This window comes from Electrona antarctica (genome assembly GCF_951216825.1).
Source record: "Electrona antarctica genome assembly, chromosome: 11".
NCBI lineage: Eukaryota > Metazoa > Chordata > Actinopteri > Myctophiformes > Myctophidae > Electrona > Electrona antarctica.
The window spans coordinates 52,007,900-52,152,078 of record NC_136792.1 but is presented as its reverse complement, the minus strand read 5'-3'; the positions used below and the strand labels follow the sequence as shown (position 1 = coordinate 52,152,078).

The 144,179-nt window shown below is 42.6% G+C and overlaps 2 protein-coding genes across 2 annotated transcripts; one reads left to right on the top strand and one right to left on the bottom strand.

Annotated features, from left to right (window-relative positions):
• Positions 1-78,078: 78,078 nt before the first annotated feature.
• Positions 78,079-81,257, top strand: LOC306932209 (uncharacterized protein; the record flags this gene model as incomplete). Its single annotated transcript, XM_079513906.1, has 5 exons — positions 78,079-78,266; positions 79,018-79,323; positions 79,423-79,722; positions 79,860-80,820; positions 81,239-81,257. Exons 1-5 carry the CDS (start codon positions 78,224-78,226, stop codon positions 81,255-81,257), a joined length of 1,629 nt encoding a protein of 542 aa, XP_079370032.1. The 5' UTR covers positions 78,079-78,223.
• A 3,567-nt stretch (positions 81,258-84,824) lies between these two features.
• Positions 84,825-107,904, bottom strand: LOC306932208 (V-type proton ATPase catalytic subunit A-like; the record flags this gene model as incomplete). Its single annotated transcript, XM_079513905.1, has 13 exons — positions 84,825-85,100; positions 86,415-86,586; positions 87,677-87,771; positions 91,009-91,072; positions 92,133-92,230; positions 93,367-93,515; positions 94,785-94,893; positions 95,543-95,705; positions 103,877-104,120; positions 105,173-105,385; positions 105,818-106,036; positions 107,140-107,352; positions 107,898-107,904. The coding sequence occupies 13 exons, from the start codon at positions 107,902-107,904 to the stop codon at positions 85,008-85,010; spliced, it is 1,839 nt and encodes a 612-aa protein (XP_079370031.1). The 3' UTR covers positions 84,825-85,007.
• Between the last annotated feature and the right edge of the window lie 36,275 nt (positions 107,905-144,179).

Below are 144,179 nucleotides of genomic sequence, written 5' to 3'. Positions count from 1 at the left end.
GATGAAACCACCTAACTCCAAAATGTCAATTTTTCAGGAAATGACAAATGTGCATTGCGAGGCGTTGTGAGCTTGTAGATCTGCTGTTTTCACAATATTTGAATGAACTAAATATAATATCTCAACTGAACTGCTGCAATTCCATGTGCTTCTCAGGGTGGGGGGTCCCCAGTTCAAATGTGATTCTTTTGGGGGTCGCTGCAGCCTGAAAAGGTCTAACCTAACCTGCCCTAGAGAAGCAGGTTAGGTAGAAACACAGACAGAATGGGCAGTAGTATGCGTGTCTTAAGTACCAGGTCTTATGACTTAACTTAAGACCTGGAGGTGTGGTCAATGCTGTTTGGCCACTCAGAATAGCCAAATGGCATTGATCACACCTCCAGGTCTTAAGTTAAGTAATAAGACCTGGTACTTAAGACACGCATAATAATGTGTCCAACATAGTTACGCTGTTGGTTTACTGTAGCCCATGCATGAGCCAGTGGTTCTATTGGCCCATACATGAGCCAGTGGTTCTATTGGCCCATACATGAGCCAGTGGTTCTATTGGCCCATACATGAGCCAGTGGTTCTATTGGCCCATACATGAGCCAGTGGTTCTATTGGCCCATACATGTGCGCAAGTTAAGTCTCTCTCTCTCTCTCTCTCTCTCTCTCTCTCTCTCTCTCTAATAATAATAATAATAATAATAATAATATAGTCCTCACCTTGGACATTGGCCTATAGCAGCCGTGTGTCATTTCTTGAAAGCGAACAGCACTGCTTTCTAATTAATTCTGGGCCTTTGGAGAGATCCAAATTAGACCGTTCCTCACCCAGGAATCAGCCCAGCTCCTAATCCAGACAACAGTCTTGTCAAAACTTGACTATTGTAATTAACTCCTTACTGGCCTACCGGCATGTGCACTTAAGCCTCTCCAACTGATCCAAAATGCCGCAGCTCGTCTGGTCTTCAACCAGCCAAAATTCTCACATGTCTCCCCCCTGCTCCGCTCCCTGCACTGGCTCCCAGTCGCTGCCCGCACAGAATACAAAACTCTGATGCTGGCATTCAAAGCAACCAAAGGTATGGCTCCCCCATATCTTGCAAGCATGATTGAACCCTACAAACCCTCCCGCGCACTCAGATCAGCCAACGCAGGAAAGCTGTAAGTACCCTCACTAAAAACGCCGGGACAACGCTCCACACGTCCCAAACTCTTCTCCCTTCTGACCCCAAAACTGTGGAATGCACTCCCCGTTGCAGTCAGAACTGCAGCATCACTCCCAATCTTCTGCCGTAGTCTGAAGACCCACCTTTTCAGACTCCATCATGGCCCATAGCACTTATCCTACCCCCTTAGATAGCACTTTTTAGACTTAGATAGCATTTGAAACAGACTTATAGCATGTCATGTAGACAGCACAATAATTGCATTGTATGTAGTCATAGCACATCATAGTACATAGTATAGTATATATGTATATAGTTAATATGTATAGTGTCATTATATAGATATGTTCTAGTTACGTTCTTAGTTTACGCATGTTTCTTGATAAATGCATTTTATATATGTGATGTATTCCCATACTTTTGTTCTTGCCTAATGTAAAACGCTCTGGATTAAGAGCGTCTGCTAAATGCCTAAATTGTAATTGTAATCCAGTTTTAACCCAGAATTTACCCAAATCTCAAGCGCAATAGTTCAAAGTTCTCTCTAATTTCACAACGCATCACAGCGCGACAACTTGTGAACTAGGAGATTAGATATATTCGAAGACACTAGCATTTAGGAACCACTGGAAAAAATAACAAGCATCCGTGCGCAACTTGGAGCTCCAAGTATATGAAATGATGAAACTTTCATCTCATTATTCATTGGCATGCAGGATTGACAGAGCGTTATTTAGGCTATAATGATCAACTTGTGGGTGATCATTTTATGTATCCAATATTATATTAACTCAAGGCAAGGCTACAGCTTTGAATACAAATGTCGGAACTGGTGTAGAATGGAAAACAAAGCTCCACCTGGCCGGAGCGCACAGTCCCGCAACTCTACTCACTCACTCACTCACTATTAAATGCCTGTCCTTGAATAAACAGCGACTGGATTCAAGTGACAACGAGCGACGGACAAGATGCCAAATGTGTTTGAAGGTTTTATTTTATTCATAACAAGTCACAACCTACTGTAAGCTACTGCCATGTCTCAAAAGTAGCTGTCGCCAAGGTAACAGGAATGCCAATATGAAATGAATAGGCCTACATTGAGAAACTATTTCTCGCCAATATGATCAGACGCTTATTTATGGTTAGGTGAAAGGTATAGATAGTGCAGTATTTACACACAGCCTCGTTTGGTTTGATATTAGTCCAGACCAGACGGACAGGTGTGCGATCTCATCTCATGGATGCCTTCTGAAGACTTCAATTATGGGCATATGTGGACTATTATGGACAGATTAGCATAAACGAATACAAAACTGCTCGCCTCAATTCCAACTCGCCCCAAACGGCGAAGAACGGTCGCCCCGACCAGGAAGAATGGTCGCCCCAAAGCCTGGCGACGGCGCCCCCAAAAGTCCGGAAAAGTCGCCCCCAAAAGTCCGGACAAGTCGCCCCGTAAAACAGTTGTATTTTCGAGGTAACAGCAGAGAGAGAGATTTTTACCTGTGCTTTTAAACAGAGAGAGAGAGAGATTTTTACATGTAGCCTACTTAGAGAGAGAGAGAGAGAGAGAGAGAGATTTTTACCTGTACTAGATTTTTACCTACTTTGAAACAGAGAGAGAGAGAGAGAGATTTCCCGGTACTTTGAGATTTTTCCTGTACTTTTAAACGGAGGAGGAGGTAAAGTGTCTAGCTATAGTGAGAGTGGAGGGGGCCCAAGGGGGGGTCATCCGCCTCTTTTGTTTGAGTGTGCTGGGTCATTACTACAACTACAACAACAACAACAACAGATCAACTGTAGGAATGTAACCATTTATTTGAGTGAAAAACAGGTCAAGTTAAAATATACAGATGCCACTTAAATAAAAGTTGAACAAAAAATATATATACAACAACGCTTCTTCAATACTACTACTTGACATAACACAGGACAAAAAAATAAAATAAAATACAGTTACATACATAGAAACATAAGGGCAGAGAGCAATGTCCACAGCTGTCTAGTGGCCAAAATCCTGATTAAGCATCAGAGTTGAGAGCTGAATAGTGATGGGGGATCTGTGGTGCACCAAAAATAATCTCTTCTGTCTTTTTTGTGTTAATGATGAGAGCGTTGTTATCACTCCATTTAACCACACCTTATTTACTCTGTGTTGGTGCAGTCCAGGATCACTGGATATATCTAGAAGATAAATTAAAGTTGTATCATCTGAGTACTTTAGAATGTACACGCTGCGTTCATGATTTGATTCATTTTCAAAAATCCACCTGTTGGTGGCGCTGTAACAGGCCAATGTGAAAAGGGTGGGATATATTCCTTTAACTCTAACAAGTACTGTACTTTTAGACAGACATAGCAGAATAGTACAACAACAACTAATTTCAGTAACAATGGAGGGTGATTCATGCAATGCATATGGTAATTGGCTATCCATGGCTTTCCAGAATGGAATTTCCAGAACAATGGAGGGGGATGAGCCATTCATTATCCATGCATCATTTGACCAAAAACAACAACAAACTGGTTCTAAATGTTCTAATATGAGAAATAAGGTAAAATAAACATGAAATAAACATGGGGCGAGATATCCATGCTTTGGGGCGAGATATCCACGCGGTGGGGCGATATATCCACACTTTGGGGCCGAGCTTTCCACGGCTTTGGGGCAAGCAGTCTTCACTTTTCGAAATTCCGGGGCGACCGTTCTTCACTTTTCGCGGGGGCGAGTTGGAAAAGGGGCGAGCGTACCTGTTACCGCATATACACCCCCTGCTGGTTTTCTTTCCAATTGCGCAGTGCGCAACAGGCTTATTTTCCATTCTACACCAGTTCCGACATTTGTATTCAAAGCTGTAGCATTAATTGCCTTGAGTTAATATAATATTTGATACATAAAATGATCACCCACAAGTTGATCATTATAGCCTAAATAACGCTATGTCAATCCTGCATGCCAATGATTAATGAGATGAAAGTTTCATCATTTCATATACTTCTGGTGGTGACGGAGACAGACAGCCTTATGAATGTGGCTATTTGGAGAGCTCCAAGCACGGATGCTTCATTTGTTATTTTTTCTAGTGGTTCCTAAATGCTAGTTTCTTCGAATATATCTAATCTCCTAGTTCACAAGTTGTCGCGCTGTGATGTGTTGTGAAATTAGAGAGAACTTTGAACTATTGCGCTTGAGATTTGGGTAAATTCTGGGTTAAAACTGGATCTCTCCAAAAGCCCAGAATTAATTGGAGACAAAAAAGAAAGCAGTGCTGTTCGCTTTCAAGAAATGACGTACGGCTGCTATAGGCCAATGTCCAAGGTGAGGACTATATTATTATTATTATTATTAGTAGTAGTATTATTATTATTAGAGAGAGAGAGAGACACGGAGAGAGAGAGAGAGAGAGATATACGGAGGGAGGGGGGAGAGAGAGAGAGAGACAAAGTGAGAGGGGTTAATTGTTACTGGGATCGGTGCGGAGTGATTGATTGATTGATTGCGCGATGGAGAGAGAGCGAGAGAGAGTGAGAGGGAGGGAGAGAGAGATAGAGAGAGAGATTTAACTTTCGAAATGGCGGGGCGAATTTTTCCATGGGGAAACATCCCCATTCCGATATATGGAAGTGAACCTTCGGAATGGCGGTGCGTAACACCATCTTTCTGATACTGTTGTTGTCTTGGTATTCCTTTCATTCACTTCCACTTCACTCACCTCCACTAAGTAAGACTAAGTGCATGTGGATGGAGCTGTTGTGTTTGTATTCCACATTTACTCCATCTATCTTGCCCTCTTTTGAAAGTGCCTGTGGAAATTCTAGGTCTTGTTTTGACTGTTCAAAGAATCAAAACTCACCTTTATCAGGCGATTGCAGAGCAGGGCTAACAACTGTAGGCTATATACAGCAACCGGACAGACCGGAGCAGATCTATCACTCTATTTCCTGCCTGCGCCGTGAAGGGCCCTTCACAATAAAGTGTCTCCCTTTACCTCCCAATGAACTACATTTTACACTGCTTATTATTGGCAGGAAATGTAGTCTTAGTCGCGGTAACTCTTAACAGCGTGTGTTTGTGGGAGAGAGAGAGAGTATACAGTTTACTACCACGCATCGGAGCGGACGGCCGGCCGGCCTGAGTTTATCATTTACCACCAGCAAACCACCTGAAAGCAGCAGCAGCAGTAGCAGCAATGGGGCTCACAACACTGCTGTGCTTCAGCAACGCGCCGTGCAGCTGTGCCACCGCCTGCTCGTTAGATGCGCACGTCAGCAGCAGGCCGGGCTCGGTCTCGTGGTAGAGCACGTTGACAAAGTCCCAGCCGCGGTCGCCGCCCAGTGACCGCACATGCGGGTAATCGACGTCGTGCGTGTGATGCATCACTACCAGGATGACGGCCGCCCCTCCTGAGAAGACGAAAGAGAGAGAGAGAGAGAGAGAAACCATGACCGAGATAAACTAAGTAACTATAGTAGAATTTGAGTACATAGGGCTGTCACAATTATGACATTTTACATGATGATAAATTGTCAAACAAATAATTGCGATTAACAATGTAATTGTGTTTTTGAACACTAAAGCCCTAACCACACCAAAGGGTCACCATGCAACTCCTTGGGTCCAAACGGTTGCAAGGGGTTGCATGGTGACACTTTGGTGCGGTTTGGCCCATTGAATTCCATGTGTTGAATCACTTGGGACAATGTGGGACGACGTGCGTCAACGTGCAACAGGACATATCACACCGCAGGGACAACGCTAAAACCGTCTTGACCCTTTGGTGTGGTTAGGGCTTAAGACAAAATGGTAATGGTAAAACATAGCCTAGTCACAGCAAAATCTGGCAACACTAGATTAGCTGCAGTAGTGTACTAGGGCAGAGGTGAACAGATAATGAATTGAAGCAGCACAGAGCACACAAAGAAAAACGACCCACTGGTGTGGTTTGGGCTTTAGGTTATGCCGGGTTTTTCTGTGCTGTCCGTAATTCCATTCCACTCGCTCTATAGGAATGCATTTATTGTATGGATGGAACAAAACACTAACCTTTCTGTATCTTTTTTTTATTTTTTGCCATGAAGTTATGTGGAATATGCACACAGAATTACAGATACAGAGTCAATGCAAGTACTTATTCTTTTACAACCCTAACCTCAGTAACTACTGTATGCCTCCACCTAACCTCAACCAACCAACCTCAGTAAAACTTTGCCTGCCAGGAAGCCAATCAGGTAGGGTGTCCATAATTTTGCATCCATGAAGCCAATGGGTTGAGTTTCTTGACTCGCATGAATTCATACACACATGCTTATGTGATAACGAGATATGTTGAATTAACTCTGAATCTCGCTGTGCATGAGGAGAATGCAACAGACAGATGGCGAGTGAAATTCAATAATTCCGTAAAACTAATTGGACGGATTAAAAAATAAATAAAACAAAGCGTATGCTATTACCTGTGACGACGTCTTTCATTGCTGCCTCAATGTCTGTCATGTGGCACGTCTTCACCGGGTAGAAGACGATGACGACCTTCGGGCCGCTGTCGGTCTCGTCTACGCGAAGTCCACCCAGCTGCCTCACGCGTTGCAACAGAGTGCTGTGACAGTCGAAGGTTTGACCTTTAACAATCACTTTGACCCTCACCGTGCTCTGAGCTGCGACGCTTCCTGAAAATGGAACACTGTTTCAGGGAGACTGTTTCTATGGTGTTTTGTACTTGTATTGTAGTGTGTAGTCTGTAGACAGGGCCGGCTGCAGGATGAAATGACTGAGGGGTCAATTGAGATTTTTGATGGGGCAAAAAAATATCATATCTTATTGTTAAATCAAGCAGGCAGTGGCAGTTCTAGGACTCAGGTAGTCCTATGCAAGATTATGATATCGCTGCCCCGAAAATGCTTCAATCTGGTGCACTTTCAGATAAAAAATTGAAGAGGCTAGATCTATAAAGAACTAAACACATCATATTAGATTATTATCATCATTACTGTGCTATTATTGCCATTTGCCAACATCAGCAGTAGGCTACAAAACAAAACATTGGATAGGGCAGGGGTGGGCAACTTTGATGATGCAGAGGGCCACTATTTCAAACTCACTCGAGACAGCAACGGGGCTCACAACACTGCTGTGCTTCAGCAACGCGTCGCGCAGCTGTGCAACCGCCTGCTCGTTAAACGTGCACGTCAGCAGGCCGGGCACGTTCTCGTGGTAGAGCACGTTGACAAAGTCCCAGCCGCGGTCGTCGCAGAGCGACTGCACGATGTAATCGACGTTGTGCGTGTGATGCATCACTACCAGGATGACGGCCGCCCCTCCTGAGAAGACGAGAGAGAGAGAGAGAGAGAGAGAGAGAGAAACCAGTAGTAACTATAGTAGAATTTGAGTACATAGGGCTGTCACAATTATGACATTTTACATGATGATAAATTGTCAAACAAATAATTGCGATTAACGATTTAATTGTGTTTTTGAACACTAAAGCCCTAACCACACCAAAGGGTCACCATGCAACTCCTTGGGTCCAAACGGTTGCAAGGGGTTGTATGGTGACACTTTGGTGCGGTTTGGCCCATTGAATTCCATGTGTTGAATCACGTGGGACGACGTGCGTCAACGTGCAACAGGACATATCACACGCAGGGACAACGCTAAAACCGTCTCGACCCTTTGGTGTGGTTAGGGTTTAAGACAAAATGGTAATGGTAAAACATAGCCTAGTCACAGCAAAATCTGGCAACACTAGTTGCAGTAGTGTACTAGGGCAGAGGTGAACAGATAATGAATTGAAGCAGCACAGAGCACACAAAGAAAAACGACCCACTGGTGTGGTTTGGGCTTTAGGTTATGCCGGGTTTTTCTGTGATGTCCGTAATTCCATTCCACTCGCTCTATAGGAATGCATTTATTGTATGGATGGAACAAAACACTAACCTTTCTGTATCTTTTTTTTAATTTTTTGCCATCAAGTTATGTGGAATATGCACACAGAATTACAGATACAGAGTCAATGCAAGTACTTATTCTTTTACAACCCTAACCTCAGTAACTACTGTATGCCTCCACCTAACCTCAACCAACCAACCTCAGTTAAAATTTGACCTGCCAGGAAGCCAATCAGGTAGGGTGGGTCTTCTTATAACCTTGGTGGAATCCATAATTTTGCATCCATGAAGCCAATGGGTTGAGTTTCTTGACTCGCATGAATTCATACACACATGCTTATGTGATAACGAGATATGTTGAATTAACTCTGAATCTCGCTGTGCATGAGGAGAATGCAACAGACAGATGCCATAATTCCGTAAAACTAATTGGACGGATTAAAAAATAAGTAAAACAAAACTGAAAACAAAGCGTATATGCTATTACCTGGGACGACGTCTTTCATTGCTGCCTCAATGTCTGTCATGTGGCGCGTCTTCACCGGGCAGAAGACGATGACGACCTTCGGACCGCTGTCTGTCTCGTCTACGCAAAGTCCACCCAGCTGCCTCACGCGTTGCAACAGAGTGCTGTGACAGTCGAAGGTTTGACCTTTAACAATCACTTTGACCCTCACCGTGCTCTGAGCTGCGACACTTCCTGAAAATGGAACACTGTTTCAGGGAGACACATTTGGAGGTAGTACCAAACCTACCGTACATTTCATCGCTGTCAAGCAGACATTTCTTAACTCTGTATTCAAACTTTTAGTTTTTTTTTGCAAATTTAGGCCCTTCTTGATCACACTACACGTCACACAAAAGCATCAAAAGTAGGAGATCGGCAAGCTCGAAAACGTGGCGCGAAGCGACGCGTGTTGAGCGTGTAGATCTACTTTTGCTATTTTCGAATCCTGAAAAGTGACGGCTTTGGAGGTTTTGAGGTTTCAATCCGACAGAGACGATTTACATCCATTTCAAGTTTATCACCGAATTTACCCTGGTAGTAAGGGCATTTTATCAGGTATTTGACCAATCTGGGAACTAAATCGTTACCAAGAAATTTCTTCATTAATGTGTTTCTAAAGGTGTCTAATAACATATACTAAAAGTTTGAAATTCAACTCCTGTGGGAAATTGAGTTTATTAGCATAATATGTGACCATACCCTTAACATCCTATATAAGGCAAAAAAGTCAAAATTTCATCATTCTTTAAGTAGCATGTGACATATGAAACTAGGGGGTTTTCATGATTCTGAATCCATTCCAAGCATTAGTTTTGCACAAAAAACACCCCTTGGGCTAAATTAGGCCATATCCACTTGACCAAATGTGCTGACCTCATCACGTTTGTGAGGCCGTTTTCCTCCCAAGGAGTGTTTTTTGTGCAAAACGAATGCTTGGAATGGATTCAGAATCATGAAAACCCCCTAGTTATATATGTCACATGCTACTTAAAGAATGATGAAATTTGGACTTTTTTGCCTTATATAGGATGTTATGGGTATGGTCACATATTATGCTAATAAACTCAATTTCCCACGGGAGTTGAATTTCAAACTTTTAGTACATGTTATTAGACACCTTTAGAAACACATTGGTGAAGACATTTCTTGGTAACGATTTAGTTCCCAGATTTTCATAGATTTCTCTTACTATGGGTAAAAACCCCATGTGAAGAAAGTTACCCTGGGTAAAAACCCCACATGCAGAATATGTTTTTTTAACACTTTCAGCGCTGCCTGGTGTATATTTGAAATTACTGCAGGCAGCCAGGGCATAATGTGTATTTTGGCGCCAAGCATTTCCACCCACACAGCCCAATACAACAATAGGAGGGGCTATTGTGTTGAGCAGCACCCGACATGTCTTAGTTTTCACCACAAGCAGTAAGTAATCACTATTTACATCTGAACGTCGGGCAGTTTGGACTAAAACAACAACTTTGGAGTATTTTTCGGAGAAAACAAGCAGCAAAGAAACAACAATGAGTGGATCCTTATGGGAGTCGCGCGCATTGATCCTCTGATGGGAAGAACGTAGGCGCTGTCTAGCAGCCTGGGCAGCACGAAAGGTTAGTTCTGAGCTTTGGCTGCTTGGTATTGATATAAACCTTACAACCCGCCATCTGACGGGTTCAGCGACCTCCGGGGTTAAATTCCGAAGCGTTTTGGCGTCCATCGTGTTAATTGCAAATTACCTTACCTTGACCGTGGAACTGACGCTCGACCGGGGCACACCTTGTCTCAAAATCAGCACTCGAACTTGCGGGTCGGGCTGACAAAAGTAATGTAACATTTCTTTGCATAAATGGGTGAAATTCTAAAGGTAAAATTACATTCAATCATACTAAAATATCGATATCAATTCATGATGCTAACCTTTCAAATAGAAAATAAGACTTTTGCTTCTTGAATAAAAGTCTTCAAAATAACATGACATAGTCACATCAAATTCTGACCCCAATCGACCAAACGTTTATGGGCTGGGCCCAAAATGTATAAGAAATACATTTCAACTGCTCCTAGCTATCAACACTATCATTACACCGATAAAGAAAAAAATATAATGCAAAAAAATAGTAATTGCCTAATCATTTGCCTCCAAAATCCTAGATTTGGTGAGGAGGGTAATTTGCCCGTGGGAGTCACAGATCAAACACACTGACCAGACCTTAGGCCTCCTGCACTCCCAGAAGTTTACAGTAACTCTGAGTGTACTGTACAAACACTGGGCAGAGAGAGACCCATCTTTGGGTCGCAGACCAATTGTTATGGAAGTAAATATCAGGGGTTTATTTTCCTTTTCCTACATTGAAAAATATATATGTTACAGTACAATTAAAAAAAACAGTCAGATAACCTCAGTAAAACAAACTATGCCTCAACCTAACCTTAACCCTAGCCTTAACCTCAGTAAAATGATATGCCTGCCACAAAGCTAATCAAACACGGGCAGGGCGGGTCTATGGTGTTTTGTACTTGTACTGTAGTCTGTAGACAGGGCCGGCTGCAGGATGAAATGACTGAGGGGTCAATTGAGATTTTTGAGGGGGCAAAAAAATATCATATTGCATTGTTAAATCAAGCAGGCAGTGGCAGTTCTAGGACTCAGGTAGTCCTATGCAAGATTATAATGATATCGCTGCCCCGAAAATGCTTCAATCTGGTGCACTTTCAGATAAAAATGAAGAGGCTAGATCTATAAAGAACTACACACATCATATTAGATTATTATCATCATTACTGTGCTATTATTGCCATTTTCCAACATCAGTAGTAGGCTACAAAACAAAACATTAGATAGGGCAGGGGTGGGCAACTTTGATGATGGAGAGGGCCACTATATTTCAAACTCACTCGAGACAGCAACAGGGCTCACAACACTGCTGTGCTTCAGCAACACGTCGTGCAGCTGTGCAACCGCCTGCTCGTTAAACGTGCACGTTTGCAGGCCGGGCACGGTCTCGTGGTAGAGCACGTTGACAAAGTCCCAGTCGCGGTCGCTGCCCAGCGAACACACGATCTTCGAGTAATCAACGACGTGCGTGTGATGCATCACTACCAGGATGACGGCCGCCCCTCCTGAGAAGACGAAAGAGAGAGAGAGAGAGAGAGAGAGAGAGAAACCATGACCGAGATAAACTAAGTAACTATAGTAGAATTTGAGTACATAGGGCTGTCACAATTATGACATTTTACATGATGATAAATTGTCAAACAAATAATTGCGATTAACGATTTAATTGTGTTTTTGAACACTAAAGCCCTAAACACACCAAAGGGTCACCATGCAACTCCTTGGGTCCAAACAGTTGCAAGGGGTTGCATGGTGACACTTTGGTGCGGTTTGGACCATTGAAATCCATGTGTTGAATCACTTGGGACGACGTGCATCAACGTGCAACAGGGCATATCACACCGCAGGGACAACACTAAAACCGTCTCGACCCTTTGGTGTGGTTAAGGCTTAAGACAAAATGGTAATGGTAAAACATAGCCTAGTCACAGCAAAATCTGGCAAGACTAGATTAGCTGCAGTAGTGTACTAGGGCAGAGGTGAACAGATAATGAATTGAAGCAGCACAGAGCACACAAAGAAAAACGACCCACTGGTGTGGTTTGGGTTTTAGGTTATGCCGGGTTTTTCTGTGATGTCCGTAATTCCATTCCACTCGCTCTATAGGAATGCATTTATTGTATGGTTGGAACAAAACACTAACCTTTCTGTATCTTTTTTTTATTTTTTTGCCATCAAGTTATGTGGAATATGCACACAGAATTACAGATACAGAGTCAATGCAAGTACTTATTCTTTTACAACCCTAACCTCAGTAACTACTGTATGCCTCCACCTAACCTTAACCAACAAACCTCAGTAAAACTATGCCTAACCTTAACCTTAACCTTAACCTGAGTAAAACTTTGCCTGCCAGGAAGCCAATCAGGTAGGGTGGGTCTTCTTATAACCTTGGTGGAATCCATAATTTTGCATCCATGAAGCCAATGGGTTGAGTTTCTTGACTCGCATGAATTCATCATACACACATGCTTATGTGATAACGAGATATGTTGAATTAACTCTGAATCTCGCTGTGCATGAGGAGAATGCAACAGACAGATGGCAGTGAAATTCAATAATTCCGTAAAACTAATTGGACGGATTTAAAAAAAATAAAACAAAACTGAAAACAAAGCGTATATGCTATTACCTGGGACGACGTCTGTCATTGCCTCAATGTCTGTCATGGGGCGCGATGACACCGGGCAGAAGACGATGACGACATTCGGGCCTCTGTCGGTCTCGTCTACGTGAAGTCCACCCAGCTGCCTCACGCGTTGCAAAAGAGTGCGGTGACAGTCGAAGGTTTGACCTTTAACAATCACTTTGACCCTCACCGTGCTCTGAGCTGCGACGCTTCCTGAAAATGGAACACTGTTTCAGGGAGACACATTTGGAGGTAGTACCAAACCTACCATACATTTCATCGCTGTCAAGCAGACATTTCTTAACTCTGTATTCAAACTTTAGGCCCTTCTTGATCACACTACACGTCACACAAAAGCATCAAAAGTAGGAGATCGGCAAGCTCGAAAACGTGGCGCGAAGCGACGCGTGTTGAGCGCGTAGATCTACTTTTGCTAGTTTGAATTTGAATCCTGAAAAGTGACGGCTTTGGAGGTTTTGAGGTTTCAATCCGACAGAGACGATTTACATCCATTTCAAGTTTATCACCGAATTTACCCTGGGTAAAAACCCCATGTGAAGAAAGTTACCCTGGGTAAAAACCTCATGTGAAGAAAGTTACCCTGGGTAAAAACCCCATGTGAAGAAAGTTACCCTGGGTAAAAACCCCACATGCAGAATTTTTTTTTAACACTTTCAGCGCTGCCTGGTGTATATTTGAAATTACTGCAGGCAGCCAGGGCATAATGTGTATTTTGGCGCCAAGCATTTCCACCCACACAGCCCAATACAACAAGAGGAGGGGCAATTGTTTTGAGCAGAACCCGACATATCTTAGTTTTCACCACAAGCAGTAAGTAATCACTATTTACATCTGAACGTCGGGCAGTTTGGACTTAAACAACAACTTTGGAGTATTTTTCGGAGAAAACAAGCAGCAAAGAAACCACAATGAGTGGATCCTTATGGGAGGCGCGCGCATTGATCCTCTGATGGGAAGAACGTAGGCGCTGTCTAGCAGCCTGGGCAGCACGAAAGGTTAGTTCTGAGCTTTGGCTGCTTGGTATTGATATAAACCTTACAACCCGTCATCTGACGGGTTCAGAAGCGTTTTGGCGTCCATCGTGTTAATTGCAAATTACCTTACCTTGACCGTGGAACTGACGCTCGACCGGGGCACACCTTGTCTCAAAATCAGCACTCGAACTTGCGGGTCGGGCTGACAAAAGTAATGTAACATTTCTTTGCATAAATGGGTGAAATTTTAAAGGCAAAATTACATTCAATCATACTAAAATATCGATATCAATTAATGATGCTAACCTTTCAAATAGAAAATAAGACTTTTGCTTCATGAATAAAAGTCTTCAAAATAACATGACATAGTCACATCAAATTCTGACCCCAATTGACCAAACGTTTATGGGCCGGGCCCAAAATGTATAAGAAATACATTTCAACTGCTCCTAGCTATCAACACTATCATTACACCGATCAAGAAAAGAAGAAAATATAATGCAAAAAAAGAATTGCCTAATCATTTGCCTCCAAAATCCTAGTTTTGGTGAGGAGGGTAATTTGCCCGTGGGAGTCACAGATCAAACACACTGACCAGACCTTAGGCCTCCTGCACTCCCAGAAGTTTACAGTAACTCTGAGTGTACTGAACAAACACTGGGCAGAGAGAGACCCATCTTTGGGTCGCAGACCAATTGTTATGGAAGTAAATATCAGGGGTTTATTTTCCTTTTCCTACATTGAAAAATATATATGTTACAGTACAATTCAAAAAAACAGTCAGATAACCTCAGTAAAACAAACTATGCCTCAACCTAACCTTAACCCTAGCCTTAACCTCAGTAAAATGATATGCCTGCCACAAAGCTAATCAAATACGGGTAGGGCGGGTCTATGGTGTTTTGTACTTGTACTGTAGTCTGTAGACAGGGCCGGCTGCAGGATGAATTGACTGAGGGGTCAATTGAGATTGTTGAGGGGGCAAAAAAAATATCATATTGCATTGTTAAATCAAGCAGGCAGTGGCAGTTCTAGGACTCAGGTAGTCCTATGCAAGATTATAATGATATCGCTGCCCCGAAAATGCTTCAATCTGGTGCACTTTCAGATAAAAATGAAGAGGCTAGATCTATAAAGAACTACACACATCATATTAGATTATTATCATCATTACTGTGCTATTATTGCCATTTTCCAACATCAGCAGTAGGCTACAAAACAAAACATTGGATAGGGCAGGGGTGGGCAACTTTGATGATGGAGAGGGCCACTATATTTCAAACTCACTCGAGACAGCAACGGGGCTCACAACACTGCTGTGCTTCAGCAACACGTCGCGCAGCTGTGCAACCGCCTGCTCGTTAAACGTGCACGTTTGCAGGCCGGGCACGGTCTCATGGTAGAGCACGTTGACAAAGTCCCAGTCGCAGTCGCTGCCCAGCGAACACACGATCTTCGAGTAATCAACGACGTGCGTGTGATGCATCACTACCAGGATGACGGCCGCCCCTCCTGAGAAGACGAAAGAGAGAGAGAGAGAGAGAAACCATGACCGAGATAAACTAAGTAACTATAGTAGAATTTGAGTACATAGGGCTGTCACAATTATGACATTTTACATGATGATAAATTGTCAAACAAATAATTGCGATTAACGATTTAATTGTGTTTTTGAACACTAAAGCCCTAACCACACCAAAGGGTCACCATGCAACTCCTTGGGTGCGATTTAAAAAAAATAAAACAAAACTGAAAACAAAGCGTATATGCTATTACCTGGGACGACGTCTGTCATTGCCTCAATGTCTGTCATGGGGCGCGATGACACCGGGCAGAAGACGATGACGACATTCGGGCCTCTGTCGGTCTCGTCTACGTGAAGTCCACCCAGCTGCCTCACGCGTTGCAAAAGAGTGCTGTGACAGTCGAAGGTTTCACCTTTAACAATCACTTTGACCCTCACCGTGCTCTGAGCTGCGACGCTTCCTGAAATTGGAACACTGTTTCAGGGAGACACATTTGGAGGTAGTAACAAACCTACCGTACATTTCATCGCTGTCAAGCAGACATTTCTTAACTCTGTATTCAAACTTTTCGTTTTTTTGCAAATTTAGGCCCTTCTTGATCACACTACACGTCACACAAAAGCATCAAAAGTAGGAGATCGGCAAGCTCGAAAACGTGGCGCGAAGCGACGCGTGTTGAGCGTGTAGATCTACTTCTGCTAGTTTGAATTTGAATCCTGAAAAGTGTCGGCTTTGGAGGTTTTGAGGTTTCAATCCGACAGACGATTTACATCCATTTCAAGTTTATCACCAGTTTGGACTAAAACAACAACTTTGGAGTATTTTTCGGAGAAAACAAGCAGCAAAGAAACAACAATGAGTGGATCCTTATGGGAGGCGCGCACATTGATCCTCTGATGGGAAGAACGTAGGCGCTGTCTAGCAGCCTGGGCAGCACGAAAGGTTAGTTCTGAGCTTTGGCTGCTTGGTATTGATATAAACCTTACAACCCGCCATCTGACGGGTTCCAAAGCGTTTTGGCATCCATCGTGTTAATTGCAAATGACCTTACCTTGACCGTGGAACTGACGCTCGACCGGGGCACACCTTGTCTCAAAATCAGCACTCGAACTTGCGGGTCGGGCTGACAAAAGTAATGTAACATTTCTTTGCATAAATGGGTGAAATTCTAAAGGCAATTACATTCAATCATACTAAAATATCGACATCAATTAATGATGCTAAGCTTTCAAATAGAAAATAAGACTTTTGCTTCATGAATAAAATAGTCACATCAAATTCTGACCCCAATCGACCAAACGTTTATGGGCCGGGCCCAAAATGTATAAGAAATAAATTTCAACTGCTCCTAGCTATCAACACTATCATTACACCGATCAAGAAAAATATATAATACAAAAAAAAATTGCCTAATCATTTGCCTCCAAATTTCCAAAATCCTAGTTTGGTGAGAAGGAGCCCGTGGGAGTCACAGATCAAACACACTGACCAGACCTTAGGCCTCCTGCACTCCCAGAAGTTTACAGTAACTCTATGAGTGTACTGTACAAACACTGGGCAGAGACCCATCTTTGGGTTGTGGAAGTAAATATCAGGGGTATATTTTCCGTTTCCTACATTAAAAAATATATATGTTACAGTACAATTCAGATAACCTCAGTAAAATTATATGCCTGCCACGAGGCTAATCAAACACGGGTAGGGCGGGTCTATGGTGTTTTGTACTTGTACTGTAGTCTGTAGATCTGCTACTGTTGCTATTTTTGAATTTGAATCCTGAAAAGTAACAGTTTTGGAGGTTTTGAGATTTTCCACCCGACAGAGACAATTTACAGTAGGCCTAATACATCGGCTTCAAGTTTATAAAACCGAGTTTACCCTAGTAAAAACCCCACATGCAGAATGCTTTTTCTTTCTTTTTTAATTGGAAATGACCTTACCTTGACCGTGGTCATCAGTTCGGCTGTAGGAGTGGCCCTCGACCGGGGCACAATCAACACTCAAACTTGCTGGTCGTTGTTTCTTTTGCATAAATGGGTACAATTCTAAAGGAAAAATCACATTCAATCCTACTAAAATATCAATCTCACTTAATGAGGCTAACCTTTCAAAGTAGATATAATGTTGCTTCACGACTAACGCCAGGGCTCCACCGGACGCGTTGCGTCTCCGTCGCGTGCTTCAAAAAACGCACCGGTTCAATTTTAATGCACGCGTTAATGTCACGCAACGCGGGCAGTGGAGCCACCCTTCATTGATTAAAAAGGGAACATTCCCTGACGGTGACGGAGACGCGCCGCTGACGTGCCCGGTGGAGCCCCGGTGTAAGTCTTCAAAATAACATAATAATTTGTTTGCATAAATGGGTGAAATTGTCCTCCTGTCTCAAATCTAAAGGCAGGATTACATTCAATCCTACTAAAATATCAACCATACTTATAGGCAATTCACACTGAGAGGGACTGAATCCGTTTCATTGGAACCGTTTCCGAATACGGTTGCTTGGTCCCAGATGGCCATGATTCACATTGCCCGAGATTCAACAGCGCACCCGGGTACACTTGCATAACACACTTTGATCCTCCAGATGGCGGTGTGCTTGATGGCTGGTGCGCACGGACACTGACCATCAACTCTGCCACATTGTCTCAAATAAATCCAGACACACTGCATTGCATTGCCTCTTTTGGCTCTTTGCCGTTATACTACTTCACTGTCAGCCTGCCTGCTATTCACTGTGTCAGTCAGTTCTGTGCTCCAGTGTCGTGTTTGATATTAGTTTAATGGATTCTACTTTAGCATTATTATTATTTTTTTTAAGTTTTACTTTGGAAACTATGCCAAGCAAAGCCCAAGAGCCACGTGTAGTCCAAGATCAGCGCGTACTGCGCGTATAGCAGATTCAACATAGCAGATCTGCAAGATCACAACGCGTCGCGCTGCGACGCGTTGTGAGCTTGTAGATCGGCGACAGGCGGCGTTGAGAAATGAGCTGGTGTTACACGTCGTGCAGCGTCTGTGTTTTCTTTTGTTGTCGCTTGGCTCGTCGACTAGAGATCATGTCACGTTCTAAAAAAAAACAGTCCACTTCCTTCTTTAGGTACGCATGCATTCACATTGGAACGATCCGTATCTGAATACACTTCAACGGTCCAGAGACCCGCCCCCCATGCGGTCCCGGGGACGTTTGGGCGATCCGCTCCCGGGAACGGTACGCATCATTCACACTACCACAAATTCTGCCAAGTGGTCCCGAGTGCGCACCCGGGACCATAGTGTGAATTGCCCCTTAATTATGCTAACCTGGCCCGGATGGCTAGGGTAGCAGTCCGGGCACCTAGGCTGCTGCCTGACAGTGTGTTGCGGGTTCGAATCCTGACGACCTTTGCTGCGTGTAACCCCCCCACATCTCTCTCTCTCCCCATTTCCTGTCAGAAAGAAGCCTATAGTGTCCTACCAATAAAATCCCCCAAATAAATTTAAAAAAATAAAAAGATCCTAACCTTTATCTTGCTTTTCGGCATACAGGCCAATGTGCGCTTCGAGGAAGGAGTGGACACTTTCCACTTTGGTTTTCATGTCCCTCAAGATAACCAGGTAGTCATTCAGGGGGCCATTCTTAGTGAGGGCCGCTGGAGAGGAGCAGAGAGTGAGAGAGACAGGAAAATAGCAACACAGAACATGACAGGAAAAGGAACACATTTCAGTTCAGCCAGATAACTCAGTAGTGTAGTATAGTCTACCGTTATACGCTACAGTATATGTAGCATGCCGTGCCAACGTTTTTGGGGAAAAATAGCGTATACCGCCTGCAAATCATTTCAACCATTGGCCATATATATATAGCACATTCAGCACAGGGTATACTTATTTATGGAATTCCGTCTGAAAAAACCTAGGTTACAGCACTGAGATAACTCGAGATAGATTGAAAACAAATACATTGTAAATAAATACATGTGTGAATATAATAGATCTCGGCATTCATGGCTTGTCTACCGTATACTCCAAAAATGAACACAGCAATCGTTCAAGAGGCAGGGAGAGAAATTGCTGGTGCTGAGAGCAAACAAAATGATGCATACATGCAGCCTACAGCCTACAGCCTTCACACACACACACACACACACACACACACACACACACACACACACACACACACACACACACACACACACACACACACACACACACACACACACACACACACAGGTTCTACAACCTGTACATCTACATGTTCTACATACTGCCAGACCAGGTCAAAATGCAGATGGATGCAAGTCTAACCCCTTCAAATGCTCAAAATCTAACTGAAAATAGCCTATCTACGAGCTCTCAATTGAGATCTCATTGAGCAACATGCTTCCATAGAAGACATGCGAAGACATGGAAACTTCCATGGAATCCAAATTACTTGAAAATGAGGGCCTGCCGCTCAACTGTCATCCGAGTTGAAATAAAAGGTAAAATTAAATAAAATTGTTGAAATTAAGTCGTAGCCACTGAGAACTTTAATCTGTGTGGTCAGCTGGCTTGCTCCTGTGAGCTGTGCGTGCCGCCAGTAAAGAAAAACGTTTTTGACTGACTATCGATCTATATCGATCTGGAGAGGGAAGTCTGGAGCACTCTGGTGGAGCTGTTGCCCCCGCGACCCGACTACGGATAAGCGGTTGAAGATGGATGGATGGATGGATGGATATCGATCTATAGGTGTATTGCAATGCTCAGTGAGATATGGATTTACAGAGGCGGCAGTGGCTCAGGGTTAGAGTTGCCGGTTGGGAACCGGAAGGTTCCCAGTTCAATCCCGGGCTCCCCCTGAGTTTGTGTTGAAGTGTCCTTGAACAAGACTCTGAACCCCTAATTGCTCGCAATGAACATGCATGGTTTCTTCTGCCATCGGTGTATGAATGTGTGGGTGAATGTAATGCACAATCTATGTAAAGCTCCTTGGACAAAGGTGCTATATAAATGCACTATTACAGAGAACAACAGCCAAGTCCCATAATATTGGCAGAGGAAACCATGCAAGGCACCAACCTGCTCATCGGGAGCAATTAGGGATTCACTAACTCTGGGGGAGTTAAGTCAACCCCTGAGCCACTGTCGCCACACGTGAGCGTGTAGATCGGCTATTTTCACAACAAAATGTAACTCCTCTGCCTGAAAAGTTTGATAACCACTGATTCACAGAATTAAACCACAAAGCAACCCAAAAAAAGGAGAGGTGGATATTATTGAGAGTTTGAGATTAGGAGAAAGTACAAGTAAAGAAAACAGCACAAATCATGATCTCTGCTCTTAGGAAATACACACACAGTCTATGAGTGTAATAATAGCTGCTTAATGAAAGATGTACTGTATTAGACGTTACCTTTAACATAATCATCTGGGATGAAATCCAACAGCTCCTTTAAGACAGCGTTTAATGGCTTGATTGGCTTCACATTCTACAATAGAACACAAAACAGAACACGCACTTAAATGTACAGAAATGCCTTTCCGTTAACCGGATTTCAGGAGGTGTAGTTACAGACTCTATAAAGCAGAGATTGTGGAATAGTTGTCTGGCTACGCAAATCTAGGGATAGGGCCAGTAATGGGGCGAGTCGTACCAACGTGACGTCGGAATAATGACGCTCGCTGACCCCACACAGACAGGGGACAGAGCTGTATGATGTCATAAGAGAGTGGGCACAGACCTGTATGAGGTCATAGAGAGGGGACACAGACCTGTATGAGGTCATAGAGAGGGGACACATACCATTATATTGCGTTCACACCATAGATAGAGTATTAAAAGGATAGAGACTGAACCGGAGCGACAGCCCCGCCCCCCCGCTATTCATTTCAGTGGAAGTTGCTCAGTGGCGTTTTGAAGCATCTGGAAGAACCGTCTATATACTTCCGTGTTTTTTTCCGATTTGGACACCAAATTTTGTGTCCAAAATGCGGAAGTGCAAACGGGCAGCACAAATATCCTACGAGTAGGGAAACCAAATGGTCAGCTACGTCCCTGGTTGGAGCGATGTGTGTTGAAGGAGGGGCGGAAGAATTTACACTGGGAGAGGAAGTACGCCGGAAGTGTGGAAGGCACGTTACGTCACGCTGCCAGTCAAGTGATTATTGGCCAATCACAGCACATCTTTTCCGGGACTTACAGACCCGAACATGCGCTCTGTGACTCACGCTCATGCTTCCGCGGGGCTTCGCAAGGAATCTCGGGCAAAGTTTTGCGCTTCCTTGAGCACATTACGCTCTGGAGCCGGAAAGGGCGTCTACGTTTATATGTCTGTGCACAAGACAGACCCATTATGATGTCATAGAGATGGGACAGACCTGTATGAGGTCATAGAGAGGGGACACAGACCTGTATGATGTCACCGATGGTCTTCCTCAGTCGGAGATGCTGTGGTCCAGGAATCAACTCGTACAGGTACTGTCTGGTCAGCAACCTGATGTCAGTGTCACTGACCAAACCTGCCCCTAACACACACACGCATGGCCACGCAAAATGCACGAGCGCGCGCACACACACACACACACACACACACACACACACACACACACACACACACACACACACACACACACACACACACACACACACACACACACACACACACACACACACAATAAAACAACCATTTATCTTGTGAATAGAACCAGGAAACTGAGGAAATTGATTGTACTCACAATGTCCATTTCTCAAATTCTACTATAGTTACTTAGTTTATCTCGGTCATTCTCTGTCTCTCACTCACTCACTCACACACACACACACACACACACACACACACACACACACACACACACACACACACACACACACACACACACACACACACACACACACACACACACACACACACAGTAAGAGAAATCTATGCAAATCTGGGAACTAAATCGTTACCAAGAAATTTCTTCACCAATGTGTTTCTAAAGGTGTCTAATAACATGTACTAAAAGTTTGAAATTCAAATCCCGTGGGAAATTGAGTTATTAGCATAATATGCATAATATGCCCATAACATCCTATATAAGGCAAAAAAGTCCAAATTTCATCATTCTTTAAGTAACATGTGACATATGAAACTAGGGTGTTTGCATGATTCTGAATCCATTCCAAGCATTAGTTTTGCACAAAAAACACTCCTTGGGAGGAAAACGGCCACACAAACGTGATGAGGTCAGCACATTTGGTCAAGTGGATATGGCCTAATTTAGCCCAAGGAGTGTTTTTTGTGCAAAACTAATGCAGGATCATGCAATCACCCTAGTTTCATATGTCACATGCTACTTAAAGAATGATGAAATTTGGACTTTTTTGCCTTATATAGGATGTTATGGGCATATTATGCATATTATGCTAATAACTCAATTTCCCACGGGAGTTGAATTTCAAACTTTTAGTACATGTTATTAGACACCTTTAGAAACACATTGGTGAAGAAATTTCTTGGTAACGATTTAGTTCCCAGATTTGTCAAATACCTGATAAAATGCCCTTACTAACACACACACAACTAATATACCACTGCGCTGGGCATATGCATATGCAATAGGGGCGGGTGAAGTGTGGCTGCGCCAGGCTACACACACACACACACACACACACACACACACACACACACACACACACACACACACACACACACACACACACACACACACACACACACACAGGTGCCCTCAAAATCATGATCTCGACTGTCAGGTGACCGTGACAGCAATTCATAAAATGTATACAATTTTAAAAGATCATAAAAGTGAATGCAAGCCACGGATTTAATACTTCCACCGTCAGTCAGTCGTTATACTTACTTTGCAGAGCAGCAGCTAAATCCGGCGAAACCCCTCTTATTTCTCTCAACAACACTGACATTATTGTGACAGGTGTCACTCAAAATGAGTCACTGACAGACAGACAGCTCGGTAAAATAATGTGTGTCTGTTAAGTTTAACGCGTATCGCGTACCGACTTGCTAAGATGTGTAGGAAAAAGAAACTGACCGAATCACTCTCTCAGGTCCAAACGTCCCAAGTCAATAGCAGACCTACAAGCTCACTGGGACGTCGTACGCGACGCCCAGTGAGCTTGTAGGAGCAGTATAGGAGTGGCCTGCTGCTCTCAACCAGTTTTCAGGATGATTGACGTGTCCCTCGCCCTATCCTGATCCACCACCAGCCGAGAGACATGCCCCTTTAGTTAGCCTCGGTCCCAGCCTTACTCATCTGCCCTTTAGTAAACATGATTTAATTTATTTTATTTGAATTGATTCCAGGTACGACATAGTTTATTTTTTTTTTATTTTTTCACGAACGTTGTCCTAACACAAACATTAAATGCTATTGATAATGAAAAGGCAAATGCACATCATGCACACCTCAAAAGATGGTGCGTAGGGTAATAGAGCATAATTAAAAAGGGTATCTTTGAAAAGAGTAAGTAAGTAAGTAAGTACATTTTATTTATAAAGCACCTTTCAAGACAAAGTCACAAGGTGCTGAACAGTGTACACAGAACAATCAACAAGTTAAAAACAAACAGGAAAACATGATAACACGATAAAGTAAAAAATACAATAAAGAATTTAACGAAACCAATAAACAAGGCAAAAACACAAAAACATAGGCATGTAAAATTGAGGCAAAAACACAAAACATAGGCATGTAAAAATGTAAAAATGAGTCAGGTAAGAACTACATGGGAAAAATAAATACGGAATAAATGTGTCTTTAGCATTCTCTTAAAGCAGTCTACTGACTCTGCGTTTTTTAACGTGAGGGGCAGGGCATTCCAAAGTGCAGGAGCAACCACTGCGAAAGCCCGGTCTCCTGTGTACCACACATTTGCAAATACGGGCAGCAGGACGTTGTTTTGCTGAAAGCGAGCACTTCCAAACAACTCCAACACACTTTGACGTCCTGATAAATCAGATAGGACTTTTCTGTTTGGCTGTATGGGGGGGTAGCAACTTATTACTTAAAACCTTTGATTCTAACATGTAAACAAAATTAAATAAGAAGGTTGCCTCTTATATCCAGATTCTGGAAAGTTATGCAAATTCTGCCATATTTTCATATAATGCTCAGAGCCCAAATTTGGAGCTCTGGCTCATGGACTTCCGACTTATTTTGGTATTGCCATTAACACCTGAATGCAGCCTGACTACTGACCAGTAATGTAAACCAACCAGAATCTCAACTGAGAATACAGGTTCTGTTTCAAGCTCCGCCTATAAAGAGACACCATTTGGCCATGCAGTTCAAACCTGTCACCCTTCACTGCAGGGTGACAGGTATTACATAGACTTCATAGACAAGCACTTACCTGTTGTTGTTCTCTGTAGCTGCTGATGCCCTTTTAGGATGACCAGAATCAAATCCAAACTGTTAATTTGAGGGACAGAAGTATTTGTGTGGAACCGGGGGGACGGGGCGGCGTTAGCAACTTATTACTCAAATGTGTTGATGTCATATTGGACCATAGGCCTAACTAGAACTGCACTCTGTCGAGTGCCTACTTGCTTGTTGCACACAAGTAGGCCAGTGCGCAAGCAGAGCGCGCAAGTACTGTCGACCACTACAAACCTCAGCTTCTCTGTGAAAGAACGTTTGAAATATTGAATTATTAGGTTTAGCTATTTGCTACGTACCTAGTTTTTGGAGGTAAAAAAGTAGTATTGTTCACCGCTTCACCACTTTTCAACATCTCTTCATATAATTGGTCCTCACTAATGTTCATGATAAAACACCACCATGTTTTCCTACTCAGTCTGTGTCTCATAGGAGGGCTTTGGGCAGTTCGGATACCCGTCCACCAGTGACATCATCATTAGGCAGATTATTTTTTAAACAAGATTTGTTTTAAAATATATTTAGATTTTTATTATCGTAAGAACGATGGCTTCAACTTTTGCATTGCAACTTTTCAGGAAAAGAAAGCCTGCCGTTTCCATTAGCTTGGATTCACCATCGATGATGTCACTGGTGGACGGGTTTCTGAACTGCCCATACAGCCCTCCTATGAGACACAGACTGAGTAGGAAAAAATGGTGGTATTTTATCATGAACATTAGTGAGGACCAATTATAGCCTAGGAAGAGAAGTTGAAAAGTGGTGAAGTGGTCCTTTAAGTATGGTAAGAGACGGCACCGTTTAAATCACCATTACATCACCCAGGGCCGGATTAACACCTCTGAGGGCCCCTGGGCACTGAAGCTCGAAGGTCCCCCCTTCACACGCGCGCAACATTTTTGCTGTTTTGGAGCCGTTTTAGGGCAGTTTTATGACGTTATATTGGCCTATTTCCGGTCGCCTACACCCCCCCCCCCCCCCAGAGTGACAGCCAATCTAGTGCATTGTTGCTGCTTTACACACAATTGCACTTTTCAGCTGCCCTTCTCACCAACAATAAAACACTAATCTTTTTAGACACCATTTATTTAATTCAGATTAGCAGGGACATTTTAAATTTCTTTTTTTTGAGGGGCCCCTGGTGCCCAAGGGCCCCTTGGCACGTGTCCAAAGTGCCCATATGGTAGATCCAGCCCTGACCACCATTACATCACATTTTTCTAGTTATTGAGCCCCTCCTATGCCTGGCTTTGAGTGTTTGTGTACAAACATTGAAGACAAAACTGTGTAAATACAAACATTGAAGACAAAAGTGAGGACACAAATTGTGATTGGCCGGCATAATTGGGTGGGAGATGTGCCATTGGTTGAAAATTAGATGATGTATGATGACGTATGATGATAAGAGCGCCCCTCACTTTGATATTATTGAGGGGTGTTAGCCCCTCCAATGCATTTGGCGGCCAAGTCTGTTTGGTTACAAATTAGAGCCTAACTAGAACTGCACTCTGTCGAGTGCCTACTTGCTTGTTGCACACTAGTAGGCCATATCATAAATGGCCTACTAGTGTGCAAGCAGAGCGCGCAAGTACTGTCGACCGCTACAAACTGTCAAATCTCAGCTTCTCTGTGAAAGAAGAACATGAATTACCTTCATGTTCTTCTGTTGAAGAACTGTTGAAGAACATGAAGGAACATGAAGGTAATTCTATTTAAGCATTTCAAATTCATTCTTTCGTTACGTAATTAACAACAATCAATTACGTAATGTTGTAATTAAAACGGATGAGTGACGGCTTTCGATGGTGACGTATATGTCGATCAGTGTCGGGTGGATTAAAGGAAATGCCTCTATGTATGTATATACGTATGTGTATATATGTATATGTATACAGTATGTGTCCTGCAGCTGGTTCAGAAGAGACAGACATAATGGCTAAATTATAATGCAGTTGACTGAATATAACAATGACACAACTAAACAATTTAAATAACTCTTCTCAGCATTCGTCTATTACTATTCTAATAAACAATGAACTCAAGGTTAAAGTGATCTCACGTTTTGGATGCCAGCAGAGTGTCTCAGATCTCTGAGTTGGGTGTTGTGGTGAAGTGAAATCTCTTCTTCAGACGGTCACAGTCTTCCCGATAGCACGACGTCCTTCACATGATGTACTCTCCACTTTACCTCCTCTAACCATTCCCTTCCCTGCTTCTCCTTCCACTGTATTGCTTGTTGTACAACTGCACATGTAAGTATTTATGTAAGTATTTATTTTAATGGTTATTCCATGGAAATGTATATTTAATCTCCCGGACAGTCATTACGCAAACATTGACCTTGGATAACCCTGGGAAACAACGATGTGGCGATAATTTGTGTATGACACACCCATGTAGCCTTATTTGCACTGGCTTAACTTGAACCCCAGCATCCCGGCAGATCTAAGTTCACTACCTGACGTGTTGTGAGCTTGTTTTGACAGAAAGACTTGGTGTAGAGTGGAAAAAAGATTGTACCAAGTAGCTGCACTTGTGGTTCGTTTTACCAAGTATCAGGGGTCTGCAATGTTTCTCAGGCCAAGGACCTCTTTGCTGACAGAGAGATGAATCATGGGACCCCAACTACATAAAATTAATGTTGCAGGGTTAAACTTGCAGAGATTTCATCGATATAGCTTCATAGACTTGTTTGACAGCGCTATGATGTTATTATGTATTTTCAGACAATTCATGTACAGTAAACGTTCTGATCACACATTGATTTGGCGGCTGAGCAGTGATTCCCAAACCGTTTAGCTTGTGCCCGGGACTCAAACTAGTGAAAATAGCAAATCTACAAGCTTGTAGATCGGCTATTTTTATGGGGAATGTATTTTGTATTATATAAAATGCAGGAAGCGGTAGGCATATGTCTGTTTGCGTGTGTGCGCTTGTGCCACATTTGATAAATAATACAATGCAGATTGAATTATAGATTTGATGAATTGGTATTAATCACAATGATCATAATAAGACAAAGTATAGGTCCATGTTTCTTCATGTAAATTTAAATTGAAAACAATGCAAACTAGAAAAAGTGCCTCTTGGGGCACAGGTCTCCACCAGGCCAGGTCAGGTTGTGGCCTCCTGGTGGCACTATAATAGTCCAATGTGAAAAGGGTGCCATTTCTTCTTACGCCTTCGATGGCAATTGGATGATTTGAGGCATTTTGGTAACAGGCCAATGTGGAAAGGGTGGGATATATTCCTCAGCCTAGTAGGAAAGTCAGTGAAAGATTTCACGTAAATTGCACGCTGCGTTCATGATTTGAGGCTTTTTGTTGAAAACAGGCCAATCCTGCAAACTTTGAACGCCAATGTTAGCCAATTAGGATGGAATTTTTAAATATCGGACAGATCCTTCTTGAACACATGACTATAGAGATACTGTGTAACGATCTGCGTGATCTTTGGACAGAATCTGGAGGAGAAATATCAAAAAATGTGTTTTACAAAAGTCGGCCTCCTGGTGGCGCTATAACAGGCCATTCTGGACAATTTGGGGCAGAGGTTCATCGTTGGCATCCTGGGAGTGTGTGTGCAAAATTTGGCATCGACCAGGTTAACGGTGCCGGAGATTAGCTGGTAACAGACGGACGGACGGACACACGTCGCACACACGCACACACGGACAGGGCGTAGTCTGTATAGGCCTATGTAATTGCAAAGGGCATGTAAAAGCCAGTATGCACTTATCCAGAACCAGGCATGGACGGGCATTTGACACACTGGGCCAACACATTTTGAATCTCAAAAACCCATTGTATATAGAGGGTTTATAAGTGGTTATGGAATGATGAATGTCAGAACAGAGGGGAGGCATACTTTGGTTAGACATAGCATTGGTCCGACTGGATTAAGGTTGGTGAGGGGTGCGTTAAAACGACCGGATTAAGGTTGGTGAGGGGTGCGTTAAGACGACTGGATTAAGGTTGGTGAGGGGTGCGTTAAGGGTTGGGAGAGGGTTAAGGTTAGGTTTAGGTGTGCTGCCCCGTGGGAGGTTAGGGTTAGGGTTTGAGATATCAGACCAATAGTATGTCAGAGAAGGGTGACCATTATATAAGTCACTAGCCACTGACTAGAAATACAACCAATACAACAGACTATTGATAAATTATCTCACAGACTTAAAAACTAGATAGGAAGTTTTTAAAAATATATATACTGTTTATTTTATTTTGCTCGGCCTCAATGTGTTAATGCCTAATGTTGTATGTAAAACACTTTGAATGGCCTTGTTGTTGAAATGTGTTAGTTATACAAATAACCTTGCCTCGCCTTGGTTTTCTGCCATCCTCCAGTAAAATGAGGTCTCGGTGTGACATTCAAATTAATGACTGGTGTGGTGCTCCATGAAGCAGAATTAAACTCCATCATTCACCAACATGGCTTTTCAATGCAAAACTGTGTTCCTGACATGGTTGGACTGAAGCAAGACTCCATATCGTGATTGTCACCTCCGTAGAACACACACCAAGCCATAGTCAAAACGTCTTTATAGACATTCTCACAGACATCTCACAGAACAGCAACAGCTCCAAACTGGCCATATTCTGGATGGAGGGTGGCTATAGTTACATTAGAAAGAAAGAAAGAAAGAAAGAAAGAAAGAAAGAAAGAAAGAAAGAAAGAAAGAAAGAAAGAAAGAAAGAAAGAAAGAAAGAGTTGTTGACGGATTTGAAAAATATTTATGGAATGATTTCGAAAGGGATCCATCATGCAATGTTTAACATGACAAAGCTGTGTGTTCATGAGCTAAAAGAGTGACTTTGAGACCTATAGCTGTACGTGTCACTGCATGGTGTAAAATAACTAAGTGCATTTATTCTTGTACGGTGCTTAAGTACAATTTTGAGTCATTTTTACTTTACAGGACTGAGTATTTAACATTTTCAATACTTTACTCCACTACAACTATTTGGAAAACTTAAGTTTCTAGTTATTTAGTATATTTTGATTATTGTGCCTTACATTGGCACTATTTTGGAAATAGTTGATCTAAACAATCTAGCAATGTGTCAAATTTCAATGTGATGTGAGCTTGTAGATCTGCTATTTTCAAAAGATTTGTATACATTTTTGAAAACTTATGAAATGGGACATTCTGCATCATGACATGAGTAAGCTACTTTTACTTTTGGTACTTCATAATTTGATGCTAATACTTTTGTACTTTTACTTAAGTATGTTCTAAAGGTCATTATTATGGAATAATTGTTACCTCTGATGGACATAATATGTCCATCAGAGGTAGATGGACATATGGGTGGGACATATGGGTGGGATACTATTACTACAACAATTAGATATTATTTCCATGTCATAAATTCAAGTTAAGACTTGACCAATCTGAGAATCCCATCGGCAAATAACGGGGAAACAGCGACCCCTGTTGTTCCTCGAAATTGACGTGAGTCAACAGTCTGTCTTGAGAGACTTGACTGGTGCTGTTGGTTGGAAAGAACACTGTCCTTTCCTCCACGGGTCTCATCTGTCACGGGCCACGAGTCTCAGCTGTTCTCTTCTATATATACAAAGAGTATAAAATATATGTAGCATATTTTACCATGAACTAGTGTGTTACAATTTGTATTGACATTAAGTCACATGAATTGTACAAAACATGAATTTCCCCATTTGCACAATGCAACAACATACCTGCATTCAAATAATGGACACCGGAGAAAAAGGAGACAGTATGTCAGCACATGTGGACCTCAGAAGCACTTTTCTGTCTGGAAAGACATGTTCTGTCAACTTGTTGCATTAGAACAGTGGTTCCCAAAGTGGGGTCCTAGGTCCTTGATGGAGTTCCAGGGGGTCCCCAGCTAAATGATAGTTTGTAACCAAATGGACCCTCATGGGTCTGTAACTCTTAACATTGATTTTACAATATAAATTGGGGATTCCAGAGATAGAAATGGGGGTCCGTACTCCGTAGTCTATTGCATGTCAAACTGGGGGTCCTTGAAATTAAAGTGGTTGAGAATCACTGCTATGCCATACAAATATTCTCTTATGGGGGTCCCTGCTGTATCTTTTCAAATGGGGGTCCCCGGGTTAATAAATGTCAATTGGGTCCTTGTCACTCCTTGACATGAAAAACCCCTGCATTAGAAGACGTTTTTTGCAAGTAATAAAACACACACAAACTGAATGAATGACCCAACAAAAACGTGACAGAATTAATCTAAGATATAGTTAGTCCGGGAGCGAAAGGGTGATTTTTGGCTGAACATGTTTTTTTTGGGGGGGCACGGTGGCACAGTCGGTAGTGCTGTCGCCTCACAGCTAGAAGTTCCTGGGTTCGATTCCCGCTGGGGATGCTGTGGGCGCTGTGGGCGTGCTCCCTTCTCCGCGTCATCAGTGCCCATACCCGAGGTGGGGTTGGCGAAAGGGCCTTTCTGTGTGGAGTTTGCATGTTCTCCCCGTGTCCCTTAGGGTAGGTACCCTCACAAAAAACGTGCAGTAATCCTGGTCTCTAAAACTACCTCCCCCTGGCCAGCCGGGGTGTCTGATGGAGGGGAAAGGAACTGGTCGGAATAACGTGTTCCTTCCACGCGCTACGTCCGGCCAGGGAAATTCCCCCCTGTCAGGTGAAAAGAAGCAGCTTGGACTCCTCATGCATAGAAGGGGGCATGAGGTCAGTCCGCTGCCCCCCCAGGTTGGCAGAGGAAGTGTAGGAAGCCCAGGATTACATTAGATAATTGGCACTGGGTGAAAAAACTGGGTTGTTCAGTTTTTTTCTCAACTGATTCTTGTAGTTTGGGGTCACCTCTTAAGAATTCAAGAGGTTGCCCAGTGATATCCCTTGAGCATATTTTGTTATTAACCCCTTGATGCCCGAAACACTAAAATCCACCCAAAAATATAGTTCTATAGTTTTGAATGCAAAATACTTGGTCTAAATGCATCATCACTTTCTACAGTGTTTATGAATGTGGATATGCACAATGAATTAGATTTATGATTAATGCATTATTAATGCATATTAACCCCTTCGGACATGCCAGTGTAGCCCCACAGTGTAGCCCCCATCAGGCAAGCGGTAGACGGCAATCCGGACTTCATTTTAGTGGACGGGAGCAGGACGGCATGGCAGCCAGAACCGGCGACGGTAACGGCAGACGGCGTCAATGTTAAAATATTTAATCTTTTTACCGTTCCGTGCCGTCCAGCAGGTTTTGGCGTTTTGCCGTCTACAGTAGACGGCAAATGGCAAAACCTGCTGGGCGGCACGGAACGGTAAAAAGATTAAATATTTTAAGCGGTAGGCGGTCTACCGCTTGCCTGATTCCATGTGAATGCAGCATATAGAGACAAATTGGTTCACTCATCATCATCTGGCCGTGACCGTTCCACCTAGGCTGTCCCTCAGGGCCAGGGGCAACTAAAGATGTGGACGATGTGCACAATGCAACAATACCACAAATTGCAAATTCTTCTCACATCCTTTGACAGGTAAAAGGTATACACAAAAGAGACTGATCAAACTGTAATTTCACAAATGTGGTTTACATGCTAAGCTGTCCTTGTGGTAAAAGCTTACATTGGCCAAACAACAAGATTATCTGAACACAAAACTGCTATAGGCCTACGCACAGGCAACATTGAATAATGCCATGGCTAAAGTCTAAACAATATCTTGAGGCTAGTCATGGTTCACCCTCATCTCTGCGCTTTGTAGGGGTTGAACAACTTACCACCACCAGAGGGGGGTAAACTTCCCAAGTTGTTAACTCATTTATTAGCTCAGCACTATGCAACCACAGATGACTTTTCCTACAAACCCTTTATGTTTTGTTGTTGTTCTTGGAGTTCCTGATGTTTAATCTGCCTAATGTGTTTAAGGTTTCTGTGTGTTCTGAGTCCCTGATGTGGTTTTCTGTGCCCCTAGACATTTATATTTGTATATTGTATTTAATATGCAATGTATAAAAAGAAAATGTCTGTGACTTTTACATGATCTGTGATGTTTGTACTGATTATATTGTGAACTTAAGTTGTGATGCTTTGTAATTGATTACAATAAAATTGATTGATTACAATTGATCATTGATAATAAGTAAGGACCTCCCCTCTACACAGGTGGGGATGATCAAATGTTGGTTTTAAAAGAGGGACCCACATCCCCAGTATCACTTTGTAGTCTGCTCTGAAGAAGGCTCTGCCGAAACGTATCAGTGTTCTTAAATAAACATGAGAAATTGCATCTGAGCCAGTCGTGCATTTTTTTCAAAGCTATATTATGAGTGTAGCGGAGTGGCTCAGAGCCTCTGCCTGATGGCCTCAAAAGTCTATCTCCCCAGTCCAGAGGGATATCCCTTTGGTCTAGTGATTAAGATGTTGGACTTTCACGCAGGAGGCCCGAGTTCGAATCCCAGGCGTTACATGAGAACCCACTGCCTCAACCAAGGGCGGTTTCCATGAAGCGCACCTCTTTTTCTTTCTTTAGGCCTACCTATTTAAAATGCTAATTTGTTAATTGAATGGGCTGCATTATAGCTGCTTGCAGCTATATTCTGTACTTTTACTTGAAAAATGTTGTACTTTTACTTCACAACAATTATTTGAAAACTTCAGTTACTAGTTACTTTGTATAGATTTAACCAATTGAGCCCTATTTAAACTTGGCCTATTTGAAAATAGAAGATCTACAAGCTCACACCACATTGTGACATGCAACATGTTGTGTACTTGTAGATCTGCTATTTACAAATGTTTTTGTTAATACATTTTAGACATAACGAGTACTTTCTACTTGGAGACTAGTGGGAGGAGAGTGGGTTGGTCCTGGTTATGTAAGCACTGTTCTGTCCGGTGTTGACTCGGTCAAGAGCACGAAATGTCTACAAGTAAAGTCACATCCCAAACGGTAAACGCAGGCCTCAAATGTCGTCGACCATCAAAGTGGACCGAAGGAGATGAACTTTTTGGGTTACGTAAAAAAAGTCCAACAGCGTTTCAGCTGTATCAGAGGAGCGACAGAGGAGCCAAGAGGACCACAACGGAAACAAGCCTAACGGCTTTCTTGTGACTCTATCCTTTTGAAATGTATTTTTCAATAAAGTAATAAAAAAAAAAGACAGCCAGAGATCTACCAGGCAGCCATGCTGAAGCAGCCTGTGATAAAGTTACACAGAATAGAGAAGGAACAGATCTACCAGGAAGCCATGCTGAAGCAGCCTGTGTTAAAGTTACACAGAATAGGTAAGTGCATGTTGTTATGACATCTGTACACTTTTATTTCATCTGACTTCAACAGAAAGCAGATGTACAGAAATGTTGTCAATTTACTCGGTGGAGTAACAGAGTAATGCGTCCTCCCACCACTAAATCAACTGTTGATAAGCTGTGTGTGTGTGTGTGTGTGTGTCATGTGTGTGTGTGTGTGTGTGTGTGTGTGTGTGTGTGTGTGTGTGTGTGTGTGTGTGTGTGTGTGTGTGTGTGTGCACAGACAGACAGACAGACAGACAGACAGACAGACAGACAGACAGACAGACAGACAGACATACAGAGACAGCTGAAGTCATCAGGCAGGCCAGGACTGTTCCAATGGCCAATCTCTGCCTGGCAGTTGCTGCTGTCATGACTACAATTTGAACATTGTCAGTTGATGCAGCTTGCATGTTATTTTAAAACATTTTATGATTTTTCTCTCCTTATTCTCCATCCCAGATGATCCTGCCCAACCCAAACATATCTACAGAAGAAACAGACGCCTCAAACATCACCAGGGAATTTCATACAGGGTTGAAGCCCTGTATAGGCCTACCACTGTGATCAGTGGTAAACGGTTCAGCCAGATAGTCACATAAGTTCTTTCAAAAATCAATATAATCTTTGGTATATTGGACAACAATGGACCTTATCAGCAGACTTAATAATGATTTTATCATTTTTACTAAGTTCTTCTAGAGCTTTGTGCTCCAATGCTGTGATATTTTGGCGTTTAGTAAATGGGGGTTCATAGCCGAATATCAAACCGGAGGTCCTTGCAATGAAAAGGGTTGAGAGTCAACAGGGCTAAAAGAGCTTTTCATCTACGGTGCAAAGAGGACGTGCAGGGTCTTCAACAACCAGTCAGTGCCTATAGGACGTATACAGTTACATAATGACAGCCTGACACAAACAGTCTGCCATCAGGCCTTAGGTAGTGTACACACTACGGTCCTTTGAAGAAACAGGCACAACATTCTTTTTCTTTTATTTTTTTACATTTTTCTGGTCAAACTGAGTGCTTATAAAAGAATAGCAAATAGTATGATAGTATGATACATTGACTTCTGATAGATGTGGCCTGTGGAATGTACACAAATATACAGAGCTACTCCTCTGAGCTGATGGTCTGGCTGTGCACTGCTATCAGTCACTGAGACACCTTCACAGCAGCAGCCGTGGCCGGTAGGCACTGCTAGTGCTAGGCAAAGCAGCTGACTGACAGGCTGGGGGGGTGACAAACAATTAACACAGAGATCCGGTGCTCATTTCTGGCAGCTTGTCTATAAAAGATCACTACATTTGAGGTGATGAATATGCCATACAGCTGCTCAATGTTGATTACATTCACATGCTGCACCTACTAGTTTAATACGATGATTTTTATATTTGGCGAATCGCATGATGGCCAAACAGAAAAAATAAATAAAATAAAAACAATTGATTTTTTTTTGTTTTATTCATAAAAGATAGGTAGTGTGAACATACCCTTACTGTAGTGTAATTCATTCATTCATTCATTCATTCACTCACTCCTCTCCAGAAATGCCAGTTGACTAAATATGATAGGGGTTGTGCATTTTGGTGGTAGATAAAAGTGTGTGTGTGTGTGGGTGGGGGGGGGGGGGGGGGGTTCAGGTGGTGGTGGTGGTGGTCACCACAGAGCAGGCTGTACATCGGTGTGACAACTTCAACCTGACCACAAGCCTGAATCTTGCAAAAAGCACCTGCCTCTCTGCAACGACCATCTCCGCAGATCTCTGCACAAACATTCGCTGAACACGCACAATGTTGTTTTCTATATGTCAAGAATATAATATGCAGAATTAGTGAATGCATATGTAGTGGAATGAGCTTATTTCCCCTCCCTGCGTATCCCTAGTTATGTGACGCGACGCCCCCCTAATCACCCTCATTCAGAAATATTTGAATGGACTATTAGGTCAAATATGTTGGTGATGGTGTGATAATATTCATGTTTTCTAGTTTAGAGAGCATTGCTTCCTATAGGCCTGTATGTTTGTTTTAAATATTATCTTTATTATTACAAAGATATCAGTGCCCCTGCAGTTTTTGTCCTTCATTTCTTTCTTTGCTGAGGTTGTGTGTGTGTGTGTGTGTGTGTGTGTGTGTGTGTGTGTGTGTGTGTTAGGGCTGACCTCGATTAGTCGAATAGTCGACTAATTGATCGGAACGGGTCTCAGTCGACTGACAACCTCTCAGTCGATGTTCACCAAAAAAAAAATGGTATAATGGTATGCTCCCAGTCCCCGCACCGCAGCATCGGGGAACACTCTGGCAGCCAGAGTAAAGGCTGGGAGGGACCGAGCCGAGGGAGGCTACTGTACTGTAGCCTACATGTTGTTTATGCTCCGGAGTCCAGACCCATGCAGTTTAATAATATACAGTCACAACAGAATGCACACTGCTGTCTCGTGTCTCATCACAATCCCAATGCGCCACCCGTGAAGTCGGGGGGAAAATAAAAAACAGGCTGCTAGTGTTAGTGTAGGGTTGGGGATCGTTAGCTTAGCGCGTAGCTACTGATTCAACCCACTGATTGAACTTCATCTCCGCCTGTAATCTAGGTTATTTTTGTATTGACAACGTGAACGAACCCCGACACCAGCGCTGCAAAAATAGACAGATCTACAAGCTCTCAACGCGTAGCGAACGGCGCTGCAAAAACAGGCAGGACGCGATGCCTTGAGAGCTTGTGGATCAGCCTCCCCGACGGTGCGGGGAGGCAAGAGTTCTCCGGGGAGGAGGAGAAGTTACCAGGGCAGGCTACATGTTGCTGCGGCTAACAACACTGTCACCAGCCAGTGGTTGTGATGTTAGCTGGGCTTGCAGCTGCTTGTCCGTTCCAACTTCACTTCATCTCCACCTGTAACTTATTTTTTATTTTGTTACCCTGGCTGCACAGCTACGCAGCTGCGCTGCAAAAATAGACGGATCTACAAGCTCTCAACGCGTAGCGAACGGCGCTGCAAAAACAGGCAGGGGGGGGGGGGGGTGTTCAGTCGACTATCAGTCGACTAACAGCAAATTTATTCATATTAATTTCGACTATACAAATCCTTAGTCGGGGACAGCCCTAGTGTGTGTGTGTGTGTGTGTACGACATGTGTACGACTTCAAATTTGACACACGCGTTCCACACCCCCACAGGGAGTGCAGTGCCCGGCCTTGAGTCGGTGGCATGCAGCGTTATCCAGAACCACCACAAAAGGCTCTGCCAGTGGACCTAATGAGCCCAACTCCCCTCACCTGTGCAATTTCCAGCCTCTGCCTCAGCCAATTGATTGCCATGGCAACCCCACACCTGCCAATTGATTACTTAACCAGTCCACCTTTCACAGTCAGTTTGCACTCTTCAGGCACAGGCAGACAGACAAATACAGAGATCTCCATGTGGGACACAGACAGACAGTTAAAATGGGTGCTATGACAATGGGTATTGCATACTACAGAGATCTCCATATACAGTATGGGCACGAAAGGGACACAGACAGATAGTTAAAACGGGTGCTATGACAACGGACATTGTATCGTTTCCAAGTAGGCCGATGGGCAGGTACAGCAGTAGCTTTTAAGACTGATTGTATGGCTTGTGAACAAATGAAGTGCTCACGCATGCTAAATGGCCTCTCTGCAGAAATTCTCCATTGCTTTTGATAGCAGTTTATTGGTGCAGGTGTTGCCAAATGCCGACATTGATATAGTTCACTCTTTTAATCTGTATTGTTCAGCCATTTGAGATGTAATTGGACAATTAGACACACACACACACACACACACACACACACACACACACACACACACACACACACACACACACACACACACACACACACACACACACACACACACACACACATTTAATACTTATTTTGTATTTATTTTCACATAATATGATGTGTGTGTGTGTGATGTGTGTGTGTGTGCGTGTGCGTGCGTGCGTGCGTGTGCGTGCTTTCGTGTGTCCATCTGTGGGTGTGTGTGTGTGCGTGCGACGTGCACGGTGCGTGCGTGTGTGTGCACTTGCTTGCAGACCGTCAGAGTTAACACTCACGACGAACTTTAGCTTCTTGTCAACAAGAAAGGTGTGAATACATCCAAACCACATGATGATGAACTTAGATATATGAAGAGCTGACATGTCACTAATCAACACATAGACGACAGCAGCACTAGAGCAGAGGATGTGGTCACAGACAGAGCAGGATGTACATCATGCTTATTTACCAGAAATGACACGCGTGAATTCGCGAAACCTTCAAGCCGACCACAAGCCTGAGCCTTGCTAAGAACACCTGCTTCTCTGCCGATCTCTGTACAAACATAATGTTGTGTTTTCTATATGTCAATAACTGTAGATGCCGTATATTATGTCACCATGTTGCTACTTATAATCTGGTGAACAAATGCAAAACTTCTCAGATATCTGTTGGGCTTCTCTGCCTTTATTGATGATAGTTATTGTATATTAGTGGATTGAGCTTATTTCCCCCCCTGCGTATCCCTAGTTATGTGACACGACGCCCCCCTAATCACCCTCATTCAGTACAGCCGTGCAGACACCTGGCTGCTGGTGGATTAATATGGTGCCGTGCAAGGCCATCAGTAGCTGGCTGGCTTGTGTCTGCCTTTTGGTGTGTTACGTCTTTGGTGCAGGAGAATTGGCATTATTGGAATTGTGTTAACAATTCCCACATTTTTCATAGATTTTGCCTATATAATGAGGCATTTTTTTTACACATTTTTCTGGTCAAACTGAGTGCTTATAAAAGAATAGCAAATAGTATGATAGTATGATAAATTGACTTCTGATAGATGTGGCCTGTGGAATGTACACAAATATACAGAGCTACTCCTCTGAGCTGATGGTCTGGCTGTGCACTGCTATCAGTCACTGAGGTGGTATACACACGAGGACGATTTTGGTGTTTCTCGGGCAAGTAATTAGCCGATCTGCCCTTTTTGTCACACGGACACAGCGTTTTGGGGGACTTAGGGGCCATCCAGATGAGGACGATTTCGGTGTTTCTCGGGCAAGTAATTAGCCTATCTGCCCTTTTTGTCACACGGAGACGGCGTTTTGGGGGACTTAAACGGCTAATTTTGAAACTACCTTCCAGAGTGGGAAAGTTTGGAGACGCGACTTTCACGCCTCCGTGTGTACAGCGAATGCCGCCTAATTTGCTGAAACGGTGATGTCATAGTCCCCTCGCCCCCTCCAAACTAACTAGTGTTAATGGTTTATTTCACCATAACCACTTACATATAAGTATCACAGCTATTTTATATTTGCACATAATGTCTATAAATCTCTTCTCCAAAAATAGCCGATCTGCACAAGCTTGCACGAGCTTGTAGAGGAGCTATTTTTGGAGAACAGATATAAATTATGGTGATTACCAATCCGGAAAGACAAGAAAAAAAACGGATCTTCCACATTATTGTTACTATTAAATGGTGTAGTGTAGAATAGATTATTATATAGGCTATACAAGATATAGGCAGCACAGCCACCGCACGTCCTCTCAGGCAGGTCTGACTGTGCAGTGCACAGTGCAAAGCATGCATGGACCTCATCAAAGTGCTTCTCTTCTTGGGTGGAAATTAAACATTCTTTGTGTAACTTCAAACCGGCTTTGCATTGAGAGACCCCAGGTAGGATAAACACATTTTTTACTGTCCATATTCCTCTATAAACGGCCTGTTTTCACTGTTTCCAATTTCTCTTTTTTTTATACTTTTGTATAGCCTATGTGCAATGATTAGCGCTGTGCTGCCAGCAGGTGGAATCAATCTAAACGCGCAATTATGTGACATTCAGAGGTGTTGCGCACCAGGGAATATATATTCAATCTCCATTCTCCAAAGTCAAACTCATAAATTCACAATCATGCCGCCCCTGTTGTGAGCTTTTTAAAATGATCTGAGAGAGAGAAGGGGTGGGAGAGAGAGGGGGGGGGGGGGGGGGGGGAGAGACGTGCATTATTATTATTATTATATAATGCACTCGTCTCTCTCTCTCTCTCTCTCGCCACACGCCTGTCATAATGCTTATCGCAGTGGTCAGCAGCAGCACACAGCTACTCGTTCCATTTCCAATAATGCCCATCTGAATGTGTGAATCACTTAGGCCTACCTTGTGTTTTCTGCTCGTTTTCAGAAGAATTAATCCAAGGTTTGTCATATTGTGGTTTAAAGTAGGCCTAGGCATAAATTTAAGATGGTCAGTCAGTGTGTGCAGAGTGAGAAGCACTGCTCTGCAACCTCTGCTGATTAAATTGATATGACCTAGATATGGCATATGCGCATCTGACTGGCAAGATAATTAGTTATTTGGCAACACCTGTGTGAAATACCAATAGTATAATTTATAAAATGCTTTCATATAGCCTACTCTTAGAATAAGCTTTTTCTTTTTTTTGGGTGGCCATCTACAGGCCGGCCATGTGTACTACAACTTTCTGTTGAATATGGAGCAGTTTACCGGTCTCGTCTATACAGCATAATAATTAACATAACCGCAATGTGGACGAAGGAAAGTTTTATATCGTTCACAAACTTGCGCGGCTATCAGCCCGCGCTGTTCTCGTGTAGAAGGCCTCTGAGACACGTTCACAGCAGCAGCCGTGGCCGGTAGGCACTGCTAGTGCTAGGCAAAGCAGCTGACTGACAGGCTGGGGGGGTGACAAACAATTAACACAGAGATCCGGTGCTCATTTCTGGCAGCTTGTCTATAAAAGATCACTACATTTGAGGTGATGAATATGCCATACAGCTGCTCAATGTTGATTACATTCACATGCTGCACCTACTAGTTTAATACGATGATTTTTATATTTGGCGAATCGCATGATGGCCAAACAGAAAAAATAAATAAAATAAAAACAATTGATTTGTTTTGTTGTATTCATAAAAGATAGGTAGTGTGAACATACCCTTACTGTAGTGTAATTCATTCATTCATTCATTCATTCATTCACTCACTCCTCTCCAGAAATGCCAGTTGACTAAATATGATGGGGGTTGTGCATTTTGGTGGTAGATAAAAGTGTGTGTGTGTGTGTGTGTGTGTGTGTGTGTGTGTGTGTGGGGGGGGGGGGGTTCAGGTGGTGGTGGTGGTCACCACAGAGCAGGCTGTACATCGGTGTGACAACTTCAACCTGACCACAAGCCTGAATCTTGCAAAAAGCACCTGCCTCTCTGCAACGACCATCTCCGCAGATCTCTGCACAAACATTCGCTGAACACGCACAATGTTGTTTTCTATATGTCAAGAATATAATATGCAGAATTAGTGAATGCATATGTAGTGGAATGAGCTTATTTCCCCTCCCTGCGTATCCCTAGTTATGTGACGCAACGCCCCCCTAATCACCCTCATTCAGAAATATTTGAATGGACTATTAGGTCAAATATGTTGGTGATTGTGTGATAATATTCATGTTTTCTAGTTTAGAAAGCATTGCTTCCTATAGGCCTGTATGTTTGTTTTAAATATTATCTTTATATTATTACAAAGATATCAGTGCCCCTGCAGTTTTTGTCCTTCATTTCTTTCTTTGCTGAGGGTGTGTGTGTGTGTGTGTGTGTGTGTGTGTGTGTGTGTGTGTGTGTGTGTGTGTCTGTGTGTGTGTGTGTGTGTGTGTGTGTGTGTGTGTGTGTGTGTGTGTGTGTTCCACACCCCCACAGGGAGTGCAGTGCCCGGCCTTGAGTCGGTGGCATGCAGCGTTATCCAGAACCACCACAAAAGGCTCTGCCAGTGGACCTAATGAGCCCAACTCACCTCACCTGTGCAATTTCCAGCCTCTGCCTCAGCCAATTGATTGCCATGGCAACCCCACACCTGCCAATTGATTACTTAACCAGTCCACCTTTCACAGTCAGTTTGCACTCTTCAGGCACAGGCAGACAGACAAATACAGAGATCTCCATGTGGGACACAGACAGACAGTTAAAATGGGTGCTATGACAATGGGTATTGCATACTACAGAGATCTCCATATACAGTATGGGCACAAAAGGGACACAGACAGATAGTTAAAACGGGTGCTATGACAACGGACATTGTATCGTTTCCAAGTAGGCCGATGGGCAGGTACAGCAGTAGCTTTTAAGACTGATTGTATGGCTTGTGAACAAATGAAGTGCTCACGCATGCTAAATGGCCTCTCTGCAGAAATTCTCCATTGCTTTTGATAGCAGTTTATTGGTGCAGGTGCAGCCAAATGCCGACATTGATATAGTTCACTCTTTTAATCTGCATTGTTCAGCCATTTTAGATGTAATTGGACAATTAGACACACACACACACACACACACACACACACACACACACACACACACACACACACACACACACACACACACATTTAATACTTATTTTGTATTTATTTTCACATAATATGATGTGTGTGTGTGTGTGTGTGTGCGTGTGCGTGCGTGCGTGCGTGCGCGTGCTTTCGTGTGTCCATCTGTGGGTGTGTGTGTGTGCGTGCGACGTGCACGGTGCGTGCGTGTGTGTGCACTTGCTTGCAGACCGTCAGAGTTAACACTCACGACGAACTTTAGCTTCTTGTCAACAAGAAAGGTGTGAATACATCCAAACCACATGATGATGAACTTAGAGATATGAAGAGCTGACATGTCACTAATCAACACATAGACGACAGCAGCACTACAGCAGAGGATGTGGTCACAGACAGAGCAGGATATACATCATGTTTATTGACCAGAAATGACACGCGTGAATTCGCGAAACCTTCAAGCCGACCACAAGCCTGAGCCTTGCTAAGAACACCTGCTTCATAATGTTGTGTTTTCTATACGTCAATTAACTGTAGATGCTGTATATTATGTCACCATGTTGCTACTTATAATCTGGTGAACAAATGCAAAACTTTTCAGATATCTGTTGGGCTTCTCTGCCTTTATTGATGATAGTTATTGTATATTAGTGGATTGAGTTTATTTTCCCCCCTGCGTATCCCTAGTTATGTGACACGACGCCCCCCTAATCACCCTCATTCAGTACAGCCGTGCAGACACCTTACTGCTGGTGGATTAATATGGTGCTGTGCAAGGCCACCAGTAGCTGGCTGGCTTGTGTCTGCCTTTTGGTGTGTTACGTCTTTGGTGCAGGAGAATTGGCATTATTGGAATTGTGTTAACAATTCCCACATTCTTCACAGATTTTGCCTATATAATGAGGCATATCTTATGGTATTGCTTTTTGGGCTAAATTTGGCCATAGCAACTTGCCCAGATGTGATGATGTCGGCACATTTGGGCAAGTTGCTATGGCCACATTTAGCCCAATGAGTGTTTTTGTGCAAAATGCTTGGAATGGATTCAGCATCATGAAAACCCCCTAGTTTGACATGTCACATGCTACTTAAAGCAAAAGGAAATTTAGAAAATATTGCCTTATAATTGGATGTCAATGGTGGTCATACTGTACAGGCCATTTTCAACCCTTTCCCCTCAGACAATTACTTTTTTTCTGTTATTCAGGATATATTGAAGATGCAAAATCAGCTGAGTTTGTTTTTTTTGCAATTAGATTGAGGTCAAATTACATTATTACTGGACTATGTGGGACACAGACATACAGTTAAAATGGGTGCTATGACAATGGGTATTGCATACTACAGAGATCTCCATATACAGTATGGGCACAAAAGGGACACAGACAACGGACATTGTATCGCTCCCAAGTATAGGCTGACAGGCAGGTACAGCTCTAGCTTTTAAGCTCATGCTAAATGGCCCCTCGGCAGAAAGATTCCCCCCTACTTTTGATAGCAGTTCATTGGTGCAGGTGCAGCCTCTGCTCACAAATGCCAACAATCCGACATTGATATAGTTCACTTCACTCTTTTAATCTCCATTGTTCAGCCATTTTAGATGTAATTGCTCCTCATCATCCCGCACTGTTCGCACTTTAAATACTTCTCCATGGCTAAATGAGGACATTCGTCACTTCAGATGCAGAGTGTGGAGCGCATGTGGAAGTCCACAACAGCTTTTAATTGATTGTAACGCTATAGGTTGAAGTGGCGAGAGCGACTTATTTTTCCAACCTCATTTCCTCAAGCAATTGAGAGTCCTTTTTGACCATCAACCAGATTGTCAGTCCACAAACTCTGTGTTAAAGACTATAAAGAGTTCCTCCTGTTTTTGAGTGATGGCTTCCCAAGATAGTTACATTTTGTAACTGTCATTTGTTATTTGTAATGTTAAAGTTATGCCAGTTATTGTAAGTATAGGTGGCCACTCCAGATGGTGGTTTATTGACCTGTAGGAGACTGACCTGGCCGAAAGCAATTAGTGAAGTAAAATACCAGGTTTCTCTAGAGTCTCAAGTAAGGCAAAAGTTAGTTTTCTGGTATCATGAGCCAGCGACCTGATCATGTACTGTATGTCTTAAGTGCATGACAAGTGCACATAAAAGATTCTAGAACAGCTCCAACCTCAGGAACCCGCACATGCTTTTTCCAACTCAGGAACATTCCTAAGCTCAGGTCTATTGTCTCACACAACAAATTATAAATCATAATTCATGCTTTTGTATCCTCTCATCTGGACAACTGTGATGCACTTTTCACCTGCCTCAGTAAAGCATCCTTAGACCGCCTCAAATTTATCCCAAATGCTACTCCCGGGCTATTAACCAGGCCCAGCCGAAGGTGTCACATTACCCCAGTTTATAGGGAGCCTCCTTGCATTGGCTCCCTGTCGCAGACTGTGGAATCCCTGCCACAGGTCTCCTGACAGCGTCCGTGGGCATTTAACACTATACTGTTCAGACATGCATTAGCAGAATATCCTTGACTTTCTTTCTTGTATATGTCTGAGTTATATTGTGCAGTTTGTGTTTCTGTATATTGTTTAAATGAATGTAGGCCTATTCTAATGTACAGTATGTGAAGCATGCAGAGTTCACACTCACTATGTAGGGCAGGAGGAGCTTCAGCAGTAAACAAGAGAGGTGTGAATTTACACCAAATGCTGATGAAGAGATATGACGAGCTGACATGTGTCACTAATAAAACACACAGACGACAGAGAGTGTTGACCAGAATCCCAGCCAGGACCAGTCGGTGCAGATCGGTGAAGTTCAGAGAGTGTTGACCAGAATCCCAGCCAGGACCAGTCGGTGCAGATCGGTGAAGTTCAGAGAGTGTTGACCAGAATCCCAGCCAGGACCAGTCGGTGCAGATCGGTGAAGTTCAGAGAGTGTTGACCAGAATCCGAGCCAGGACCAGTCGGTGCAGATCGGTGAAGTTCCAGTTGAGAATCCAGTGTGAGAGAATCCAGACATGGATGAGACAGTGATAGTGTTCCTCCTGCTTTGGAGCTCAGGTAAACACTCTGTTAGAATGACACTTGTTGCTTGAAAACCATGATGTATTACTATTAGTACAGCTATGAGAACCATGACCTATTAGTACGGCTATAAGAGAACCATGACGCTTAAACACATTTAGTACTGCTGTTTGCTTTACATGCACTGTGTGTGTGTGTGTGTGTGTGTGTGTGTGTGTGTGTGTGTGTGTGTGTGTGTGTGTGTGTGTGTGTGTGTGTGTGACATGGCGTGATGTTGTGCCGTATCCTATTTTGGAGGTTTTTCTGCTTGTATTGATATTCCACAGTGTAGAGAGAGCACTCAGTCGGGGCCCATTTATGGGTCGCAGACACGAGTAAATATAATGTTTTGTTTCCTAAATTTCATTTTTTTAAATTATTATTCCAAAACAACTTTCCCACAAAAGAATCCCCCATAATTCACACATTTCCATGAATTAAAAACAAAGATGTTTTTCAAAAGTAGTGACAATAGCCGATCTACAAGCTCACAACGTGGCGAGAAGCGATGAGTTGTGAGCTTGTAGATCTGCTATTTTCACTAGTTCGGGTCCCGGGCAAACGCCTAATTTCTCTTTTGGGTCACGAGCTAAAATGTTTGTGGAACCACTGATGCAGAGAGACAGGAAACAGAGTCAGAGTGACATGCAGCAAAGGTTCTCCAGGCTGGGGAATTGAACCGGGGACTCAATGCCAGGCATAGAGCACATGGTACACCAATACTCTTTCTTCATTCTGAGCACATGTATGGCCAATCCAGGTCCACCTGTTTATTGATTATACTGTGCATGTTGTCTTGTTGGGTGATGATGTTGAGGAGGTTATTGTTTGAGATGGTCTTGGGACAGAATTTACGCAGGATTTTGCACAGGCATGATGTGTGGAAAGTGCATAATTTATGGATGTTGTTTTCTGTGGTTAATTTCCAGCATTCTGGACCGTATACAGTAGTATTGTTGATAGTGTATACGCAGCTTTGGTAGATCCGGAGTTTTGTTTTGGTGCTCTATTGATTTGATTTCCAGATTTGCTTAACGGGATAGTTCCGATTTTTTTAACTTAAGCTGTATGAAATACTTGCCATTAATATAGTGGTTGCAACTGTATTAATTGATTGCCCGAGTCCCATGGTGGGAGTTCTGCTCTGGTTTTGGTGAAATATTAAGTAGTTCCAGTAATTTTGTGGGGGGCACAGGGGGCCACGCATTAAATGTAAATTAATCCACAAAACTAACGTCATTTGCATTGTTGACCTATTTCTAAAATATTAGTGCAACTTTCGTTAATTTTTGGCCCCTCTATCGCACGGAACTATGTTTTTTGTGTCCATATACGCCCAAAAAAATAGTTCCATGTGAAAGAGGGGTCAAAGTTGAACGAAAGTCGACGAAATCAACACTGCCGACCAGAGCCTTTTGTGGCGTTTCTGTATCCCACGGAGGAAGTGGCCCCCTGTGGGGGGTGTGGAACGTGTGTCAAATTTGAAGTCGGTGGGGCAAACGGTCCTCGCGTTACGTGGATTAGAGACGTACACACATGTACACACGTGCACACACACAGTCACGTAATGTACTGTACGTGCACACGTACAGAGACGTGGTGCATTTATAGTAGGATATTGTTACATATACAATATTGAACATCTTATTTATTGAATCCATCCATTTCTCCATAGTGGTGTGTATGGCTCACGTCACACACGCACGCACACACACACACACACACACACACACACACATGGCTCTGAGGCTTGTGGAGGTCCGTGAAGTTGGCACCCCGTGATTTTCATATGACGGGGGGAAAAAATGGTGTCATTCTTCAGTGCTGCATTTGTGCTGAATTGTGCCGTACATTTCATAATTTGTGCTGGTATCATTTGTGATATAATTGAAGTTATAGGTCGTGAGCTTTGCAGAGTTTGCAACTCCAATCAAAACGCACCAAAATGGTCTCCTTTTTAGTGCTCCATTTGGTCTAATTTGGCTTGTGGGGGAGGTATAGTGGGCAGAGGGAGGGGGAGGGTGGGTGGGTTGATGCAAACTGCTGATTAGTTTTCTGCGGGTGGCGGTGGGGTTGAGACACAAACAGGTGATTTATATATACTCCATCGTACGACAGCTGTTGTGTTGGGTTCTGAAAATATAAGCTGGCCTCTCAGTCTCAACGGAGGTTCCCTAGACTGATCACGAGTCGTCTGACTACAAGAGAATGGCCTATAACAACTATTGCTCTGTCTAAGATGTTATAGGCAGTTTGTCTGTGCGGAGGAGAAGGTTCTATAATGTATATCCTTGACATGCCCATGGCATGTCTAACCCTGTTACATTTGTTTCCCTGTAAATTAATATTAATTTGTGGGTTAAAGAATTAAAATGTGTGTAAAGACATGAGTTGTAGTAGTATACTAGGCTGACTTCCAAGTATGAGAAAACATTCCAAGGCACTCCGCTCCTAAAATCCTTTATTTGAGTCATTAGCTTGGCAACGCGACAAAAATGACCAACACATTTTTTATTGACCTTTATTTATTATGGGGACGCATTGGACCCTGATGAAGGCTCTTGAGCCTTGTTTGGTTTTTTTAGTTTTAGTTTTTTAACTTTGCCAAGTTAAAAGCCATGAATCAAATAAAGGCTTTTAAATACTCAACTGAGCGGAGTGCCTTATATGAAATGTTTCTTAAAGGACCACTTCACCACTTTTCAACCTATCTTCATATAATATAGGTCTTCACTAATAATTATGATAAAATGGCACCATTTTTTCCTACTCGGTCTGTGTCTCATAGGAGGGCTGTGGGCAGTTCCGAAACCCGTCCACCAGTGACATCATCAATGGGGAATCCAAGCTAATAGAAACTGCAGGCTTTCTAGTCCTGAAAAGTTGCAATGCGAAAATGGAAGCCATCGTTCTCATGATAATACAAATCTGAACATTTTTGTAAAGAAATATTGTTTAAAACAAATCTGCCTAACGATGATGTCACTGGTGGACGGGTTTCTGAATTGCCTCCTATTGCCTCCCTGAGTGGAAAAGATTGTGCCATTTTATCATGATTATTAGTGAAGACCTATTATATGAAGATAGGTTGAAAAGTGGTGAAGTGGTCCTTTAAGTTCACCTGTTTTCTCATACTTGGATGACAGTGTGCAGGGGAAGGAACTTAAAGGGTTAGTTCAGATTTTTGGACGTAAAGCTGTATAGGAAATACATGCCATTAATGTAGTGGTTTGCAAAGGTATTCATTGATTGCCTGAGTCCTGTGGTGGGAAGTCTGGCCTGGTTTTGGTGAATATTAAGTAGTTCTGGTCATTTGTTTGGGGTTTGGGCGCCTCGCATTAAAAATAAATGAATCCACAAAACTAGCATCATTTGTATTGTTGACCAATTTCTACCATATAGCGCACATTTCATTCAACTTGGAATCCTCTGTCACGTGGAAATATTTTTTGTGTCCATTATCACCACGCCAGCAGCAGCACAAAACCATAGTTCCATGTATGTGACAGAGAGGTCAATGTTGAACTAAATTGGCGCTATATGGTAGAAATAGATCAACAATACAAATGACGCTAGTTTTGTGGATTAATTTATTTTTGATGCGTGACCGCCAGACCCACACCAACTGACTGGAACTACTTATAGGAGAATACCATGCTAGATGGCTTTCTTACCTTTATTTGTAGTTGTTACGTCCCCACCAAAGAGGTCCAGGTGTTATTTTGTGCAAAAGTACATTATTGGCTATTTCCCCTAGTATAAGCCCTCAACGGGGCGTTGGGTTTTTGTGCTAATTCGCATTAATTTCCATCAAAATAAGATGGAAATATTAATATTAATATTAATATTATTAGAATGAGTTCAGCTCCTCCTGGTCAGTCCATGAATTCATTGTTCACAATGTGAACAGTGTGATATATATTTGTTTAATAGACTTTTATTATGTTCTGGTCCGCCTTCTAATGCATTAGAAACAATAATAATGATTGTCTACTGGTCAAACGTACTTGCTGACCCCTGGACTCTGTATTTCTACGGACTGCTCTGTGACCTGTACTAATTGTATACATTTTTTTCTGACACTGTTTGTGTGTTGCGAAAATACCTTTTGCTGTACTGTACTGTACTGTACTGTACTGTACTGTACTGTACTGTACTGTACTGTACTGTACTGTACTGTACTGTACTGTACTGTACTGTACTGTACTGTACTGTACAGTGGGCAGTTCCGAAACCCGTCCACCAGTGACATCATCAATGGGGAATCCAAGCTAATAGAAACTACAGGCTTTCTAGTCCTGAAAAGTTGCAATGCGAAAATGGAAGCCATCGTTCTCATGATAATACAATATGAACATTTTTGTAAAGAAATATTGTTTAAAAAAAAATCTGCCTAACGATGATGTCACTGGTGGACCGGTTTCTGAATTGCCTCCTATTGCCTCCCTGAGTGGAAAAAATTGTGCCATTTTATCATGATTATTAGTGAAGACCTATTATATGAAGATAGGTTGAAAAGTGGTGAAGTGGTCCTTTAAGTTCACCTGTTTTCTCATACTTGGATGACAGTGTGCAGGGGAAGGAACTTAAAGGGTTAGTTCAGATTTTTGGACGTAAAGCTGTATAGGAAATACATGCCATTAATGTAGTGGTTTGCAAAGGTATTCATTGATTGCCTGAGTCCTGTGGTGGGAAGTCTGGCCTGGTTTTGGTGAATATTAAGTAGTTCTGGTCATTTGTTTGGGGTTTGGGCGCCTCGCATTAAAAATAAATGAATCCACAAAACTAGCATCATTTGTATTGTTGACCAATTTCTACCATATAGCGCACATTTCATTCAACTTGGAATCCTCTGTCACGTGGAAATATTTTTTGTGTCCATTATCACCACGCCAGCAGCAGCACAAAACCATAGTTCCATGTATGTGACAGAGAGGTCAATGTTGAACTAAATTGGCGCTATATGGTAGAAATAGATCAACAATACAAATGACGCTAGTTTTGTGGATTAATTTATTTTTGATGCGTGACCGCCAGACCCACACCAACTGACTGGAACTACTTATAGGAGAATACCATGCTAGATGGCTTTCTTACCTTTATTTGTAGTTGTTACGTCCCCACCAAAGAGGTCCAGGTGTTATTTTGTGCAAAAGTACATTATTGGCTATTTCCCCTAGTATAAGCCCTCAACGGGGCGTTGGGTTTTTGTGCTAATTCGCATTAATTTCCATCAAAATAAGATGGAAATATTAACATTAATATTAATATTATTAGAATGAGTTCAGCTCCTCCTGGTCAGTCCATGAATTCATTGTTCACAATGTGAACAGTGTGATATATATTTGTTTAATAGACTTTTATTATGTTCTGGTCCGCCTTCTAATGCATTAGAAACAATAATAATGATTGTCTACTGGTCAAACGTACTTGCTGACCCCTGGACTCTGTATTTCTACGGACTGCTCTGTGACCTGTACTAATTGTATACATTTTTTTCTGACACTGTTTGTGTGATGCGAAAATACCTTTTGCTGTACTGTACTGTACTGTACTGTACTGTACTGTACTGTACTGTACTGTACTGTACTGTACTGTACTGTACTGTACTGTACTGTACTGTACAGTGGGCAGTTCCGAAACCCGTCCACCAGTGACATCATCAATGGGGAATCCAAGCTAATAGAAACTGCAGGCTTTCTAGTCCTGAAAAGTTGCAATGCGAAAATGGAAGCCATCGTTCTCATGATAATACAATATGAACATTTTTGTAAAGAAATATTGTTTAAAAAAAATCTGCCTAACGATGATGTCACTGGTGGACGGGTTTCTGAATTGCCTCCTATTGCCTCCCTGAGTGGAAAAAATTGTGCCATTTTATCATGATTATTAGTGAAGACCTATTATATGAAGATAGGTTGAAAAGTGGTGAAGTGGTCCTTTAAGTTCACCTGTTTTCTCATACTTGGATGACAGTGTGCAGGGGAAGGAACTTAAAGGGTTAGTTCAGATTTTTGGACGTAAAGCTGTATAGGAAATACATGCCATTAATGTAGTGGTTTGCAAAGGTATTCATTGATTGTCTGAGTCCTGTGGTGGGAAGTCTGGCCTGGTTTTGGTGAATATTAAGTAGTTCTGGTCATTTGTTTGGGGTTTGGGCGCCTCGCATTAAAAATAAATGAATCCACAAAACTAGCATCATTTGTATTGTTGACCAATTTCTACCATATAGCGCACATTTCATTCAACTTGGAATCCTCTGTCACGTGGAAATATTTTTTGTGTCCATTATCACCACGCCAGCAGCAGCACAAAACCATAGTTCCATGTATGTGACAGAGAGGTCAATGTTGAACTAAATTGGCGCTATATGGTAGAAATAGATCAACAATACAAATGACGCTAGTTTTGTGGATTAATTTATTTTTGATGCGTGACCGCCAGACCCACACCAACTGACTGGAACTACTTATAGGAGAATACCATGCTAGATGGCTTTCTTACCTTTATTTGTAGTTGTTACGTCCCCACCAAAGAGGTCCAGGTGTTATTTTGTGCAAAAGTACATTATTGGCTATTTCCCCTAGTATAAGCCCTCAACGGGGCGTTGGGTTTTTGTGCTAATTCGCATTAATTTCCATCAAAATAAGATGGAAATATTAACATTAATATTAATATTATTAGAATGAGTTCAGCTCCTCCTGGTCAGTCCATGAATTCATTGTTCACAATGTGAACAGTGTGATATATATTTGTTTAATAGACTTTTATTATGTTCTGGTCCGCCTTCTAATGCATTAGAAACAATAATAATGATTGTCTACTGGTCAAACGTACTTGCTGACCCCTGGACTCTGTATTTCTACGGACTGCTCTGTGACCTGTACTAATTGTATACATTTTTTTCTGACACTGTTTGTGTGATGCGAAAATACCTTTTGCTGTACTGTACTGTACTGTACTGTACTGTACTGTACTGTACTGTACTGTACTGTACTGTACTGTACTGTACTGTACTGTACAGTGGGCAGTTCCGAAACCCGTCCACCAGTGACATCATCAATGGGGAATCCAAGCTAATAGAAACTGCAGGCTTTCTAGTCCTGAAAAGTTGCAATGCGAAAATGGAAGCCATCGTTCTCATGATAATACAATATGAACATTTTTGTAAAGAAATATTGTTTAAAAAAAATCTGCCTAACGATGATGTCACTGGTGGACGGGTTTCTGAATTGCCTCCTATTGCCTCCCTGAGTGGAAAAAAGGTATTCATTGATTGTCTGAGTCCTGTGGTGGGAAGTCTGGCCTGGTTTTGGTGAATATTAAGTAGTTCTGGTCATTTGTTTGGGGTTTGGGCGCCTTCTCATGATAATACAATATGAACATTTTTGTAAAGAAATATTGTTTAAAAAAAATCTGCCTAACGATGATGTCACTGGTGGACGGGTTTCTGAATTGCCTCCTATTGCCTCCCTGAGTGGAAAAAAGGTATTCATTGATTGTCTGAGTCCTGTGGTGGGAAGTCTGGCCTGGTTTTGGTGAATATTAAGTAGTTCTGGTCATTTGTTTGGGGTTTGGGCGCCTCGCATTAAAAATAAATGAATCCACAAAACTAGCATCATTTGTATTGTTGACCAATTTCTACCATATAGCGCACATTTCATTCAACTTGGAATCCTCTGTCACGTGGAAATATTTTTTGTGTCCATTATCACCACGCCAGCAGCAGCACAAAACCATAGTTCCATGTATGTGACAGAGAGGTCAATGTTGAACTAAATTGGCGCTATATGGTAGAAATAGATCAACAATACAAATGACGCTAGTTTTGTGGATTAATTTATTTTTGATGCGTGACCGCCAGACCCACACCAACTGACTGGAACTACTTATAGGAGAATACCATGCTAGATGGCTTTCTTACCTTTATTTGTAGTTGTTACGTCCCCACCAAAGAGCCTGAGTGGAAAAAATTGTGCCATTTTATCATGATTATTAGTGAAGACCTATTATATGAAGATAGGTTGAAAAGTGGTGAAGTGGTCCTTTAAGTTCACCTGTTTTCTCATACTTGGATGACAGTGTGCAGGGGAAGGAACTTAAAGGGTTAGTTCAGATTTTTGGACGTAAAGCTGTATAGGAAATACATGCCATTAATGTAGTGGTTTGCAAAGGTATTCATTGATTGTCTGAGTCCTGTGGTGGGAAGTCTGGCCTGGTTTTGGTGAATATTAAGTAGTTCTGGTCATTTGTTTGGGGTTTGGGCGCCTCGCATTAAAAATAAATGAATCCACAAAACTAGCATCATTTGTATTGTTGACCAATTTCTACCATATAGCGCACATTTCATTCAACTTGGAATCCTCTGTCACGTGGAAATATTTTTTGTGTCCATTATCACCACGCCAGCAGCAGCACAAAACCATAGTTCCATGTATGTGACAGAGAGGTCAATGTTGAACTAAATTGGCGCTATATGGTAGAAATAGATCAACAATACAAATGACGCTAGTTTTGTGGATTAATTTATTTTTGATGCGTGACCGCCAGACCCACACCAACTGACTGGAACTACTTATAGGAGAATACCATGCTAGATGGCTTTCTTACCTTTATTTGTAGTTGTTACGTCCCCACCAAAGAGGTCCAGGTGTTATTTTGTGCAAAAGTACATTATTGGCTATTTCCCCTAGTATAAGCCCTCAACGGGGCGTTGGGTTTTTGTGCTAATTCGCATTAATTTCCATCAAAATAAGATGGAAATATTAATATTAATATTAATATTATTAGAATGAGTTCAGCTCCTCCTGGTCAGTCCATGAATTCATTGTTCACAATGTGAACAGTGTGATATATATTTGTTTAATAGACTTTTATTATGTTCTGGTCCGCCTTCTAATGCATTAGAAACAATAATAATGATTGTCTACTGGTCAAACGTACTTGCTGACCCCTGGACTCTGTATTTCTACGGACTGCTCTGTGACCTGTACTAATTGTATACATTTTTTTCTGACACTGTTTGTGTGATGCGAAAATACCTTTTAATGTACTGTACTGTACTGTACTGTACTGTACTGTACTGTACTGTACTGTACTGTACTGTACTGTACTGTACTGTACTGTACTGTACTGTACTTGTAGCCTACTGTACATTGACAATACTCCTATTTTAGAGCCGAATAAAAGAAGGTTCGGCTCTGTAGAGCCTACAATGTGACGTCATTAAAGGTTCGGGGGGGCGGGTACCGTCCTAAAGTCGGCTCTTCGGTGCTACTGAAAATGTCTGACGAGCCGAAATCATTTCAGCACTACAGCGGTAAAATAGGAGTATGAATCGGCCCTAACACATCCATGTGGACTGGCAGAGTAAAGTTGAGTCTTACACACACACACACACACACACACACAAACACATGCACACGCACACGCACACACACACACACGCACACGCACACACAGTGCCACAGCATATCCATGTGGCAGAGTAAACAGGCACTAATTCTCTTTCAGGAAGTTGCTCTTCTTGGTTTGTGCTCTGAAGCTCTGTACGTGTGACCAAATAAAAAAATGCGAGCCAACCTGTTAATTTACAACAAACTATTGCTTGCCAGCCATTTTAATTTCATGTGAGCTCCGATAGAAATCGTAGTTACTCATTCCCATCCTTGTGGGGCAAATAAATTATAAATAGCAGCGAAGAGGAGAACCAAAGGACATCTTTCACGTGTATTTCAACAGATAAACCACAAATACCGTACAACCAACCAGCTGTTACACTGAAGCTCATTTAGTTTGTTATGTTTCTCCACAGCTCTCCATGCTACACCATCACATGACACCACAGGTAAGAGTGTGTGTGTGTGTGTGTGTGTGTGTGTGTGTGTGTGTGTGTGTGTGTGTGTGTGTGTGTGTGTGTGCGTGCGCGCGCGCGCGTGTGTGTTTGGTTGGGTGTGGGACTGTGGGTGTCTGTCTGTCTGTCTGTCTGTCTGTCTGTCTGTCTGTCTGTCTGTCTGTCTGTTTGTCTTGCTTTAGGGTTTGTGTATTTCTAAAAGTAGACCAACTCAAGTGTAATGTCTCACTTTATCCAGAGGTGGAGCCCTTCTTCATCTCAGCCAACTCAGGCAACCTGTTGAAGATCAGCTTGAACGGCTCCAACTCCACAAAGCTCAAACAGGTGAAAACCATTGGACATAATTAACAACACATGTAATCCTATACAATATTCTACACACACTGCTTTTGACATGCTGGAATGTATTCCAGTCTGAGACTAACACAACTGCTGTGGTGTGACAGGACTTGAAGTATGCACTGTATCTGGACTATGACTATCAGCAGCAGCAGATCTACTGGGTAGAGAGGACACAATGGACCGGCCATCGCAGCATGATCAGTGTCATGAACATCAACGGCAGTGACGTCCAGGTCAGTGTGACAACGACAACTATGAGGATGAATGAAGGATACTTTGTATGTATTGTATTGTTGTATTTATAGTACTCAGAGTACTTATAATAGCCAGTTGGACAGTAACAAGTTACTTGTTGTATATTACTGTAATATTATTATTTAACCCAGTACTGTAAGGAATTATTTAACCAAAAACATGTAATATGTAAAAAATAGCACATTACATATTACTCAGAGTAAACAGTGTTGTTGGCTGGCTTTTGAAACCATTTATTTTAAAAGGTCAAGAGAGATTTAACTGCTGTATTTTATCTACTGTACACAATGTGGAATATGCAGCAGAAAAAGATGAAAGACAATTTTTGTTTTATATTATTCAGTTTGACTCAGTTTTAAAGGAGCTGGCTAAACAGATTGTTTTGTTTTACATTTTCTTTGCAGGAGGTCGGGGGTTAATATGTAATATACTATGTAATATATTACTCTTGATTCCAAGTAATACGTAATATAACATTAATGCTTTTTAAAGCAGTAATATGTAATTAGTAATATATATTGGCCAACACTGATAATTGAAAATCTCTAAGCTGTGTGGAACTGAGAACTCAACTGCTACAATTCCAAGTGCTTCTCAGGGTGGGATGTCTCCAGTTCAAATATGATTCATTTTGGGGGTCTCCAGTTCAAATATGATTCATTTTGGGGGTCTCCAGTTCAAATATGATTCATTTTTGGGGTCTCCATATCAAATATAATTCCAACTGAACAGTTTGAGAACCACTGAGTTAGTGTACACACGCACAAACACACATGCACGCACACACGCACGCACGCACGCACGCACGCACGCACGCACGCACGCACGCACGCACGCACGCACGCACGCACGCACGCACGCACGCACGCACACAAACACACACACACACACACACATACACACTAGTGTTGATTTTGACAGCAAATTTTGATTTTAGTTTAGTCATAATCACAATTTCAAAGACTATGACTAAACTAAAATAAAAAATTGCAGAATTTTACATTAATCATTAACATTTGACATTCATTAATTAAATAAGACCTTTCTACAAGTTTCTACAAATGACTTCTAAATCATGCTGAAAAAACTATTTCGCAGTGGTTCTCAAAATGTTTTCAAGTCAAGGACCCACAGAATTATCTGTATTTGGCCGCGGACCCACCATCAGAAAATATGTTGTTCCAGGGACACCCCCAGAAGCAAATATTTGAGTTAAAAACGTTTGCTGTGAAAGCATATACTGTATATTCAAAGATTTGTGCCACATTTTCACGATAAAAAAAAAAATAGCAAGCTCGTACAAGAGTGCCGTGCTACGAGCTTGTAGATCTGCACTATTTTTCAACAGCTGGTTTATCTGAAATGTGTTATTGTTTGTCTAGTTTTTGTTGAATAAAGATTTTAGTCAACTAAATGTACAGATTGTTAATGCATTCAGTCTTAGTTTTACACCTCATCAGTCACCTTGGACCCACCTGCAGCCGAGCACACACACACACACACACACACACACACACACACACACACACACACACACACACACACACACACACACACACACACACACACACACACACACACACACACATACACACACACACACACACACACACCCCATGCAGCCCACACTTTGACAAGTTGCTCTAACTATATCATAATGTAAGAATGAAGGCATGGTGAGTATATATTCAGAGTGCATGTATGGTTCATTGACAGGTCATTCACAACACGTCGACCATCACACCACAGGGTCTGGCTGTTGATTGGATAGGAGGAAACCTATACTGGACTGACAATATACATGACACCATAGGTGTGTCCAAACTAAACGGGTCGTACCCAACAGTCCTGCTCAACACTGACCTGGACTGGCCATGGGACATAGCTGTGGATGTACGCTACGGGTAAGAACACTGTGGTGACATCATGAACCACACACTGAATTTATCAACCATCCTGTGAATAGGGCTGTCACGTTTACACTTTTAAGTTGATGATTTATTGTCACACAAATAATTGCTATTAACAATTTAATTGTGTTTTTGACATTGAACATTAAAACAATATGAATCAAATGTAATTTCAGATTGCCTTGAAGGCTTCGTAATCAAAAATTGCACAGGACAGATTATGACAATAAATATGCATACTGACTGATATTTAATAGTATATACTTTCAAAAAGAAAGTTAAATTAATACAGATACATTTAAACACACACACGCACACGCACACGCACACGCACACCTGACCCTGACACAGTGTCTCCCTGACAGATACTTGTACTGGTCAGACTATCGTAAGAACAACATAGGGAGGATGGGGATGGACGGCACCACCAGGACAGTCATCGTGAAGGATAAGATCTCCAAGCCCAGAAGCCTGACGTTAGACTACATCAATGATCACATCTACTGGACCAATGAGAAATACATTGAGTTTGCCAACCTGGATGGAACCAACAGACAGACAGGTGCACAACACATGTACACACACACACACACACACACACACACACACACACACACACACACACACACACACACACACACACACACACACACACACACACACACACACACACACACACACACACAACATTGTTCACTTTGTTATACTCTAATGTATGTTAAAGTAGTATTTGTAGTACTTTATTCATGCATTTTATAACAGTCTTACTCTTTTTATTTGGGGTTTTGTGTGTCTGTAGTTGTGAGTCTGTCCAGATCTGGTATCACTGGTATTACTGTGTTTGAGGATCACATCTACTGGACAGACTATACGACCCGCCCCATCTACAGAGCCAACAAGACTCATGGTATCAACAAGACCACAATCATCAGCGGGCTAAATCTAAATGAAATCCACATCTACCACCCCTCTAGACAACCTGAGGGTCAGTACCACCTGCTGTAACACTCTCATTATTACTCTTCATTATGTTTCATGACTTTTATTTCTTCTGTATTGTTGAATTAATTGATGTTGTTTATACAAGTGTTGTATAAACATATAAACAACGTTCCTATTGTGATAATGCCATTATAGGCTAGCTTAATTGTTGCATTATATGTGGACATATTTGAATGACCCCCCCCCCCCCCACACACACACACACACACACACACACACACACACACACACACACACGCACACAACATAAATAATATATAAATTAATACATACATTCATGAAAAAAAGGAAAATAAATAATAAATAGCTGAATAAATGTAAAATGTGACAACAGCAGATGTGCAATTTCACAATGCATCGCGGCGGGATGTGTTGTGAACTTGTAGAACAGCTGTTTTCATTATGAATACAGGTGTTCCTTATTATTGTTTTACTTACACACATTGGTGTGTTGCTTGGTTACAACAGGTTTATAAAGCACTGTTGTAACATATTGGTGTGTGTTCTCATATTCCTTACATGTTTTCTCCACCCTGCAGTGTCTGGTCATCCATGTCAGACCAACAATGGAGGCTGCAGTCTCCTGTGTCTGCTCTCACCTGGAGGCGGCTACAAGTGTTCCTGTCCCACCAACCAGTACCGGTCAGCTGACAACAAGCAGTGCATGTCTAACTGCACTGCCAGCCAGGTGATTCACCTCAGCTTCTCTTGTGTTACTCTGTATGAATTCATGTCTCATGTCTGCATTTGATACATTAGTACATTACTTCATTTTCATTTAATTTAGTTTTCAGTAAATTATGTTCCATGTTTGAAAAAAAGAGTAGGAAGAAGTTGTGTGTATAAAAAGTAACGTATCTATCCGGTCCTTCTTTGTTCATCTCAAACTACATCCGTCCCAGTGTTTACACACTCAGTGACTCACATTGAAAGCAATACAATTATACAAACGACAATACAGTCAGAATGATGCACCAAAACAAAACCTACAACTCCCGTACCGAGCTATTCTATTTAATATGTACATTTTAAACATTTCTTTGAACTCATACCATTTCATACAATTCCTGTCGTGCTTTGTTCCTGTTTACTGATTCTAAACAGAATCCTCTGTCTCCCCCATCAGTTTGTTTGTAAGAACTACAAGTGCATTCCAATGTCATGGAAATGTGACACAGTAGATGACTGTGGGGACCGGTCAGACGAACCTGCAGATTGTTGTGAGTAAAGACTGGAAAATGACCATGTGTCCACACATGCACGCACGCACGCACACACGTGCACACGTGCACACACACACACACACACACACACACACACACACACACACACACACACACACACACACACACACACACACACACACACACACACACACACACACACACACACACACACACACACAGATGAAACGATGCAGTTACCATTCATTGTCAATGGATGCAGCGACATGACGTTGCAAAGGCGAAACGTTGCATGTAGCTCAGCTGCTCCAAATCAACTCACAACGCGTCTTTGCATCGTTTCATCTGCCCGTGTGAACGCACCACTGTGTGAACGCACCATCGTGTAAACGCATCATTAGGGTTAGAGACAGGGTTAGTAATGCGGCGAGTCAGGATGGCGATGAGTCCGACTTTTGGGCTTTGTAATGCCGGTGTGTAACCCTCAATCCCATCCTCTGAATGTCCAATAAGGAGAAAGGACTACACTGAACCAGCTGTTACACTGAAGTTCATTTTGTTTGTTATGTTTCTCCTCAGGTTTCCAGACTAAACCAGCAGACAATACAACAGGTAAGTCTGACCGACCGAACGTCCGTCCGTCCGACCGACCGACCGACCGACCGACCGACCGACCCAACCACCCACCCACCAACCGACCGACCGTCCGACCGACCGACCTAACCACCCACCAACCCACAGACCGACCGTCCGACCGACCGACCGACCCAACCACAAACCCACCCACCCACCCACCCACCGACCGACCATCCGACCGACCGACCGACCAACCGACCGACCGACCGACCGACCCAACCGACCGACCGACCGACCGACCCAACCACCCACCCACCAACCCACCGTCCGACCGACCGACCCAACCACCCATCCACCAACCGACCGACCGTCCGACCGACCGACCCAACCACCCACCAACCCACCAACCGACCGACCCAACCACCCACCCACCCATCCACCCACCCACCGACCGACCGACCCAACCCCACCCACCCGCCGACAGACCCAACGATCCCCCAACCCACCCACCGACCGACCGACCCAACCCCACCCACCCACCCACCCACCGACCGATCCAACGATCCCCCAACCCACCCACCGACCGACCCACCGACCGACCCACCGAACGACCCACTAAACAAAACCTACAAACTAAGTACATTTACTTAAGTACTGTAGTTAAGTACAATTTTGAGGTAATTTTGAGGTAATTGTACTTTACTTGAATAATGATTTCCAATATCCAATACCTTTACTTCAACTCTAGTACATCTCAAAGGCAAATATTGTACTTTTACTCCACTACATTTTATTGTAAACTTTAGTTACTATAGTTCAGTCAGATAACTCACGAATAGATTTAACCAATATTTATTATAGAATGAGAATACAAGTGTGCATGTAATATTTTATCTTGGCGTTCGGCTCTGCTACATTTTTCTCCCTGCTCGGCACAATTAAACACCATCATTAAACATTAAGAGCAGGGAGCCGCTCGAGTATACCTGCCTGAACTAACTCCGCAAGCTACGTATCATTGATTCATCATACGTATAATTTACTTAGACTTTGATTTTTATTACAAAACATGCATGAAACACGATATACATTCAGCCCTATATACATTTTGGCCGTTGGAAAATAGTCGATCTACAAGCTCACAATGCGTAGCGATGTGATGCATTGTGAGTTTGTAGATCTGCTATTTTCATAATATTTTTTATAATGAGCATGGCGCCTGTCATGCGTGGAGCAAGTTCAGTCAGGAAACATCAGTGCAGTTGCTGCCGGTCGGCCGCCTCAGCATCATGCTCTCATTCACATGTTTCAGTCAGCCATTCACACACTCACGCCTTCTTCATACCGGCTATTTAAACTGGAAGGGTTGGCATGCCTCCTGCTTGCTGCGCTGCTGTATACAACCTGCTGCTCACCCTCCTCCACCCCAGCTACCACCTGTTGTCTTGGATCTGCTGTTTAGGTACGGGGGATTCAGAGTCCCTATGGTGGCGTGCGTGCGTGTGTGCGTGCGTGCGTGCGTGCGTGCGTGCGTGCGTGCCAGTCTGTCTGTCTGTCTGTCTGTCTGTCTGTCTGTCTGTCTGTCTGTCTGTCTGTCTGTCTGTCTGTCTGTCTGTCTGTCTGTCTGTCTGTCTGTTTGTCTTGCTTTAGGGTTTGTGTATTTCTAAAAGTAGACCAACTCAAGTGTAATGTCTCACTTTATCCAGAGGTGGAGCCCTTCCTCATCTTAGCCAACAAAGACAACCTGATGAGGATCAGCTTGGACGGCTCCAGCTCCACAGAGCTCAAACAGGTGAAAACCATTGGACATAATTAACAACACATGTAATCCTATACAATATTCTACACACACTGCTTTTGACATGCTGGAATGTATTCCAGTCTGAGACTAACACAACTGCTGTGGTGTGACAGGACTTGAAGGATGCATGGTCTCTGGACTTTGACTATCAGCAGCAGCAGATCTACTGGGTAGAGAGGACACAACGGACCCGCTATCGCAGCATGATCAGTGTCATGTACATCAACGGCAGTGACGTCCAGGTCAGTGTGACAACGACAACTATGAGGATGAATGAAGGATACTTGTTGTATTTATAATAGTACTCAGAGTACTTATAATAGCCAGTTGGGCAGTAACAAGTTACTTGTTGTAATATTATTATTTAACCCAGCAATGAGTACTGTAAGGAATTATTTAACCAAAAACATGTAATGTGTAAAAATAGCACATTACATATTACTCAGAGTAAACAGTGTTGTTGGCTGTCTTTTGAAAACATTTAGTTTAAAAGGTCAAGAGAGATTTAACTGCTGTATTTTATCTACTGTACACAATGTGGAATATGCAGCATATTATTCAGTTTGACTCAGTTTGATTCAGTTTTAAAGGAGCTGGCTAAACAGATTGTTTTGTTGTACATTTTCTTTGCAGGAGGTCGGGGGTTAATATGTAATATACTATGTAATATATTACTCTTGATTCCAAGTAATACGTAATATAACATTAATGCTTTTTAAAGCAGTAATATGTAATTAGTAATATATATTGGCCAACACTGATAATTGAAAATCTCTAAGCTGTGTGGAACTGAGAACTCAACTGCTACAATTCCAAGTGCTTCTCAGGGTGGGATGTCTCCAGTTCAAATATGATTCATTTTGGGGGTCTCCAGTTCAAATATGATTCATTTTGGGGGTCTCCAGTTCAAATATGATTCATTTTTGGGGTCTCCATATCAAATATAATTCCAACTGAACAGTTTGAGAACCACTGAGTTAGTGTACACACGCACACACACATGCATGCAAACACACACACACACACACACACACACACACACACACACACACACACACACACACACACACACACACACACACACACACACACACACACACACACACACACACACTAGTGTTGATTTTAGTTGCAAAAATTTGACATTAATTCATTAAATAAGACCTTTCTACAAGTTTCTACAAATTACTTCTAAATCATGCTGAAAAACCTATTTCGCAGTGGTTCTCAAAATGTTTTCAAGTTTTCAAGCTCCCATGCAGCCCACACTTTGACAAGTTGCTCTAACTATCATAATGTAAGAATGAAGGCATGGTGAGTATATTCAGAGTGCATGTATGGTTCATTGACAGGTCATTCACAGCACGTCGACCATCACACCAGAGGGTCTGGCTGTTGATTGGATAGGAGGAAACCTATACTGGACTGACCCTGAGCATCACACCATAGGTGTGTCCAAACTAAACGGGTCGTACCCAACAGTCCTGCTCAACACTGACCTGGACCGGCCATGGATCATAGCTGTGGATGTACGCTACGGGTAAGAACACTGTGGTGACATCATGAACCACACACTGAATTTATCAACCATCCTGTGAATAGGGCTGTCACGTTTACACTTTTAAGTTGATGATTTATTGTCACACAAATAATTGCTATTAACAATTTAATTGTGTTTTTGACATTGAACATTCAAACAATATGAATCAAATGTAATTTCAGATTGCCTTGAAGGCTTCGTAATCAAAAATTTCACAGGACAGATTATGACAATAAATATGCAAAGACATATACTGACTGATATTTAATAGTATATACTTTCAAAAAGAAAGTTAAATTAATACAGATACATTTAAACACACACACACACACACACACACACACACACACACACACACACACACACACACACACACGCACACGCACACGCACACCTGACCCTGACACAGTGTCTCCCTGACAGATACTTGTACTGGTCAGACATAAGTGACAACAACCCCCACATAGGGAGGATGGGGATGGACGGCACCACCAGGACAGTCATCGTGAAGGAGAAGATCTCCATGCCCTACGGCCTGACGTTAGACTACATCAATGATCACATCTACTGGAACAACGATGGGAAATACATTGAGTTTGCCAACCTGGATGGAACCAACAGACAGACAGGTGCACAACACATGTGCACACACACACACACACACACACACACACACACACACACACACACACACACACACACACACACACACACACACACACACACACACACACACACACACACACACACACACACATAAAACATTGTTCACTTTGTTATACTCTAATGTATGTTAAAGTAGTATTTGTAGTACTTTATGCTATATGCATTTTATAACGGTCTGACTCTTTTTATTTGTATTTGGGGTTCTATGTGTCTGTAGTTGTGAGTCAGGACAACATCAATGCTATTACTGTGTTTGAGGATCACATCTACTGGACAGACGAGGGGACCAGCTCCATCTACAGAGCCAACAAGACTCATGGTATCAACAAGACCACAATCATCAGCAAGCTGAACGATCCATCGGACATCCACATCTACCACCCCTCTAGACAACCTGAGGGTCTGTACCACCTGCTGTAACACTGTTTACATTATTACTCTTCATTATGTTTCATGACTTTTATTTCTTCTGTATTGTTGAATTAATTGATATGGTTTGAAAAGTGTTGTATAAACAACCTGGTGTTGAATACACATCGGTGTGTCTCTTGGTTACAACAGGTTCTATAAAGCACTGTTGTAACATATAGGTGTGTGTTCTCATATTCCTTACATGTGTTGCATGTTTTCTCCACCCTGCAGTGTCTGGTCATCCATGTCAGACCAACAATGGAGGTTGCAGTCACCTGTGTCTGCTCTCACCTGGAGGAGGCTACAAGTGTTCCTGTCCCACCGACTCCTACTTGTCAGATGACGACAAGCAGTGCATGTCTAACTGCACTGCCAGCCAGGTGATTCACCTCAGCTTCTCTTGTGTTACTCTGTATGAATTCATGTCTCATGTCTGCATTTGATACATTAGTACATTACTTCATTTTCATTTCATTTAGTTTTCAGTAAATTATGTTCCATGTTTGAAAAAAATAGTAGGAAGAAGTTGTGTGTATAAAAAGTAACGTATCTATCCGGTCCTTCTTTGTTCATCTCAAACTACATCCGTCCCAGTGTTTACACACTCAGTGACTCACATTGAAAGCAATACAATAATACAAACAAGACAATACAGTCAGAATGATGCACCAAAACAAAACCTACAACTCCCGTACCGAGCTATTCTATTTAACATGTACATTTTAAACATTTCTTTGAACTCATACCATTTCATACAATTCCTGTCATGCTTTGTTCCACAGTACAGTAACTCCTTTAACAGAAACACAATGATATTTTATATTGGTCCTCCTCAATAAGCATGTGAACATTCAGATTCCTCTCAAATTGAAAAGAAAAGTTGGATATTGTTTGGTAATAATAATGTATTTTGTGTTGTACATTGTTTGAACTGTTGATTCTAAACAGAATCCTCTGTCTCCCCCATCAGTTTGCTTGTAAGAACTACAAGTGCATTCCAATGTCATGGAAATGTGACACAGTAGATGACTGTGGGGACCGGTCAGACGAACCTGCAGATTGTTGTGAGTAAAGACTGAAAAAATGACCATGTGTCCACACACACACACACACGCGCACACACACACACACACACACGCGCACGCACGCACGCGCACACACACGCACACACACACACACACACACACACACCACACACACACACACACACACACACACACACACACACACACACACACACACACACACACACACACACACACACACACACACACACACAAATTCTTTTTTTTTTGCACATTAATTTGTCCAGAGGGAAAAGGGCAGGGAGTGCTCTAGCACCCCCTAGTGTCTATCTGTGCACGCCACTGGCAATAAGGAGAAAGGACTACACTGAACCAGCTGTTACACTGAAGTTCATTTAGTTTGTTATGTTTCTCCTCAGCTCTCCAGACGAAACCAACAGTGAACACAACAGGTAAGTCTGACCATCCGACCGACAGACAGACAGACAGACAGACAGACAGACAGACAGGCACGCACGCACGCACTTGCACACACTTGCACGCACGCTCTCTCTCTTTCACGAGTGTAACATTTAGATACATAAATAAGCGTATAATTTATAATAATTATATGTAATTGGCCGTCGACCCCCATCTGATAATATGTTGTTCAAAGGACTCCCTAGCTCCGGTCCATAGCCTTCTACTGCTTCTACGATTCTGCCCTGCAGTATAAGGCTATGGGACTTTCGGTTTTAAATCTCAAATCGAAATCAGACCAGCCTCTCCTCTTTAGCGTATTTTAAAATAACGTTTTTGCTACTCACCAAAACAAAGGGGGTTGTGTCATTAGAAAGCCTACTTTCCTTAGTGGACGCACTCTGAGCCCCCCACCACACGTATAAACTGCACTTTTTGGCCAGAAAGGGATTTTTTTCACCGGAGGAAAAATATTCTCTATGAGGCAGTTCTCTGGGCAATATCGGTAGAGGGCGCATTGGAGTAACTCAAATATATTTTTCTCCGGTGGTCCATACCAGAGCTAAGGACTCCCTATGAAGCAGGAGTTAAAAACGTTGTGAAAGAATATATTCAAAGATTTGCGCCACATTTTCATGATTTTTCAAAAATAGCAGATCTACAAGCTCATAGCGCAGCACTCGGTCGGTCGGTCGGTCGGTCGGTCGGACGGACGTTCGGTCGGTGGGTTTTTGGGTCGGTCGTTCGGACAGTCGTTCGGTCGGTCGTTCGGTCGGTCGTTCGGTCGGTCGGTCGGTCGGTCGGTCGTTCAGTTGGTCGGTCGGTCGGTCGGTCGGTAGACCAACTCAAGTGTAATGTCTCACTTTATCCAGAGGTGGAGCCCTTCCTCATCTTAGCCCGCAAAGACAACCTGATGAGAATCAGCTTGAACGGATCCAGCTCCACAGAGCTCAAACAGGTGAAAACCATTGGACATAATTAACAACACATGTAATCCTATACAATATTCTACACACACTGCTTTTGACATGCTGGAATGTATTCCAGTCTGAGACTAACACAACTGCTGTGGTGTGACAGGACTTGAAGGAAGCATGGTTTCTGGACTTTGACTATCAGCAGCAGAAGATCTACTGGAGAGAGAACACACCAGATCACACCATAAGTGTCATGTACATCAACGGCAGTGACGTCCAGGTCAGTGTGACAACGACAACTATGAGGATGAATGAAGGATACTTTGTATTTATTGTATTGTTGTATTTATAGTACTCAGAGTACTTATAATACCAGTTGGGCAGTAACGAGTTACTTGTTGTATATTACTGTAATATTATTATTGAACCCAGCAATGAGTACTGTAAGGAATTATTTAACCAAAAACATGTAATATGTAAAAAATAGCACATTACATATTACTCAGAGTAAACAGTGTTGTTGGCTGTCTTTTGAAAACATTTAGTTTAAAAGGTCAAGAGAGATTTAACTGCTGTATTTTATCTACTGTACACAATGTGGAATATGCAGCATATTATTCAGTTTGACTCAGTTTGATTCAGTTTTAAAGGAGCTGGCTAAACAGATTGTTTTGTTGTAGATTTTCTTTGCAGGAGGTCGGGGGTTAATATGTAATATAATATGTAATATATTACTCTTGATTCCAAGTAATATGTAATATAACATTAATGCTTTTTAAAGCAGTAATATGTAATTAGTAATATATATTGGCCAACACTGATAATTGAAAATCTCTAAGCTGTGTGGAACTGAGAACTCAACTGCTACAATTCCAAGTGCTTCTCAGGGTGGGATGTCTCCAGTTCAAATATGATTCATTTTGGGGGTCTCCAGTTCAAATATGATTCATTTTGGGGGTCTCCAGTTCAAATATGATTCATTTTTGGGGTCTCCATATCAAATATAATTCCAACTGAACAGTTTGAGTCATAATCACAATTTCAAAGACTATGACTAAACTAAAATAAAAAATCAGAATTTTACATTAATCATTAACATTTGACATTAATTAATTAAATAAGACCTTTCTACAAGTTTCTACAAATGACTTCTAAATCATGCTGAAAAACCTATTTTGCAGTGGTTCTCAAAATGTTTTCAAGTCAAGGACCCACAGAATTATCTGTATTTGGCCGCAGACCCACCATCAGAAAATATGTTGTTCCAGGGACACGCCCAGAAGCAAATATTTGAGTTAAAAACGTTTGCTGTGAAAGCATATACTGTATATTCAAAGATTTGTGCCACATTTTCACAATTAAAAAAGAAATAGCAAGCTCGTACAAGAGTGCCGCGCTACGAGCTTGTAGATCTGCACTATTTTTCAACAGCTGGTTTAAAATAATGATATATTTGGAGACACAGACGCAACTTTTTAATAAAACTTAATTTAGTTTAAGTCATATTTTAGTCATCTGAAATGTGTTATTGTTTGTCTAGTTTTTGTTGAATAAAGATATTAGTCAACTAAATGTACAGATTGTTAATGCATTCAGTCTTAGTTTTACACACACACACACACACACACACACACACACACACACACACACACACACACACACACACACACACACACACACACACACACACACACACACACACACACACACACACACACACACACCCCATGCAGCCCACACTTTGACAAGTTGCTCTAACTATCATAATGTAAAAATGAAGGCATGGTGAGTATATTCAGAGTGCATGTATGGTTCATTGACAGGTCATTCACAACACGTTGACCATCAAACCATGGGCTCTGGCTGTTGATTGGATAGGAGGAAACCTATACTGGACTGACAATATACATCAGACCATAGGTGTGTCCAAACTAAACGGGTCGTACCCAACAGTCCTGCTCAACACTGACCTGGACGTGCCATGGACCATAGCTGTGGATGTACGCTACGGGTAAGAACACTGTGGTGACATCATGAACCACACACTGAATTTATCAACCATCCTGTGAATAGGGCTGTCACGTTTACACTTTTAAGTTGATGATTTATTGTCACACAAATAATTGCTATTAACAATTTAATTGTGTTTTTGACATTGAACATTAAAACAATATGAATCAAATGTAATTTCAGATTGCCTTGAAGGCTTCGTAATCAAAAATTGCACAGGACAGATTATGACAATAAATATGCAAAGACATACTGACTGATATTTAATAGTATATACTTTCAAAAAGAAAGTTTAATTAATACAGATACATTTACACACACACACACACACACACACACACACACACACACACACACACACACACACACACATACATACACACACACACACATACATACACACACACACACACACACACACACACACACACACCTGACCCTGACACAGTGTCTCCCTGACAGATACTTGTACTGGTCAGACATAAGTGACAACAACCCCCACATAGGGAGGATGGGGATGGACGGCACCAACAGGACAGTCATCGTGAAGGAGAAGATCTACGGCCACATAGGCCTGACATTAGACTACATCAATGATCACATATACTGGTCCTACGGGAAATACATTGTGTTTGCCAACCTGGATGGAACCAACAGACAGACAGGTGCACAACACACACACACACACACACACACACACACACACACACACACACACACACACACACACACACACACACACACACACACACACACACACACACACACACACACACACACACACAATACAACATTGTTCACTTTGTTATACTCTAATGTATGTTAAAGTAGTATTTGTAGTACTTTATTCATGCATTTTACAACAGTCTGACTCTCTTTATTTGTATTTGGGGTTCTGTGTGTCTGTAGTTGTCAGGGGTCAGGCCAACATCAGGACTATTACTGTGTTTGAGGATCACATCTACTGGATATACGAGGCGTGGACAGAAAAGGGGACCAGCTCCATCTACAGAGCCAACAAGACTCATGGTATCAACAAGACCACAATCATCAGCAAGCTGAACCCGCATCCATATGACATCCACATCTACCACCCCTCTAGACAACCTGAGGGTCTGTACCACCTGCTGTAACACTCATTATTACTCTTCATTATGTTTCATGACTTTTATTTCTTCTGTATTGTTGAATTAATTTATATGGTTTGAAAAGTGTTGAATACACATCGGTGTGTCTCTTGGTTACAACAGGTTTTATAAAGCACTGTTGTAACATATAGGTGTGTGTTCTCATATTCCTTACATGTGTTGCATGTTTTCTCCACCCTGCAGTGTCTGGTCATCCATGTCAGACCAACAATGGAGGCTGCAGTCACCTGTGTCTGCTCTCACCTGGAGGAGGCTACAAGTGTTCCTGTCCCACCGACTCATACTTGTCAGATGACGACAAGCAGTGCATGTCCAACTGCACTGCCAGCCAGGTGATTCACCTCAGCTTCACTTGTGTTACTCTGTATGACGTTATCCATTAAAGGAGAATTCCGCATGCTAGAAGGCTTTCTTACCTTTATTTGTAGTTGTTACGTCCCCTACCATAAGCCCTCAATGAATTGCATTGAATTGCATTGAATTGAATGGGGCTATGGGGTGTTGTGCTAATTCGCTTATTTCCATCATTTCCATCGCTCAAAAATCAACTTGACTACTTATTTCGATGGAAATAAGCGAATTAGCACAAAACCCCAACCCCCATTGGGGGCTTATGGTAGGGGAAATAGCCAATAATGCACTTTTGCACAAAATAACACCTGGACCTCTTTGGTGGGGACGTAACAACTACAAATAAAGGTAAGAAAGCCTTCTAGTATGGAATTCTCCTTTAAGGACCGGAACCCCTTTTGGTGTTTTAAGCATTATGTTATCAGTGATGTAAATAGGGTGCGTTTTGCGTCCCAAAATTGGGACGCATTCAACCAAAAGCCTCTGCATCCATAGGACGCAACTTTATCCTGGCTGCACTGAAGACTATGGCACTCTCTCGGTCACACACTGTTCTACGTGGAAGTCTAGCACTCTTTCGGTCACACACTGTTCTACGTGGAAGTCTAGCACTCTTTCGGTCACACACTGTTCCCCCCCCCCACACACACCCCACACACACACACACACACACACACACAGAGAGAGAGAGAGACACGACATGATGAGCCCTCGATCGTCTTAAACGTATTTCTTGGACCACTCTGGAATAATATTGATCGTTATACATATACAGGTCTGCTAGTACTAACCTTTTCATCTCAAATTGACCGGCCAAAATAAATCCACGACCGATTTTAGTGTGTTGTGCCGCTAGCTTGTCACTCCAACATGCTTTGAGCTCGGTGGATCCCCTATATACTCTATGCGGTGGATGCGCTTTCAACGCAAATATGAATCAGCTGGTTAACGAGCCTCGTTGACCCTGACCCTGGTCCCTGACTTGACTTGACTTGGCAATCAACAGCACTATTAATGGCAGCTGTATAAACGCTTCTCTTTTGTCTCTTGTCTTGTGTGTATGCGTGTGTACTGTGTAGGGCAGGCCATATTCTTCCCTGTAGACAGGGACTCAAGTGACTTCTAAGTTCCAATTTTCAAAGAAATTATTTTACATCCACAATGGCAAGCCTATTTGCATTTTGGCTAAGTACAATAATTGCAACTGCAAACAACTTTTGATTGGTATGTTAAATCCACTGTTGCCCACTATTAGTATTTCTTACTGAGTTGTGCTTGCTAATACTACTAGCCTACATAAAAACATATACTGTATAGGCCTATTTGATATTTTAATATATTTTTTTTTAATAAAAAATAAATGTTTTATTATTATTTTTGAGTGGTGCAACCACTCCCTTACGGAGCTATGTGTGTGTCTGGGTGTCTGGGTATGAGCACAAAAATAGCATGGTTGTTTTTCACCATCTGTGCGCAACCTAACGCACACACAAACACACACGCACGTATTAACTGTATATATGATGCTTTCGGGGGGTGCCAATACATTACAGTGACAGTACAGTACAGTAGAGGGTACAGTAGAGGGACCGCCACACGGTAACTGTCATTTCTCAACCGTTTCGGACGCGGCGCGGCACGCCGGAACCGGCCCGGCCCCCTGGGCGTATTCCTGGGGGTCTGGAACTCCCCCCCCCCCCCCCCCCCGCGAACCCCCTCACGGAGTTGCACCACTCACTTCACACAGGTGTGATTTTTTTTGGGACTCATAAGAATTTTTTGGGACTCATTCGAATGACCACCTGTGCATCCCGGGACCCATTACATTGAAAACCTATTTACATCACTGTGTTATACTTTAGCTATTGACAAATAGCAGATCTACAAGCTCGTAGCGCGGCACAGAGTGCTGCGCTATGAGCTTGTAGATCTGCTATTTGTCAAATATTGTGAAAATGTGGCACAAATCTTTGAATGTATATTATTTCGGGGCGAACGTTTTTAACTTGTATCTTTGCAGGGATGGTCCCTGGAACAACATATTTTCAGATGGGGGTCGGTGGCCAATTGCATATAATTGTTGGGTTCTTTGACATGAAATAGTTTGAGAATCACTGTCATGATTTAGAAGACATTCTGTAGAATCTGGTCCTCAGTCCTAAATGGGTTACATGTCTTTGATACATTACTGATTATTATGGACCTAAACCTCTGTCTCCCCCTTCAGTTTGTTTGTCAGAAAGACACGTGCATTCCATTGTCGTGGAGATGTGACTGTGAGGACGAACACGCTGACTGCCGTGAGTAGAGACTGAACCATTACCTCAGTAGTCATGCTTTATTATCACTGTTTATTTATTCTAAAAACACTGATAAATGCTTTATCACAATAATAATAACACAGTATGAATGCATTATAATCTGCTTATAATGCAGTATTATTAAAGCTATAGTAAGCTAAAGCTTTATATAGCGCCTTTATTGAAAGTGCTTAACAATGTGCGTTACACATTCACCCATCCACACACTGATAGCAGAGGAAACCATGCAACTTGGGAGCAGTTCGGGCGGTATTACGCTATTCCGACGCAGTAAAGAAATAAGCAATGAATGAAGTATTCAATCAATCAAAGAAGACTACAGTGAGATATCAAGAGCACTGGGCGTCAACACAGTGAATGTTTCAGTGTGATCGTCCTCCTCTTTCTTACACATCCTAATGAAATTAAAGAATACATTTAAAAAGTAGCATAAGTGGGTGTAGCTTTTATTTATTTACCTGACACCTGCAGGATCACTCATGCTGTGTCCATGGTAACGATAGGTCTGCAGTTCCATGACGACAGGGCCCTGAAAATGACACACATATTATCATCACTGATCATTTTAGATGACATTCGTCGTGTCTCCCAGGCAGTGTTGATTTCGTCGACTAATACTAAAACTAAAAATGTTCGTCGACTAGCTTTTTCCACTGACGAAAACTACATAGAAACTAAATGAAAACTAAGCTACGATGACTAAATATATTGGCAATTTTTTCAACAAATAAAAACTAGACTAAAATGCTAGGAAGGGACTAGTGGACAAGAGATCCACTATAAGTCATTTTAAAATTAGTTGCATGCTGAAAATAGCCGATCTACAAGCTAACAATGCGTCGCGCTGCGACGCGTTGTGGGCTTGTAGATCAGCTATTTTTGTGTTCAGTGTCTTGCTCAAGGACACTTGGACAATAACACAGGGAGAGCCCGGGATCGAACCGGGAACCTTCCTATTCCTCCTGGGCCAGTGCTGTCCTGCTAATGACTATACTGAACACACCTGTTTATTTTACTGCTGTCCTGCTAATGACTATACTGAACACACCTGTTTATTTTACTGCTGCCCTGCTAATGACTATACTGAACACACCTGTTTATTTTACTGCTGCCCTGCTAATGACTATACTGAACACACCTGTTTATTTTACTGCTGTCCTGCTAATGACTATACTGAACACACCTGTTTATTTTACTGCTGCCCTGCTAATGACTATACTGAACAGTGAACACACCTGTTTATTTTACTGCTGTCCTGCTAATGACTATACTGAACACACCTGTTCATTTAACTGCTGCTAATGCCCTCACAGTACATACCTGTACTGACAGACAGACAGACAGACAGACACGTTATATCCATCCATCTTCAATAACACTTCCAACAGAGATTTCCAGACTTCATTTCCAGTGTATCGTTAGAGTGAAACTAATTTATTCATTATTTTTCCCCTCAGCTCTCCAACTAAAACCAACTCACAACTCAACAGGTGAACAAAATTGAAACTGATTTTTATATTGTATTGTCCAAGGTATTGTAATGAATGTAATCCGTTTTTACTGCTTATTACTCTGCAGAGTCCGAAGATGTCAGGTTGGTGGGAGGAACCAGTAGCTGTACTGGTATACTGGAGATGAAACACCAGGGAGAGTGGAGACCGGTGTTGGCTTGGTTTGACTGGAACAGGATGTCATCATCTGTAGTGTGTAGACAGTTGGATTGTGGATCTGCTCTTTCAACAGAATTTGCTTCTAGTTCTACACGTCAACCAGGATGGGTGATTCCATCTTCCTGTGTTGGCTCTGAGTCTTCACTGATGGAGTGTGGACCAGTAAAGTCGTATAATTCCACTCTTACACTGAAGCTCAACTGTTCAGGTAAAAGCACTAAACAGTATATGCATCAACAATGTAAAAGTTGTGTTATCATCAACATGCTATTTAAAATATGCCTTTCCTCTTCATGTGAAGTCCACAATTAAATAATACAGAGCAATTTACATGTGTGATCGGAATACACTAAGTAAGCATGAATTGTAGTCGACAAACAAGTTAAAGAATCACACAAGTAGAAACAAGTGTAGAGGGAACCCTGTAGTGCCTAAAAGATACTAGGATACATTTCACTGCTTGTACTTGTATACGTTAGTTCCAGCGGAACCTTCAAAATAAGGGTTTCACTGAAAAACGCTGCCAGTTAGGGAAGAATGAATGAATACCTGACAAGGGATGTGTTAAAGCAGGCGGAGTGAGACTGTTTCGCTTCCGGTTCACTGCCTTTACATCGGTTACCTAGCAACAGAGACCTATAAGTGGCCGTCGGCCGTACAGCACAGAGACGAAGTTGAATGCAATATAAAACTAAACAGTTAAAAAACTTGTCTAGTGATGTAAACACAAAAATAATCATGTCATGTGGCAGCCAAATGGACTGTTTGTACAATGTTTGTTTCAGGATGTGAAGCGCCCCATCACTTCACACAAGTGTGATTTAAAAAGGTCACACCCGTGTGAAGTAAGGGGCGCTCTTATAATCTTACAACATCAATTACAACATAATGTTTGTTTAACATAACCACCCCCCCTCTCTCTCTCTCTCTCTCTCTCTCCCCCCCCCCCCCCCCCAGAGTCTGTGAGGTTGGTGGATGGTCCTAGTTTGTGTTCAGGCAGAGTGGAGGTGAAGTCTAATGAGTCGTGGGCCTCAGTGTGTGAAGGTGACTTTGACCAGCAGGATGCAGAGGTGGTCTGTAGGGAGCTTGGTTGCGGAGCTGCTTCGGCCCTCAAGGGGGCGCTCTATGGAGAAGTGAACACTCCAATATGGACCAAAGAGTTCCAGTGTGAAGGCACTGAGTCTGCTCTCCTGGACTGTAGAGCCTCAAACTCAACCAGAAACACCTGTTTGCCTGACAAGACCGTTGGACTCACCTGCTCAGGTAAAGACAAGCTACACCCTGCAATCATTTTTGAGGGGTGCTAGCTATAGGATAGTAGTATAGGCTAGTATAGTTCTGTGTCTGTGTGTGCCACATAATTGAGGCTAAAAGTGAGGACAGAAAAGTGAGGACACCAATTGTGCTTGGCCGGAATGTGATGATGTATGATAAGAGCCCCCCTCACTTCACACAAGTGTGATCTTTCATGTTTATTATAAAGTGATACTGTTTAAATGTTTACTCACCTGTCTCTTTACAGTGGTTGATGATGTAAGGTTGGTGGGAGGAACCAGTACCTGTTCTGGTATACTGGAAATAAAACACCAGGGAGAGTGGAGATCAGTGGACGGTGGGTTTCACTGGAACCTGCAGTCCTCATCTGTAGTGTGCAGACAATTGGACTGCGGCTCTGCCGTTTCAACAGAAAGGACTTCTGGTTTCACACAACAACCTGTATGGAGGATTACACCTTACTGTGTTGGGTCTGAGTCTTCACTGAGCGTCTGTGTCATAATGGAGAATCATGTCACACGGAAAGGTTTGATTACAGGCAAACCCACTGTGAACTGTTCAGGTAACACAATGACAGCAGTCCTTACAGTCTCTCATTTCATCTGTGTGCGTGTATGTATGCGTGCATGCGTGCGTGTGTGCGTAAGTGTCTTCGTGCTTGTGTGTGCATGTGTGTTTATGCGTGTGTGCATGCCTATGTGTGTAGTGACTAGAAAAGGCCTTTGGTGTCATGAGCTACTGGGGAAGATCTTGTGATGATGATGATGATGATGACGATGATGATGATGATGATGATGATGATTAGTTATTTGTGTTTTGATTTATTGATATGTCCATATTAATTACTTTATTTTAGAATGGGTACAACACTGTTATCTGTTTAGGTTTTCAGTAAAACAATGTTGACTTTCCTCTGATGTGATTAGATTCAATTTGCATCCATAATGCATTCATACATTCTCTTGTAGATCACTAACATAATTGTATAATCTCTCTCTCTCTCTCTCTCTCTCCAGAGTCTGTGAGGTTGGTGGATGGTCCTAGTTTGTGTTCAGGCAGAGTGGAGGTGAAGTCTAATGAGTCGTGGGCCTCAGTGTGTGAAGGTGACTTTGACCAGCAGGATGCAGAGGTGGTCTGTAGGGAGATTGGTTGCGGATCTTCTTCGGCCCTCAAGGGGGCGCTCTATGGAGAAGTCAAGGCTCCAATGTGGGCCAAAGAGTTCCAGTGTGAAGGCACTGAGTCTGCTCTCCTGGACTGTAGAGCCTCAAACTCATCCAGAAACACCTCCTCATCGGACAAGTCTGTTGAACTAACCTGCTCAGGTAAAAGCATGTCTTAATGAGAGTAATAACATGTTTTTTCCTTGTCGTACCCCCCCCCCCCCCCCCAATTTCCATTCTGGTCAGTGCAAAATAAATTACTATGCTGTCATGTACTTGATAGTGGGTGCAGCAGATCAACTCATCAACGGCACCGCTCACTTCACACTGGGGTGTGATTTTATTTTTGATGCCCAGCTTTGTGGGTCTGTGTGAACACAAACATTGGCTGATGATTGGCTGAACACCCCATAGTGATGATTTGATTGGCTGAGCAAAGTACATATTGAAGATGAAAGTGAGGGCAGAAAAGTGAAGACGCCAAAAGTGATTGGCCTGAATTAAATTTGATTGGCTAAGCACAGAATGTGATGTGTGATGATACATGATGATAAGAGCGCCCTTTCGTGTGAAGTGAGGACGCCACAAGTGATTAGCCTTGAGGATTAGCCTTGAGGACTTGAGGATAAAAAGTGTGGACAGAAAAGTTAAGAAAGAAATTGTGAATGGCCAGAATGAGATGATGTATGATAAGAGTGCCCCTCACTTCACATTACATAGTACATTTGTTTGTTTGTTTGTTTGTTTATTTATTGCGTTTACTCTCTTGTCTCTACAGAGTCTGATGATGTCAGGTTGGTGAGAGGAACCAGTAACTGTGCTGGTATACTGGAGATGAAACATCAGAGAGAGTGGAGACCAGTGGACGGTTGGTCTGACTGGAACCTGCAGTCCTCATCTGTAGTGTGTCGACACCTTGGCTGTGGCTCTGCCATTTCAACAGAGAGGAGTTCTGGTGTTACACATCAACCTGCATGGAGGATAACACCTCACTGTGTTGGGTCTGAGTCTTCTCTGAGTGACTGTGGAAATAAGATGTCTTCCACCTCCTTGTACGTACTGGAGGTGAACTGTTCAGGTAACAAACTACTACTTCAACGACAGTAATGTCTGACAAAGCCACGGGAAACACTGGCCCTGATCAATTAAACCATTCAGAGCCATTACTTGCTGTTTGTGAAATTAATATGTGTGGATTATTGCGACCGCAGGTCGTATTTACAATGCAATTGTACATGTCAGTCAGTCAGTCAGTCAGTCAGTCACTCAAAATCATATATGGTGCCCAGGTCTCATGACATCACGTGACATCATCAGGGAAGGAGTACCCTGATGTCATATAGTCAATGTGCGACCTTCTGTCGCAACTAGTCTACTTGCCAGTCCATAGAGCGCCATTGTGAAACCTGACATTTTGAGACATTTTGAGGATATGTCAGAACATGTTCTGACATTCCATATGTTGATCCTTCCCCATCCATCCTTCCTCTTCGATGTCTCCGTTTTGACTGATAGCTATCCATTCAAACTCTAGACGGGCCTGCCCCAAAGTTATTAGTGTAGCCGCGCCCGGCAGCCGGCGAAAACTAGAGTTCTCAACAGGCCTGAAAATTAAGGCCCGGCCCTCATCAAACCCTGTACACTCAACGCCCATAGGCGTCTTACTGGTAATTAAGCAGCATGTTATGTTCTGATGGGGCATTATGCCTTACTATACTATTGGGGTATGTAACGTTCATCTTGCACATATGATGTCTCTGGTCTTGTTATTGCTTTCATTTCTATTTCTTGCCTTTACCGTCAATGACTCTCTCTCTCTCTCTCTCCAGACTCTGTGAGGTTGGTGAATGGCACTACTTTGTGTTCAGGCAGAGTGGAGGTGAAGTCTGATGAGTCTTGGGTCTCAGTGTGTGAAGGTGACTTTGACCAGCAGGATGCAGAGGTGGTCTGTAGGGAGCTTGGGTGTGAGGCTCCTTCAGTCCTCCAGGGGGTGCTCTATGGAGAAGCCAATGTTTCAATGTGGACCAAAGAGTTCCAGTGTAAAGGCCACGAGTCTGTTCTCCTGGACTGTGGAACTTCAGACTCAACTAGAAACACAAGCTCACCTTACAAGTCTGTTGGACTCACCTGCTCAGGTAAAAGACAAGCTAAACTTTTGGTTTGGAACTTTGGATTATTATTTCATGAATAAATACATATGAATCTTTACTGTTTATTCTCTGGTCTCTGTACAGAGTCTGACAATGTCAGGTTGGTGAGGGGAACCAGTAAGTGTATTGGAATACTGGAGATGAAACACCAGGGAGAGTGGAGACCAGTGGATGGTCGGTCTGACTGGAACCTGAAGTCATCATCTGTAGTGTGTCGACAGCTGGAGTGTGGCTCTGCTGTATCAAGAGAAAGGACTTCTGCTTCTACACATGAACCTGTATGGTGGATTTCAGCTTCCTGTGTTGGGTCTGAGTCTTCACTGAGGGAGTGTGGAACAAAGAGGTCTGGCAATTCCACTGCCAGACTGGAGATTATCTGTTCAGGTAAAACAATGACTTCAACAATGACACATTTACATTATCTCATCTATCTGTCAATACAATATCTTATAATTAAACTGGTCATACAGTCAAATCTACTGTATTACCAATTTCAGCCAATCACCTCTGTCTTGTTCCAGATCTGCTGTTTAAGCCAATCATCACCTTTGTACGCTCCCTTTCTGAAAGCCAGCAGCAGGAGCTGCAGCTGATGGAGGCTTCCAGCTTCAACACCAGCTGCTCCATCCAGCCAGCTGTCAATCACACTGCATCCAACACAACACACATCACTGCATCCAACACAACACCACTGGATACAACACAACACACATCACCACTGGATACAACACAACACACAACACCACTGGATACAACACAACACACATCACCACTGGATACAACACAACACACATCTCTGGATACAGCACAACACACAACACCACTGGATACAACACAACACACAACACCACTGGATACAACACAACACAAATCACCACTGGATACAACACAACACACAACACCACTGGATACAACACAACACACAACACCACTGGATACAACACAACACACACCACCACTGGATACAACACAACACACATCACTGGATACAACACAACACACAACACCACTGGATACAACACAACACACATCTCTGGATACAACACAACACACAACATCAGTGCGTACCTTAGTACACTCCATTTCTGAAAGCCATCATCAGGGGCTGCAGGTGACGGAGGGTTCCAGCTTCAGCATCAGATGCTCCATCCTGCCACAGTACCCAGGAGGCTTCTTCCACCTCACCTTCACTGGATCCAACTCCACGCGCAACATCACTGCGTCCGACACAACATCACTGGATACAACACAACACACAACATCTCTGGATACAACACAACACACAACACCACTGGATACAACACAACACACAACATCTCTGGATACAACACAACACACAACATCTCTGGATACAACACAACACACAACACCACTGGATACAACACAACACACAACATCTCTGGATACAACACGACACACAACGCCACTGGATACAACACAACACACAACACCACTAGATACAACACAACACACAACGCCACTGTATTCAACACAACAAACAACATCTTTGGATACAACACAACACACAGCATCACTGGATACAACACAACAAACAACATCTCTGGATGCAACACAACACACAACATCATTTAATGCAACACACAACATCTCTGGATGCAGCGAAACTCAAAACCATACCCAGACAGCTGTCAATCACTCTGCCACATTCCTGTTTCCTGCAGCAAACCACACCCACCAGGGAAGTTACATCTGTGTTTATCACATCCACGTTTTCTCTCACAACTTCTCCTCTAAGAGTGAGGTCCTCTCTATCACTGTCACAGGTAACATGAAATGTGGTCTTTTCAAGTCACAATTTGAAACTCAAGCAAGCAATCTTTACGCTGTTCTTTTGCATGATGTTTGATGTTCTAACATATTTAACATATTTCCCTCACAGCTTCTCATCTGACATCTAACGTTCTCAAATGTACAGTCATGGTGCTGCTGGTCTTGATCCTGATAATTGCTGTCCTCTATCCTCTCTGGAAGGTAATCATACTTCTTTATTCAACATAACACTGCAATGTAAATGTCAGACGTTTTTAATCTAAGAGAGCCGGTTTATTAAAGCCGGGCACTGCTGTGTTTCTCCAGGTCATCAGAAGGCGGCGTGCGGGAGCGCAGGACATTGGCGTGGTTTATTATAATGTAAGACGGGAGAGCGTAGAGATAGTTTATTATAACGAATTTGCTCGTTCCGACGTTGAAGCCGGACTGAGTGAAGAGACAGAATACCACCAGTATGAAGAGCCAGATCCACAAGGAGGTGCTGAAGCTGCACCCAGTGAGGAGACAGAATACCACCAGTATGATGATGTGGGTGTACGGGGAGGTGCCGAAGCTGCACCCAGTGAGGAGACAGAATACCACCAGTATGATGATGTGGGTGTACGGGGAGGTGCCGAAGCTGCACCCAGTGAGGAGACAGAATACCACCAGTATGATGATGTGGGTGTACGAGGAGGTGCCGAAGCTGCACCCAGTGAGGAGACAGAATACCACCAGTATGATGATGTGGGTGTACGGGGAGGTGCCGAAGCTGCACCCAGTGAGGAGACAGAATACCACCAGTATGATGATGTGGGTGTACGGGGAGGTGCCGAAGCTGCACCCAGTGAGGAGACAGAATACCACCAGTATGATGATGTGGGTGTACGAGGAGGTGCCGAAGCTGCACCCAGTGAGGAGACAGAATACCACCAGTATGATGATGTGGGTGTACGGGGAGGTGCCGAAGCTGCACCCAGTGAGGAGACAGAATACCACCAGTATGATGATGTGGGTGTACGAGGAGGTGCCGAAGCTGCACCCAGTGAGGAGACAGAATACCACCAGTATGATGATGTGGGTGTACGAGGAGGTGCTGACGCTGCACCCAGTGAGGAGACAGAATACCACCAGTATGATGATGTGGGTGTACGAGGAGGTGCTGACTCTGCACCCAGTGAGGAGACAGAATACCACCAGTATGATGATGTGGGTGTACGAGGAGGTGCCGAAGCTGCACCCAGTGAGGAGACGGAATACCACCAGTATGATGATGTGGGTGTACGAGGAGGTGCTGACGCTGCACCCAGTGAGGAGACAGAACACCTCCTGTATGATGATGTGGGTGTACGAGGAGGTGCTGATGGGGCAGTAAGAGGCAGGAGACCTCCTGTGTACGAGGTGGATCTCTAAAGGGTTTCGAGAGAGCACCACAGTAAAGGTCACAGATACAGGGCACAGAATAAAGTATATACATAATACAATCTGAATCATCCCACCTGGTGCAGAACAGGAGACACCATCATTAATATTAAAGTATACCTAGACGTATAATCCCTTCCAGTGACATCATTGTTTGACTTTTTTGATTATAAATATATATTTATAAATATGTATTTTTTTGATTTGATTTTTGTCATTGTGAGAACGATGGCTTCCATTATATCATGGTAACTTTTAGGGAATAGAAAGCCTGCAGTTTCTATTAGCTTGGATTCCCCATCAATTATGTCACTGGTGGACGGGTTTCTGAACTGCCCACAGCCCTCCTATGAGACACATACTGGTTTTTGAACGGCCACAGACTGGTTTCTGAACTGCCCACAGCCCTCCTATGAGACAGACTGGTTTCTGAACTGCCCACAGCCCTCCTATGAGAGACAGACTGGTTTCTGAACTGCCCACAGCCCTCCTATGAGACACAGACTGGTTTCTGAACTGCCCACAGCCCTCCTATGAGACACAGACCAAGTAGGGAAAATAATTGACCCCCTCCCTCAAAATAATTATGTAGCTCACCTGCATCTTTTAAAACAGGCCTAAAAATCCACCTTTCAGCAGGCCGGAGGGAGAGGAAAGGATCACTTCTCCCTTAAACACTCCACTCTGTACATATATGTTTTATTTTTTATTATTGTTTCTGATTATATTGAATTTTGTTGTTATTTTTCATGTCATGTCTATGAATTGATAGGGCCTGAAATCTAAACAAAACCGCAAAGGACTTTTGTTTTGATGCTATCCCTTTGAGACTGGGCCCTAGTCTTGCGCCACCTATTTACTATTTTGAAAATCATTTTAAAATAGTTCAACTAGCCAATCTACATCTACACGTTGTGAGCTTGTAGATCAACTATTTGAACTATTTTAAAAGGTTTTTTAAAATAAAGTTTAGGGATAAGGGTTAAGGGGTGGTACAAGATATAGCCCCACCATGAGTCTTTACGTGAACATCTCAAATGCAGTCCCTGTCCCACCCACCAATCGGCAGCCATGTTTTCTAAAGCACAGCAATGGACCTGAATGCCTCTTAATGAACTGTAAAGTTCACTGTTGACTTGCAGCAGTGTTGAACGCTGTACTCAGTGTACTGTAACTGTATGATTTACATGTTATCAATGAAAGAAAAACCTGCACGAAAAGTTGCAGGTTTAAAACACAATAAGGCAGGTAACAGGAAAAACCCTTCTCTTGACCCAAGTTGACCGTGTTATTTTTTGTATAATGTTTTATGTTGCTCACTGCTTTTTCAACAGTCTGTTCTAGGTGTGCAAATGTTTTTATGCAACTAAAGCTTCATGTTAAAATTTAAAATGTGTTTTTCTTTTTTTTACATGTTTGATATGTAGGTGTGCGAATGTTTTGAACTATTATGTTAAAATTCAATAAAGTTGAAACTCCTTGAGTAAAATGAAGTGTTCCATCTCGTAACTGTGTTGTGTGTGAAGTACAGGAAGTTGTCACCGGTTACCATGAACACAAACCAAGGATTCGTCCGAAATCAGTGGCTGCGTCCGAATTCATAGTCCCTACTACCTACTCCCTACTCCCCAGTGATGATATTGGACAGTAGGCTACTTGTGAACTCAATACTGCCACCATCTGACAGTCAGGTTATTCCCTCCCCAATGATTGTGGATTGCAAATTATTCTAAACACATAATGATGGAGCTTTTATGCATTTGTCGCAATTCTAAAAAATGTTATTTAAATAGATATATTTTTTGTATTCATGGATGAATGAAGGAATGAATGAATGAATAGGTTAATGACAATATGTTTGCAGGCATTTAGGCCTATGTTAGTGTTATGGTTATTCTCTTTAAATAACATAGGCTATAGGCCTAATGATTATCAATAAATGAATGCAACATAACTGATTCCTCTCCTCTCCCACCGCACCATATTATCCAGCAATATGAAAACAGTGCACCACCTTGACAATGAAAACATCATGACATCATTGAATAGCATTTATAACCACATGAACACCCGCTATATGCCTCTTCTGGCCAGTACCAGGTCGTCTCGCATCGTAGACGAGTGCCGATGAGCGATGAAATGGACTGGATAAATAACAGCGTTGCTATATTATTATAGTCACAGGTCACATAATAATAATAATAATAATAATAGGACTTTCCAGCACCAATTCTTACAAGGAACGCAGGTGTGTATAGTTAATATATAATGTCAACGAACAACTGGACTGACTGAACAATGTCGGAATGTTAAGAGTTGGAAGTAAGCACTCGAGGAATGAAGAGAAACAAAAAAAGACATCCAATGGCCTTTTGGTAAGACTTTTTGAAAGCAGTTTGGGGCCACTGGGGTTTGTTTGTTTGTTTGCACCACACCACACCGCACAGCACTGGGAGGAAGAGGGACATGATGATGGTTCACTCTTCCAGGGTTCTGAAGGCGTTCTGCATGTCCTCCAACAGCTGGGCGTAGTCTGCTTTGATCTTGGCCTCGCCGTCCTTCACCGGGTCCTGAAGCAGACCAATAATAATAACACGTTAGTTAAAAGATACATTTTAGATTCGTGGAACAGAACTTGAACAATGGCACTTATGGCAGTGTTGTTTTTGTTTTGAGTTTTAGTCATAGTCTCCTTGAATAGTTTTCATTTCGTTTGAGTCACATTTTGGTCACCTGGAATGTCTTTCCAGGTGACCAAGGTGAAATGTATTTTGGCGGGCCTTGTCGTAATGACTGTTTTTACACTTGCTGAAAATAGCCCATCTACAAGCTCACAACGCGTCGCAGCACGACGCGTTGTGAGCTTGTAGATCTGCTATTTTCAGCATGCAACCAAGTGTAAAATGACTTATACTGGATCTCTAGTCCCTTCCTAACATTTAGTCTAGTTTTAATTTGTTGACAACATCGACAGTATATTTAGTCATAGTTTTCATTTAGTTTTCGTCAGTGAAAAAAGGTAGTCGACGGACATTTTTCGTCATAGTTTTAGTCGACGAAAACAACACTGGAACAACGCACAAGATTTAGTTCATGTTAATACAGAGTGATAGTTGCCGACACGTTTAGAATCGATTGTCTTCATTGATCAAGTCAACCACAAGCCCGAGAAAATCAAACATCGGGATATTTGCTGGCGGGAACGTTGGCCAAGTCTGTTAGTCACTTTCAATCTGGCATCCCTAAATTTGGGTATGTCCTTATAGGCAAAAAAAAGTCTGAAAAAGACAAGCTCACGATGCGCTGCATTTCATCATATGACATGCATCATTCTTTGTCTTCCCTCTCTCCTCCGAACACGGGCCGATTGTGTTTGTGGAGAACAAGCTTGACAAAGCAGGATGCGCCACAGTGGAATCGAACCCACACAACCTCCACGGTGGTGGTGGGCAGGCACTTCACCGCTGCACCAACCCTGTGAGTGCCTCACCTAGGGCTGTCACCATTACAAGTTTAAGCTGACGATGAATTGTCACAAATAATTGCAATTAACGATTTCATTGTGGGTTTTTATTTGCATTGGAACGTTACAATTTGTATCGGATAGCCTTTTGGGCTTCATAATCACAAATTGCACAGGGCAGATATGACAAATAACATAAATATACAGGGGAAAAAAACACATTTAATAGATTTGTCTTTCCAAAAATATTACAAAACACGTAAACTACAAGCTTGTAAATGTAGATCAACTATTTTCTCTATTTTTGAAAAATGAAAATGAAAATTTGTGACTGGAAGAATTTGAAAAAAAAATGTATGGACATTTTGCCGATGATTTGGCGCTTATATAATCATTGTGCCGGTCCCCAACCATACCGTACCTTGAACTTCATGGCGCTGATCTTGTAGAGGATCTCTCCCATGTGCTCTCGGATCATGGACCAGGTGATCTTCTGGTCGCTCTGCGCCGTGCTCTCCACGGCGTGGCGCGCCATGTCGTAGAACGCGATCATGTTGGACAGGATGCCCACCGTCTTGTAGAACGGACAGAACCTGTGTGGTGCAGGGAAAGAAGACCCGTTATGAAATATCTAGTCTCACGTAGCCAGACAATTATTCCACAATGTCCGAATGCTATATAGAGTCTGGAACTATAGCAACCCATGAGCTGAGTAAGGAAGCTGCCATTTCCGTTCACGGAAATATATTTTAAAATATCTTTACATTTTATTTTTGCATTTTCTTTTCTGCTAAGCAACAAGCTATACATGCTTAGATGTTTTCTATTTATATTGGGATAAATCTGCGCGACTGTAAAGACGAAACGGAAGTGGGGAGGAGGCTCCACTTCCGCTTTATCGCTTACGCATGACAGCTCTTCCGTTGGTCCAGACTGTATGATGAAGCATTTGGAAATTGCGAGAGTCAACAGTCTGGTAACGCGAGACTGTGACATATCTGACACTAATACAATTTTATGGAAGACGCTTCTAAAACATGCAGCATTGGTAGTTGACCACTTCAAATGCTCCAATCTTAAAATAATAACAGACAAATAGCCGATCCACAGCTGCAGATCAGCTATTTCAGTTGTGCAACGTCACATTCTGCTTCCACAGAAGACATGGCTGCCGGCTTCTATATGGAATCCCAAAAGAGTGAAATCAGCCGTGTGGCGACCGAGAAGTTGAGAACTTTAACAGCATTACTGCGTAACCCGCGTTCCCTGCTATTTAATCCAATATTCTACGCTGCCGAGGTTGTTATGATCAGAAGAACCAGCGGCCATGACAATGCCAAACGAAGCCACCCTGCACAGCATGTTGTAGTCTAAACAAACGGCCCGTTCACATGCATTGGGCTCAATTTCCCAGAAGCCCTAGCAGCCCAGAGGATGACTTGATTTCCAGGTTTCGTCATCATAACGCGACGGCCTCGTCACCAGGTCCGGGACAAATCCGCTATTTCTTTTAAATTATTTTAAAACGGCGAATTAAACACATTAATCCACGAGAAAGAAGTAAAATACTATTGTGTCATCATCACTGTCAACTGTCAAGTCTGCAGGTAGTCATCTGGACAAGGAATGAAAAGAAAAAAAAAAGGTACACTACACATCAGTGTTTCTTTTTGGTTTTTTTACCTGTCGTAGGGGGTGTAACCGTTCTGTTGCAGAAAGTCGTCCTTCAGCAGCTTGGCGACCTCTAGCGTGATCTTGTCCGACTCAGCCAGAGATGCCTGTTATACGACCACAACGGGATGAGGAGACATTAGTGGATGTTTTACAGCTCGAGTTTAAAATAATGGTTAATGTGGTTAAAAGCTAAAAAGGTGACGCAGATAAGTTCCAGGTCTTAAATGTTGGTTAACTGGTTCAGACCGTACAACGTGTGGGCACGTCATAGGCCATCAAAACCGACAGATCCAGAGGACGTGTGGACACATCCTAGCGCATTTTCAATGATATCAAACGAGAGAAGAATATTCTGCATTTTTGTCTCCAACAGGCCGAAGGCATGGGGAGAGAGTATGTTTTGCACTCCTTCCGTGTGTGTGTCCTTCCTTCCTTCCATCCGTCCTTCCGTCCGTCCGTTATCAGCTAATCTCCGGTACCGTTGGCCCGATCCATGCCAAACTTTGCACACACACTCCATGGATGCCAACGACGAACCTCTGCCCCAAATATTCCTCAACGGCCTGTTATAGTGCCACCATGAGGCCGATTTAGGCAAAACACATTTCTGTAGATTACTCGTACACATTTTATCCATACATCACACAATTCGGTATACACTATCTCCATAGTCATGTGATCAACACAGATCTGCACAATTTCCCATCTTCCATCCTGATTGGCTAATATTGGCTTCCAAAGCTCACATGATTTTTTTTTTTTTTTAAGATATTTTTTTTGCGGCTTACGCCTTTTCTTGGTTTTTGAAGGGAAAGACATGCAGTAAAGGCCGTGTCGGGCTCGGGAGTCGAACCCGCGGCACACTGCGACTGGATTACCAGTCGGGTGCCCAGACGGTTACGCCACCGCCTGGGCCCAAAGCTCACATGATTGGTCCGTTTCAAACAAAATGCCACAAATCACAAACACAGTGTGCAATTTCCGTGAAATTATACACGCACATTTCCACTAGGCCAAGGACGACATGCCACTCATTCTTTTCCAAATCAGCCTCATGGTGGCGCTATAACAGGCCAATTCCTGTTTTTAGCTATAACTTCATCAATCTGTATACAACTTATGTATGCGCACTCCCTAGAGGCCATGGAAAAACATTGTCCCTGCATCCCTCTACATCTGCCGGTTATAGTGCCACCATGAGGCCGATTTCTGCTAAACACATTGCTTATGTTAGTCGCACAGATTTCATCCAAATCTCACGCAAATCGGTACACATGATCTCTGTAGTCATGTGATCAAGACGAGTCTGTTGGATTTATCAGATTCTACACTGATTGGCTAACATTGCCTTCTAAAGTTTTCAGGAGTGGCCCGTTTCGTTCAAAATGTATATGTATATTTATAATGTAAATATATATATATATATTAGGGCATTCACTAAAAAATCGATTTATCGATTTATCGATTTCATTAACACAAGTCGATTCACATTAGGACAAGTCGAAAGTTGAAAAAAAAAAAAAAAAAAAAGTTTTCCCCATATCATATTTTGTATTGTGTTCTCGGGCCGCTGCGCTGTGATGCGCGCTGTGCTGCGCGCTGCTGCTGGCGGGGAGAGAGAGAGAGAGAGTCGCGTTAGAGAGAGAGAGAGAGAGAGAGAGAGAGAAAGAGAGAGACGCGTTAGAGAGAGAGAGAGAGAGAAAGAGAGAGACGCGTTAGAGAGAGAGAGAGAGAGAGAGACTCAGAGAGAGAGAGAGAGAGAGAGAAGGGCGGTCGCGTTAGCAACAGGCTAAGATCACAGCATATCGCTATGTTCGTTCTATAAAGGGTAGAACCGCCACCGTGTGGGGGGCTGCTGAGCCCCCAAACGGTAGCGATCTACCCTTTAATAGAACAAACGTACGGGTACATTCGTTGCATGAAGCGTAGATCTGCGAGCTCACAGGCTGGGGCAGCCCTCACTTCCCCCTCCGAGTCAGCGGCCGCATGGTCTAAAGTGCCTGCCCAATTTGAGGCTTTTTTATTCCTTTTCTCTTCCCCGTGGCCGGCGGCCCAACAAACGGTTCGCGACCGGGCCGTGAGCCTCTCCGCGGCCCACAGGGACGCGCGACGCACACACTGTTTAGTATTTACTATTATAGTTTTCTGTTTTGATAATCAGCGCTTTGCCATATAGATGATACATACACTGTGCCATATTGGAGAGGCCACTGTGTGTGTGCGCAGTGCTTTGTTTGACATGCTCCGTATTTGAGCGCGTGCACCTCCGCCCCCCCCCCCCCCCCCCCCCCCCCCCCCCGTCGTACAAAACGATAAATCGACTCAACTTCGACTTTACTGTCTGACAAGTCGACTTGGGAAAATCTCAAGTCGTTAATGCCCTAATATATATACAGCCCAAATGGAATGCTCCTCTATTGCATTTATTTATTTTTATGTTATGCAATCAGAGGGATCAGACTGATGATTCCACTGCCAATCTGTCAATTTATTTTGTAAAAATTCTGTATAGTCAACTAACAGTCGACTATACCATTTTGGCCATCCATAGTCGACTATATTAATCCTTAATCCAGTGTTGATTTCGTCGACTAAAACTATGACGAAAAATGTTCGTCGACTACCCCTTTTCACTGACGAAAACTAAATGGAAACTAAATGAAAACTAAGCTATGATGACTAAAACTAAATATACTGACAATTTCACCAACAAATAAATAGACGTCAGGAAGTGGACAAGAGATCCAGTATAAGTCAATTTACACATGGTTGCATGCTGAAAATAGCAGATCTACAAGCTCACAACGCGTCGCAATGCGACATGTTGTGAGCTTGTAAAAACAGTTGTAAAAACAGTCATTACGACGGCATCAAGTCCAGCCAAAATACATTTTACTCAACTAATTCAACTGTAGATTTAGTCAACTAAAACTAGACTAAAACTAAAACATTCCAGGTGACTAAAATGTGACTGAAACTAAATGCAAACTAGAGACTAGGACTAAAACTAAAATCAAAATGTGCTGCCAAAAACAACACTGCCTTAGTCACGGACGGCCCTATATGAAAACTAAACAAAACGCGTGTGACATAAAACGCATGGCCTAGAGAACAGTTAGTTCTCAAAGTTTTTTTTTCTCCGAGTCAAGGACCCCCTCAAATTGACATGCAATTTGGCTGCAGACCAAAATAGCAGATATACAAGTTTGCTAGTGAGGCAGGAAGGAAGTGCTGTGAGCTTGTAGAGCTGCTGTTTTTGAATAGCCAACATATAAATAGACAGTTGGTTAAAATGAGACAGACAGACAGAGACACACACACGTCTAGAAACGAGAGCATACCTGTACAATGCCCAACGTGGCTGAAGTCACAGGGTCTGAGAAGTCTCCACCAGGGGGCGATACACTAAGGAGGGTTTATTTTTCAAACACAGTTCTTATATGAAGCGACATAAAATCGCCCTATGGAGATTTCAATACAAATCCTATATCCTAAAACCTATAAACCTGTGTGTTGGTGCCCTCTACTGAAAGTGACGTCAGACTTCGGTGCTCTATTAGGACAACCATAACCTATGTTGACATGGATGGAACAGCAGAAGCAGAGGCCTAGTCACAGTAAAAACAGAGCAGAAAGGCTTTATCTTTCTTTGTGTTTATTTTTATTTTCTACTGATATGTATTTTGTTTCTATTTCTATTATGATGTATTTTTCTTCTTTTCTTGCATTTCATTGTCTCCACCAGGCCGAAGGCATGGGGAGAGAGTATGTTTTGCACTCCGTCCGTGTGTGTGTGTGTGTGTCCGTCCGTCCGTCCTTCCGTCCGTCTGTTACCAGCTAATCTCCGGCACCGTAAACCCGGTCGATGCCAAACTTTGCACACACACTCCCTGGATGCCAACGATGAACCTCTGCCCCACATTTTCCAGAACGGCCTGTTATAGCGCCACCATGAGGCAGCTTTTCACATGTTTTACCTAAAACTGCACCGATCTGCGTGAAACGTTGCATGCACACTCCCTAGAGGCTAAGGACAAACCTTTGACCAGCATTTTCCGCATCTGCCTTTTATAGCGCCACCAGGAGGCCGACTTTTGTAAAACACATGTTTTGATATTACTCCTCCAGATTCTGTCCAAAAATCTCACGAATCGTTACACAGTATCTCTATGGTCATGTGCTCAAGTCGGATCTTATAATTCCGTTTTCTACATGAATATAACCACATTATAACCATATCAAATGAAATGGGAGTTAAATGCTGCAATTTGTAAAAATGGCAAAATTATGACTCCCAACGTCGTTGAAGTGGGACTCATAAAATGTCCCTGGGACTCATCTAAAAGACCATCCCTGCATACTCCCGGGACTCATTACATCACTGCTCACTTATAAAATTAAAATAATGTATAAAAAAAGAAGATGGAAGGCTTCATGTACTGTACAAATCATGGTTTCAACTCACGCTCCTACGATGCTGACGCTGCCCTCTCGCTCTGGGTTTCCGAGGCACTTGACGCGTCCGGCGCGCTCGTAGAAGGACGCCAGCCTGGCGCCGAGGTTCTGCAGGACCACAAGGCACAGAACCACCGTTAGATACCGTAGAACGCTGGGACTGGCCTTATAGCTGTCCATTCTGGACGGGAACCCCTTGTTTTAAGCGTTATACTTTAGCTATTGAAAAATAACAGATCTACAAGCTCATAGCGCGGCACCGAGTGCCACGCTACGAGCTTGTAGATCTGCTATTTTTGAGAAATCGTAAAAATGTGGCGCAAATCTTTGAATATATATTCTTTCAGAGCGAACGTTTTTTAACTCAAATCTTTGCTTCTGGAGGGGTCCCTGGAACTACACATTTTCAGATGAGGGTCCGCACTCCGCAGGCAAATACAGATCATTCTAGGGGTCCTTGACGTGAAAAAGGTTGAGCACCACTGACATAGAAACATAGGTTTTTCTGAAAACTTAGGATTCAGAAGTTTTTTTTTTAGAATTGGCCTCAGGTCTAAATGGGTTAACAATGACTAGGTCTGTCACAATTATTACATAGTCTAATCGCAAAAAGCAAAAAGCAACAGGCCTTTGTGGCGTGTTGCAAGCATGTAGATCATCTATTTCCGCTATTTTGTACATTTTCTGGAAAGAAAAGAAATGTATGTGTCAGTGATGTCTTTGTATATTTAAGTCATTTGTCATATCTGCCCTGTGCAATTTGTGATTACGAGGCCAAAAATACAGATGTTCAATGTTCAATGCAAAAAAAAAGAAAAACACAATTAAATCGTTAATCGCAATAATCGCCATTATCTGTGTGACAATCAATCGTCAGCTTAACCCATTCTGAACGGGAACCCCTTTTGATGTTTTAAGCATTATGTTGTGCTTTAGCTATTGAAAAACAGCAGATCTACAAGCGGCACTCGGTGCCGCACTATGAGCTTGTAGGTCTGCTATTTTTGAAAAATCCTGAAAATGTTGCACAAATCTTTATTATGTTCTTTCAGAGCGAACAACATATTTTCTGATGGGGGTCGGTGGCCAATTTCATATATTTGTTGGGGTCCTCGACATGAAAATGTTTGAAAAACACTGACATAGAAACATAGGATTTTTCAGAAAACTTTAGAAGACATTTGTAGAATCATCCTCCGGTCTAAATGGGTTAAATCTGTAACGATGACGGCTCTAATATGCACATTCCCCTGGAGCGAGGGACACTCACCGGCGGGCATCTCGGCCAGTCGTCCAGAGATCTCCCTCAGAGCTTCAGCCCAGCGCGAGGTGGAGTCGGCCATCATGCTCACGTTGTAGTCCATGTCCCGGAAGTACTCGGACAGTGTGATCCCTGCGTGAGGAGAGTGTTCAAACCTTGACTAGACACAGTGGACACAACAGGTTTGTACTTGTAGTGGTGCCTCTCCCTCCTCCAGTTATTATTATTACACTTGCCCAGGCTGTAGTCTGGAGAAAGAGACAATTTGATCTAATAACGAATTCATATAATACATAATGTTACTATTACATAATGTTACTATTAGTAACCACAGTTACAATTATCACCCGTCTATACCACAATGGTGTACTCTACCTAGCTGTAAATAACAAACATAATTCATGTTGGTGATTACATAAAAAGGTATTATCATATTAATTTATTAATAGCATGATGATGCCATTACAAAACATGGGCTACATGGAAGAAATGTGTTTAATAAAACTAAATTAACTGCTAGAAGGTCCTAAATTAACTTAATTAAGCAGTCACCGTCTCTGTGTCATCTTATTCTTTCTTAATTTTACAGAGTATATAGATTGACTACTATACAATCAAATAAATCTGTATACAAGATCATTTCAGATTTCAGAGCGGGAGATAATAATAATAATACATACGATTTATATAGCGCTTTTCTGGGTACCCAAAGTCGCTTTACAGACATTTTAGTACAGACATTTGTATTAGAAAAATTGTGTCAAACTAGTTAAAAAGGTTTAAAAGGTTAAAACTAGAAATCAAAATAAAAAAAGGACAAACAAGAAGGGTGTGTGTGTGGGGGGGGGGGGGTTATGTAGGGTAAGCCAGTTTGAAAAGGTGGGTTTTGAGTGTGCTTTTGAACATTTCGAGGGAGGGAAATACTAAATTAACTGTTAACTACATTAAAGCATTTCGCAGGGGCGAGTTGGTAAAGGGGCGAGTCGTTTGGTATTCTCACCACCTGGTCCCCCCTGTATAGGCCCCCTTTAAAGTGGGACCAGAGAGACAAGGCTGTGGTTGTGATGTGATGACGATACACTAAAGAATATTATGATACTTGTAGCTGCAGGCCTAGTCATTTACCTGTGTAAACGGAGGCCTCTCATAGGCCTAGTTGTTACCTGTGTAAAAAAAATGCAGGCTTCTTATAGGTCTAGTTGTTAGAACTTGTTACCTGTGTAAATGGAGGCCTCTCGTAGGCTTACTTGTTTACCTGTGTAAATGGAGGCTTCGTATAATTGGCCTAGTTGTTTGCTAGTTGCTTTTGGTTATTTACCTGTATAAATGGAGGTCTATCATAGGTCTAGTTGTTTACCCGTGTAAATTGAGGCATCTGATCTCATTAGGTGTAGTTGTTACCTGTGTAAATGGAGGCCTCTCGTGCAGCCACAGGCATGTTGGAGGTGTTGGCAACCAGAGCTGTTCTCTTCATGATGCTCTCAGTCTTGCCGTCCACCTCCATGGTGAGCAGTTGGGAGGATGTGGATCAACATATTCACTAGTCTGTTGGATGTGGATCAACAGAATAACTAGTCTCTCTCGCGTAGCCAGACTACACTATTCCACAATCTCTGAATGCTTGCTAATAAGAGTCTGGAACTACAACTACAACATTTCTAATAAGCAGCTAGATATATACAGTATGCCCTAGATGATTTATCCATCCATTCATCCATCTTCAACCGCTTATCCGTAGGCCTAGATGATTTATATTAGGACAAATGTCCACACTGTAAAAGAAAAAAAAAAAAAAAGGATGCATTTGAGAATTGCGGGAGGCAACAGTGTGGCTCACGAAACTACATAGGGCGCGTTCGCAAATAGCGCACCGGAGCGCACTGCCAATACAAACTAATAGGCGAGTGTCCTCCGGTGCGCCATTTCTGAATGCGCCCATATTTACCAACGGGAACATTTTACAACAGGACTACACTAACGAAGAAAAAATAAATAACTCTGTATTAAAGGGACAAACATGACAACTTGCAGTGTGCATGTGGCACGCACTTCACAGAGAAATATGTCTGCTTGTTGCTTGTACCAAGACAGAATAAACAAACTCCTATCAAATCATATCATATCATAAATGTGCATTCTATATCCATGGTTTGACAGACCTCGGGGAAGTCCCTCAGCACTTCGGACATCTCGTTTCCTCGCTCTCCACAGCCCACGTAGATGATGACGTCACTGTTGGAGTACTTGGACAGCGACTGGGAGATCACCGTCTTTCCGCAGCCAAAGGCGCCTGGGATGGCCGTGGTGCCGCCCTGCACGCACCTACGGAATAACAGACACGAATTTATCTTTAGTAACTCCGTCTCCCTGCACACAACTACGGAATAACAGACACACGACTTTATCTTTAGTAATTCCGTCTCCCTGCACGCAACTACGGAATAACAGACACATGACTTTATTATCTTTAGTAACTCTGTCTCCCTGCACACAACTACGGATTAACAGACACATGACTTTATCTTTAGTAACTCTGTCTCCCTGCACACAACTACGGAATAACAGACACATGACTTTATCTTTAGTAACTCTGTCTCCCTGCACACAACTACGGAATAACAGACACACAACTTTATCTTTAGTAACTCCGTTTACCTGCACGCAACTATGGAAAAACATGTGACTTTATCTTCCTGGTATAACCGTGGTACCGCCCTGCGCACAACTACAGTATGGAATAAACAGACACATGACTTTGGCTCAGTGGTGGAAACATTACTCAACTTTCAATACTGCAATCATGCAGAAATACTCCCGTTACAAGTAAAAGTCCGGCATTAAAAATGTACTTGAGTAAAAGTACAAGAGTACAAGAGTACAAGTATAAAATGTATTAAAGTACCGTACCAAAAGTAGGTGGTCACATTTCAGAAAATATGACTAAAACTAAATGAAACTTTATTCAAAAGACTCTGACGAAAACTAAATCAAGTCTTTGTTTAGGGCAGTAACAACCCCTAGATCTCCATATATGGAGCTGGCCTGTTCTGACATCACAATGGTGCGCGACCTCGCCCTTCATGTCAGAAAAGTTGTCGACCCCTGGAATATACTCATGTCATCACAGAACTCCATATACTGTATGGCCAGAAAAGGAACACAAAAATAATAATCATTGCATAAATGGTTGTGCCATGCATTTCTAATCATTCACGAGTAGGCTGAATAATCCCTCTTATATGCCATAGTTTTATAATTCTAGGTAACATTTTTCTGTTTTTAAGTGTCCTATTAAAGTCAATCCCTATCAATTCCATGGGCATGGTTTAATATATTTCCTTTTATAAGGATATGATATGAAAATGGATACAAATTCGAGTTGTACTAACATAACCTTGGTGGGAACAGGTAAAAGGCTACTAAGCAGGTAATACTACCAGCATTTGTTTGCTATTCATGATGACATTCTGGGTTCTGGCCCATGTTCTATCTAACTCTAGTTCCATACATATTTACGCTATTGTCTCATTTGTGTACATGTCACAACACTGAACACAACAAATACGTATTAGCTATTTGGATTTTTGTGTATTCTCTACAGGGTTTTCAACAGGTGGTCCCGTAGACCACTGGTGGTCCATGAAGGTATTGCATGTGGTTTCTGACCATGCATTTAGTAATGTAGGATTACGATTTTTTTATATATTATTTTATTTTCTTCCACTGAACAGAGTGACCTGGTGGCCTATGACGAGGAGTCCATGTTGTCAGTGTCAAGTCAACATGGTGTCAGTTACTGACAACATGGACTCTCTCATACAATCTCAAGAAGGGGAAGTATTATGGATTAACTGGTTGAGTCATCCTTTAAGGATGGGTTCTGGCCCATGGCCTATCTAACTCTAGTTCCCTACATATTTTTGTTGAGTATATGTTGAGTTAAGGATGACTCAACCAGACAATCAAGTATACTTGGGACATATGAGCATTTGTGCCTGTCGTAGACATGCGCAGAGCAAGTTCAGTCAGGGAACCTCAGTGCAGTTGCTGCCGGCCGTTAATTGGGCCGCCTCAGCATCACGCTCTCATTCACATGATTCACTCAGCCAATCAGACACTCACTCCATCTTCATACCGGCTACTTTAACCGGAGGTTTGCATTCCTCTGCCTGCTTGCTGCTGCTGTATCAGCGTGCCGCTGTATACAAACCTGCTGCTCACCCACCTCCACCCCAGCTACCACCTGTCGTTTTGGATCTACTGTTTAGGTACTGTTTAGATTCGGAGTCCCTATGGCCGGGACTGATGCGCTTGATCTGAGTACGTAAAAAGCAGATCCAATACATCGCCAAACCATAATAAATATACTGCATTGCTCATCTATATTCAATAAATATATATTACATCCTTCTTGAGTTGTCTGACTGAATTCCTAATAATATTAGGAAATGTGCCTCACTCATACACAAGATACATCATACAAATCAGTATCTCAGTTAGCATGCGATTAATGTACGGCTGGATAAAGTAAGAGATACGGGTAACTGTGGGATATAGGAATAAATCGTGGTTAACCTATTTTGGACCACTCACATAGGCCTACTGTATTTCAGTAAAACAATGCCTCGGCTTGATATCATGTGTTGCACGTAGTATCATGCAACAAAGGCACAGTTGGCTCACAGTTGCCAATATTGAACACCCTAGCCTAGAGCCTTCAGTGGTGGAAAAAGTACTCACACGGTGCTGCTAGTCTCTGCCAGCTGCTGGGGTGCTGGGGATGAACCCCCGCCGGGGACAGACCTCCATTCCGAAACACCGCCATCCAGAAACACCGCCATTCCGAAACACCGCCATTCCGAAAGGGTGGCATACGCCAGTCTGTGAATATTGTCTATGTTCATGTCAATCAATAGCCGCTCATTCTACGGAGCTGTTACAGAGCTGTTATTTAATGAGCCCAATACGCGTGCGTCCATAAACCCAACGTGTCTAATGACCGGCGCCCATTGACTCGGAAATGGGCAATTTACAATTTAGGCATTTAGCAGACGCTCTTAATCCAGAGCGATTTACATTAAGCAAGAACAAAAAGCATGGGAATACATCACATATATAAAAAGCATTTATCATGAAACATGCGTAAGCTAAGAACGTAACAGTGGAATATCTATATAATGAAACTATATATATAAACTATACATATATGCTATACTAAGCTATACATATGTACTATGACGTGCTATGACTACATACAATCCAATTATAGTGCTGTCTACATAACATGCTAAAAGTCTGTATCAAAAGTCTGTATCAAATGCTATCATCATGACATGGACCGTTTGATCTCCAATACTTCTTTCAGTTATCCTTTTTGTTGATTAATAGAATGAGTTAGTTTATCCTGCTTTAATTATGTTATATATATCCTACATACATTCTCCACAACTTCACTAAATACACCACCACCGTGTGGTTAAACTGAGCTCTCCGTGTCTGCCTCCTCCTTATTTGGTCAGCCTGACCCGTGACCACTATTCTATTCAATTGAAAGTAACTTTGCTTATTGTGTGTAAGGTTTAGAATACCTTGAATACGTTGTATACTAAACTGTACTACTACTACTGTGCTTTTCTACGGAGCGCACAGAGCGCACCATGTGCGCAAGTTAAGTCTCTCTCTCTCTCTCTCTCTCTCTAATAATAATAATAATAATAATAATAATATAGTCCTCACCTTGGACATTGGCCTATAGCAGCCGTGTGTCATTTCTTGAAAGCGAACAGCACTGCTTTCTAATTAATTCTGAGCCTTTGGAGAGATCCAAATTAGACCGTTCCTCACCCAGGAATCAGCCCAGCTCCTAATCCAGACAACAGTCTTGTCAAAACTTGACTATTGTAATTCACTCCTTACTGGCCTACCGGCATGTGCACTTAAGCCTCTCCAACTGATCCAAAATGCCGCAGCTCGTCTGGTATTCAACCAGCCAAAATTCTCACATGTCTCCCCCCTGCTCCGCTCCCTGCACTGGCTCCCAGTCGCTGCCCGCACAGAATACAAAACTCTGATGCTGGCATTCAAAGCAACCAAAGGTATGGCTCCCCCATATCTTGCAAGCATGATTGAACCCTACAAACCCTCCCGCGCACTCAGATCAGCCAACGTAGGAAAGCTGGAAGTACCCTCACTAAAAACGCCGGGACAACGCTCCACACGTCCCAAACTCTTCTCCCTTCTGGCCCCAAAACTGTGGAATGCACTCCCCGTTGCAGTCAGAACTGCAGCATCACTCCCAATCTTCCGCCGTAGTCTGAAGACCCACCTTTTCAGACTCCATCATGGACCCTAGCACTTATCCTACCCCCTTAGATAGCACTTTTTAGACTTAGATAGCATTTGAAACAGACTTATAGCATGTCATGTAGACAGCACAATAATTGCATTGTATGTAGTCATAGCACATCATAGTACATAGTATAGTATATATGTATATAGTTAATATGTATAGTGTCATTATATAGATATGTTCTAGTTACGTTCTTAGCTTACGCATGTTTCTTGATAAATGCATTTTATATATGTGATGTATTCCCATACTTTTGTTCTTGCCTAATGTAAGTCGCTCACTCTGGATTAAGAGCGTCTGCTAAATGCCTAAATTGTAATTGTAATCCAGTTTTAACCCAGAATTTACCCAAATCTCAAGCGCAATAGTTCAAAGTTCTCTCTAATTTCACAACGCATCACAGCGCGACAACTTGTGAACTAGGAGATTAGATATATTCGAAGACACTAGCATTTAGGAACCACTGGAAAAAATAACAAGCATCCGTGCGCAACTTGGAGCTCCAAGTATATGAAATGATGAAACTTTCATCTCATTAATCATTGGCATGCAGGATTGACAGAGCGTTATTTAGGCTATAATGATCAACTTGTGGGTGATCATTTTATGTATCAAATATTATATTAACTCAAGGCAAGGCTACAGCTTTGAATACAAATGTCGGAACTGGTGTAGAATGGAAAACAAAGCTCCACCTGGCCGGAGCGCACAGTCCCGCAACTCTACTCACTCACTCACTCACTCACTCACTCACTATTAAATGCCTGTCCTTGAATAAACAGCGACTGGATTCAAGTGACAACGAGCGACGGACAAGATGCCAAATGTGTTTGAAGGTTTTATTTTATTCATAACAAGTCACAACCTACTGTAAGCTACTGCCATGTCTCAAAAGTAGCTGTCGCCAAGGTAACAGGAATGCCAATATGAAATGAATATGCCTACATTGAGAAACTATTTCTCGCCAATATGATCAGACGCTTATTTATGGTTAGGTGAAAGGTATAGATAGTGCAGTATTTACACACAGCCTTGTTTGGTTTGATATTAGTCCAGACCAGACGGACAGCTGTGCGATCTCATCTCATGGATGCCTTCTGAAGACTTCAATTATGGGCATATGTGGACTATTATGGACAGATTAGCATAAACGAATACAAAACTGCTCGCCTCAATTCCAACTCGCCCCAAACGGCGAAGAACGGTCGCCCCGACCAGGAAGAACGGTCGCCCCAAAGCCTGGCGACGTCGCCCCCAAAAGTCCGGACAAGTCGCCCCCAAAAGTCCGGACAAGTCACCCGTAAAACAGTTGTATTTTCGAGGTAACAGCAGAGAGAGAGATTTTTACCTGTGCTTTTAAACAGAGAGAGAGAGAGATTTTTACATGTAGCCTACTTAGAGAGAGAGAGAGAGAGAGAGAGAGAGAGAGAGAGAGAGAGAGAGATTTTTACCTGTACTAGATTTTTATCTACTTTGAAACAGAGAGAGAGTAGATTTTCCTGTACTTTTAAACGGAGGAGGAGGTAAAGTGTCTAGCTATAGTGAGAGTGCACCCAAGGGGGGGTCATCCGTCTCTTTTGTTTGAGTGTGCTGGGTCATTACTACAACTACAACAACAACAACAACAACAGATCAACTGTAGGAATGTAACCATTTATTTGAGTGAAAAACAGGTCAAGTTAAAATATACAGATGCCACTTAAATAAAAGTTGAACAAAAATATATATATACAACAACGCTTCTTCAATACTACTGCTTGACATAACACAGGACAAAAAAATAAAATAAAATACAGTTACATACATAGAAACATAAGGGCAGAGAGCAATGTCCACAGCTCAGTCTAGTCCTGGCCAAAATCCTGATTAAGCATCAGAGTTGAGAGCTGAATAGTGATGGGGGATCTGTGTGTCTCTAGTGGTGCACCAAACATAATCTCTTCTGTCTTTTTTGTGTTAATGATGAGAGCGTTGTTATCACTCCATTTAACCACACCTTATTTACTCTGCGTTGGTGCAGTCCAGGATCACTGGATATATCTAGAAGATAAATTAAAGTTGCATCATCTGAGTACTTTAGAATGTACACGCTGCGTTCATGATTTGATTCATTTTCAAAAATCCACCTGTTGGTGGCGCTGTAACAGGCCAATGTGAAAAGGGTGGGATATATTCCTTTAACTCTAACAAGTACTGTACTTTTAGACAGACATAGCAGAATAGTACAACAACAACTAATTTCAGTAACAATGGAGGGTGATTCATGCATCAGGTGATGCATGGTAATGCATATGGTAATTGGCTATCCATGGCTTTCCAGAATGGAATTTCCAGAACAATGGAGGGGGATGAGCCATTCATTATCCATGCATCATTTGACCAAAAACAACAACAAACTGGTTCTAAATGTTCTAATATGAGAAATAAGGTAAAATAAACATGAAATAAACATGGGGCGAGATATCCATGCTTTGGGGCGAGATATCCACGCGGTGGGGCGATATATCCACACTTTGGGGCCGAGCTATCCACGGCTTTGGGGCAAGCAGTCTTCACTTTTCGAAATTCCGGGGCGACCATTCTTCACTTTTCGCGGGCGAGTTGGAAAAGGGGCGAGGTTACCTGTTACCGCATATACACCCCATGCTGGTTTTCTTTCCAATTGCGCAGTGCGCAACAGGCTTATTTATCACAGCTTTATATCACAAGTTGTCGCGCTGTGATGTGTTGTGAAATTAGAGAGAACTTTGAACTATTGCGCTTGAGATTTGGGTAAATTCTGGGTTAAAACTGGATCTCTCCAAAAGCCCAGAATTAATTGGAGACAAAAAAGAAAGCAGTGCTGTTCGCTTTCAAGAAATGACGTACGGCTGCTATAGGCCAATGTCCAAGGTGAGGACTATATTATTATTATTATTATTAGTAGTAGTATTATTAGTATTATTATTATCAGATAGAGAGAGAGACACGGAGAGAGAGAGAGAGATACGGAGGGAGGGGGGGAGAGAGAGAGAGAGACAAAGTGAGAGGGGTTAATTGTTACTGGGATCGGTGCGGAGTGATTGATTGATTGATTGCGCGGTGGAGAGAGAGCGAGAGAGAGTGAGAGGGAGGGAGAGAGAGAGAGAGAGAGAGATTTAAATTTCGAAATGGCGGGGCGAATTTTTTCCATGGGGAAACATCGCCATTCCGATATATCAGGGATGTCAAACTCAAATACACAGTGGGCCAAAATAAAGAAATCGGTTGAGGTCGAGGGCCAGACTGTGTTTCAACACACGGGCACCGCGGTCATGAGGACGTCCCAGGCAAACAGCAAAAAAGTAAATGCATTTAAAACTGAAAATGCATTATTATTAAGCTCAGTTTCCTGTTCTATGATCCTCACCAAGCACTGCTTTCATAGTATGTGATATGTGCCAATGCACTCGCAGTGCTTTGTGGGACTTGTAGTATTATGGTGGTCCGTGCAATATACCAGAGGGCCAGTTCTAATACTAATTAAATATCATCCCGCGGGCCAAAGATAATTCACTCACGGGCCTGATTTGCCCCCCGGGCCTTGAGTTTGACATATATGCGATATATGGAAGTGAACCTTCGGAATGGCGGTGGTTCGGAATGGCGGTGCGTAACACCATCTTTCTGATACTGTTGTTGTCTTGGTATTCCTTTCATTCACTTCCACTTCACTCACCTCCACTAAGTAAGACTAAGTGCATGTGGATGGAGCTGTTGTGTTTGTATTCCACCTTTACTCCATCTATCTTGCCCTCTTTTGAAATTGCCTGTGGAAATTCTAGGTCTTGTTTTGACTGTTCAAAGAATCAAAACTCACCTTTATCAGGCGATTGCAGAGCAGGGCTAACAACTGTAGGCTATATACAGCAACCGGACAGACCGGAGCAGATCTATCACTCTATTTCCTGCCTGCGCCGTGAAGGGCCCTTCACAATAAAGTGTCTCCCTTTACCTCCCAATGAACTACATTTTACACTGCTTATTATTGGCAGGAAATGTAGTCTTAGTCGCGGTAACTCTTAACAGCGTGTGTTTGTGGGAGAGAGAGAGAGTATACAGTTTACTACCACGCATCGGAGCGGACGGCCGGCCGGCCTGAGTTTATCATTTACCACCAGCAAACCATCTGAAAGCAGCAGCAGCAGTAGCCGTAATGGGGCTCACAACACTGCTGTGCTTCAGCAACGCGCCGTGCAGCTGTGCCACCGCCTGCTCGTTAGATGCGCACGTCAGCAGCAGGCCGGGCTCGGTCTCGTGGTAGAGCACGTTGACAAAGTCCCAGCCGCGGTCGCCGCCCAGCGACCGCACATGCGGGTAATCGACGTCGTGCGTGTGATGCATCACTACCAGGATGACGGCCGCCCCTCCTGAGAAGACGAAAGAGAGAGAGAGAGAGAGAGAGAAACCATGACCGAGATAAACTAAGTAACTATAGTAGAATTTGAGTACATAAGGCTGTCACAATTATGACATTTTACATGATGATAAATTGTCAAACAAATAATTGCGATTAACAATGTAATTGTGTTTTTGAACACTAAAGCCCTAAACACACCAAAGGGTCACCATGCAACTCCTTGGGTCCAAACGGTTGCAAGAGGTTGCATGGTGACACTTTGGTGCGGTTTGGGCCATTGAATTCCATGTGTTGAATCACTTGAGACAATGTGGGACGACGTGCGTCAACGTGCAACAGGACATATCACACCGCAGGGACAACGCTAAAACCGTCTTGACCCTTTGGTGTGGTTAGGGCTTAAGACAAAATGGTAATGGTAAAACATAGCCTAGTCACAGCAAAATCTGGCAACACTAGATTAGCTGCAGTAGTGTACTAGGGCAGAGGTGAACAGATAATGAATTGAAGCAGCACAGAGCACACAAAGAAAAACGACCCACTGGTGTGGTTTGGGCTTTAGGTTATGCCGGGTTTTTCTGTGCTGTCCGTAATTCCATTCCACTCGCTCTATAGGAATGCATTTATTGTATGGATGGAACAAAACACTAACCTTTCTGTATCTTTTTTTTATTTTTTGCCATGAAGTTATGTGGAATATGCACACAGAATTACAGATACAGAGTCAATGCAAGTACTTATTCTTTTACAACCCTAACCTCAGTAACTACTGTATGCCTCCACCTAACCTCAACCAACCAACCTCAGTAAAACTTTGCCTGCCAGGAAGCCAATCAGGTAGGGTGTCCATAATTTTGCATCCATGAAGCCAATGGGTTGAGTTTCTTGACTCGCATGAATTCATACACACATGCTTATGTGATAACGAGATATGTTGAATTAACTCTGAATCTCGCTGTGCATGAGGAGAATGCAACAGACAGATGGCGAGTGAAATTCAATAATTCCGTAAAACTAATTGGACGGATTAAAAAATAAATAAAACAAAGCGTATGCTATTACCTGTGACGACGTCTTTCATTGCTGCCTCAATGTCTGTCATGTGGCGCGTCTTCACCGGGTAGAAGACGATGACGACCTTCGGGCCGCTGTCGGTCTCGTCTACGCGAAGTCCACCCAGCTGCCTCACGCGTTGCAACAGAGTGCTGTGACAGTCGAAGGTTTGACCTTTAACAATCACTTTGACCCTCACCGTGCTCTGAGCTGCGACGCTTCCTGAAAATGGAACACTGTTTCAGGGAGACTGTTTCTATGGTGTTTTGTACTTGTACTGTAGTGTGTAGTCTGTAGACAGGGCCGGCTGCAGGATGAAATGACTGAGGGGTCAATTGAGATTTTTGATGGGGCAAAAAAATATCATATCTTATTGTTAAATCAAGCAGGCAGTGGCAGTTCTAGGACTCAGGTAGTCCTATGCAAGATTATGATATCGCTGCCCCGAAAATGCTTCAATCTGGTGCACTTTCAGATAAAAAATTGAAGAGGCTAGATCTATAAAGAACTAAACACATCATATTAGATTATTATCATCATTACTGTGCTATTATTGCCATTTGCCAACATCAGCAGTAGGCTACAAAACAAAACATTGGATAGGGCAGGGGTGGGCAACTTTGATGATGGAGAGGGCCACTATTTCAAACTCACTCGAGACAGCAACGGGGCTCACAACACTGCTGTGCTTCAGCAACGCGTCGCGCAGCTGTGCAACCGCCTGCTCGTTAAACGTGCACGTCAGCAGGCCGGGCACGTTCTCGTGGTAGAGCACGTTGACAAAGTCCCAGCCGCGGTCGTCGCAGAGCGACTGCACGATGTAATCGACGTTGTGCGTGTGATGCATCACTACCAGGATGACGGCCGCCCCTCCTGAGAAGACGAGAGAGAGAGAGAGAGAGAGAGAGAGAGAGAGAGAAACCAGTAGTAACTATAGTAGAATTTGAGTACATAGGGCTGTCACAATTATGACATTTTACATGATGATAAATTGTCAAACAAATAATTGCGATTATCGATTTAATTGTGTTTTTGAACACTAAAGCCCTAACCACACCAAAGGGTCACCATGCAACTCCTTGGGTCCAAACAGTTGCAAGGGGTTGCATGGTGACACTTTGGTGCGGTTTGGCCCATTGAATTCCATGTGTTGAATCACGTGGGACGACGTGCGTCAACGTGCAACAGGACATATCACACCGCAGGGTCAACGCTAAAACCGTCTCGACCCTTTGGTGTGGTTAGGGCTTAAGACAAAATGGTAATGGTAAAACATAGCCTAGTCACAGCAAAATCTGGCAACACTAGTTGCAGTAGTGTACTAGGGCAGAGGTGAACAGATAATGAATTGAAGCAGCACAGAGCACACAAAGAAAAACGACCCACTGGTGTGGTTTGGGCTTTAGGTTATGCCGGGTTTTTCTGTGATGTCCGTAATTCCATTCCACTCGCTCTATAGGAATGCATTTATTGTATGGATGGAACAAAACACTAACCTTTCTGTATCTTTTATTTTATTTTTTGCCATCAAGTTATGTGGAATATGCACACAGAATTACAGATACAGAGTCAATGCAAATACTTATTCTTTTACAACCCTAACCTCAGTAACTACTGTATGCCTCCACCTAACCTTAACCATAACCTCAGTAAAACTATGCCTAACCTTAACCTTAACCTGAGTAAAACATTGCCTGCCAGGAAGCCAATCAGGTAGGGTGGGTCTTCTTATAACCTTGGTGGAATCCATAATTTTGCATCCATGAAGCCAATGGGTTGCGTTTCTTGACTCGCATGAATTCATACACACATGCTTATGTGATAACGAGATATGTTGAATTAACTCTGAATCTCGCTGTGCAGGAGGAGAATGCAACAGACAGATGGCGAGTGAAATTCAATAATTCCGTAAAACTAATTGGACTGATTAAAAAATAAATAAAACAAAACTGAAAACAAAGCGTATATGCTATTACCTGGGACGACGTCTTTCATTGCTGCCTCAATGTCTGTCATGTGGCGCGTCTTCACCGGGCAGAAGACGATGACGACATTCGGGCCGCTGTCGGTCTCGTCTACGTGAAGTCCACCCAGCTGCCTCACGCGTTGCAACAGAGTGCGGTGACAGTCGAAGGTTTGACCTTTAACAATCACTTTGACCCTCACCGTGCTCTGAGCTGCGACGCTTCCTGAAAATGGAACACTGTTTCAGGGAGACACATTTGGAGGTAGTACCAAACCTACCGTACATTTCATCGCTGTCAAGCAGACATTTCTTAACTCTGTATTCAAACTTTTAGTTTTTTTTTTGCAAATTTAGGCCCTTCTTGATCACACTACACGTCACACAAAAGCATCAAAAGTAGGAGATCGGCAAGCTCGAAAACGTGGCTCGAAGCGACGCGTTGAGCGCGTAGATCTACTTTTGCTATTTTCGAATTTGAATCCTGAAAAGTGACGGCTTTGGAGGTTTTGAGGTTTCAATCCGACAGAGACGATTTACATCCATTTCAAGTTTATCACCGAATTTACCCTGGGTAAAAACCCCATGTGAAGAAAGTTACCCTGGGTAAAAACCCCACATGCAGAATTTTTTTTTAACACTTTCAGCGCTGCCTGGTGTATATTTGAAATTACTGCAGGCAGCCAGGGCATAATGTGTATTTTGGCGCCAAGCATTTCCACCCACACAGCCCAATACAACAAGAGGAGGGGCAATTGTTTTGAGCAGCACCCGACATGTCTTAGTTTTCACCACAAGCAGTAAGTAATCACTATTTACATCTGAACGTCGGGCAGTTTGGACTTAAACAACAACTTTGGAGTATTTTTTGGAGAAAACAAGCAGCAAAGAAACCACAATGAGTGGATCCTTATGGGAGGCGCGCGCATTGATCCTCTGATGGGAAGAACGTAGGCGCTGTCTAGCAGCCTGGGCAGCACGAAAGGTTAGTTCTGAGCTTTGGCTGCTTGGTATTGATATAAACCTTACAACCCGTCATCTGACGGGTTCAGAAGCGTTTTGGCGTCCATCGTGTTAATTGCAAATGACCTTACCTTGACCGTGGAACTGACGCTCGACCGGGGCACACCTTGTCTCAAAATCAGCACTCGAACTTGCGGGTCGCGCTGACAAAAGTAATGTAACATTTCTTTGCATAAATGGGTGAAATTTTAAAGGCAAAATTACATTCAATCATACTAAAATATCGATATCAATTAATGATGCTAACCTTTCAAATAGAAAATAAGACTTTTGCTTCATGAATAAAAGTCTTCAAAATAACATGACATAGTCACATCAAATTCTGACCCCAATTGACCAAACGTTTATGGGCCGGGCCCAAAATGTATAAGAAATACATTTCAACTGCTCCTAGCTATCAACACTATCATTACACCGATCAAGAAAAGAAGAAAATATAATGCAAAAAAAAATTGCCTAATCATTTGCCTCCAAAATCCTAGTTTTGGTGAGGAGGGTAATTTGCCCGTGGGAATCACAGATCAAACACACTGACCAGACCTTAGGCCTCCTGCACTCCCAGAAGTTTACAGTAACTGTGAGTGTACTGAACAAACACTGGGCAGAGAGAGACCCATCTTTGGGTCGCAGACCAATTGTTATGGAAGTAAATATCAGGGGTTTATTTTCCTTTTCCTACATTGAAAAATATATATGTTACAGTACAATTAAAAAAAACAGTCAGATAACCTCAGTAAAACAAACTATGCCTCAACCTAACCTTAACCCTAGCCTTAACCTCAGTAAAATGATATGCCTGCCACAAAGCTAATCAAATACGGGTAGGGCGGGTCTATGGTGTTTTGTACTTGTACTGTAGTCTGTAGACAGGGCCGGCTGCAGGATGAATTGTGTAACCCAGGTTTATAATTGTCTGTATTGTCTGTATTTGCATCCCTGTTTTGTATGGTCACGGTGCCATCTGCATCAGGTCACAGCTCATCACACCGATCACTCACTCACTCACTCAGTCACACCAGTTTGAAATCAGCAATCAGCAATCACCACCACACCCTAGTATAAAGCACAGCACTTTTGTCTCAGTCAGAGAGGTGCACATCACTGGCTGTGGCAGGTCTGTATCCCCTCTACAAACATTTGACTATTTACCAATCTTTATTACCAAACTCTATATTAACACTGATCAACATTGGTTTTAGACCTCAATACACACTGGTGAACGGATGAGCTGGATGCACCTGCACTGAATTGAATTGACTGAATTGGTGAGTTTATTGTTTGTTTGAAATGTTTGAATTGTTTTGTTTGGTTATTTTCATTTGATGTTTTTGATGAACTATTTGATTTGACATTTGTAAATGTTTGATTTGTATGCTACTTTGATTATTATTTTTACAAGATATTTAATTTGGCCTTTTTGTATTCAGGCCAGGTTTTTCCCCTTACTCCATGAAACCATGAATGATGATGATGAAGACGAATACAATGGCGAGCTAAGTCCAAGAACCTGAAACGCACTCAAACACACACTTCCCCCCCCATAACTACTCCATACACTCAAAACACTGCCTCACACATTACCCCTCTGACCTTGACTTTGAACAATTGAAGCTGAACAATTGACTCTGACCTCGACCTGAATTTACTTTGTTTATCTGATTGATTGTTGTTGTTTGTTTTACTTTTGTTTTTCAATAATAATATCATTAAGCATAATTTTCAGTCTCCTGGGTTCTTTATGATTTCAATGCAAATTCCTTCTACCACTACACCTACTTCTGACAGCAGTACTGGTCCCAACCATATTCTTATTTCACGAAGTATATGCTACATAATTGTGGCGAGCCAGCCAGGAGAAGGTTTTTGATTTTCATAAAGTTTAAAGGTTTACTGAAGTTAAGGTTTAAAGATGGAGGTATTTGAAAGTATCAATATCAAAATTCCAAATGCAGTGTTGGTAAATGGAGTGGTGGAGACAGAGGATTATGAGGAGGTTATGGATTTTCTGAAGCAATATGGTGCAATCGACAGGGCTGAAATAATCAAGGACACTGAATCACAATTTAATCACTATCTGGTTGTTGAATTTGCCTCAGGATCTGCTATGCTATCCCTAGAGCCGCTATTGCCACATTCTCATGTTACGGATGACAACGAAAATGCGTTCATCATTCAAAACCTGTCTGATTTGTACACAAAGGGTGTAGGCAGTACAAAGACCAAATCCTACTTGGATGATTTAAAAACATTGTCTCAAGCAAGTGGAAAGGACTACAATGAAGTTCTCAAGGACATGATGTCTCAAATTGGTGAAACCATTGCTAGTCACAAGTCACCTGAGGAACCAGCAGAGCAGCTGAAAACTTCACCCCAAACACCTTACAAACCCACCTCAATGGGTACAGCTCAACCAAGTCCTTCTATAGCTCCTGATTTGAACCCTCCTGGAATCCAGCGGTATGTTGTTGAGCATATAGTCAAGAGTGAGGAAAATGCTCACAATGTTTCCTTTCAACGACTGAGAGTCTTTTCCGGCAAGGTACCAAGACCCTCTCATGAAGTTGACTATGATGCTTGGCGCTTCAGCGTTGATTTACTCATGAAAGATCCTGCTGTGTCTGATCTTCTGAGATCCAGAAAGATCCTTGAAAGCATTCTACCTCCAGCTGCAGATATGGTGAAGCACTTGAGTCCAGACACTTTGCCTGTTGTTTATCTGCAACTGCTTGATTCAGCTTTTGGCACAGTCCAAGATGGCGACGAACTGTATGCCAAATTCATGGATACTGTTCAAGATGCTGCGGAGAAACCCTCTTCTTACCTGCAACGTCTTCATGTAGCGTTGAATCTCACTGTCAAGCGAGGTGGCATTCCTGTCACAGAAGTAGATAAACACCTTCTGAACCAATTCTGTAGAGGGTGCTGGGATAATTCTCTTCTTTCAGAGCTTCAACTGAAACACAAGAAAGCAAATCCCCCATCCTTTGCTGAGCTACTCTTGCTTTTGCGCACAGAAGAAGATCGTGAAGCAGCAAAATCTATGCGCATGAAACGGCATCTGGGTACTGGGAAACAGAAAGTGGCATCTAACTGGCAGGTTGCCCATAGCGACAAGGATGACAGTGATGAGGAGGAGGAGAAAGGAATGAGTGCTACACTGAAAGCCCTCACAAAGCAAATGGCAGAAATTCAAACCCAGTTAGCAACGCTAACAGCTAACCAACAGAGAGCTAAAGGCTCCTTCTCTCAAACGCCAGCTAGTACCAGTAAGCCTCACAGCAAGAAATCACATACGACTGGTAAACAGCCTGTGCAATACTCGCAGTCCAAATCACCAAGTCTCAGACCAAAACCCGGATACTGTTTCCGGTGTGGAGAGGATGGTCACATCAGACCACAGTGTGACAATGACCCAAACCCTGAACTAGTGGCGGAGAAAAGGAAGCAATTCAATTCCAAGTGTCAGAAATGGGAGAAACAACACCCCGGTGACCAGTTAAACTAAAGACAGTTCCTGTTGTAGGACGAACGGGGACTGTAACGGCTCAATGTCCTAAGCCTAAACGCAAACTGTGTGCTAAACTCAACATGTCAAGTGCAAAGAACTCAGTCACTAAGCTTCCAAAAGGATTAGTTGGTTCCAGATGCACAGCAGTAGTCAACATTGCTGGTATTGATTTCAATTGTCTTATGGATACTGGTTCTCAAGTAACCACAGTTCCACTGTCCTTTTACAAGCAGAACCTGGCTGAGCAACCCCTCAAACCTATCTGTGATCTATTGGAGGTTGAGGGTGCAGCAGGACAGTCTGTTCCATACTTGGGATATATAGAAATGGTGGTTCGTTTCCCAAAAGACTTTGTGGGAACAGACATTGATGTACCAACTCTTGCACTTGTAGTTCCAGAGGTACGCCCAACACCATCTCCAGTTCTCATAGGAACCAATACACTTGACATACTCTATGAGAAATACTTTGGTGGCAAGACACCACATCATCAACCCAGTCAGTATGGTTACCGAGTAGTACTCAAAACACTTGAGTTACGACGGCAACAACAGAACCAAGATGGAAGTGTTGGAGTTGTGAGAATGCTCAGTAAGACACCTACTGTCATTCCTGCATGCCACAGTGTCATTCTTGAAGGCTCCGCTAAGGTCCATAGTCCATCTGCAGATTGCTGGGTGATTGTAGAGCATCCCACCCAGTCATACTTACCTGGTGGCCTATGTGTCAAGAGTTGTCTCAGCACTCTTCCTTCAAATGCACCTTACAAAGTTCCTGTAATGGTCACAAATGAAACTGATCAAGACATTTCCATTCCCCCGCTCTGTGTCATCGCAGAACTTGGTGCTTTTCATTGCATTCTTTCACAACACAATGTGACTACTTCCCCAGTCTCAGACCTGCAGAAGCTGATCATCAACTTTGCTGATTCTCCACTGTCTGCAGAGTGGAAAGAGCATATCACCAACAAGCTCAGTGCAATGCCAGAGGTCTTTGCTCTTCATGATTTAGACTTTGGGTGCACAGACAAGGTGAAGCATCGCATTAAACTCCATGATGAAACTCCCTTTAAACATCGTGCCAGGCCTATTCATCCCCAAGATATCGAGGCAGTACGCAAACATCTTAATGACTTGCTGGAGGCCGGTGTTATCAGAGAGTCTGAATCACCATTTTCTTCACCCATTGTGGTTGTGCGGAAGAAAAACAACGATGTACGTTTGTGCATAGACTATCGAAAACTCAATCTTCAAACAGTGAAGGATGCCTATGCACTACCTAATCTTGAAGAGACATTTTCAGCACTAACAGGCTCCAAATGGTTTTCAGTGCTGGATTTGAAATCTGGATACTACCAGATCGCAATGGATGACGCTGACAAGGATAAAACCGCCTTTGTCACACCCCTTGGATTCTGGGAGTTTAACCGAATGCCACAGGGAGTGACCAATGCACCCAGCACATTCCAAAGGTTGATGGAAAAATGCATGGGAGACCTAAATCTGAGGGAAGTCCTTGTATTCTTGGATGACCTTATCATCTATTCCGACACTCTGGAAGAACACGAAATTCGACTGACGAGAGTACTCAATCGTTTGAAAGAATATGGGTTAAAACTGTCCCCGGAGAAGTGCAAATTCTTCCAAACCTCAGTTCGATACTTGGGACATATTGTATCAGAAGATGGAGTGGAAACGGACCCAGAAAAAGTGAATGCCTTAAAATCCTGGCCAATTCCTAAAACCCTGAAAGAGTTGAGATCCTTCTTAGGGTTCTCGGGCTACTATCGTCGCTTCATAAAGGGGTATGCTGACATAGTAAAGCCACTCAATGAACTAACTCGAGGATATCCACCTTCACGCAAAACTACAAAGGGCAAGGGAACCAGTGATCACTATCACAATCCACACCAGCCTTTTGGAGATCGATGGACACCCACCTGTCAAGACGCATTCGAGAGACTCATAGAAACACTTACAACTGCCCCTGTTCTTGGTTTTGCAGACCCCAAGAAGCCATACATCTTGCATACTGATGCCAGTACCACTGGGCTTGGAGCCGCATTATATCAGGAACAGGATGGGAAACTGAGAGCTATTGCGTTTGCCAGTCGGGGTCTGTCAAGCAGTGAATCCAGATATCCAGCTCATAAATTAGAGTTTCTTGCACTCAAATGGAGTGTGACCGAGAAGCTCCATGATTACTTGTATGGGTGTCATTTTACTGTAGTCACAGACAGTAATCCCCTTACCTACATACTTACCTCTGCAAAGTTAGACGCAACCAGTTACAGATGGTTGGCTGCTTTGTCTACATTCTCTTTCAAGCTTCAGTACCGGGCTGGCAAACAAAATCTTGATGCCGATGGTCTCTCCAGGCGACCACATGAACTGTATCTGGATGAGGGCCAGTCTGAGAAAGAGAGGGATCGCATTAGCCGGTTTACCCAACAACACTTGGCTGATGGCTCCCTTGAAGATGTCTCCTCCGATGTCGTCAATGCCATCTGTCAAAGTAGCTTGGTCAGAACATTGAATGACCCCCATGACTTTACTCTTGTAGAGTCTTTGGCAATTTCTGCTGATGCAATTCCTGACAGTTATGTTGAAGAGGATCAACACGGCTTACCTGTCATTCCTTCTCTATCACATCTTGATCTTAAGGAGAAACAGAGGTCTGATCCATGCCTTCGTGAAATCATTTTCCAACTGGAAACAGGAGAAAAAGTTCCTCCAGCTGTAAGGAATGAGCTTCCTGACCTTCCACTTCTACTCAGAGAATTGAATAGATTGGAGTTGCAAAATGATATCCTGTACCGAAGGAGACAAGAGAACGAACACATTTCATATCAACTTGTTCTACCAGAAGAGCTGCGTGCAACTGTCTTGCAGAGCTTACATAATGACATGGGTCATATGGGCATAGAGCGTACTGTTGATCTTGTCCGTACAAGGTTCTATTGGCCCAGAATGTCTGCATCTGTAGAGCACAAAATCAAGACATGTGATCGCTGTATACGCAGAAAAGCTCTTCCTGAGAAAGCCGCACCCTTGGTGAACATAAGAGCAACACGCCCTCTTGAATTGGTGTGCATGGATTTCCTTAGCCTTGAGCCAGATTCCAGCAATACAAAGGACATCCTTGTACTAACAGACCATTTCACCAAGTTTGCCCTTGCTATTCCCACTCCCAACCAAAAAGCTAAAACTGTAGCAAAATGCTTGTGGGATAACTTCATTGTCTATTATGGCATACCTGAACGGTTACACACTGACCAAGGACCTGACTTTGAATCAAAGCTAATCAAAGAATTGTGTGAAATTTCAGGCATCCAAAAAAGTCACACAACTCCGTACCATCCACGGGGAAACCCTGTTGAAAGGTTTAACCGGACGTTGCTCAATATGTTGGGAACCCTGGAAAATAAGCAAAAATCAAAATGGCGAGAATATGTGAAGCCCTTAGTTCATGCTTACAATTGCACCCGCAATGAAGTAACCGGGTTCACTCCGTATGAACTTATGTTTGGACGTTCACCACGACTGCCAGTTGATCTAGCTTTCAACTTACCTGTGAGAGGAGATCAGCAGAAATCTCATTCCCAATATGTGCAAAATCTCAAATCCCGATTGGAAGAGAGCTACCAGTTGGCTTCTCGAAATTCCCTCAAAACGGCAGAAAGAAACAAAGCTCGTTTTGACAAACGGATAACTACCTCAGAACTTGAGGTAGGGGACAGAGTCCTAGTCAGACATGTACGAATTCGTGGGAAACATAAACTTGCGGACAAATGGGAAGCAGATATCTATGTTGTGGTCAGTCGTGCAGGAGATCTTCCAGTATACACTGTAAGGCCAGAGAACAAGGATGGGCCGAAACGCACCCTACATAGAGATCTTCTCCTTCCCTGTGGGTTTCTTCCCTTGACATCAGAGGAAGAATGCCCTCAGCCTGTCTCTGTACGTAGGCCACGAACTCGTCATCACCCAGGTGACAATGAAACTGAACCTGTTGACGCAGATTTTCCAGCAGAGGAGGATTCAGATTATTGGGTCTCACCAAGCCATGTTCAGCCAACAGTTAAGCCCACTGTGGAACACAACTCTAATACTGGAGGCGAGACGGAGGCTCGCACAACTGTTGAGGAGCAATGTTCTGACCACAGTACAATGGAGGACTTACCTGAATCTGCTGAAATGGAGGACTCGCCTGAATCCGCTGAAATGGAGGACCCACCTGAATCCGCTGAAATGGAGGACTCACCTGAAACTGTTGAAACACACTTACCTGAACCTGTGGAAATAGAACACTTACCTGAAATAACTGGAATGACCCACTTACCTGAAACTGTGGAGGAAAACCAACCTATCAATATTGAACCCGATGGAAACTCACTAGATGGAAACTTACCAAATGCAAACTTACCGGAAGGAGAAATATCCGAGGAACCTGAAATGGACAAATCCACTGAACCTACAGTCATTACAACTCAACCTGACGCTGAGAGTTCACTTAGGCGTTCAGATAGAAGCCGACAAGCCCCTAAACGGTTTCAATATTCTCAGTTGGGCAACCCTTTGATAAATGTTGTTCAATCTTTATTTCAAAGTTTGTCTACAGCATACACTGATGCATTGAGTGATAGGGGTGTGCCTAGTTCCTTCCCCAACCCACAAATCCATGTCGTGTAACATGCAACGGGACGTGCATGGATTTAAGGGGGGAGGATGTAACCCAGGTTTATAATTGTCTGTATTGTCTGTATTTGCATCCCTGTTTTGTATGGTCACGGTGCCATCTGCATCAGGTCACAGCTCATCACACCGATCACTCACTCACTCACTCAGTCACACCAGTTTGAAATCAGCAATCAGCAATCACCACCACACCCTAGTATAAAGCACAGCACTTTTGTCTCAGTCAGAGAGGTGCACATCACTGGCTGTGGCAGGTCTGTATCCCCTCTACAAACATTTGACTATTTACCAATCTTTATTACCAAACTCTATATTAACACTGATCAACATTGGTTTTAGACCTCAATACACACTGGTGAACGGATGAGCTGGATGCACCTGCACTGAATTGAATTGACTGAATTGGTGAGTTTATTGTTTGTTTGAAATGTTTGAATTGTTTTGTTTGGTTATTTTCATTTGATGTTTTTGATGAACTATTTGATTTGACATTTGTAAATGTTTGATTTGTATGCTACTTTGATTATTATTTTTACAAGATATTTAATTTGGCCTTTTTGTATTCAGGCCAGGTTTTTCCCCTTACTCCATGAAACCATGAATGATGATGATGAAGACGAATACAATGGCGAGCTAAGTCCAAGAACCTGAAACGCACTCAAACACACACTTCCCCCCCCATAACTACTCCATACACTCAAAACACTGCCTCACACATTACCCCTCTGACCTTGACTTTGAACAATTGAAGCTGAACAATTGACTCTGACCTCGACCTGAATTTACTTTGTTTATCTGATTGATTGTTGTTGTTTGTTTTACTTTTGTTTTTCAATAATAATATCATTAAGCATAATTTTCAGTCTCCTGGGTTCTTTATGATTTCAATGCAAATTCCTTCTACCACTACACCTACTTCTGACAGCAGTACTGGTCCCAACCATATTCTTATTTCACGAAGTATATGCTACAATTGACTGAGGGGTCAATTGAGATTTTTGAGGGGGCAAAAAAAATATCATATTGCATTGTTAAATCAAGCAGGCAGTGGCAGTTCTAGGACTCAGGTAGTCCTATGCAAGATTATAATGATATCGCTGCCCCGAAAATGCTTCAATCTGGTGCACTTTCAGATAAAAATGAAGAGGCTAGATCTATAAAGAACTACACACATCATATTAGATTATTATCATCATTACTGTGCTATTATTGCCATTTTCCAACATCAGCAGTAGGCTACAAAACAAAACATTGGATAGGGCAGGGGTGGGCAACTTTGATGATGGAGAGGGCCACTATATTTCAAACTCACTCGAGACAGCAACGGGGCTCACAACACTGCTGTGCTTCAGCAACACGTCGCGCAGCTGTGCAACCGCCTGCTCGTTAAACGTGCACGTTTGCAGGCCGGGCACGGTCTCATGGTAGAGCACGTTGACAAAGTCCCAGTCGCAGTCGCTGCCCAGCGAACACACGATCTTCGAGTAATCAACGACGTGCGTGTGATGCATCACTACCAGGATGACGGCCGCCCCTCCTGAGAAGACGAAAGAGAGAGAGAGAGAGAGAAACCATGACCGAGATAAACTAAGTAACTATAGTAGAATTTGAGTACATAGGGCTGTCACAATTATGACATTTTACATGATGATAAATTTGTCAAACAAATAATTGCGATTAACGATTTAATTGTGTTTTTGAACACTAAAGCCCTAACCACACCAAAGGGTCACCATGCAACTCCTTGGGTGCGATTTAAAAAAAATAAAACAAAACTGAAAACAAAGCGTATATGCTATTACCTGGGACGACGTCTGTCATTGCCTCAATGTCTGTCATGGGGCGCGATGACACCGGGCAGAAGACGATGACGACATTCGGGCCTCTGTCGGTCTCGTCTACGTGAAGTCCACCCAGCTGCCTCACGCGTTGCAACAGAGTGCGGTGACAGTCGAAGGTTTGACCTTTAACAATCACTTTGACCCTCACCGTGCTCTGAGCTGCGACGCTTCCTGAAATTGGAACACTGTTTCAGGGAGACACATTTGGAGGTAGTAACAAACCTACCGTACATTTCATCGCTGTCAAGCAGACATTTCTTAACTCTGTATTCAAACTTTTAGTTTTTTTTGCAAATTTAGGCCCTTCTTGATCACACTACACGTCACACAAAAGCATCAAAAGTAGGAGATCGGCAAGCTCGAAAACGTGGCGCGAAGCGACGCGTGTTGAGCGCGTAGATCTACTTTTGCTAGTTTGAATTTGAATCCTGAAAAGTGACGGCTTTGGAGGTTTTGAGGTTTCAATCCGACAGACGATTTACATCCATTTCAAGTTTATCACCGAATTTACCCTGGGTAAAAACCCCATGTGAAGAAAGTTACCCTGGGTAAAAACCCCACATGCAGAATTTTTGTACTTAGCGCTGCCTGGTGTATATTTGAAATTACTGCAGGCAGCCAGGGCATAATGTGTATTTTGGCGCCAAGCATTTCCGCCCACACAGCCCAATACAACAAGAGGAGGGGCAATTGTTTTGAGCAGCACCCGACATGTCTTAGTTTTCACCACAAGCAGTAAGTAATCACTATTTACATCTGAACGTCGGGCAGTTTGGACTAAAACAACAACTTTGGAGTATTTTTCGGAGAAAACAAGCAGCAAAGAAACAACAATGAGTGGATCCTTATGGGAGGCGCGCGCATTGATCCTCTGATGGGAAGAACGTAGGCGCTGTCTAGCAGCCTGGGCAGCACGAAAGGTTAGTTCTGAGCTTTGGCTGCTTGGTATTGATATAAACCTTACAACCCGCCATCTGACGGGTTCAGCGACCTCCGGGGTTAAATTCCGAAGCGTTTTGGCGTCCATCGTGTTAATTGCAAATGACCTTACCTTGACCGTGGAACTGACGCTCGACCGGGGCACACCTTGTCTCAAAATCAGCACTGAAACTTGCGGGTCGGGCTGACAAAAGTAATGTAACATTTCTTTGCATAAATGGGTGAAATTCTAAAGGCAAAATTACATTCAATCATACTAAAATATCGATATCAATTAATGATGCTAACCTTTCAAATAGAAAATAAGACTTTTGCTTCATGAATAAAAGTCTTCAAAATAACATGACATAGTCACATCAAATTCTGACCCCAATCGACCAAACGTTTATGGGCTGGGCCCAAAATGTATAAGAAATACATTTCAACTGCTCCTAGCTATCAACACTATCATTACACCGATCAAGAAAAAAATATAATGCAAAAAAAGAAAAAAAGCCTAATCATTTGCCTCCAAAATCCTAGTTGTGGTGAGGAGGGTAATTTGCCCGTGGGAGTCACAGATCAAACACACTGACCAGACCTTAGGCCTCCTGCACTCCCAGAAGTTTACAGTAACTCTATACTGTACAAACACTGAGCATAGAGAGACCCACCTTTGGGTCGCAGACCAATTGTTATGGAAGTAAATATCAGGGGTTTATTTTCCTTTTCCTACATTGAAAATATATGTTACAGTACAATTCAAAAAACAGTCAGATAACCTAAGTAAAACTTACTATGCCTCAACCTAACCTTAACCCTAGCCTTAACCTCAGTAAAATGATATGCCTGCCACAAAGCTAATCAAACACGGGTAGGGCGGGTCTATGGTGTTTTGTACTTGTACTGTAGTCTGTAGACAGGGCCGGCTGCAGGATGAAATGACTGAGGGGTCAATTGAGATTTTTTAGGGGGCAAAAAAATATCATATTGCATTGTTAAATGGTAAATGGTGCATTTATATAGCACCTTTATCCAAGGCACTTTACAGAGATTGTGCATTACATTCACCCATTCACACACACATACATACACCGATGGCAGCGGAAACCATGCAAGGCACCAACTAGCACATCGGGAGCAATTAGGGGTTCAGTGTCTTGCTCAAGGACACTTCGACAGTAACTCTGCGGGAGCCCGGGTTCGAACTGGCAACCTTACGGTTACCATCCAGGCACTCTACCCCTGAGCCACCGCCGCCCCATTGTTAAATCAAGCAGGCAGTGGCAGTTCTAGGACTCAGGTAGTCCTATGCAAGATTATAATGATATCGCTGCCCCGAAAATGCTTCAATCTGGTGCACTTTCAGATAAAAAAAATGAAGAGGCTAGATCTATAAAGAACTACACACATCATATTAGATTATTATCATCATTACTGTGCTATTATTGCCATTTTCCAACATCAGCAGTAGGCTACAAAACAAAACATTGGATAGGGCAGGGGTGGGCAACATTGATGATGGAGAGGGCCACTATATTTCAAACTCACTCGAGACAGCAACGGGGCTCACAACACTGCTGTGCTTCAGCAACACGTCGCGCAGCTGTGCAACCGCCTGCTCGTTAAACGTGCACGTTTGCAGGCCGGGCACAGTCTCGTGGTAGAGCACGTTGACAAAGTCCCAGTCGCAGTCGCTGCCCAGCGAACACACGATCTTCGAGTAATCAACGACGTGCGTGTGATGCATCACTACCAGGATGACGGCCGCCCCTCCTGAGAAGACGAAAGAGAGAGAGAGAGAGAGAGAGAGAGAGAGAGAGAGAAACCATGACCGAGATAAACTAAGTAACTATAGTAGAATTTTAGTACATAGGGCTGTCACAATTATGACATTTTACATGATGATAAATTGTCAAACAAATAATTGCGATTAACGATTTAATTGTGTTTTTGAACACTAAAGCCCTAACCACACCAAAGGGTCACCATGCAACTCCTTGGGTCCAAACGGTTGCAAGGAGTTGCATGGTGACACTTTGGTGCGGTTTGGGCCATTGAAATCCATGTGTTGAATCACGTGGGACGACGTGCATCAACGTGCAACAGGGCATATCACACCGCAGGGACAACGCTAAAACCGTCTCGACCCTTTGGTGTGGTTAGGGCTTAAGACGAAATGGTAATGATAAAACATAGCCTAGTCACAGCAAAATCTGGCAAGACTAGATTAGCTGCAGTAGTGTACTAGGGCAGAGGTGAACAGATAATGAATTGAAGCAGCACAGAGCACACAAAGAAAAACGACCCACTGGTGTGGTTTGGGCTTTAGGTTATGCCGGGTTTTTCTGTGATGTCCGTAATTCCATTCCACTCGCTCTCTAGGAATGCATTTATTGTATGGATGGAACAAAACACTAACCTTTCTGTATCTTTCTTTTTATTTTTTTTGCCATCAAGTTATGTGGAATATGCACACAGAATTACAGATACAGAGTCAATGTAAGTACTTATTCTTTTACAACCCTAACCTCAGTAACTACTGTATGCCTCCACCTAACCTTAACCATAACCTCAGTAAAACTATGCCTAACCTTAACCTTAAACTGAGTAAAACTTTGCCTGCCAGGAAGCCAATCAGGTAGGGTGGGTCTTCTTATAACCTTGGTGGAATCCATAATTTTGCATCCATGAAGCCAATGGGTTGAGTTTCTTGACTCGCATGAATTCATACATGCTTATGTGATAACGAGATATGTTGAATTAACTCTGAATCTCGCTGTGCATGAGGAGAATGCAACAGACAGATGGCGAGTGAAATTCAATAATTCCGTAAAACTAATTGGACGGATTTAAAAAAAATAAAACAAAACTGAAAACAAAGCGTATATGCTATTACCTGGGACGATGTCTGTCATTGCCTCAATGTCTGTCATGGGGCGCGATGACACCGGGCAGAAGACGATGACGACATTCGGGCCTCTGTCGGTCTCGTCTACGCGAAGTCCACCCAGCTGCCTCACGCGTTGCAAAAGAGTGCGGTGACAGTCGAAGGTTTGACCTTTAACAATCACTTTGACCCTCACCGTGCTCTGAGCTGCGACGCTTCCTGAAAATGGAACACTGTTTCAGGGAGACACATTTGGAGGTAGTACCAAACCTACCGTACATTTCATCGCTGTCAAGCAGACATTTCTTAACTCTGTATTCAAACTTTAGGCCCTTCTTGATCACACTACACGTCACACAAAAGCATCAAAAGTAGGAGATCGGCAAGCTGGAAAACGTGGCGCGAAGCGACGCGTGTTGAGCGCGTAGATCTACTTTTGCTAGTTTGAATTTGAATCCTGAAAAGTGACGGCTTTGGAGGTTTTGAGCTTTCAATCCGACAGAGACGATTTACATCCATTTCAAGTTTATCACCAGTTTGGACTAAAACAACAACTTTGGAGTATTTTTCGGAGAAAACAAGCAGCAAATAAACAGCAATGAGTGGATCCTTATGGGAGGCGCGCACATTGATCCTCTGATGGGAAGAACGTAGGCGCTGTCTAGCAGCCTGGGCAGCACGAAAGGTTAGTTCTGAGCTTTGGCTGCTTGGTATTGATATAAACCTTAACCCGCCATCTGACGGTTTCAGCGACGTCCGGGCTTAAATCTGAACCCGTCATCTGACGGGTTCCGAAGCGTTTTGGCGTCCATCGTGTTAATTGCAAATGACCTTACCTTGACCGTGGAACTGACGCTCGACCGGGGCACACCTTGTCTCAAAATCAATACTCGAACTTGCGGGTCGGGCTGACAAAAGTAATGTAACATTTCTTTGCATAAATGGGTGAAATTCTAAAGGTAAAATTACATTCAATCATACTAAAATATCGATATCAATTAATGATGCTAACCTTTCAAATAGAAAATAAGACTTTTGCTTCATGAATAAAATAGTCACATCAAATTCTGACCCCAATCGACCAAACGTTTATGGGCCGGGCCCAAAATGTATAAGAAATACATTTCAACTGCTCCTAGCTATCAACACTATCATTACACCGATCAAGAAAAATATATAATACAAAAAAAAAATGGCCTAATCATTTGCCTCCAAATTTCCAAAATCCTAGTTTGGTGAGAAGGAGCCCGTGGGAGTCACAGATCAAACACACTGACCAGACCTTAGGCCTCCTGCACTCCCAGAAGTTTACAGTAACTCTATGAGTGTACTGTACAAACACTGGGCAGAGACCCATCTTTGGGTTGTGGAAGTAAATATCAGGGGTATATTTTCCGTTTCCTACATTAAAAAATATATATGTTACAGTACAATTCAGATAACCTCAGTAAAACTAACTATGCCTCAACCTAATGTCGTATCTTATTATGGACACGAGACCATACAAACTTAACCAAAACGGGAGAGCGGAGATAATTGTGAGACGGCAGCAGACAGAGTAAGATGTTCCTTGATGTTTATTTCGACAACACAGCATACAGCAAAGCATGGCATAGGCTCCTCCAGCCTCACGGCCTCGGATCGACTGAACTGGTTACATAGAAATCTCATGGTTTAAGTACATTTCTACACAATACACATAGCTCCAGACTACCATTTGGCCACCCTATAGATAGTTAGAGACCCTTTGAACCATTTCAACAGTGACCACTTTGAACCCCTGTTTTAGCATTTGATTGCTCTAGGTGTGAGTGTGTGACTCAGGAACTGAACTCAAACAAAAGGCACTGAAGAGCCATCCACACCCCGGGGGTCCCGAGCCAAGTGCTTGAAGTTTGAGACAAGCATCTCGGACCGACACCTCCAAATAGGATGAGCTAGAATAGGTCTACTGCATGTAAACACATGTCACATTTTGTAAGAGAACATGAGATATTGAAGAATTATGGATTCATAATTCACCACATTCCCCCTTTGACAGACACAGTCTGTCACTATGAAATATGAAACCATAATTATCTTACCAGTTACCACCCCCCTTGATCCTCCGGTTAACAATACATTCAAGACACCAGAATAACAGCATTACAGTACAGAACTTCCCAAATGGTTTTCAAACACAGACATTCAAGATTACACAACTCGACATAAATGATTTTCATTACAGTAGGTACAAATACAATTTCGTATCTCTTATGGCTAAAAATGTTACAGAACAATGAACACATCACATGGACCCCTCAAAGAGTGAAATTAAACCCTCTTTAAAACACTGTAATATTCGGTTGCCCTGTAATTTAATCACTATCCTGGCAAGTAATCTTAAACAATGGATAATGGAAAATGATTAGTAAGTTACAATTAGCTGACGTTTAAACAAGACATTGCCGCTTTCAGGAAATTTAGGACGTGCCATAACATATCTATACGTTTATAATGCTTTAAATAAAACTCTGCTCCACTAAGGTATATAGAACATACACACCAGATCACATGAAACTCTCTTTGGAGTTTCACAGGACCAAAATCAAAATAAGTCTTCCGGACTTACCCTGACCAATAATAAGAAATACATTAACAGGCCAGAGTTTAAGCAATATTTAACTAATTAATACTCTCTTCACGTCTCGAGGAAAACACCTATTTGATTCACAATTAGGCTACTTATGAACCAACCTACCTAATTATACGACAAAACATACCAACATGAGGCCTATTTTTTCATGTTGAAACAAACACGACGCACAATTTTGTAATCAGAAAGAAGGAATGTCCGTCTCCCCTCTGATATGATGAACAAAGGAAATCTTCTGTTTGCTGCATTCCGTTACCTCAAAGTTCGCTTCAGCTGCACGGACCAAGTTGAGAAAATGTTCACCGCTGTTTTCGCTGAAAGTTCTCGAAGCAAACTCTCTCCATCATCATCCCCCCCCCCTCCCAGCTCTGAAACAACAGAGATGGGAAAACGAGAAAGAAAAGGCAACATCTTCATCACAGACCCCTGCTCAGGTCCGTGAAGGCCCCCAGCTTGCGTTGTCAGTCGGCCATGGAAAGTGGAAACCGTCGCCGCCACGGAGATGTGTCCTACTTCAGCCCGTGTCGTGCGTGCAATGTGTGATCAGCACACCGCATACTACACGGCCGCTGTTCCTCTTGTCCATTCCGAAATGAATCCCCGAAAGTGGAAACCGCCGCGCCAAGCGTCGAGTGGTCGCCTCACCCCGCCGGTGACCTCCGCTGGCGTCCCCGTGCCGCTGCACCGCTCCTCTCCACTGCTCGCCGTCCCCAGCGTAGAGTCGATGACCGAAGGCCTCCGTGTGGCTGTTCGCTCCTCGTCGACCGCTCCTCTGTCCACTGGCCAGCTGGAAAGAGACGCACGTCGCCGCCGCGCAACACTCCTCATCGCGGTGGTCCGTCGCCATCCTCCTCCCCGTTCCGCTGGAACACGCCGTCGTCGTCTCTCACAAAAACTCGCTGATTAGACTGAATAAAAAAGCCGCTGATTCTTCCTGTCTGGCACTGGAACGCACCAAAGACACCGGTTTCGTCGCACCACATGTCGTATCTTATTATGGACACGAGACCATACAAACTTAACCAAAACGGGAGAGCGGAGATAATTGTGAGACGGCAGCAGACAGAGTAAGATGTTCCTTGATGTTTATTTCGACAACACAGCATACAGCAAAGCATGGCATAGGCTCCTCCAGCCTCACGGCCTCGGATCGACTGAACTGGTTACATAGAAATCTCATGGTTTAAGTACATTTCTACACAATACACATAGCTCCAGACTACCATTTGGCCACCCTATAGATAGTTAGAGACCCTTTGAACCATTTCAACAGTGACCACTTTGAACCCCTGTTTTAGCATTTGATTGCTCTAGGTGTGAGTGTGTGACTCAGGAACTGAACTCAAACAAAAGGCACTGAAGAGCCATCCACACCCCGGGGGTCCCGAGCCAAGTGCTTGAAGTTTGAGACAAGCATCTCGGACCGACACCTCCAAATAGGATGAGCTAGAATAGGTCTACTGCATGTAAACACATGTCACATTTTGTAAGAGAACATGAGATATTGAAGAATTATGGATTCATAATTCACCACACTAACCTTAACCCTAGCCTTAACCTCAGTAAAATTATATGCCTGCCACGAGGCTAATCAAACACGGGTAGGGCGGGTCTATGGTGTTTTGTACTTGTACTGTAGTCTGTAGATCTGCTACTGTTGCTATTTTTGAATTTGAATCCTGAAAAGTAACAGTTTTGGAGGTTTTGAGATTTCCCACCCGACAGAGACAATTTACAGTAAGCCTAATACATCGGCTTCAAGTTTATAAAACCGAGTTTACCCTGGTAAAAACCCCACATGCAGAATGTTTTTTCTTTCTTTTTTAATTGGAAATTACCTTACCTTGACCGTGGTCATCAGTTCGGCTGTAGGAGTGGCCCTCACCCGGGGCACAATCAACACTCAAATTAGCTGGTCGTTGTTTCTTTTGCATAAATGGGTACAATTCTAAAGGAAAAATCACATTCAATCCTACTAAAATATCAATCTCACTTAATGATGCTAACCTTTCAAAGTAGATATAATGTTGCTTCACGACTAACGCCAGGGCTCCACCGGACGCGTTGCGTCTCTGTCGCGTGCTTAAAAAAACGCACCGGTTCAATTTTAATGCACGCGTTAATGTCACGCAACGCGGGCAGTGGAGCCACCCTTCATTGATTAAAAAGGGAACATTCCCTGACGGTGACGGAGACGCGACGCTGACGCGCCCGGTGGAGCCCCGGTGTAAGTCTTCAAAATAACATAATAATTTGTTTGCATAAATGGGTGAAATTGTCCTCCTGTCTCAAATCTAAAGGCAGGATACTTAATTATGCTAACCTGGCCCGGATGGCTAGGGTAGCAGTCCGGGCACCTAGGCTGCTGCCTGACAGTGTGTTGCGGGTTCGAATCCTGACGACCTTTGCTGCGTGTAACCCCCCCACATCTCTCTCTCCCCATTTCCTGTCAGAAAGAAGCCTATAGTGTCCTACCAATAAAGACATAAAATCCCCCAAATAAATCGTAAAAAATAAAAAGATCCTAACCTTTATCTTGCTTTTCGGCATACAGGCCAATGTGCGCTTCGAGGAAGGAGTGGACACTTTCCACTTTGGTTTTCATGTCCCTCAAGATAACCAGGTAGTCATTCAGGGGGCCATTCTTAGTGAGGGCCGCTGGAGAGGAGCAGAGAGCGAGAGAGACAGGAAAATAGCAACACAGAACATGACAGGAAAAGGAACACATTTCAGTTCAGCCAGATAAATCAATAGTGTAGTATAGTCTACCGTTATACGCTACAGTATATGTAGCATGCCGTGCCAAAGTTTTTGGGGAAAAATAGTGTATACCAACTGCAAATCATTTCAACCATTGACCATATATATATAGCCTATACGTGCACATTCCGCACAGGGTATACTTAATTATGGAATTCCGTCTGAAAAAACCTAGGTTACAGCACTGAGATAACTCGAGATAGATTGAAAACAAATGCATTGTAAATAAATACATGTGTGAATATAATAGATCTCGGCATTCATGGCTTGTCTACCGTATACTCCAAAAATGAACACAGCAATCGTTCAAGAGGCAGGGAGAGAAATTGCTGTTGCTGAGAGCAAACAAAATGATGCATACATACAGCCTACAGCCTTCACACACACACACACACACACACACACACACACACACACACACACACACACACACACACACACACACACACACACACACACACACACACACACACAGGTTCTACAACCTGTACATCTACATGTTCTACATACTGCCAGACCAGGTCAAAATGCAGATGGATGCAAGTCTAACCCCTTCAAATGCTCAAAATCTAACTGAAAATAGCCTATCTACGAGCTCTCAATTGAGATCTCATTGAGCAACATGCTTCCATAGAAGACATGCGAAGACATGGAAACTTCCATGGAATCCAAATTACTTGAAAATGAGGGCCTGCCGCTCAACTGTCATCTGAGTTGAAATAAAAGGTAAAATTAAATAAAATTGTTGAAATTAAGTCGTAGCCACTGAGAACTTTAATCTGTGTGGTCAGCTGGCTTGCTCCTGTGAGCTGTGCGTGCCGCCAGTAAAGAAAAACGTTTTTGACTGACTAGCGATCTATATCGATCTGGAGAGGGAAGTCTGGAGCACTCTGGTGGAGCTGTTGCCCCCGCGACCCGACTACGGATAAGCGGTTGAAGATGGATGGATGGATGGATGGATATCGATCTATAGGTGTATTGCAATGCTCAGTGAGATATGGATTTACAGAGGCGGCAGTGGCTCAGGGTTAGAGTTGCCGGTTGGGAACCGGAAGGTTCCCAGTTCAATCCCGGGCTCCCCCTGAGTTTGTGTTGAAGTGTCCTTGAACAAGACTCTGAACCCCTAATTGCTCGCAATGAACATGCATGGTTTCTTCTGCCATCGGTGTATGAATGTGTGGGTGAATGTAATGCACAATCTATGTAAAGCTCCTTGGACAAAGGTGCTATATAAATGCACTATTACAGAGAACAACAGCCAAGTCCCATAATATTGGCAGAGGAAACCATGCAAGGCACCAACCTGCTCATCGGGAGCAATTAGGGATTCACTAACTCTGGGGGAGTTAAGTCAACCCCTGAGCCACTGTCGCCACACGTGAGCGTGTAGATCGGCTATTTTCACAACAAAATGTAACTCCTCTGCCTGAAAAGTTTGATAACCACTGATTCACAGAATTAAACCACAAAGCAACCCAAAAAAAGGAGAGGTGGATATTATTGAGAGTTTGAGATTAGGAGAAAGTACAAGTAAAGAAAACAGCACAAATCATGATCTCTGCTCTTAGGAAATACACACACAGTCTATGAGTGTAATAATAGCTGCTTAATGAAAGATGTACTGTATTAGACGTTACCTTTAACATAATCATCTGGGATGAAATCCAACAGCTCCTTTAAGACAGCGTTTAATGGCTTGATTGGCTTCACATTCTACAATAGAACACAAAACAGAACACGCACTTAAATGTACAGAAATGCCTTTCCGTTAACCGGATTTCAGGAGGTGTAGTTACAGACTCTATAAAGCAGAGATTGTGGAATAGTTGTCTGGCTACGCAAATCTAGGGATAGGGCCAGTAATGGGGCGAGTCGTACCAACGTGACGTCGGAATAATGACGCTCGCTGACCCCACACAGACAGGGGACAGAGCTGTATGATGTCATAAGAGAGTGGGCACAGACCTGTATGAGGTCATAGAGAGGGGACACAGACCTGTATGAGGTCATAGAGAGGGGACACATACCATTATATTGCGTTCACACCATAGATAGAGTATTAAAAGGATAGAGACTGAACCGGAGCGACAGCCCCGCCCCCCCGCTATTCATTTCAGTGGAAGTTGCTCAGTGGCGTTTTGAAGCATCTGGAAGAACCGTCTATATACTTCCGTGTTTTTTTCCGATTTGGACACCAAATTTTGTGTCCAAAATGCGGAAGTGCAAACGGGCAGCACAAATATCCTACGAGTAGGGAAACCAAATGGTCAGCTACGTCCCTGGTTGGAGCGATGTGTGTTGAAGGAGGGGCGGAAGAATTTACACTGGGAGAGGAAGTACGCCGGAAGTGTGGAAGGCACGTTACGTCACGCTGCCAGTCAAGTGATTATTGGCCAATCACAGCACATCTTTTCCGGGACTTACAGACCCGAACATGCGCTCTGTGACTCACGCTCATGCTTCCGCGGGGCTTCGCAAGGAATCTCGGGCAAAGTTTTGCGCTTCCTTGAGCACATTACGCTCTGGAGCCGGAAAGGGCGTCTACGTTTATATGTCTGTGCACAAGACAGACCCATTATGATGTCATAGAGATGGGACAGACCTGTATGAGGTCATAGAGAGGGGACACAGACCTGTATGATGTCACCGATGGTCTTCCTCAGTCGGAGATGCTGTGGTCCAGGAATCAACTCGTACAGGTACTGTCTGGTCAGCAACCTGATGTCAGTGTCACTGACCAAACCTGCCCCTAACACACACACGCATGGCCACGCAAAATGCACGAGCGCGCGCACACACACACACACACACACACACACACACACACACACACACACACACACACACACACACACACACACACACACACACACACACACACAATAAAACAACCATTTATCTTGTGAATAGAACCAGGAAACTGAGGAAATTGATTGTACTCACAATGTCCATTTCTCAAATTCTACTATAGTTACTTAGTTTATCTCGGTCATTCTCTGTCTCTCACTCACTCACTCACACACACACACACACACACACACACACACACACACACACACACACACACACACACACACACACACACACACACACACACACACACACACACACACACAGTAAGAGAAATCTATGCAAATCTGGGAACTAAATCGTTACCAAGAAATTTCTTCACCAATGTGTTTCTAAAGGTGTCTAATAACATGTACTAAAAGTTTGAAATTCAAATCCCGTGGGAAATTGAGTTATTAGCATAATATGCATAATATGCCCATAACATCCTATATAAGGCAAAAAAGTCCAAATTTCATCATTCTTTAAGTAACATGTGACATATGAAACTAGGGTGTTTGCATGATTCTGAATCCATTCCAAGCATTAGTTTTGCACAAAAAACACTCCTTGGGAGGAAAACGGCCACACAAACGTGATGAGGTCAGCACATTTGGTCAAGTGGATATGGCCTAATTTAGCCCAAGGAGTGTTTTTTGTGCAAAACTAATGCAGGATCATGCAATCACCCTAGTTTCATATGTCACATGCTACTTAAAGAATGATGAAATTTGGACTTTTTTGCCTTATATAGGATGTTATGGGCATATTATGCATATTATGCTAATAACTCAATTTCCCACGGGAGTTGAATTTCAAACTTTTAGTACATGTTATTAGACACCTTTAGAAACACATTGGTGAAGAAATTTCTTGGTAACGATTTAGTTCCCAGATTTGTCAAATACCTGATAAAATGCCCTTACTAACACACACACAACTAATATACCACTGCGCTGGGCATATGCATATGCAATAGGGGCGGGTGAAGTGTGGCTGCGCCAGGCTACACACACACACACACACACACACACACACACACACACACACACACACACACACACACACACACACACACACACACACACACAGGTGCCCTCAAAATCATGATCTCGACTGTCAGGTGACCGTGACAGCAATTCATAAAATGTATACAATTTTAAAAGATCATAAAAGTGAATGCAAGCCACGGATTTAATACTTCCACCGTCAGTCAGTCGTTATACTTACTTTGCAGAGCAGCAGCTAAATCCGGCGAAACCCCTCTTATTTCTCTCAACAACACTGACATTATTGTGACAGGTGTCACTCAAAATGAGTCACTGACAGACAGACAGCTCGGTAAAATAATGTGTGTCTGTTAAGTTTAACGCGTATCGCGTACCGACTTGCTAAGATGTGTAGGAAAAAGAAACTGACCGAATCACTCTCTCAGGTCCAAACGTCCCAAGTCAATAGCAGACCTACAAGCTCACTGGGACGTCGTACGCGACGCCCAGTGAGCTTGTAGGAGCAGTATAGGAGTGGCCTGCTGCTCTCAACCAGTTTTCAGGATGATTGACGTGTCCCTCGCCCTATCCTGATCCACCACCAGCCGAGAGACATGCCCCTTTAGTTAGCCTCGGTCCCAGCCTTACTCATCTGCCCTTTAGTAAACATGATTTAATTTATTTTATTTGAATTGATTCCAGGTACGACATAGTTTATTTTTTTTTTATTTTTTCACGAACGTTGTCCTAACACAAACATTAAATGCTATTGATAATGAAAAGGCAAATGCACATCATGCACACCTCAAAAGATGGTGCGTAGGGTAATAGAGCATAATTAAAAAGGGTATCTTTGAAAAGAGTAAGTAAGTAAGTAAGTACATTTTATTTATAAAGCACCTTTCAAGACAAAGTCACAAGGTGCTGAACAGTGTACACAGAACAATCAACAAGTTAAAAACAAACAGGAAAACATGATAACACGATAAAGTAAAAAATACAATAAAGAATTGTCGTGTATTTTCTAATGAATGAACCAAAATTAAAGTCTATTTTTCAACTAGGGTCAGTACGGACGGAGTTAACAGCTGGTTTGAATCAATCTAAAAATGTTCTCACCAAAAGGGCGGTTGTTTTTAGAGGGGTAATAGACATTCCGTTCTGTTTAGCGGCACCTCAGGCAAAGATCTTTTGTCTAAAGGGTCTTTTGAAGCGGGAGGGATTTTTACTATCTAAAAGCAGGGACCTGCTGGGATAGTAAAGGGTTATCAATAGCTTAAGGTCCTGTTTTTGCAGCTGTGACCAGATGGCATTTGTTTGAAGTATGGCTTAGTTTATATTCTGGTTAACTTAAATATCATAATGTTGAACTGTTCTTAAATAAAATAGGTCCTAATATCTATTTGTCATTATAGATTGCAGATAAAACGCTAGGAATTAATACTGGTTACTAGACTATTAGAAGCACTCAGTACTAATCTAGAATGTACTCTTAAACATATTATTTTGAAGATTATAATTTCAGGTACCATGTTAAAACAAGCTCATTTATTTCTTAAATAGAGTCAGTTCAGTATAATGTAATTTTGTTTAGGTTCATACTGTTCTGTCATGTTTCAGTTAAGTTTCATATATGTCTGTGTAGGTTTATATAGTTCTGTTATGTTTATAATTTCATATTCTTAAATTCATTACTAGCCAGTTGTCATCTCAAATTGTAAAAATAGGTTGTAAGTTTGGCATGGGTCCCGCCTTCGCAGGGACCGGGTACTCTGTTTAGCGGCTTTCCTATTGGACGAGGCCGCTGACAGAGTAGGCGGGACCATGCGTTGGTTGTGAGTCTTAAGCCTGGATGCTTCTCACAAATCAGTAGTCTCAGAACCGGCGTTGAAATTGGAACCACGGAAACGCTGTGTGTTGAAATTCTCAAGACTCAGGCATAAGATTATTCTTGTGCAGTTTATAACGGCTGTGTCGACTTTGTACTTGGCGAAAAATAAAGACGGAAGTTGACCTTTTGAAACTACAGATCCATCGAGCGTCCATCCTTTGTTCTCTTGAATGCATAGCTGATCCAGATCGGAAACGACAGAATTTAACGAAACCAATAAACAAGGCAAAAACACAAAAACATAGGCATGTAAAATTGAGGCAAAAACACAAAACATAGGCATGTAAAAATGTAAAAATGAGTCAGGTAAGAACTACATGGGAAAAATAAATACGGAATAAATGTGTCTTTAGCATTCTCTTAAAGCAGTCTACTGACTCTGCGTTTTTTAACGTGAGGGGCAGGGCATTCCAAAGTGCAGGAGCAACCACTGCGAAAGCCCGGTCTCCTGTGTACCACACATTTGCAAATACGGGCAGCAGGACGTTGTTTTGCTGAAAGCGAGCACTTCCAAACAACTCCAACACACTTTGACGTCCTGATAAATCAGATAGGACTTTTCTGTTTGGCTGTATGGGGGGGTAGCAACTTATTACTTAAAACCTTTGATTCTAACATGTAAACAAAATTAAATAAGAAGGTTGCCTCTTATATCCATATATTCTGGAAAGTTATGCAAATTCTGCCATATTTTCATATAATGCTCAGAGCCCAAATTTGGAGCTCTGGCTCATGGACTTCCGACTTATTTTGGTATTGCCATTAACACCTGAATGCAGCCTGACTACTGACCAGTAATGTAAACCAACCAGAATCTCAACTGAGAATACAGGTTCTGTTTCAAGCTCCGTCTATAAAGAGACACAATTTGCAGTTCAAACCTGTCACCCTGCACTGCAGGGTGACAGGTATTACATAGACTTCATAGACAAGCACTTACCTGTTGTTGTTCTGTAGCTGCTGATGCCCTTTTAGGATGACCAGAATCAAATCCAAACTGTTCATTTGAGGGACAGAAGTATTTGTGTGGAACCGGGGGGACGGGGCGGCGTTAGCAACTTACTACTCAAATGTGTTGATGTCATATTGGACCATAGGCCTAACTAGAACTGCACTCTGTCGAGTGCCTACTTGCTTGTTGCACACAAGTAGGCCAGTGCGCAAGCAGAGCGCGCAAGTACTGTCGACCACTACAAACTGTCAAATCTCAGCTTCTCTGTGAAAGAACGTTTGAAATATTTAATTATTAGGTTTAGCTATTTGCTACGTACCTAGTTTTTGGAGGTAAAAAAGTAGTATTGTTAAAGGACCACTTCACCACTTTTCAACATCTCTTCATATAATTGGTCCTCACTAATGTTCATGATAAAACACCACCATGTTTTCCTACTCAGTCTGTGTCTCATAGGAGGGCTTTGGGCAGTTCGGATACCCGTCCACCAGTGACATCATCATTAGGCAGATTTTTTTTAAACAAGATTTGTTTTAAAATACATTTAGATTTTTATTATCGTAAGAACGATGGCTTCAACTTTTGCATTGCAACTTTTCAGGAAAAGAAAGCCTGCCGTTTCCATTAGCTTGGATTCACCATCGATGATGTCACTGGTGGACGGGTTTCTGAACTGCCCATACAGCCCTCCTATGAGACACAGACTGAGTAGGAAAAAATAGTGGTATTTTATCATGAACATTAGTGAGGACCAATTATAGCCTAGGAAGAGAAGTTGAAAAGTGGTGAAGTGGTCCTTTAAGTATGGTAAGAGACGGCACCGTTTAAATCACCATTACATCACCCAGGGCCGGATTAACACCTCTGAGGGCCCCTGGGCACTGAAGCTCGAAGGTCCCACCTTCACGCGTGCACAACATTTTTGCTGTTTTGGAGCCGTTTTAGGGCAGTTTTATGCCGTTATATTGGCCTATTTCCGGTCGCCTACACCCCCCCCCCCCCCCCCCCCCAGAGTGACAGCCAATCTAGCGCATTGTTGCTGCTTTACACACAATTGCACTTTTCAGCTGCCCTTCTCACCAAAAATAAAACACTAATCTTTTTAGACACCATTTATTTCATTCAGATTAGCAGGGACATTTTCTGTGGAGCTAAATTTATTTCTTTTATTTTTTTTGAGGGGCCCCTGGTGCCCAAGGGCCCCTTGGCACGTGTCCAAAGTGCCCATATGGTAGATCCAGCCCTGACCACCATTACATCACATTTTTCTAGTTATTGAGCCCCTCCTATGCCTGGCTTTGAGTGTTTGTGTACAAACATTGAAGACAAAACTGTGTAAATACAAACATTGAAGACAAAAGTGAGGACACAAATTGTGATTGGCCGGCATAATTGGGTGGGAGATGTGCCATTGGTTGAAAATCAGATGATGTATGATGACGTATGATGATAAGAGCGCCCCTCACTTTGATATTATTGAGGGGTGTTAGCCCCTCCAATGCATTTGGCGGCCAAGTCTGTTTGGTTACAAATTAGAGCCTAACTAGAACTGCACTCTGTCAAGTGCCTACTTGCTTGTTGCAGAGCGCGCAAGTACTGTCGACCGCTACAAACTGTCAAATCTCAGCTTCTCTGTGAAAGAAGAACATGAATTGCCTTCATGTTCTTCTGTTGAAGAACTGTTGAAGAACATGAAGGTAATTCTATTTAAGAATTTCAAATTCATTCTTTCGTTACGTAATTAACAACAATCAAATTACGTAATGTTGTAATTAATACGGATGAGTGACGGCTTTCGATGGTGACGTATATGTCGATCAGTGTCGGGTGGATTAAAGGAAATGCCTCTATATGTATGTGTATATATGTATATGTATACAGTATGTGTCCTGCAGCTGGTTCAGAAGAGACAGACATAATGGCTAAATTATAATGCAGTTGACTGAATATAACAATGACACAACTAAACAATTTAAATAACTCTTCTCAGCATTCGTCTATTACTATTCTAATAAACAATGAACTCAAGGTTAAAGTGATCTCACGTTTTGGATGCCAGCAGAGTGTCTCAGATCTCTGAGTTGGTTGTTGTGGTGAAGTGAAGTCTCTTCTTCAGACGGTCACAGTCTTCCCGATAGATTCCTTCACATGATGTACTCTCCACTTTACCTCCTCTAACCATTCCCTTCCCTGCTTCTCCTTCCACTGTATTGCTTGTTGTACAACTGCACATGTAAGTATTTATTTGAATGGTTATTCCATGGAAATGTATATTCAATCTCCCGGACAGTCATTACGCAAACATTGACCTTGGATAACCCTGGGAAACAACGATGTGGCGATAATTTGTGTATGACACACCCATGTAGCCTTATTTGCACTGGCTTAACTTGAACCCCAGCATCCCGGCAGATCTAAGTTCACTACCTGACGTGTTGTGAGCTTGTTTTGACAGAAAGACTTGGTGTAGAGTGGAAAAAAGATTGTACCAAGTAGCTGCACTTGTGGTTCGTTTTACCAAGTATCAGGGGTCTGCAATGTTTCTCAGGCCAAGGACCTCTTTGCTGACAGAGAGATGAATCATGGGACCCCAACTACATAAAATTAATGTTGCAGGGTTAAACTTGCAGAGATTTCATCGATATAGCTTCATAGACTTGTTTGACAGCGCTATGATGTTATTATGTATTTTCAGACAATTCATGTACAGTAAACGTTCTGATCACACATTTATTTGGCGGCTGAGCAGTGATTCCCAAACCGTTTAGCTTGTGCCCGGGACTCAAACTAGTGAAAATAGAAAATCTACAAGCTTGTAGATCGGCTATTTTTATGGGGAATGTATTTTGTATTATATAAAACGCAGGAAACGGTAGGCATATGTCTGTTTGCGTGTGTGCGCTTGTGCCACATTTGATAAATAATACAATGCAGATTGAATTATAGATTTGATGAATTGGTATTAATCACAATGATCATAATAAGACAAAGTATAGGTCCATGTTTCTTCATGTAAATTTAAATTGAAAACAATGCAAACTAGAAAAAGTGCCTCTTGGGGCACAGGTCTCCACCAGGCCAGGTCAGGTTGCTCCTGGTGGCGCTATAATAGTCCAATGTGAAAAGGGTGCCATTTCTTCTTACGCCTTCGATGGCAATTGGATGATTTGAGGCATTTTGGTAACAGGCCAATGTGGAAAGGGTGGGATATATTCCTCAGCCTAGTAGGAAAGTCAGTGAAAGATTTCACGTAAATTGCACGCTGCGTTCATGATTTGAGGCTTTTTGTTGAAAACAGGCCAATCCTGCAAACTTTGAACACCAATGTTAGCCAATTAGGATGGAATTTTGAAATATCGGACAGATCCTTCTTGAACACATGACTATAGAGATACTGTGTAACGATTTGCGTGATCTTTGGACAGAATCTGGAGGAGAAATATCAAAAAATGTGTTTTACAAAAGTCGGCCTCCTGGTGGCGCTATAACAGGCCATTCTGGACAATTTGGGGCAGAGGTTCACCGTTGGCATCCTGGGAGTGTGTGTGCAAAATTTGGCATCGACCAGGTTAACGGTGCCGGAGATTAGCTGGTAACAGACGGACGGATGGACACACGTCGCACACACGCACACACGGACAGGGCGTAGTCTGTATAGGCCTATGTAGTTGCAAAGGGCATGTAAAAGCCAGTATGCACTTATCCAGAACCAGGCATGGACTGGCATTTGACACACCGGGCCAACACATTTTGAATCTCAAAAACCCATTGTATATAGAGGGTTTATAAGTGGTTATGGAATGATGAATGTCAGAACAGAGGGGAGGCATACTTTGGTTAGACATAGCATTGGTCCGACTGGATTAAGGTTGGTGAGGGGTGCGTTAAAACGACCGGATTAAGGTTGGTGAGGGGTGCGTTAAAACGACTGGATTAAGGTTGGTGAGGGGTGCGTTAAGGGTTGGGAGAGGGTTAAGGTTAGGTTTAGGTGTGCTGCCCCGTGGGAGGTTAGGGTTAGGGTGAGGGTTTGAGATATCGGACCAATGGTATGTCAGAGAAGGGTGACCATTATATAAGTCACTAGCCACTGACTAGAAATACAACCAATACAACAGACTATTGATAAATTGTCTCACAGACTTAAAAACTAGATAGGAAGTTTTTAAAAATATATATACTGTTTATTTTATTTTGCTCTGCCTCAATGTGTTAATGCCTAATGTTGTATGTAAAACACTTTGAATGGCCTTGTTGTTGAAATGTGTTAGTTATACAAATAACCTTGCCTCGCCTTGGTTTTCTGCCATCCTCCATGAAAATGAGGTCTCTGTGTGACATTCAAATTAATGACTGGTGTGGTGCTCCATGAAGCAGAATTAAACTCCATCATTCACCAACATGGCTTTTCAATGCAAAACTGTGTTCCTGACATCAACATGGTTGGACTGAAGCAAGACTCCATATCGTGATTGTCACCTCTAGGTAGAACACACACCAAGCCATAGTCAAAACGTCTTTATAGACATTCTCACAGACATCTCACAGAACAGCAACAGCTCCAAACTGGCCATATTCTGGATGGAGGGTGGCTATAGTTACATTAGAAAGAAAGAAAGAAAGAAAGAAAGAAAGAAAGAAAGAGTTGTTGACGGATTTGAAAAATATTTATGGAATGATTTCGAAAGGGATCCATCATGCAATGTTTAACATGACAAAGCTGTGTGTTCATGAGCTAAAAGAGTGACTTTGAGACCTATAGCTGTACGTGTCACTGCATGGTGTAAAATAACTATTTATTTATTCTTGTACGGTGCTTAAGTACAATTTTGAGTCAATTTTACTTTACAGGACTGAGTATTTAACATTTTCAATACTTTACTCCACTACAACTAAGTTTCTAGTTAGTTAGTATATTTTGATTATTGAATAGTGCCTTACATTGGCACTATTTTGGAAATAGTTGATCTAAACAATCTAGCAATGTGTCAAATTTCAATGTGATGTGAGCTTGTAGATCTGCTATTTTCAAAAGATTTTTATACATTTTTGAAAACTTATGAAATGGGACATTCTGCATCATGACATAAGTAAGCTACTTTTACTTTTGGTACTTCATAATGCTAATACTTTTGTACTTTTACTTAAGTATGTTCTAAAGGTCATTATTATGGAATAATTGTTACCTCTGATGGACATATGTCCATGTCAATGTGTTTGAAGCTGCCTATTTGAAGGCAGCTGTTTTCGCTCATTCGACCTTTAAGTTGAGATGCCATGATATTGGTATGAGCTGATACTATACTTGTCACACAAGTATATCAGACACAATACTGTCTGATATGTACTATTTATTTTTTATTTTTTTTATTTTGTGGCTGCATTAACTACAAACACAATTATGTTTTTCTTTGTGTTTTTGTTATGCACTGATATAATATTGGTATAAAGAAAAGCTGTTCCAATTTGAGGAATACATTTGTTTCTTTTTAAATACCTGATGCTGATGGTGTTCATAGCATGTAAATACCCAAACATTTATGGGTATTTTCAGTTTGTAATCAGAAGTTATATAGAAAAAATCACACCCGTGTGAAGTGAGGGATTACCAACCCTTACAACATCGCGATATAACCTATTATATATGCTGATTTGCTCAGTGACAACAAACTCTGTTCAATGTTAATGTTTGTTAGTGACAAAACAAATATTAAACTAGATCTGTCCATTGTCGATGGTGTGTTTTTTTTAGATGGGGTGGGATACTATTACTACAACAATTAGATATTATTTCCATGTGTCATAAATTCAAGTTAAGACTTGACCAATCTGAGAATCCCATCGGCAAATAACAGGGAAACAGCGACCCCTGTTGTTCCTCGAAATTGACGCGAGTCAACAGTCTGTCTTGAGAGACTTGACTGGTGCTGTTGGTTGGAAAGAACACTGTCCTTTCCTCCACGGGTCTCATCTGTCACGGGCCACGAGTCTCAGCTGTTCTCTTCTATATATATAAAAAGAGTATAAAATACATGTAGCATATTTTACCATGAACTAGTGTGTTACAATTTGTATTGTCATTAGGTCACATGAATTGTACAAAACATGAATTGCCCCATTTGCACAATGAAACAACATACCTGCATTCAAATAATGGACACCGGAGAAAAAGGAGACAGTATGTCAGCACATGTGGACCTCAGAAGCACTTTTCTGTCTGGAAAGACATGTTCTGTCAACTTGTTGCATTAGAACAGTGGTTCCCAAAGTGGGTCCTAGGTCCTTGATGGAGTTCCAGGGGGTCCCCAGCTAAATGATAGTTTGTAACCAAATGGACCCTCATGGGTCTGTAACTCTTAACATTGATTTTACAATATAAATTGGGGATTCCAGAGATAGAAATGGGGGTCCGTACTCCGTAGTCTATTGCATGTCAAACTGGGGGTCCTTGAAATTAAAGTGGTTGAGAATCACTGCTATGCCATACAAATATTCTCTTATGGGGGTCCCTGCTGTATCTTTTCAAATGGGGGTCCCCGGGTTAATAAATGTCAATTGGGTCCTTGTCACTCGTTGACATGAAAAACCCCTGCATTAGAAGACGTTTTTTGCAAGTAATAAAACACACACAAACTGAATAAAAGACCCAACAAAAACGTGACAGAATTAATCTAAGATATAGTTAGTCCGGGAGCGAAAGGGTGATTTTTGGCTGAACATGTTTTTTTTGGGGGGGCACGGTGGCACAGTCGGTAGTGCTGTCGCCTCACAGCTAGAAGCTCCTGGGTTCGATTCCCGCTGGGGATGCCATGGGCGCTGTGGGCGTGCTCCCTCCTCCGCGTCATCAGTGCCCATACCCGAGGTGGGGTTGGCGAAAGGGCCTTTCTGTGTGGAGTTTGCATGTTCTCCCCGTGTCCCTTAGGGTAGGTACCCTCACAAAAAACGTGCAGTAATCCTGGTCTCTAAAACTACCTCCCCCTGGCCAGCCGGGGTGTCTGATGGAGGGGAAAGGAACTGGTCGGAATAACGTGTTCCTTCCACGCGCTACGTCCGGCCAGGGAAATTCCCCCCCTGTCAGGTGAAAAGAAGCAGCTTGGACTCCTCATGCATAGAAGGGAGCATGAGGTCAGTCCGCTGCCCCCCCAGGTTGGCAGAGGAAGTGAAGGAAGCCCAGGATTACATTAGATAATTGGCACTGGGTGAATGTGGATATGCACAATGAATTAGATTTATGATTAATGCATTATTAATTAATGCATATTAACCCCTTCGGACATGCCAGTGTAGCCCCCACAGTGTAGCCCCCATCAGGCAAGCGGTAGACGGCAATCCGGACTTCATTTTAGTGGACGGGAGCAGGACGGCATGGCAGCCAGAACCGGCAACGGTAACGGCAGACGGCGTCAATGTTACAATATTTAATCTTTTTACCGTTCCGTGCCGTCCAGCAGGTTTTGGCGTTTTGCCGTCTACAGTAGACGGCAAATGGCAAAACCTGCTGGGCGGCACGGAACGGTAAAAAGATTAAATATTTTAAGCGGTAGGCGGTCTACCGCTTGCCTGATTCCATGTGAATGCAGCATATAGAGACAAATTGGTTCACTCATCATCATCTGGCCGTGACCGTTCCACCTAGGCTGTCCCTCAGGGCCAGGGGCAACTAAAGATGTGGACGATGTGCACAATGCAACAATACCACAAATTGCAAATTCTTCTCACATCCTTTGACAGGTAAAAGGTATACACAAAAGAGACTGATCAAACTGTAATTTCACAAATGTGGTTTACATGCTAAGCTGTCCTTGTGGTAAAAGCTTACATTGGCCAAACAACAAGATTATCTGAACACAAAACTGCTATAGGCCTACGCACAGGCAACATTGAATAATGCCATGGCTAAAGTCTAAACAATATCTTGAGGCTAGTCATGGTTCACCCTCATCTCTGCGCTTTGTAGGGGTTGAACAACTTACCACCACCAGAGGGGGGTAAACTTCCCAAGTTGTTAACTCAGAGAGAAATGTTCTGGATTTATTAGCTCAGCACTATGCAACCACAGATGACTTTTCCTACAAACCCTTTATGTTTTGTTGTTGTTCTTGGAGTTCCTGATGTTTAATCTGCCTAATGTGTTTAAGGTTTCTGTGTGTTCTGAGTCCCTGATGTGGTTTTCTGTGCCCCTAGACATTTATATTTGTATATTGTATTTAATATGCAATGTATAAAAAGAAAATGTCTGTGACTTTTACATGATCTGTGATGTTTGTACTGATTATATTGTGAACTTAAGTTGTGATGCTTTGTAATTGATTACAATAAAATTGATTGATTACAATTGATCATTGATAATAAGTAAGGACCTCCCCTCTACACAGGTGGGGATGATCAAATGTTGGTTTTAAAAGAGGGACCCACATCCCCAGTATCACTTTGTAGTCTGCTCTGAAGAAGGCTCTGCCGAAACGTATCAGTGTTCTTAAATAAACATGAGAAATTGCATCTGAGCCAGTCGTGCATTTTTTTCAAAGCTATATTATGAGTGTAGCGGAGTGGCTCAGAGCCTCTGCCTGATGGCCTCAAAAGTCTATCTCCCCAGTCCAGAGGGATATCCCTTTGGTCTAGTGATTAAGATGTTGGACTTTCACGCAGGAGGCCCGAGTTCGAATCCCAGGCGTTACATGAGAACCCACTGCCTCAACCAAGGGCGGTTTCCATGAAGCGCACCTCTTTTTCTTTCTTTAGGCCTACCTATTTAAAATGCTAATTTGTTAATTGAATGGGCTGCATTATAGCTGCTTGCAGCTATATTCTGTACTTTTACTTGAAAAATGTTGTACTTTTACTTCACAACAATTATTTGAAAACTTCAGTTACTAGTTACTTTGTATAGATTTAACCAATTGAGCCCTATTTAAACTTGGCCTATTTGAAAATAGAAGATCTACAAGCTCACACCACATTGTGACATGCAACATGTTGTGTACTTGTAGATCTGCTATTTACAAATGTTTTTGTTAATACATTTTAGACATAACGAGTACTTTCTACTTGGAGACTACTGGGAGGAGAGTGGGTTGGTCCTGGTTATGTAAGCACTGTTCTGTCCGGTGTTGACTCGGTCAAGAGCACGAAATGTCTACAAGTAAAGTCACATCCCAAACGGTAAACGCAGGCCTCAAATGTCGTCGACCATCAAAGTGGACCGAAGGAGATGAACTTTTTGGGTTACGTAAAAAAAGTCCAACAGCGTTTCAGCTGTATCAGAGGAGCGACAGAGGAGCCAAGAGGACCACAACGGAAACAAGCCTAACGGCTTTCTTGTGACTCTATCCTTTTGAAATGTATTTTTCAATAAAGTAATAAAAAAAAAAGACAGCCAGAGATCTACCAGGCAGCCATGCTGAAGCAGCCTGTGATAAAGTTACACAGAATAGAGAAGGAACAGATCTACCAGGAAGCCATGCTGAAGCAGCCTGTGTTAAAGTTACACAGAATAGGTAAGTGCATGTTGTTATGACATCTGTACACTTTTATTTCATCTGACTTCAACAGAAAGCAGATGTACAGAAATGTTGTCAATTTACTCGGTGGAGTAACAGAGTAATGCGTCCTCCCACCACTAAATCAACTGTTGATAAGCTGTGTGTGTGTGTGTGTGTGTGTGTCATGTGTGTGTGTGTGTGTGTGTGTGTGTGTGTGTGTGTGTGTGTGTGTGTGTGTGTGTGTGTGTGTGTGTGTGTGTGTGTGCACAGACAGACAGACAGACAGACAGACAGACAGACAGACAGACAGACAGACAGACAGACAGACAGACAGACAGAGACAGCTGAAGTCATCAGGCAGGCCAGGACTGTTCCAATGGCCAATCTCTGCCTGGCAGTTGCTGCTGTCATGACTACAATTTGAACATTGTCAGTTGATGCAGCTTGCATGTTATTTTAAAACATTTTATGATTTTTCTCTCCTTATTCTCCATCCCAGATGATCCTGCCCAACCCAAACATATCTACAGAAGAAACAGACGCCTCAAACATCACCAGGGAATTTCATACAGGGTTGAAGCCCTGTATAGGCCTACCACTGTGATCAGTGGTAAACGGTTCAGCCAGATAGTCACATAAGT